The sequence below is a fragment of the Muntiacus reevesi genome, chromosome 7 (genome assembly GCF_963930625.1).
Source record: "Muntiacus reevesi chromosome 7, mMunRee1.1, whole genome shotgun sequence".
NCBI lineage: Eukaryota > Metazoa > Chordata > Mammalia > Artiodactyla > Cervidae > Muntiacus > Muntiacus reevesi.
In genome coordinates, this window is record NC_089255.1 from 71,262,305 (window position 1) to 71,406,483 (window position 144,179).

Here is a 144,179-nt window from a genome sequence, read left to right on the forward strand (position 1 = left end):
AATTAGCCTCATGACCACTCCAGGAAACCAGTAATAAATAACCCACGTTTAACAGATGACACAAGGGAGTTAACTAATGGATGCCAGAAGGGACTTTAAATAAACCTAGTATTCTTGACATGTACTTATGATTGCCCTACAGATTTTGGTAGAGAATAAGAAGAGTAGATTTTCCAAAGTGATTTCTCCTTTAAAAAATGTTAAATATCAACACCCTTCAGTAGATGAACTTGTATAAGATTTTGATCTGGGGTTTGGTTTCCTGGGGACCATATCATTTGAAACATTTTATTCTCTCTCAGAATGTATCTGACTCTCTCCAGGAGCTGATAATCCTTTGAAAACTATACATGCTTATGGGCTTCCACTTGAGATTTCATCAAAATAATATAGATTTTTTTAAGGCATAGCTCCTAGAAGCTGGTTTTCTTCTTAGGTCATCACTCTCCTCTTCCATCCAACCATCTGTCATCAGATAGGAAGTGGGGTCAGAAAGATTTACCTAACAGCGTTTAAAAGACTCTGAGCATCTTTATTCTGGGGATGGCACACTTTTGTTCACAGTTACCCTTCACAGGATGGTCAAAATGTGTGAGAAAGCATATGGTTCAGGAATTTGATCATTTTCTCCCTAGATAAGAACAACTCTTCAGTGTTGACTGTGTGGTCATTTCTTATGTTTTAAATGACCTTAGTTGAACACTTTTATAGTTAAAGTGTAATTCTAATTAAAACAAAATTTAAAGAAATGTAGCCCTTAGGAATTCATCAGAGGCTTTACTTTCATCTTTATCATTTAGCCAGTCAGTTCAGTCACTCAGTCATGTCTGACTTTTTGCAACCCCATGGATTGCAGCATGCCAGGCTTCATTGTCCATCACCACTCCTGGAGCTTGCACAAACTGATGTCCATCAAGTTGGTGATGCCATCCATTCTCTGTCATCGCCTTCTCCTCCTGCCTTCAGTCTTTCCCAGCATCATTGTCTTTTCCAATGAGTCAGTTCTTTGCATTAAGTGGCCAAAGTATTAGAGCTTCAGCTTCAGCATCAGTCCTTCCAATGTATATTCAGAACTGATTTCCTTTAGGATTGACTGGTATGATCTCCTTGCTGTCCAAGGGACTCTCAAGAGTCTTCATGTTTATTAGTTGCTACTATTTCTTTATTAGCTTGCTAGTTTATTCTGAATATTTTGAGAGGCCTGTAAGTATATATTATACTTAAAATCATAGAAGCTCAAAAACTATTTTAATTCAAATAATGAGCCCTCTCAGCTACCACAGACTTTACCTGTATATTTCTTCTAATCCAGGAACCTGGGCCATCATTTCTTTTCTCATGTAGTTTCATTTTATTTTTTATTAAAAAATTTTAATAGAGCACCAGAATCAACTTTGTCTTCTAAGCAGTAAGAAAGCCACCGCCTCTCCCCGCAACTTGTATACTAGGTATGTAACTGGTATTACCTTTGGCATGCTTTACCAATTAAGTTGAAATTTACCTAAGCAGTGAAGATATCTCCATGATTACACTGTCAGTTCATAACCCTTTGGCTTCAGACTGCTTTAATATACAATGAAAGCTCTCCAGTGCTGTTAACTTGGTAAGTTTTCAGATTCTGGTTCTAGATGTCTTTTCCTTGAACAATTCTGGTATATAACAACTGAACATCCTTTCACATATAGACTGAGACTTGGTCTGTTTCCATTCACTTTGAGATCATCTAATGATAATTGTTGGGAAAAGTAAAGAAGAAATCCCTGAAAAGGTGACTTGCTGTAGAACACATCCAGCCTCAGTGTTAAAATGCTTTTTGCCCCACACTGATAAATTCTTGGGTTTTAAAGTGGAAGGGAACTGTTAGAGGTCACCTACTTTACTGCTGAAGAAAAATGAAGGAATTAGAGCTATTAGCTTTGCATTTTGTCACTAGTACTTTTCATTCACTCATTCAACAAACTCTGATAGTGTCTCTACCATGTGTGTGTCCTGGAACTAGAAAGTATGAACACAGTCCCAGCACTGAAGGTCTCACAGTCCATTGGAAGAGGAATCCTGACCAATAATTGCCACGACAAATAAAACCTGCTATCATAATGGCACACTCAAAGCACTCTGAGGCCACACCTTTGATTGTAGATGAAGAGTTGACTCATTCTAGAGAATATGTGTTTGCCAGGCAGGGTAGGAAGAGAGGGCATCCTGGGCAGAGCAAACAGAACTCAGGAAGGAGCACAATCACTTTGGAAAATGCTCAGTGTGTTAGTGTGATGAGTTAGGACTTCAGAGTGAGGAGTGGCGAGGACTGGCTGATTTCCCACTGTGGGTAGTGTCAGTGGGAATGCTCACACTCAGCTGGACCTTCAGTTAGGGCAAAAGCTAGGCTATTGAAATAGTTCTAAGTTGGTTGAATAAGAGCCATTGATCTGAGGCCCCTGCAGCTGTCCTGTTGCACCCCTAGGCCTCCTCACAGCTAGTGGTTCAGCAATTGAAGAGTCGGCACCCAGCAGGAGGCCCATAGGGAACCCTCTGTGTCTGTAAGGGCAGTAAGACAGTGCTGGTATCAACTTTTTGAGCATCTCTCCTCTTGCTTGCCATGGTAAAGAATGTAAGCTTTATCCTACAGGGTAGAACTTGAACACCACATGCCTCCAGGGGTCAGGCAGACTACACAGAAAGGAGTGAAGCTAGTAGGTATAAACAGAGAGAGGTGATGACTGCAGTGAGCTGGAGGCATTAAAATTAATTTAAAAAAATTCTGTGTTAACAAGCATGAATTAACCTTTGCCATTGCTCAAATTTTGAAGAAGAAATAGGGAGCCATACTGTTATTTATTTATTTTTTTGTGGTTTGTTTGTTTTTAAACTAGGAGAATGATGCAAGATTTATTTTTAAAAATGTTGCCTTGAGGGTTTGATGGACAGAGATTTCAGGAGACATGAAGACATGAGACCAGAAGTATAGGCTGTTACTAGATCCAAGATTGGATAAGAAAATTCTGGTATAAATTCAAAGATTTTGGGTTGTATAGGAAAATAAAGTTTTCTCTGTATAACAGAAAAATAAAAAGATTATTAGATTATTAAAGAAGATATGTCATTTCTATCTTAAAAAGTTTCTTGTAAAGCACAGTGGTAGAAGCTAAGCCTACTGGTTTTTTAGGAAACTTTCAAGGCTTGTGATGCCCCAAAGCATATTAAATTAAGCAAAATATTTATAAAGGAAAAGCAAACAAATGTACAAAAAAAAAGGCAAAAATTGTGGATGGTGAAATGGGGTGGAACAAATGCTGAAAGAACTCTTCAGTGTTACAAGCAGGGAATTTGTATGGTAACATTAAGATGTTTTCAACAGTTCTGAGAAGGTTTTATTAATTAGTTTAACACATTTGAGTACACACTATATGCTAGACACTGTTCTTTGCACAATTTTAAATAGGATTTGTTAGTTCATTTATTGAGGATTTATTGTGTGCTCAGCATACTTGAGGGCATTGGGATAAACCAGAGAACAAAATGGACAGCCCCTGCCTTCCATGGAATTTCCATTCTAAGGGAGAAGACAGGCAATACACCGATGCAAGATCAAGTATGGTGAGCAAACCTAGAGGATAGATTGAAGCTAGGGAAGACTGGAAACTGAAACCGACTAGGTATGTAATATCTGAGGATATGTAATATCTGAGGATATTAGAGTGTAGGGAAAGGTGATAACTATATCACATAACAGAAGTGAGTCTTTATAGACCCCAAATTAGCAGAACTTGGGATAGAAGAAATAGAAAGGGGGAGATTTGAAGAGAAATTCACAACCAAAGATCGCCTAGAGAAGGGAATGGCTACCCACTCCAGTACTCTTGCCTGGGGAATCCTATGGACAGAGGAGCCTGGCAGGCTACAGTCCATGGGGTTGCAAAGAGTCAGACATGACTGAGTGACGAACACTTCACTTCTAAATATAAGTCTAGAGAGTTGAACACTTGTAGCAAACGTGGTGTACTGTGTTTTGATGAGCTGAAGTTGAGATTTGGGTGAGGTGTCCAAGTGTAGCTCTTTCCATAGAACAGCATTTGTCACACGTTGGGGGGTGGGTGTCAGAATCACTTGAAGCACCTGACAAAAATGCAAAGGTCCAGGTCCTTCAATTAACCTGGGCTCTGTTTTCTCTATTAGCTCACCAGGTGATTCTGACACAGCAGAGTTTGAGAACCACTGGCTTAGATAACCAGATGTGCAAGTCTGGTAGAAGGGATTTAGCTAGGTCTGGAGATGTATATTTTGGAGTTTTAAAAAGGGTGTTAATTGAGACTTATGGATAGGTCAATTCTCCCAGCTGATGAGTATAAAGAGGAGGAGGGGAGAAACTGTAGGACAATGAGTGATTGCATATATGTAGTTGGTGGGTAGACAAGGAAGAGCCTGAAAGACAGGCACATGAATTATTCAGCCTCAAGAAAGTGCAGAGAGCTCAGTTTCCCTTGAACTGGAATGTGGGCTCCACAGGGACAGATACGTCAGGGTTACCTTATACCTGGCATTGTGCCCAGCCCTTCAGAGGCACTTAATCAATATTTGTTTACTGAATGAATCAATGTATGACTAGCACAGAGTCTAAACAGAAATTTTTAGGTATGCAGTCATGTCACGTGTAGTAGTGTGAGGTCAAGAGGGCTGAAATTTAAAGGATGGTTGATAGAGTTGGTCAGAAAGAAGCTATTATTATAAAAGAGATGGGGTGATTAAGTGCAAGCAGTGGATGCTCTGCTGTCATTTATGACTTTCAGCGTGAGATACTGGTGAGCAGTGTAAAGGCAATAAGTATGTACATGCATAATGCACATCCAATGATTATGTATCACAGGTATATATGTACCTGTTTGTGTGCATGTATATCTGTGAAAGTATAGCTATTTAGCCCTAGAATCTTCATTGTACCTTGTTACTCTGTCGATGTCCTGTAGCTGCCTATTTCAGGCTGTGAATCTCATGGGAAGTATCTCCCAGGAATCTCACAGGTTGTGGAGGGCTATCTTTGGACATTTGGAACACAGACAAGGGTAACAGAATGCTCAGAACATGTCTCCAGTAAGCTGCGTAATCCACTTGCCACCCTCAATCTTTCAGAGATGGGTTGTTCCTCAAGAATATGTGTAATTTTTGAAAATTGCATAAAATATATATAACCCTGCTCTAAGATTTGTTAAAAGCTTTTTAATTCTAGGTACACTTTTCCTTTGAAAGGATAACTCTTTGTATCACAGAGCAGAGATGCTTATTAGCCTGCTTTCTGGGATCTGCAGATGAAGCATCTAACCTTTCTTCTATTTTGAGATGTCACATCCAACTGCCTCTTAATGATAATTCATTTATCTTTTTCACGCTGTTAAGCATGGCCTTTGAGGACAGACTTCTTTCAGTCCACATGAATAGAGCCCATTACTGCTAATGGAAGTTTTGCACATGTCTGCAGAAGTGAACAGGCATTGAAATAATCTACATTCAGACTTTCATAGTCAGTTTTATTTAGCTGCCTTAAGGATTCCAATGATGACCCCTTTTAGTCCCCAAATGCTGTTTGACATAGACTGTAGGAATCTGGTGGTGGCCTGAGGTTGTAACTTTAACAGGTGTAAGTATTTCTTTCCTCTGTTTCAGCTGAGAAGTTTTGAGACTGAAATATTCACAGCCATTAAGAGACATCCAGTTTAATTTCTCATCATGCATGTTCTGTAGTTCACATTAAGACCAGAGTATTGAAGGAATGGAGCAAGTGGACTTGTAGACATCAGATAGCTGGCCATGCTGTTGGCCATGGCATCTCAGGATGCTCAGAACTTCTTCCAGCCTCTCTCTTCCTGGATATCTAGGGTTTATGAAGCTCTCCAGCAAGCAGGAGATACATTATCTGCTCCACTGGTTAACTTCAGCAAACAAGACTCTAAATTGAGTAATATGCTAGACCAGGACTTAAATGATATTCAGATTCTGGAAACTTGCTCTGAAGGTGAAGAAAAAGGCACTGATCGATGCCAAGAGAACACAGATTCCTTGTTTCTCGAAGGGGATCCTTTCTCCTGTTGTAATAGTGATTTGCAGGACTCTGGCCAAAGTTCAAACCCCAGACTTAGCCAACATGCAAAGGACTCTTGTTCCATAATGACCCTGTGGCCCAGTCAACCAGAAGCCACCACATGTGCTTTCTTCTATTGTTGAGGAAGAACATCACCTTGAAAAGCAAAGGGGTAGCCTTCAACATGGCTTTGACAGCCACCTCTCTGATATTTTAGAAAATGTTAATGGAAAAAAGCAAGGTAAGCTAGCCAGTAATCATTTTCTCTGGGTTTGTCCAAGGGAAGTTTGTACTCATTTTATTTTTATTTGTTTGAGTTATCATTTGAATTTTATTTTTCTCTTGTATCTTTTCACACACTGGCTTCTTAATGAGCGATATAATCCTTAGGAATATTTTCAACGTATGAAACTTTGGGAGATCCATATTGGTGGGCTCCATATTCCAAAATAATAGTTCTAAGCAAGTGAAATGGTGAAAACGAGTCTGTGGGTTCTGTTTGAGAAGCCCCTTGTGCATATGTCATGCTGTTTAAAATATCTTTAAAAATGTTCTCTCTCTCTCTTTTTTTTAAACTAGGTTAGGAATCTCTAGATGTTACTATATTATTCAGTGTGAAATCCTGTGCAAAAAGCCATACTCGTTGCAGAATTTTTAGTTGATAACACTCCAAGAACACTTCTCACAGTGTTGTACTGAGACGTGATGTGAGATGACAGTAGATAGGAAATCTTTGGAATAAGAATAGCTCGCTTTTCTTCTAGCCTTGAATGGAAAGGACACATTTAAAACAAACTGCCTATAGAGCATCATCCTGTCAGAACTGAGCATATAATAGGCCTTCAATAAATGCATAATGAATATGATGAAAACATAATTAACTCTATAAAAGTAGCTGTAGTATGTTCTGGCATAAATTTCTCACACTTCTGTTATACTAAGCCTGAAGTAAGGACATTTCATTTTATTGACAGACAGAGAGGTACATGATAGACAGAGAAAGGTATTGGGTGTGTTTATAGGGTGTGGGTTTGTACACAAGCTCATGCAGATGGTTGGATCTCTTATGTTATATAAAGGTGAAATCATTAATTTTCTTCTTGTTGGCAGAAATAGATTTTTATGGAATACATTCTTAGTTTCTTCATCCATTTTCAGTGATTCCTTTAAATAGCTTTATTTTTTAGAGAAATGTTTTATCCAGATACATGAAGTCTTGGTAAATGAAGAAATATAATTTCATATTCTTTTTACAATGCTTTTTTGATCCTCTTACTAAGTTAAAGTAATATTATATGCTAGAATAAATTGGTGAAAACAATTTAGACTAATATGCTTTCTGAATCTGATAAACTATAAATAGATGCAATTTCAAGTCTTTTAAAATTATCTATAGAGATAATCCTAGAAATGTCTGGCCTACTAATAGGATTTCTTAGACTTGACTTGAAATTTCTATTCCTATTTTAGAAAATTTTTGCTTAAGTTGAACTATATTTAAAATAATTAACATGAACTTGGCTCAATAAGTGTTTAACACTGGCTTCTGTTAATTTTTGTAATGATCTAATGGCAGTTAAACAATTGTGGTTAATTTGTTCATTCAGGAAATGTTTGTAGCCTTATGGAAGCCTGGAGCCATGTAACAGATTCACTTCCGTATCCTCAATATCAAACACAATGTTGAATGTATAATAGGACATCAAATAATAATTACCAATGGAACAACAAGGAAAGCTAACAGCTCTAAATACTATTATTAATCTCACTTTACAGTTGAGAAAATTGTTGCTTAGAATTCAAGCATATACCCAAGATTGACATTTAGGAAGAGGTAGAGCTTAGGTGGCTTCCCTGGTGGCTCAGAAAGGGAAGAATCTTCTTGTAATGCAGGAGACCTGGGTTCGATCCCTGGGTCAGAGAAGGAAATGGCAACCCACTCCAGTATTCTTGCCTGGAGAATTCATGGACAGAGGAGCCTGATGGACTATAGTCCATAGGGTTGCAAAGAGTCGGGCATTACTGAGCAATTAACACACACACAGAGCTTAGGTAGTCTAAAGCTAGAGTTTATACATGTAACTTTCCTTGCCCCTAATCTTTTAAAAGTTACAATTTACATATAGTAAAATTTCTTCTTAGTGTACAGTTCTGTGAGTTTTGACAAACATATGGTATCATCACCACCACTCAAGTATAAGACAGTTCCATCACCTCAAAAAATTCCCCCATTTGGAGTCAATCCTTTTCCCTACTTCCAGTTCCTGGAAATTGCTGATATATCTTGTCTTTCTATTGTTTACCTTTTCCAGGATGTCATATAAAAGGAATCATGCAGTTTGTAGCCTTTCGAGTCTGATTCTTCCCATAATGTACTTACTGTAGTGCACTGGAGATCTATTCATGTTGTCCTGTGTTCCACTAGTTTGCTTTTTTATTGCTGAATAATATTCCATTGCGTGATGGCCCCCGTTTGTTGATCCATTCATCTCTTGAGGGATATTTGTATTGTTTCCAGCTTTTAGCAATAGGAATAAAAGTGCTATAAATATTTGTAGAACAGGCTTTTTGTTTTCAACTAGGCGAATGCCTATGAGTGATATTTTTGGCTCATATGGAAAGTATATGTTTAACTTTATGAAAAAAAATTCTGTTGTTTTCCAGGGTATAATTTTGCATTCTCAAAAGTTCTGTATGAGATTTCTAGTCACTCATATCCTTACCATTGTGATATTATTATTATTAGCCATTCTCATCGATGTGTAGTGATAACTCATGTTGGGAGATAATTTTCCATTGGTGTCTTGCATGTGCTATGAGCAGGGCAGAGCCACAAACAGCCTTTGTTTTGGATTTCAAGGGTGTTTGTATGACAGCCTTGGAAATTAGTGTCTCCCTCCAGAGCACAGAGGATATTTGTTTGCTATCCAGTCTAGTAAAGTAATGTTTCTCTTCAGGGCAAATCTTAGGCAAATGTGCTTGCAAATGATAGAGGTTTTCCAAACTTGGTGTTCCCTGGCTGTGACATAAACCAACACTGCATGGAATCTCTCTGGGCCTTCCTCTGGTGTTGCCCCTTTGATATATGGAGATACTGTGAGTAATAAATTGTCCTTTGTCTCTGACCCAGAAGTCTTGCATCTTAACCAAAGTCTATAATACAGTAGCAGACAAACTTGTTATTGTGCAAATAAGGTAAAATCATAGATCTTTCATAGGTTTTAACATCCCATTTGGCTTTCATTTGTATTTCCCTGAGAAGTAATGACACTGAGCATATTTTCATGTAGTTGTATTCTGTAAAACATCTTTGTAGTGTCGTAAAATTTTTTGCCTACTTTCATTGAATTGTTTGTTTTCTTATTCTTGAGATTTGAAAGTTATGTTGATATTCTGAATATGAGTTGCCTTTTAGGTATGTGCTTTAAAAATATTTTCTCCTAGTTTGGTGGCTTGAGTTTTTACTCTCTTCACAATATCCCTCAAAGAACAGATTCTTAATTAAATGAAATCCACCTTATCAAGTATTTCTCTTATGAATTGTGCTTTTGGTGTCATATCTAAATCTTTCTACTGTGTTTTATTCTAGAAATTTTAAAGTTACGAATTTTGCTTTCATGTTGTTGTTCAGTTGCTCAGTCACGTCCAACTCACAACCTCATAAACTGCAGCATACCGGGCTTCCTTGTCCTTCACTATCTCCCCGAGTTTGCTCAAACTTTGCATTTAGAGCTATGCCCTATTTTGAGTTAATTTTTTACATGATGTAAGGTATGAATGAAGCCCTCTCCCCATATGGGTATCTGATAATTCCTACACCATTTGTTAAAATGACTATTCTTTCTCCATTGCTTGTTTTGATAACATTGTCAGAAATCTATTATCTATATATGTGTGGGTCTATTTCTGGACTCCATTTTCCCCCTTAATCTGTATGTGTATTCTTTATCTAATAACACACTGTCTTGATTGCTATAGTATTATGGTCTTGAAATCAGGTGAGTATTCGACTTGTATTTCAAAAATTGCTTTGACTAATCTGGTTTGTTTCCATATAGTTTTAAATTAGGCTTATTGATTATTACAAAAAACTTTGTTGAGATTTTCATTAGAATTGTGGTGAATCCATAGGTCAGTTTGGAGAGAATAATATGATAATAATACTGTATTTTAAAATCTACTAGCATGGTATACCACGTCATTTATTTAGTTCTTAATTTTTTCCATCTGTTTTGTAGTTTCCAGAATACAGATTTTATATATATTTTGTTAGATTTATCCATAAATATTTCCCTTTTCTTAGATATAATTAGAAATAGTATATCTATAAATTTAATTTTTCAATTGCTACATGCTAATATATAAAAATGTCACTGATTTTTGCATATAATCTTGAATTTTGCAACCTCCTTGAACTCAATGATGAGTTCTAATAGCTTTTTTAAATAGCTATTTTTGACTTTTCCTTGTAGATAATATCAGAGAAATGACAGTTTCATTTATTCCTTTTCAATATCCATGTCTATTAGTTCTTTTTCTTGACTAATTAATGGTGGAAGTGAGTATCTTTGTCTCGATCTTGGGCTTGGTGGATAAGTTTTGTCTTTCACTGTTTTTTAGTGTTAGTTAGGTGTAACTTTCTGTAGATGCTCTTTATTATGTTGAAGAAATTTGTTTCTATTCCAATTTGTTAAGAATTTTTAATCAAAATGGATATTTAATTCTGTCAAATGCAGTTTTGCATCTATTGAATTGATCATATGAGTGTTTAATTTTTGAATATTGAACCCTTCTTGCATACCTGGATAAAATCTTCTCTGTCATGATATACTATTCTTTTCATGTACTGCTGGATTTTACTTGCTAATATTTTGTTGAGGAATTTTTTTCATCAATTTACATAAGGGATATTAATATATAGTTTTCTCACGATATCTGGGTAATTCTGGCCTCATAAAATGAGTTGTGAAATGTTTTTCCTTTTTCATAGTCTGGTCAAATTTGTGTTAAATCAGTATTTTTTTCTTAAATGTTTGCTAGAATTTTCAATAGAGATCAGCTGAATTTGGGATTTTTGTTGTTAGACAATTTTGAAATACAAATTCCATTTCTTTAGATTATATAGAATTATTCAAAATGTCTGTCTTTTCTTGAGTGACTTTTGGCAATTTGGCTTCTCAAGAATTTTTTTTTTTTCATTTCATTTAGGTTAAATTTATGGGCATAGTTTTTTCTTTTTATCTTTTTAGTGTTTGTAGTATTTATGATAGTTCTCCATTGCTTCCTGATATTGGTAATTTTTATTTTCATTTTTTTTGCGATGGTCTGTCTGAGTATAGGACTATCTATATGTCTGTATATTTTTCAAAGAACTAGTTTTGGGTTTCATTAATTTTTCCCTATTGTTTTTCTGTTCTTAGTTGTATTGATTTGTTTCTATTATTTATTATTTTCTCCCTTCTGGTTGCTTTGAGTATTATTTGTCTTTTTTTCTAATATAATCATTTAATTAATGTATTTTTCTAGGCACTACTTTGTCTACATCTAAAAATATTATATATGTTTATTTTCATTGTATTAAAATATTTCTTAATTTACCTTTGATTTCTGTCTTGATGCATTGTTTACTTAAAAGTGTATTGTTTAGTTTACAAATGTTGGGAATATTCTAGATAACTTTCTGTTACCAGTCTCTGATTTAATTCAGTTGTGGCCTGAGCATTTTTAGTTTTAAAATATTAAAGTTTCTGTTTTGTCATCTTGACCTGTTCTAACTTGTTGAATGTTTCATGTGTACTTGAAAAGACTATGTATTCTGCTGTTGTGGGGGTACAGTGTTCTATAAATGACTTCAAATTGTTTGATGCTATTTCAGATTTTCTATATACTTATTTTTATACTGATTTTGTCTACTTATTTTCTTCTGTTGGTTACTGAGACAGTAGTATTAAAGCCTTCAACTCTACTTGTGGAATTGGCTATTTTTCTCTTTTCTGTTTTTCAATTTTTGCTTCATGTAGTTTGAAGCTCTATTGTTAAATACATACACACTTTAGAAATATATGTCTCCTTGGTGAACTGACCTATTGGTCGTTATATAATACACCTTTTTGTATCCCTGGCAGTATTTCTTGACCTAAAGTCTACTTTGATATTAATGTGGCTACTCCAGCTTTCTTTTGATTAGTGTTGGCATGACACGTTTTTTTTTTTATTCTTTAACTTTAAACCTAGCCTTATCTTTATAGTGGGATTCTTGTATGTGGCATATAATTGGATCCTGCTTTTTTTTTTTTATCCAATTTGACAATCTTTTACTTTTATTTAGTGTGTTTAGACTATTTGCATTTATTGTAATTATCGATAATGAACTAAGATCTGTCATTTTGTTAGATTTTTTCCTATTTGTTTCATCTATTCTTTGTTCTTCCATCTTGTTTTCTTCTGCATTCTTTTGGATTTAATATTTTTGTCATTCCATTTTATCTCCACTATGGGCTCATTATTTTTATCTCTTAAAGTTTAATGATCATCATAAGATTTTACAGCATATAGTTTTAGTTAATTGCAGCCTATCTTGAAATAATACTGTACTACTTCAGTTATAGTTAGGTGATATTACAACAGTAAGCTCCAAATTCTTTCTTCTCATCCTTCACTTTTTGCTACTACATATTTTACTTTTACATATTCAGTAATATTCAATATGCTGATACAGTTTTGTTTTAGATGGCTATCTCCTAGAATAATTAAAATAAGAATTCTATATTTACCTCATTTATGTTGTTTGAAGAACTCTTTAACTTTTCTTGTGCATATATGTAGCTAATAAATTATCTTAGTTGTTGTTTGTCTGAAAAATATTTAGTTTTGAAATACGTTTTAGATAGGTAAAGAATTCTGAGTTGACAGTTATTTTTCTTTCACCATTTTAATGTTGCCATTTCACTGTCTTGTAGTTTGCATAGCTTTCATATGAGAAATATGCTGTAATTCTTACTTTTGTTTCTCTGCATATAATGTGTCTTCCCACCCACCCCCCCGCAACTGGGTGCCTTAGAGACTTTATCTTTGGTTTTCAGAAGCATATATCTGGGCGTGTGTGTATGCGTTTCTATTAATACTGTATATGTGTATGTTTTTCTGGCATTTATTTTTACTGGTGTTCTCTGTCCTTGTGTCTGTGGTTTAGTGAGTTTCATTAGTTTTGGAAAATTCTTGACCATCACCTCCTCAAACATTTTTTCTAATCCATTCTGTCTTGTTCTTCTTGATATTCCAGTTATACAGTTATTAGCCTGGTTGATACCATCCCATAGCTTTTGAATGTTCTTTTTCTTTCCTTCATTCTTTTTTTCCTTTGTATTTCAGTTTGGGTAGTAGTATTTAATGACATAATCTTCAATTTGACTACTATTTTCTTTGGCTGTATGAAGTCTGGTGATGAGCCAATCAAAAATATGTTTTAATCTCTGTTGCCTTGTTTTTCATTTCTAACATTTTGATTTGATTAAAAATTATTTCAATCTCTCTGATGAAATTCCTCAACAATTCATGCATATTTCTCCCTTTTTCAACTATTAATATGTTTTCAGCATGTTAATCATAGTACTTTAAATTCTTTGTGATATCTCTAACCCTTGAGTTGTATCTGAGTTTCATTTTCTTGATTGCTTTGTGTCTTGACAGTGTATTTTTCCCTTCTGCTTTATTGCTTGTCTTGTATTTTTGACTGAGAATTGAACATCATATGTAGGGGAAGTAAATGGTGTTTTTGCCTAGAAGTAGATTAGCCTTTTCTAATGCTGGACCTTTAGTGTGAAGGTGTTGAGAGAATTTAGTCAGAATTTGAGCTGGGCTTGGATTTTGTTGTTTTTATTGTTAATCTTGTAGTATAGCTTTCAAAATGCAGTGAAAGTGAAAGTCACTCAGTCGTGTCCAACTCTTAGTGACCCCATGGACTATACAGTCCATGGAATTCTCTAGGCCAGAATACTGGAATGGGTAGCCTTTTCCTTCTCCAGGGGATCTGGCCAACCCAGGGATCAAACCCAGGTCTTCTGCATTGCATGCAGATTCTTTACCAGCTGAGCGACAAGGGAAGCATGACTTTCAAAACCCTCTATTATTATAATTGTATTTAGGGCACAGATATGTTTGCTACAGAGTTGGTCATTATCTGCTCCATCTTTAGCCTCCAGTCTCTTCTTGTTGCCTGCACCTCAGAGAGGGTCTCTCTTTGCCGGATGTTGGCCCTTTCCCAGAAGGAGCCTGATATTATTCAATACTTGGTGCTTGCTTGTATGGTGTGGTTATGTTGAAGTTTCTGTTTCCTACTGTTCTGGAGCAGCCTCTGTCTTAGGCAGGTGATATGTTCCTGTGTCTTGGGTTAGGGCCTTCTCAGTTATCCTGTCCCTCCCTCAGGGTTAGGGGATTTTCACATGTCTGGCCCCAGGACTTCTTTCTACCTCTTCCCCAGAGGTGGTAACTTTTATTCTTTTCTGTTCATCACCTTCATGTGTCTCTACCTATGGTCTGAGGGTGATGGGATTTGCTGCCCTTTCCCAAGTGGCTTGTGGCTTTTATTCTATAGTCAAAAGATGAGAGAGGAAGCCTGGTGAGACTTCTGATTTTTCCTATAGCAGCTGCTCTTCCCCCTCCTCCAGAAGCATACCATGAGAGAAGCTTTCTCCACCCCTGCCCTGCCTGCCCGGCTCTGCTCATTCTTGTGAGGACCAGGTGACTTCTGCAGAGCCCAGCCTCTCAGTGGGTTTCAATTTCCCTGGGGTTTGTGGCTCCCATGGGTTCTCTACTCTTGTGCCAGTACACACTTGATCTTTAGAAATTCTTTGAAAATACTATCTTAGTTTTGCTTGCAGGAAGTATGAAGCCAGCGTTTACCCCTGGCAAGCAAATGCTTGTGCTCTTTCTCCCACTGGAAGAAGTTTTCTTTTTGTAACTTTTGGATTAGCTGGTTACCTTATGACCTCAGCTCTCTAATGAGTTTTAAAATGTGTACTTTTACATATTATGTAGATTTCATTTTTATTTAAAGAGTGATAACATTATTTCCAATTGTTTTACATCCTAAGTGGAAGCTAGAACACTTAACACCCTACTCTAAAATTAAGCTGGACATTCTCCTTAATTTGGGTAACATGTTTGGGCTGGGAGATACATGTACAAATAAAATATTGATCTTCCTTTAAGGAATTTTCAAATGTCTTAAGAATAGTTACATGTAAGAGGTCCCATTTAAAAAAATTGTGGAAAATTAGAACAATTAACAACGTGGTAACTTTTGAGATGGTTTTGCCAGTAGTGATCAGAGGAGGTTCCACAGAGCCAATGATATAGGACTGCAAACTCTAGGAATGAGTTATAATTTAACAAAGAGTGAAGAGAGAAAAGCATTCTATTTGAAGGAATGACATAAACACAGATGCGTGGACAAGTGTGACATTTTCAAGGATGGATCATAAGACTAGAAGCATAGGCTGCAATTGGGAAAACCTTTTTTTGTGTGTGTTAAGGATTTAGCTTTTATCTTGTAAGTAGCTGGGACTCTCAAAGAGCTCTTAATCAAGCGTGATAACAACAGAACTCCATTTTAGAAGGATAACTGTGGCATCATTTGCAGACTATGTTGGAGGAAAGGATATATGTTAGAGAGCTATCATGTTGCTGTTCAGTCGTTCAGTCATGTCCAACTCTTTGTGACCCCATGGACTGCAGTATGCCAGGGTTCGCTGCCCTTCACCATCTCCCAGAGCTGGCTCAAACTCATGTCCATTGAGTCAGTGATGCCATTCAACCATCTTGTCCTCTGTTGTCCCCTTAACCTCCTGCCTTCAATCTTTCCCAGCATCAGGGTCTTTTCTAGTGAGTCAGCTCTTCACATCAGGTGGCAAAAGTATTGGAGTTTCAGCTTCAGCATCAGTCCCTCCGATGAATATTCAGGACTGATTTCCTTAGGATGGACTGGTTTGATCTCCTTGCATTCCAAGGGATTCTCAAGAGTCTTCTCCAACACCACAGTTCAAAGCATCAGTTGTTTGGCGATCAGCTTTCTCTATGGTCCAACTCTCACATCCATACATGACTACTGGAAAAAACCATAGCTTTGACTAGACAGACTTTTGTTGGCAAAGTAATGTCTCTGCTTTTTAATACGCTGTCTAGGTTTATCATAGCTTTTCTTCCAAGGGGCAAATAATTTTAATTTAATGGCTATAATCACTATCTGCAGTGATTTTCGAGACCAAGAAAAAAAGCCTGTCCTTGTTTCCATTGTTTCCTCATCTATTTGCCATGAAGTGACGGGACCAGATACCATGATCTTAGTTAGTTGAATGTTGAATTTTAAGCCAGCTTTTTCACTCTCCTGTTTCACCTTCATCAAGAGGCTGTTTAGTCCCTCTTAGGTTTCTGCTCTAAGGGTGGTGTCATCTGCAATTAATGATATTTCTCCTGGAATCTTGATTCCAGTTTGTGCTTCATCCAGCCTGGCATTTTGCATGATGTACTCTGCATTTAAGTTAAATAGCAAAGTGACAATATAGAGTCTTGATGTACTCCTTTTCCACTTTTGAACCAGTCTGTTGTTCCATGTATGGTTCTAACTGTTGCTTCTTGACCTGCATACAGGTTTTGCAGGAGACAGGTAACGTGGTCTTGTATTCCCATCTCTTTAAAAATTTTTACAGTTTGTTGTGATCCACGCAGTCAAAGGCTTTAAGTAGTCAATGAAGTAGAAGTAGATGTTTTTATGGAATTCTTTTGTTTTTCCATGATCCAACGATGCTGGCAATTTGATCTCTGGTTCCTCTGTCATTTCTAAATCCAGCTTGAACATCTGGAAGTTCTCGGTTCATGTACTATTGAAGTCTCACTTGGATATTTTGAGCATTACTTTGCTAGCATGTGAAATGAGTGCAATTGTGTGGTAGTTTGAACATTCTTTGGCACTGCCTTTCTTTGGGATTGAAATGAAAACAGACCTTTTCCAGTCCTGTGGCTACTGCTGGGTTTTCCAAATTTGCTGGCATGTTGCATGCAGCACTTCAACAGCACCATCTTTTAGGATTTGAAATAGCTCAACTGGAATTCCATCACCTCTACTAGCTTCGTTCCTAGTGATGTTTCCTAAGGCCCATTTGACTTTGCACTTCAGGATATCTGACTCTAGGTGAGTGATCACACCATCGTGGTTATTTGGGTCATTAAGATCTTTTTTGTATGGTTCTTCTGTGTATTCTTGCCACCTCTTCTTAATATCTTCCGCTTCTGTTAGGTCCATACTGTTTTTGTCTTTATTGTGCCCATCTTTGCATGAAATGTTCCCTTAGTATCTCTAATTTTCTTGAAGAGATCTCTAGTCTTTTCAATTCTATTGTTTTCCTCAATTTCTTTGCATTATTCAGTTAGAAAGTCTTTCTTATCTCTCCTTGCTATTCTTTGGAACTCCACTTTCAGATGGGTATATGTTTCCTTTTCTCCTTTGCCTTTTGCTTCTGTTCTTTTCTCAGCTATTTGTAAGGACTCCTCAGACAACCATTTTGCCTTTTTTCATTTCTTTTTATTGTGGGTGGTTTTGATCACCACCTCCTGTACAATGTTATGAGAACCTCCATCCATAGTTTTTCAGGCACTCTATCAGATCTAATCCCTTGAATCTATTTATCATTTCCACTGTATAATCATAGGAGATTTGATTTAGGTCATATCTGAATGGCCTAGTGGTTTTCTCTACTTTCTTCAATTTAAGTCTGAATTTGGCAATTAAGGAGTTTATGATCTGAGCCACAGTCAGCTCCCTGTCTTGTTTGTGCTGACTGTTAGAGCTTCTCCATCTTCAGCTTCAAATAATATAATCAGTCTGATTTTGGTATTGACCATCTCACGATGTCCCTGTGTAGAGTCATCTCTTGTGTTGTTGGAAGAGGGTGTTTGCTATGACCAGCATGTTCTCTTAGCAAAACTCTGTTAGCCTTTGCCCTGCTTCATTTTGTACTCCAAGGTCAAACTTGCCTATTACTCCAGGAATCTCATGATTTCCTACTTTTGCATTCCAGTCTGCTATACTGAAAAAGACATCTTTTATGGTGTTATATCTAGAAGGTCTTGAAGGTCTTCATAGTACCGGTCAACTTCAGCTTCTTCAGCATTAGTAGTTGGGGTATAGACTTGGATTACTGTGATACTGAATGGTTTGCCTTGGAAACAAACAGAGATCATTCTGTCATTTTTGAGATTGCATCCGAGTACTGCATTTTGGACTGTTTGTTGACTATGAGGTCTAATCCATTTCTTCTAAGGGATTCTTTCCCACAATAGTAGATATAATGGTCATCTGAATTAAAGCCAGTTTTAATAGTAGCTGGTAAGAAGAAACAATGTGTAAGCCAATGTGAATACATAAAAAGAAATGATTGTCCTTATTTTGACATTATTCCCCCTGAAAGGCCTCTCAACTAAAGAGAGTCTTTGCCAAGCTTGTAGCAGGGTATTGGGGGTACCACCTTGTTACTTCTAGGCAGAGGCAGATGTCCAATTTCCCCTCTTGGCCTTCTTAACCCTTGAAGGGGTGCTCCACACTAATGCTGGGTTAGATGAGAGATTCATCTCTCCATGTGGTCTCAGCTGGCATGGAGTTGAAGGTAGCCTTGATGGTGAGAATCCTGTCTCCACTAGACTTCCTCTGACACCACCCAGATGGAGAGGGGCAGGGGTGCCTCATTACTCCAGGTGGGGTACAGACTCCCCATGAGCCCCCCACTGATACTGTGGGGGCACAAGATGCTTATCACTGGCTATCAAGGATGAAAGTTCCAGATTCCTCCTCAGCCTTCTCTGGCACCCCCTAGTGGGGATGTTGGTGTGTGTGCGTGCTTAGCCGCTTCAGTCATGTCGGACTCTACGAGACCCCATGGACCATGGTCTGCCAGGCTCCCCTGTCCATGGGATTCTCCAGGCAAGAATACAGGAGCGGGTTGCCCTTTCCTTCCCCAAATATGACCCGAGACAAGCCAAAACGACTCTCATTAAAGCTTAGGGAGGATGGAAGTCTAGGCTGCCTACTTGGCCTTTGCTGGCATGATTGAGCGTGGGGGACACAGTTTTCCTGTGCTATTTGACTAGAGTATAATATTTATTGTCTAAAACGTTTCTCTTTTGGTATTCTGTCCCTTTCCTGGCCCTTTGCACAGAGAGAGTAGGCGTCTCTTGAGTTTTGTGTCTTTGCTTATTGGTGTTTCTGGGTTGCCAGCGTCTTCAGCTTCAAGTCTGCGACAGGTGAGGCAGAAGAACCCAGGAAACTCACCACCGTGTTGTTCCTTGAGTCTCATGGTCCCTAGCTGGTTTGCCTTCTTCTTGGGACCTTTCAATCTTCTCATCTTTGTTTTATATACAATGCCCAGAGTTTTGAGTTGTACTTGGAGGGAAGAATAGGGAAAAGTATATCTATTCTATCTTCTTGGAAGTGAAAATCTTCAAATTAGCCCTTTATAACATTGTGACTTTAATTTCCACCCAAGTCCCTCCATTTCACAGTGAAAATAAGAGGAATAGAAAAAATGATAAAGGGGAAAATGTTTGTGTAGATAGTATAGGGAGAAATATTCCTCTGTAAAGAGACATCTTATACGACGGCCTTCCTCAGTAAACCACATATTTATTGAATGCCTACCAAGTACAAAGCACTGGGGGAGTGGACCCACCTACACAAGCATAAGCTGTGGACTTCTCCTTCAGATTATTGAAATGTTTATACCATTTGTTTAATGTGTAACAGAAGATTCAAAAATGTTTTCAATGCCCTGACTCTGGTGGCAGTGGGAGTTGAGAATGCAGCAGAAAACTAGAGTGAGATAGTTCTGTTATCCCAAATCACTCATTACTTTATAGATGGAGGAGCATTACTGAGTTATCTCTAGAGAACTTCCATCTTTCTCCCTTTCTCTGAGATGGAGTCCACTAATTTACTTCAGATGCCTTCTAGCCAATGAACTTCTAACTTCAATGCCTTCTAGCTCTTATTCCTCTCTTTCATCAAATTATTTAAATGCCCTCAGGACTGTCTTAAACTGGGATAAGGGACTGGACTCTCAGCTTCATGAATGTTAAAAGCCTATTTTGGGGAGGGATTTTACCTGCCAGTTAATAGTCTTAAATTATTGTCATGTGCTCAATTTTTCCTTTATCCCAAAGAATCACATCAGTTTCAGCATATGGGCTTCTTTGCAGTCTACTAGAGAGATGTATTTGGAGATACTGTAGGAGAAGGCAGCATTTTAATCAGTGATTTATATGCACTTTTAAAAAAGCCTTGTCAAGCCTGCTTTTCCCATTTAACCTTGAATTCTTTTCATAACATTGTGTCTTGATTTCATGCTTTTTAATGTGCCATATTTTTCTCCACAATAGATTTTAAGCTAAATTGGCCCCAAACAAGAGGGATGCTGAATGCTTTTTGTAACCATGGAAACATTTCTGGGCACTTACTGAGGACCTGGTTGCCAATAGTAATGCAACAGAGAAAATAGATACACTTCATTTAGCAGTTGCCTATGATTAAGAGACAGATAGAGTCCTTATAGTGCCATCTCAAGATAGGCTTTTTGGTTAAAAGACCCAAATCCCAAACAGCAACTTCTCAGTCTAGAAGCAGTTATGACACCTTTGATATGTGATGGGAAGAAGTTCTAATTGCATTTAAAAATCATCTTTGTTTACAGTTTTTCACCTCGTAATTTTTTTTTGAGACTGTTTTTTAACCACATGTATTTGTTTCCAAGAAATATGCTCACTGTTTCCTGAAATAGCTTGCTAATGGAATTAATGTGTTCCAAGTACATTGGCATATAGAACTTTAGAAATACTCTTTGGCTAGATGGAATGTATTTAAAAAATAGAACAGCAGGCTTTGAAATCATGGTGATATAATTTGACTTTTCAATCAGATTATTCTACAAGGCTAATGTAACATGGAAGGGAAAACCCTACTGTGTTCTTAGTTACTCGTTGATCTCAAGTTTTTATGGATTGAAGGTATTTTGTTCTGTTGATGTTCTGAGGATTACTTGTGGCAATTGAGACTAAATGGTTTCAGGCAGGAGAATGCAGTTGATTTGTAAATTATACAGCCTTCATTTCTTTCCTAGAGGATGCCTTTCTGAACATAGAATGCTACTTCCTGCTTTCCTTTAATTGCAGTACTGGAACTTTGCTTTTTTATTGCCCAAGTGATTTCTTGAAAGCAAACCCATCCCTAGTTAAATTTATCTTCATTTGTTAGTACAACATTATACTTCATTTGATTGCATTTGCCACCATGTCACTGGTTATCCAGAACTGTCCATGAAAAAATTTGAGTATTCTGCAAAAGCTTCAGAATTTGTTTTCTAAAAGCTTTACGAAGTTAATTTTCTTGCTATGTTGACTTGTATGTTTTAGAAAAGCTGGGTATTAATGAACATGCCAGTTCCTGACCTCTAGAACTTTGACATTTCAGAACCTCTGGTTTTCAGAACCTTGACGAAACCTCTAGTTTTCAGAGGTTGTTATTGTCAATGTTACTTGTTTTTCATCTTTGTGTCATTTCAAAAGGAAATTTCAGATGTATAACACAATTTTATAAGGACAGAAGTACATAGAACTTATATGAATGGTCAAATAGAGATTCAATTTTTGCCTTAATTTCTGAATATTATAATAGGCAGTAGGACATTTTTAAGGACAAGTTTAAAGTAAGAGAGCCCATTTTCTATTTCCCTCTTCTTACTACCATTAGGAATAGATTAGAGGAATTAAAGGTAAATTATGCTGCAAATAAGCTTTAATTCCATTTTCACAATTCCCGGGGAACCAGAAAATTTTCCTTAATAATGAAATTACCTGATAATTAAAAGCTCAGGAGGCTTCCTTTCCCTGAGACACACACTTTAATTGATGCAGGTGTATCTTTTTTGCAATTATCTAGCCCAACAGGGAAGAAGCTGGAGTCAAATAGTAACCACAATTTAATAAGGACGTTTTCCATTTATGTACCTTGATTCTTCTTGCTGAGGAGGATTCTTACCTGTGTTGTTCTCTGTGTTGTGTATCTATCTTTTAAAATACCATGGAGAGTTTATCCTCTTCTCTTCTTCCGCTCTTATCTTTTCCTTTGTTTGGTAAGTCCTCTTTCTCCCTCCCTGGTACTCTTTTCCAGTGTCCACTTTTGTGGAGAGAGAGTTTCTGAAAAGGAACCTTGCAATGGAGTTGCTGAAATGTGGTTATAAGTTCCTCTTTTCTTCGAGCTCTTGTTAATTATGCTAAGGGGTGGTCTAGGCCATTGTTAATGGAGCTTTTAGTGCCCTTCACATTTCCTAGTTTTTAAATTTATGAAACACTTCAAAAACATAGAAAAATATAGCATCATACAACAAACACCCACCATGTAACTTTGCCAAGTCTTAACATTTTGCTATATTTAATTCAGATTTACTTTAAAGAAGTCATCCAGAAGACTTCTGGACTCCAATGAGAAGACTCATTGGAGTCCCCTGAGGATGACTCTATGTTTCTCTTCTCTCTCTAGTAGGAGTAAAACAAATCTAAATTTGGGCATTATGATTCCCTTTGTGATTTTATTATTTTGCTGCAAGTATCTGTAAATTACACACAACAGAATTTGGCATATTTTAAAGTTTTATACAAATGATATAATATTGAACACATTTTATTCTGCAGCTTATCTTTGCTTCCACTCAATGTTACACTTCTAAATTGTTCAGATACATGTTTATATGGTTTATGTTAACAGCTATATAGGAATCTACTGTATTAATTAACATTCCATTTAATTGATCTGTTCTTCTATTGATCTAATTTATCCATTCATGTGGACATCTAACTTATTTCCAAATTTTCACTACCATACAGATAATTCTGCAATGTAAGTATATCTCTGAGCACATATACTAAAGCTTATTTAGATGGAGTATATGAAAGAGACAGTCCTATTTTGAGCCCCCTTTTTAAACATGGTAATTTCTTCTTTGATTGAGGTCCCTTGAATAGACCCCCGTATTCTAGCCCCACCATTGATGGGGTCCTGAATAGGAACACAATTCATGTGTTTCTGCACCACCCAGAGTTCAGCTCTGGTACTCTGGATAGCATCACTGACTCAATGGACATGAATCTGAGCAAACTCCAGGGGATAGTGTAGGACAGGGGAGCAAACTCCAGCAGAACTGGTGTGCTGTAGTTCATGGGGTTCCAAAGAGTTGGACATGACTTATGAACTGAACAACAACAACTCTAGATTAAAATCAACACAGTTTATAAGAAAGAACTAGTGACAATACAGTCAGGAAAAAACCACTATACCATTTCATTTGAAGTTTGGCTTTTCTTTTATGAAAAGTAAATTGGAGATATGCATTAGGATCTGTGCTGGTTTTTAAACTATTTTCTCTCAGTTCAAATCCATTCTTTCATATCCTGCTTTGAATGTTAAGGCTGGAATTCTGCAAACTACAGTTTGCCTTTGCTTGGGGGTATTCTCTTATCTTGTGACAAAAGGACTATTGGGAGATGGGAGTAGGGAGAAAGGGCTTACTTTCTCCAGTTCCTGGCTCACTGTTCCTGTTGTTGGCATCTTAGCACTGCCCTTCATAGTGCTGTCAGCAGCATGGGTTCTGGTGTCCAGCTTGCACTTACCAGGTCATTTTCCCTCCACAGATGTCTTAGCCACATATCCGTGGGGCCTCACCTCTGAGCTTCTAGTTTATAATAACCTTGACCTCTTCCCTTTGCTTCCCCGGCCAGAGGGTGGTAGCTGCCACCTGCAGTTCCAGTCTCTGGCTATTTCTCTGTTCCTCCTTCTATTCATCCAATACCCACTACCCGTGGAACCAATTCTCTATACTAAATTCCCTCTGTTGAAATACCTATTTCCTGACTGGACCTTGACCAGTGTAGTAATTAAAGTCTTGTCCAAGCAGCTGTGTAGCTTTTGAAGTAGTCTATGTGCAAGAGTTACAATCTGCAGGTGAACTAGGACTTTCTAGAGATGATAGGTAACTGACATGATGGGTCATCTTGTCTTACCCATTCTGGTATTCACCAGGTGAACAAATAAATGTAATATGTCAGGTGAGAGATGCCATGTAGAAAAATAAAACAAGATAAGGGGTTAAAAATTGAGTGAGTACTGTTTTATTATAGGGTGGTCTTTTCTGAATTTTATGCACAATGAACTGTCTGGGAAGACAGTGGTTACACTGAGGTCTGAAGGAAAGAGTGATCCTCCTAGAGGGAACAGTAAAAGGACAAGCCATGGGGTAGAATGAGAATTGTGTTTGGTGGATTGATTACAAAATGTGGCTTTGCCAGAGCTTTTCAGGAGCTGGTCATCAGTAATACTGTCTAGTTATGCCAGAGCTTTTCAGGAGCTGGTCATCAGTAATACTGTCTAGTTATTACTCCAGAGTTTTTGTTGTTCTTGAGATTTCCTGATGTTTCATGGATCTTTTTCTTAAGGATGTCAGGTATGGGATTATCACAGGAGACATTCTTGTTCATGACATGGAAGCACTTTTATATTATTTCAAAAATCAGCTCCTTTGGGGAAAAAGAAACCATTATGAAGTTAAAACTTAAAGCATTACCTTCTTAAGCTATGATATCAAAGTTTATTTCAAAATCAAAATAAGAACTTCAAGTTTTTCTGAGGCTGTCTAGATTTTATTCTGTTTTGATCCTGCAAAAAGCAGCCATTGCTTATGTGGAATGTTTGAAAATTGCTCTCCTGCATTTAGACCCATAATGACAAGCAGTTACCTTCATTTGAGTCTGTGATAGATGAGCTTTACTGTTGCTACTTTGCTTTGCAAGGTTGGACTTCTTAGCCATAAAGATGGCATTGAGCAAATAGTTTATGTACCAGAAGAGATGCTGTTTACAAAACTGAACTAAACTCAAACTATATGGAGGATTTCTCAATTTCTTATAAGCAAAGAAGAGTGGTTGAGCTCAAGTGACTGATAAGTGTGGGGATAAATCTGGTTGTATGAAGAGCTATATCCAGGAGTTCAGATGTTGCCTTTGGAACTTGGTCTCTCTTCCTCCCTCTGTCTCTTCTTTCTGCATCCATCTGGGTTGGTTCCCTTCTGTGGCTCCATGTGTAGTGAGATGGTTGCCAAAGCTCCAGATTTATATCTTCTTAGGTTATAATCCAGTGCAGAAAGAAATGCCGCTTTCTGGCAACTGAAAAAAAATCCTGAGGTTAGCACACATTGGCTTGATTCTCCCCGCTCGGCTTGAATTATGTGGCAAACCTTAGTAATCTTTGAAATCAGGGAAAAAATGGAACTCTGATTGGCCAGGCCTAAGTCATTTGTCATTTCTATATCTGGTGTAGAGACAGCTTTATCAGAAGCAAGGTCTAAGCATGGAGAAAAGGTGGTCTACCTAGAAGAAAATCAGGGTTCCAAAAGTTGAAAGAGTAGATATCGAGTGGCAAAGAAAATGAAGCTCTATTGGAGGAGTCAGTGCCTCTCATGGGTGTCTCCATTACCCTTACACTGTACACTGATTAGAAGCCTGTTTCAGGGTTGAATCTGGACTCCTTGTATCATCACATATGACTTATTGTCATCAGAGGTGCCATGAACACCTGCTTCTTAGTGTTTAGGAATGCACATCTCTTATGAGTTGGGAAAAGCAATTTTTTATTTGATAATTTGGATTTTGATCATGGCTTAGTTAGTATTAGTCACTCAGTCATGTCTGACTCTGTGGTGGACTATAGCCCACCAGGCTTCTCTGTCCATGGAATTCTCTAGGCAACAATACTAGAGTGGGTTATCATTCTCTTCTCCAGGGGATCTTCCTGACCTAGGGATCAAACCTGGGCTGTAGGCAGATTCTTTAGCATATGAGTCATCAGGGAAGCCCTCCCTTGAATATTAGAAAATCTCGCTAACTCATCTTTTTAGATTGGTTTAACTGCACACTTAACTTCATGTTAAATCACCACAAACTTAGTAGCTTACATGATATGTATTTATTTCAGTGTCTGTGGGTTAGAAATCCAGAAATGAGTTAGCTGGGTCCTCTGAGCAGGGTCTCACAAAGGATCAACTGGGTTGTGTTCTCATCTGGACACTGAACTGGGAAAAATTCCATTTCCAAACTCTCTCAGGTCATGGGCACAATTGATTTCCTTGTAGAAGTAGGATTAAGGGTGCCAGCTTCATGCTGGCTGTTGATTGCAGGCTGTCCTGCACTCCTGGAGGCTATCTGTGGTTCTTAGAGGATGTCCACAGTCTTGCCACGTGGGCAGCATGGTTGCTTACTATATGAAGCGAGCAAGGAGGGGCCACTGGCAAAAGGCATCTTATATTATGTAATGAAATCATGGCTGTGACATTCTGTTGGTTACAAGCACATCGCAAGTTGGTGGTTATATACTCTGTTGGTTACAAGCACATCGCAAGTCCTGCCCACACTGAAGGGGAGGAGATCATGCAAAGTTTTGGATCCTAGGAGGCAGGGGTGGGGGGTAAGAATCTTAGATTTGCTATACAAGCAGAGAAACTGCATGAAAGATAGAAGCTACTTAAGTGACTTCATGTGAGTTGTTTACTTTTACAGATTTTTTTTTTTAAGTGAGAAAATTATATTTCTGTTCTGAAAATCAACTGTTCCTGTCTCTTGGCTGCTCTACAAATGATTCATCCAGGAATTGTTTGTAAAATGATTTTGGTTAGAACCTAGATCTATAGACCTGAATCGATTTTCAGATGGTAGAGTGTCAAGGAAATGCAGACTTCACAGGAAAACTCACTACTGGCACATGCTTTCTCATTGCAAATGCCCAGAAAACCTTGCCAAGAGTCCTTATTGATTTTGTAGATCATTCCAAGTGAAGAACTTCTTGATTGTTAATATTAGAAATAATAAATACAACAGGTATAGGTATTCAACAAAGGGAAACCTTGTCTTTGTGCTAAATATCCTATCTACTTGTATTATTTAATCATCATAATTTTGTGAGGTGTGTCCATGAGTAAGTGGGTGGATTATTATTTCTGTTTTTAAAGAAAAGACAAGAGTTCCAGGGAGGTTCAGTAACTCTTTGCATGCCTCTAGCTGGTTAAGTAGCTGAGATTCCAAACCACATGTGCCTGACTCAAAAACTCAAGGTGTCTTCCCCATGTAGCCAGCATCCCAAAGCAGATTGAAGCACTCCCATGCCACCCTGCACCTCTGTCCTCTGTTACAAGAAGTCCGGCTCAACAGCAGTTACTAGCAACAAATTACTGGGCATTACAGCTTCTGACAGTGGACTTAAACCCTCCTAAGTCTGATTTAAGGGATTAATGGAGAAATAGGCTGCATTTGCAGTCTCCATTTCCCTGGCCCCTGCTTGCTTCTTTCTTCGCTACTGTTTGGCCTCTAGTCTTCAACTCTAATGACCATGCACTGAATTATTTGACTAGTTTCCCCACCTTCATTTTACTTGACTTATTTGGGAATGACGGTGTTGAATATTCCTCCTTTGAAACGCATTCCTCACCTGGGTTCTGGATACCACTTATTCCTGGATTTCCCCTTGCCACGTCTTTTTCGTTCACCTTTCTCTGCCCATCCCTTAAACACTGGTTTCCTTCTTACACACTCAGTTTCTTATCCCTTGTGGCTTTCCTAACCTTCCCCTATGTTTAGTATGTACCAAATTATGTTGATTCTGTCTCTACAATTTCTCTTGGATCAGTCCAGCTTCTCTCTGTCCCCTCTGCCTTAACTTATCTATATCTATATCTGTATCTATCTATTTAATTTATCTATCTGTATCCTCTTCTGCTGGTCTATCTATTTCAGTAATGTCCTAACTGGTTTCTCTATGTTCTTTCCACCTCTTATTCATTTTCTAAGTTCTCCTCAGAATGTTCATTCCAAACTCTGCACCAGATTTCATGCTTTCTCATCCAAAAAGCTTTCCAGGATGACTTCTTTCCTTTGAAAGATGCATAGCCTTCAAGGATTTGGGCCATTGTCTTCCAGCTTCCAGAAATACAAAGATAATTCACATCTAAACATTTGGTTTCCTTTCCCAGCTCCTGCCTGGTGAAAACTGCCCATTTTTCAAGAGTCCTCTCAAGTACCATTGTCTCTAGCAAGCTTTCTTGGTTCATTCAGGTGGCTATACAAAAATACTATAGACTCAGTGACTTAACAGTTCTCACAGCTCTAGATACTCAAGTTTTCCAGCACCAGCAGATTCTCTGTCTGTGTGAGCTCACTTTATGGTTCATAGACAGTGGTCTTCTGGTCCTGTCCTCACATAGTGGAAAAGGGTAAGAGAGCTCTCTGGGGTCTCTTTCATAACGGCAAGAATCCCATTCTGACTACTCTACCCCCATGAGCCAATCACCTCCCCAAAACCCTGTCTCCTAATACCATCACATTAAAGAAGTAGGATTTCACCATAGGAATTCTGGGAGGATACAAGGATTCAGTTCATAACAGTTCTTACTATTTTGGCATATTCCCCACACTGCCCCTCCCCACCCCCACCCCCTTGCCCCTGGTCTTTTTCTGGTAGTTAGCTGCTTCCTTATCTGTTCCAATAGCATGTTACATTTCTCATTTCTCAGTAATATAGGTTTCATGTTGTATATAACTTAAAAAAATAATTGCACCCACTCAAGTCTGTAGGTTTCTTGATGGCAGGGGTTTGTGCTTTCATTATCTTTTGAGTATGAGAATTTAGCACAGCATCAGTTTCATGAATGGAAAAAAAAAAAGACTTAGTGAATGAACACACACCTTATCTTAGTTGGCCCCATCATATCTCATTACCTTCAAGAAAATGAGTAGCCTGTAAATATTCTACAAGTAACTAAATTTCAGACTGTTGGAAGAATCTAGTCAATGCCACTCTCCAGGTTTCCTAAGACATTTGACACTGTGTTGGAAGACACAGGCAAAAGTACCTCAAGGCTTGCTTTGACCTTCTCCATCCGGCATTAATGAGGACTTAAAAGACAAGTGAAAATGAGCTGTGAATGTTAGTGTGTCGGCCTTTACTTGTAGTTGTTCATTCTTTCTCTGAGATATACAGCAAGACACAGGGGTTCTGCTTCTGTGATTGAAGTGGGAGGCTCCAGTGCACAGGAGAGATGGCTGTGACATTACCACATGGAGTACCTGTGAATGGGACAATCCCAGACAACTTGGCAGGGGTAAAACCATTAAAGCGTAGATTCAATTGATATGTTCTGGCAACATCTCCTGAGTATGCACCAGAGACAAAAGATCAAGGGAGCAATAACTCTTCTTTGGCACTCAAGCTATAGCAGTGAAGTCATGATATCTCAGTTCCCAGCAGCACAGCCCCAAGTCATTTTCCTAAGAGGTGTCTCCTTTTCAGAATATGTTTAGCTAAGATGGGAAAGATGTTCTATGTACCAGGGTGGTACTAACATTCAGTGTTACTGCAGAAGAATATTTATTTTGCTGATGATCAGTGGAGTCTTTGAAATATTTCGATTGCATTTTTCGTTTGGAGATATGGCCTTGATTATAATGGCATGTCTTCATGCTCTGTTGTGTCTGACTCTTTGCGACTCCATGGAATGTAGCCTGCCAAGCTCCTCTGTCCTTGGAATTCTTCAGGCAAGAATACTGGAGTGGGTTGTCATTTCCTCCTCCAGGGGATCTTCCTGACCTCAGGATCAGACCCACATCTCCTGTGTCTCCTGCACTGACAAGTGGATTCTTTACCACTGAGCCACCTGGGAAGCCCTGATTATAATGGAATCCTTGTTAAACTCTAAGAATTTGGCCCCCAAATATGTTTCTGAAACCATTATAATTTTATCTATGTTAACTCTGTATCATTACTTCTGATGTATGTGTTTTATCTTCCCTGCTAGACAGTCAACTCCTTAGAACAAGGATCACATATTAATCATCCCTGTCTCCTGTCACCATTATCTATAGCACTGTGACTTGTATATGCTAGATTCATAATAAATATTTTGTCAATTAAATTAGTGGGAATGTTAAACTTTACTCAGGTTCTGGCATAGTTCAGGTTTAGGCAAAATCAAAGACCCTGGGGGACAAGTCAAAAAATTCATGGTGGCTTACTCTTTCAGTCTGCCTTGTTATTCAGGAATTTTTGAAACATAGGGAATTTAAGAAGAAAATTTGTGGAAAACTGATATTTATCAAATGCCTGTTTTATCAATAATTTTTAAAAGATCCAACTATTGGCATGGGAATATAAATGCTTCTTTCTATTTGATTGATGATTGACCAGTTCCTCTTGATTTCCTTTGTTGATCTTCACATCTCCTTGACCTCCAAATGTCAGGATGCAGGGTTTAGCTTTTGGACTTGCCTCTCTTTCTAATCTCATCACAGCTCAAGGTTTTAGATAATATTCATATGTTAATGGAGGCTTCCCTGGGGGCTCAGATGATAAAGAATCTGCCTGCAATTCAGGAGACCTGGATTCAATCCCTGGGTTGGGAAGGTCCCCTGGAGAAGGCAGTGGCAATCCACTCCAGTATTCTTGCTTGGAGAATTCCATGGACAGAGGAATAGGCAAACCAACAGGGTGACAGCAGACAGCCCTGTCATACTCCTTTCTCAATCTTGAACCAATCAGTTTTTCCATATTAACTGTTGCTTCTTTACCTGCATACAGGTTTCTCAGGAGACAGGTAAGATGGTCTGGTATTCCCAAATCTCTAAAAGCTTCCACAGTTTGTTATGATCCATATATTCAAAGGCTTTGGTGTAGTCAATGAAATGGAGGTAGATGTTTTTCTGGAATTCCCTAGCTTTCTCTATGATCCAGTGAATGCTAGCAATTGGATTCATTAACGTGTGAGTAAGGGAGTGAAAGTTGCTCAGTCATGTCCAACTCTTTGTGACCCCATGGTCTGTCCATAATGCACATTATGAGAAATGATGGGCTGGATGAGTTGCAAGCTGGAATCAAGATAGGTGGGAGAAACATCAACAACCTCAGATATGTGGATGATGCCACTCTAGGCAGAAAGTGAAGAGGAACTAAAAATCCTCTTGATGAGGGCAAAGGAGGAGAGTGAAAGAGCCAGCCTAAACTAAATATTAAAAAACTAAGGTCATGGCATCTGGCCCCATTACTTCATGACAAATAGAGGGGGAAAACGTGGAAGTGGTGACAGATTTCCTCTTCTAGGGCTCTAAAAATCACTGTGGATGGTGACTACAGCCATGAAATCAGAAGATGTTTGCTTCTTGGCAGAAAAGCTTTGACAAACCTAGACAGTGTGTTGAAAGGCAGAGACATCACTCTGCCGACAAAGGTCCATATAGTCAAGGCTATGGTCTTCCCGGTGGTCATGCATGGTTTTGATAGCTGGACTATAAAGAAGGCAGAGCACCGAAGAATTGATGCCTTCAAAGTGTGGATCTGGAGAAGACTCTTGAGAGTCCCTTTGACAGCAAGGAGATCAAACCAATCAATCTAAAGGGAAATCAACCCTGAATACTGGTTGGAAATACTGATGTTGAAGCTGAAACTCCAGTCCTTTGGTCATCTGATGTGAACAGCTGACTCATTGGAAAAGTCCCTGATCTGGGAAAGATTGAGGGCAGAAGAAGAGAGTGTCAGAGGATGAGACGGCTGGATGGCATCACTGATAAAATGGATATGAACTTGGGAAAACTTCGGGAGATGGTGAGGAACAGGGAGGCCTGGCGTGCTGCAGTCCATGACACGACTGAGCAACTGAACAACAACATATGTTAATGAGTCTACGGTCTACTCTGGTGTCTAAGTGCTTGCTTTCTACTCTACCTGGATGTCTACTGGGTAGTGGTGACTTATTCGCTAAAGTCAGGTCTGATTCTTAAGACCCAATGGGCTGTAACCCACCAGGATCCTCTGTCCATGGGATTTCCCAGGCAAGAATACTGGAGTGGGTTGCCGTTTCCTTCTCCAAGGGATCTTCCCCATCCAAGGACTGAACTCGCCTCTCTTGAGTCTCTTGCCTTGCAGGTGGATTCTTTACTGCTGAGCCACTAGAGAAGCCCAGTCTACTGGGTACCTCACATCCAATCTGTCCAATTCTGAATTTCTGATCTCCACTTAAAACCTTACACTTCCCACAGTCTTGCCTATCTCTAAATAGCAACTTCATCTTTCCAGTTTCTCAGCCAAAATTCTTGGAGTCATCATTCACACCTCTCCCCTTTTTACTCTGCATATAACCCATCAGCAAACCCTGTTGGCTCTGCCATAAAAATATATTTAGAATCAGGCTCTTTCTTCCTACCATCACTGCTACCATGGTGCATTAAACACCCATCATCTTGCCCCTGTGTAGTTGAAATTACTTCCTGATTTCTATGAATCCACCTTTCCTCTCATGTAATCTGTTTTCAGCACAGTACTCAGTGTTCCTTTAAAACTCAAGGTAGTGTGCTATCATTTCTTTGCAGTCAGTAACTTCCATCACATTTAGAGTAAAAGCCACAGCACTTTCAGTGGCTACGAGGTCTTTAATAATCTAGCTCCATACAGTTGCTCTGACCTCATTACACTCTTTTCCCTCTGTTTGCTCTGCTTCAGCAACTCTGACCCCCTTACCTCTTCTCCTAAAACACCAGCGGTGTTACTGCCTCAGGGATTTTTTTTTTTAATTTATTTGATTGCATCGGGTCTTTGTTGTAGGCATGTGGGCTTCTCTCTAGTTGTGTCATGCAAGCTCTAGAGCACAAGGGCCCCGCACTTGCGGTGTGTGGCTCTCCAGTTCTGGCATCATCTGTTTCCTCTGCCTGGAATGCCCCATCTCCAGATAGCTGCAGGCTTGCACCCTCTTGAAGGTTGTGCACCCTCTGCACAATCTTTAAGGTTGTTCCCTATACTCAAATGGCCTTTATCAGAGGCTTCCATCCTCACACAAGTTTAAACTGTATCCATCCACTCCGATATCATTTTTTTCCTCTATGGAACTTTTCACTGTTTGACCTGTTTACTTATTTGTCTGTCTCTGTGAAGGCAGGAGGCGTTTCCAACCATTTCTTTCATTTCACCCTTTCTTTTCACTTCTTCCAGCCATTTCATACCCCTGCATCTAGAAGTGCTTACCTGATGGTGATAAGAAAGAAATCTTTGTTGAATAAATTAGTGAATACTTTTTTGGTAATTGGTATATGCTATTTTCAAATAGTTTATTCCAATGGCATTAACAAATTAAGTGGTTGAATTTGCCATGAGGTGCTTTTAGATTTGTAATAAGAGGAATGATAAGCTATTGAAATGTATGAACTATAGCTTTTTGTCACTTTTCACAGTCTATTGTAAACAATGAAGCTAAAACTTTAATGGAAGAAGTAACACAAAACTTGTGCTGTGCTCAGCTGTGTCCATCTCTTTGCTGCCCCATGGACTGTAGCCCATCAGGCTCCTCTGTCCATGGGATTCTTCAGGCAAGAATACTGGAGTGGATTGCCATACCCTCTTCCAGGGGATCTTCCCAACTCATGGATTGTGCATTGCAGGTGGATTCTTTACCGTCTGAGCCAACAGGGAATCCCAAGAATACTGGAGTGGATAGCCTATCCCCTCTGCGGGAGAACTTCCTGACCGAGGAATCAAACTGGGGTCTCCTGCATGGCAGGTGAATTCTTTACCAGCTGAGCTACCAGGGAAGCCCAAAAGACTTTCTTTTAAGGCTTGGATTTCAACAGATGATCAAACAGAATTAGAATGTGTTTATTTCTTAAGTCAACCTGGAGAAAACCTACAAATGAAGAAGAAAGCATACAAATGAAGATGGTATATTTTATGCCTTTTTTTCTTGTGGAACAAATTAGTTCTATTTTCTGAATTATTATTGTGAACCACTGGTGTGAAGACTCTGGTCTTTAGAGCCACTTGGATTCATATGTCAGCACTGCTATTTTCTTGTGTGCTTGAGTGCTATGTACTAAGTGATTCAGTCATGTCTGACTCTTTGTGACCCTACGGACTGTAGCTCCTCTGTCCTCTGTCCATGGGATTCTCCAGGCAAGAATACTGGAGTGGGTTGCTATGCTCTCTTCCAGGGCATCTTTCTGACCCAGGGATTGAGCGCAGCTCTCCTGCTTCTCCTGTACTGACAAGCTGATTCTTTACCACTAGCGCCACCTGGGAAGCCCCTATTTTCTTGTGTACTGTGCATGGGCATCACTTAAAGAGGCTTCTCCTTCCTCATTTATAACAAGTAGATAGCAATATCTAGTTAAATGTGAAAACCCACACAAGACATGTTAGGCATGTAACAGGTGTATTGTTTTTTCCCAAATATTCCTAGTCTTCATTTTTTGTCTTTTGCAAATTGTGGGTTGGCCTAGATACAGAGGAGATGCTCCAGGCTTCCAGTTGTTTCTTCATGTGATACATTTGCCAACACGGGGAACTGTCTTTTGCTATGTGATCAGGCAGTAGCTGGAGTAGAGCTGAAGTTGTGGGAAGAGACTCCAGTTCCCCTCCGGGAGGAGAGTGCCCAGCAGACAGGATGCCCTCCTTTTTTCCCAGGACCCCTGAGAAAGATGAGCTGCCCTCTGCATCCTTTAATGCTGCTTACTGATCCAACATCCTGTTCTAAATGGTAACATATCATAATCCCATCACACGGTATTATTGCAGTGTTTGAAACTTTGGAGATGGGCAGCAGTGGGAATTAGTGAAGGGAATTCTTTTTTCTATAAACAAATCCTTTCACTTTCTCCTCCTAACTTAGAGATACACTTAGATTAGCAAAGGCATTTGATTTTATCAGAGTCATCCCATAAATCATATTTAATGGTTTATAAAGAAATTGACCTGATAATCACGGAATTATGTTGAATTTCAAAAATTTCTTTGTTATTCCTTATTTTAGTGAGTTGTAAAGAACTTTTGCAATTTTAAGACCTTTGAGACTCTCACTAATTTCATTTTATTAAAGAAGTTTTTTTCCTCCCTCTATAGTAAATAGGTAAAAGTAAATTAACACATGTTCAAACTCAAGTTTGTCAAAGCTTATATATATATTTTTCTTTATCGCCCTGTCACCTTATTTCTCTTTGAGAAGAGTAGCTTACAAACCTAGCACCTCTCTCTTAAACAAACAAAATTTTATTTTTTTACAGAGCTTTGAAGAGTTCCTAAATTTATCTATAAATTTGCCCGTGTTGAATTCAAGTGTGGAATTGAATTTGAAGAGTTCAGTTCTACATTTTCCTTATTTTCCTAGAGAAGGGGCAGGCAATAGCTAATGAAGATTTCCCTTCATCTCCCGAAAAGCTTCCTTCTCCACAACTGTTTTCACCAACCAGCATTCCTGATTCTCAGCAGAAATGCAGACCCGGCGCTCACCTTCGGTGGGCGCTGCCCACCTCCGACACGGCTTTGTTCGAGCATGCGGAGTCTCTGTGAGATGCAGTTAAAATTCCCAGTGGGCACAAACTGGACATCACTGAATGAGCCGGCAATTTGATGCTGGCAGGCTCAGCGGTGCGCATGGCCGGCGCGCTCCTCTGGGAACGCGGGGTCCCCGGCGCTGGTGCGCGCCGCTTGCGCCCCTTGGCGGTAACCGCCAGCACCGACATTCATACGCACGCGATCTGCATGGGTCTTCGCTGGAAACTTGAGTCCTTGAGTTCTCAGGGTGCAGGTGGTCTGAGAAAAAGAAAAGTCGTGAAAGTTCACACTCGTGAGAGGCGACATTTTATTCTTTGTTGGAGTGTGAACTGTTTGTGATTTATAAAAACGTGTCTGATGACAGTATAGGTGACCTCATGGGTTTATTCATTGCCGGTTATTCTCTTCCTAATCCGTCTCTACCTAAGAACTCTTCTTGTGTAACTAGTAAAATTTTGTCATTTTTCCAAACAGGCTTTGATCTAGTGTCAGTTGGGTCATTTGCGGGGAGGTGATTGTTTTGTATTTATTATTGTTTGGTTCCTAATCACTCCAGGAGACAAGAATAAAATCCCAAATAAATTTTATAGAATGTCTCATTTTCTAAGGTACCACTTTGAAGCGGCAAGATGCCATACAATAAGTAAGAGAAATCTGACTTTGAGTTCTGATCTAAGAGTTTATCTCCTGGGCAAGTTACTTGGGGTCCCAGGGCTTCCGTTTTCCTATCTATGTAATCTAATTGCGAATGTTCCTGTGTGCTGTATGCAGTGTTTATAGTAGTGCCTGGCCTGTAGGAAATTCCTCATGAACATTAACCGTATGAAGTGTCATCAATTGAATGTTCACCTACATTGTTGTGTAGCTTTTTTGCCCATGAGGTTTGTAAGTGTGAGATGGGGATGGTTTTATAATGAGCTTTTTAATCCCTTAGGAGTTAGTTTTGGATATGGTATAAGTGAAACTCCGAATTGGAGGCTCTCTGATGGGCCATATTTTCCAAAGTACCATCTGTTGAGCGATTTCTTCCTTCCCCATTGATTTTTCGGGAAGTCATGGAGCTTCCTTTATCATTTGTCGCATTCTGTTATCTGTTTCAGAGATGCTCTCTAGTTTCTTCATCTTTGCTCAATTCTTGTTTTATTTTTTACTCTTTTGTTGAAGTACTACTTATAGCCAATGAAGTGACTAGTCTTCACTGTACAGCTTGAAGAATGTTTATCTTTCCACTCTTGTCATTACCACCCACATCCAGTTGGAAACCTCAAACCTCTTTGTCCTATCTGTTCTGTAATATAACCACTCTTCTCACTTCTACCACCATAAATTAAGGACATTTCTTTCTATTCTTTGTTTAGGAATAGAATAGGAGATACATTTTATGATACACTTATTCTGCATCTTTTGAAGTAACCATAGGCTTTTCCCCCCTTCTTTATTCTACTGGGTAGATTATATTGGATTTTAAAATGTTAAATCAGCTTTGCATTTTCAGAATACGTTCCACCTGGTTGCAGTGTATTTTATTTTTCCTATATATCAAGGGATTTGAATTTCAAATATCTTGGATATGATTTCTTATATCTTTTCATGAATGATACTGGCCTGTCATTTTCTTGAAATGTCCTTTTCAGGTTTTTGTTCCAAGGTTATGCTTGCCCATCACATGAGATGAACAGTGTTTACTTCCTTTTCTATTCTCCTGCTATGTGAGTTTGATATTATTTCTTCTTTTAAAGTTGGCAGATTTCACTAGTAAAGCCATGTGAGGATGGAGTTTTATTGGTGAGAAGAAATAATTGATTAAATTTGTTTAATACATAGTGGATCTTTTAGATTTTCTTCTTTTGTTGGATCTTTTCTATTATTTTCTTTTAGTTGTGCAGTCATGTCCGACTCTTTGGGACTCCATGGACTGTAGCCCTGACCTGTCAGGCTCCTCTGTCCATGGAATTCTCCAGTCAAGAATACTGGAGTGGGTAGTCATTCCCTTCTCCAGAGGATCTTCCTGACCCAGGGATCGAACCTGGCTCTTCTGCATTGCAGGCAGATTCTTTACCATCTGAGACACCGGGAAAGCCCAATTACATAACTTTTTCCCCAAAGTATGCATGTAAAATTATTCCTTAAAAATACTACTTTAGCTGCCACCCACAAGTTGAATATGTTGTATTTTTATTGTAAGTAAGTTTCAACATAGTTTCTGATTTTTACAATTGTTTTTTTCTGGATATCATTCTTTTATTGATTTCTAGTTTACTTCTTTGTAGTCAAAGAATATACTCATGATTTTACTTCTTTGAACTTTGAAATTTGTGATGCTTTCATTATGGCTCTGCTGAGGAATCTGTATGTAGGTCAGAAACAACGGTTAGAACTGGACATGGAACAACAGACTGGTTCCAAATCGGGAAAGGAGTATGTCAAGGATGTATATTGTCACCCTGCTTATTTAACTTATATGTGGAATACATCATGTGAAATGCTGGGCTGGATGAAGCACAAGCTGGAATCAAGACAGCTGGGAGAAATATCAATAACCTCAGATATGCAGATTACCCCACCCTTATGGCAGAAAACTAAGAAGAATTAAAGAGCCTCTTGATAAAAGTGAAAGAGGAGAGTGGAAAAAGTTGGTTTAAGACTCAATATTCAGAAAACTAAGATCATGGCATCTGGTCCCATCACTTCATGGCAACTAGATGCGGAAACAATAGAAACAGTGGGAGACTTTATTTTTTTGGGCTCCAAAACCACTGCAGATGGTGACTGCAGCCGTGAAATTAAAAGACACTTGCTCCTTGGAAGAAAACCTATGACCAACCTGGGTAGCATGTTAAAAAAGCAGAGACATTACTTTACTGAGAAAGGTCCGTCTAGTCAAAGCTATGTTTTTTCCAGTAGTCATGCATGAATGTGAGAGTTGGACCTAAAGAGAGCTGAGTGCTGAAGAATTGATGCTTTTGAACTGTGGTGTTGGAGAAGACTCTTGAGAGCCCCTTGAACTGCAAGAGATCCAACCAGTCCATCCTAAAGGAAATCAGTCCTGAATATTCATTGGAAGGACTGATGCTAAAGTTGAAACTCTAATATTTTCACCACCTGATGTGAAGAACTGACTCATTGGAAAAGGCCCTGATGCTGGGAAAGATTGAAGGCAGGAGAAGGGGATGACAGAGGATGAGATGGTTGGATGGCATCACCAAGTCAATGGACATGAGTCTGAGCAAGCTATGGGAGTTGGTGATGGACAGGAAATCCTGGCATGCTGCAGTCCATGGGGTCACAAAGAGTCAGACATAACTGAGTGACTGAACTGAACTAAAAGTTCATTTTTGATAACCATAAGGAGTAGCAAGAAGATGTGTGTTACATATATTCTCTATATTAAGGTAGTTTGGTTAATCATGTTCAATTTTTATATAATCTGATCTATTTTCTTTTTTTACATCAGTTTTGGTGAGGGAAATGTTAAAAAATGTTAAAAACATCTCAGGTGATGTAATTTAGTTCACCAGTGCCTGCTCTGTTGAAGAGCTAGGTGTCTATTCTTGAAGAAAGAAACTCATGGAAGGGTGTGTTTTCTTACTATATATTAATAACTTCTTATACTAATTTGTACCAACATTTCCTTGATTGTGACTTATGCCAAGTAATTATGAAGAATTTTTTTTCTTCTGAGTATTGCATGAAGGCTACCAATTTGGAACAGGCAAGTCCTGGATGTGAAAGCTTTCAATTTATCTACCTCATTTATGTGTTACTTTTGTAGCTATAATTTCTGTTTTCCTATTGGATGACTGCTAAAATGTTCCTAGACTTTAGTATAAACCTAAGAGTTGATGTATTGGTAGTAGCAGCTCAAAGTTCAAGATGTTGTAGTGGAAAAAAAAAACACAAAAACTTGAAAGATAAGAAATTGTTCTTTATTTTCTTGAAGAAAAATTGTTCTTTTTTTCTCGAATATAACTTGAAGTTATATTATTTAGGATTGTTATGTCTTCCCATTAAATTTACCATTTTATCCTTATGAAACATTGTCTCTCATTTTGAATAATACTTTTTGTATTAAAGTTTATTCTGGTATTAATATAACTATACCATACTATTTTAGGTTACTGTTTACATGTTATATCTTTTTCCTTTTCAGTTATATCAGATTTAAAGTGGGGCTTTTGTAAACAGATATACATTTGATCCTTGGACAACAGCTTGCTGAGGGCACCAATGCTCCAGGTAGTCATATATCTGCATGTATTTTACAGTCAGCCCTCCTTGTAGTTTCCTCCACATTTCCAGTTCTGCAGATCTGGCAGATCCAATCAGTCTTGGATTATGTATTATTCGCTGTTGAAAGATAAGTTGACCCATGAGTTCAAACCCCGCTTGTTCAAGGGTCAACTGTAGTTGGATTTTTTTTTCATTTTTATCTATTGTAACCATATTTATATTTTAAGTGGATTAGTTCATCAATTTACACTTATTGACATAATTCGATTTAAGGCATCTTACTGTTTACTTTCTGTACTCATTCTGTCTGCTCTTTGCTCCATTATTTTCTCTCTTGCCTTTTGGATTAATCAAATATGTGTATTATTCTATTTTTCTCAACTATTTATGTATTATTTTATTCCTTGGGTGGTTACTCTAGAGATTATAATATTGACTTTTTAAAGTCTACTCTAAATTAGATACTTTTATCAGATACTCTCTGAGCAGTGTAAAGATTTTATAACATTCTAGTCTCCTATATCCTCCTCGCTACTTTTGTGTTTCTGTGGTCATATCTTTTATTTATACAAATATCCCAGGGAGTTGTAATTAATTTCTGTTTCTATTGAGGAATAATTTAAATATTTTACCACTTCCTGTGGAGTATAAAGTCCTTACAATAGTTTATTCCTAGTCCTATCTAAGGTCCTTTGCTGTCATGCATATACTTTAACTTATGCTTTAATGCCCAATATGTTGCTATTAATTCTGCTCTAGACAATTCTTTTATAAAAATTAGAAATAAGAAAAATTTTAAATTTACCTTTATTTACATGGTTTCTGGGCTTCTTAGGTAGCTCAATGGTAAAAAGTCTGCCTGCCAATGCAGGAGTTGCAGGTTTGATCCCTGGGTCAGGAAAATCCCCATGAAAAGGAAATGGCAACCCATTCTAGTATTCTTGCCTAGGTAATGAAATGGACAGAGAAGCCTGGTGGGCTACAGTCTGTGGGGTCGCAAAAGAGTCAGACACGACTCAGCAACTAAACAACAACAATGTCATTTTTATCACTATTTATTTTTATGTAGTTTCAATTTTCTGTCTGTATTATGGTTCTTCACTTCAAAGAAGTAGATCTTATACTACAGGTGTGTTGCAAATAAATGACAAAGAATCTGCCATAATTATTACCTCTGTTCCCCCACATATAATGTGTCCTTTTTTTCCTATTACTGCTTCAAGATTTTTTTTTAAAGGCTGTTTTTCAGCAGTTTGAATATGGTGTGTTTGTTTAACTTATCTGGATTTGTGTCTTTTAATCTTCTTAATCTTCTTAAATCAGTGGTTTGATGTTTATTTATTTGGGGTAATTCTTGGCTGTTATTCCTACACATTCTTTTCCTCTGTTCTTTCTTCTCCTAGTGGGATTTTGATGTCTCACTCATATGTTATACCTTTAAATATTGACCACAGTTCTTGGATGTTCTGTTCTTTTTTTTTCACATCTGTGTTTTAATTTGAATAATTACCATTGACTTGTTTTTTTTTTTTTAACTTAACGGCTTTAAGCAACAGCCATTTAAATAAATATTTATTTGGCTGAGTTGGGCCTCAGTTGAGGCATGCAGGATCTTTGAATCTTTCATTGTGGCAAACAGGCTGTCTAGGCACATAGCCTCTGGAGCATGTGGATTTCATTGATCCGAGGCATATAAGATCCTAACTCCCCGGCCAGGGATTGAACCCCGTCCCCTGCATTGCAAGGTGGATTCTTAACAACTAAACTACCAGGGATATCCCTGTTGACTTCTTTTTAAGTTTATAGCTTTTCCTTTATTATGTTAAGTCTATTGTGATGCCATTAAAAGGATTCTCCATTTCTTACAGTACTTTTCTTTTCAACATTCCATCTGGATCTTTTTTTTTTTTTTTTTAAATAGTTTCCATCTCTGAAATACTTCATCTAATAGTGCATGTTGTCTACCTTTCCTTTTAGCCTCTAACATATTCATCATAGTTGTTTAACTTTCCTCTGTCATAGTTCTAGCATCTGTGTCTGGTTCTCTGGTTTGCCTTGTTTCAATGGTGTCTCATTTTTCTTGCTTTTTTTGTGTGTCTCATCATTTGTTTCTGAAATCTGGGCATCTTGTGTAATGTACATTGGTTGAAAATTGAGGTGAATGAGGTGAATAGCATTTATGATTGGACATATGCATACCTTATCTTTTACTACATCTTTACTATAAAGAGTTGAGTCAAACTAACCAAGATTGAGCTTGGTTTGGGTTTAGTTTTTGTTCTTGTTACCATCTATGCCTCGTAGGCTTCAAATGCTTCTAGTGTTATCATGGTATTTAGGATAGAGGCAGGTTTACCAGAGAGCTTTTCCTTAATGTTTTTTCTGCTGTTGGGTTTAAGCGTTTCCTTTGATACCCGCATCAGAGAAGGTCTGTCTCCATGTTCTTGACACATCCCCTAGCCGGAGATTGCTGTTTCTAGTCATGATGCTTGCTAGTGGGTGGAGTGGGGTAGTGTTCTCTCTTGTCTGGTGTACATTTGTCCTTAGGGGAGTGGCATCTGCCTCACTCTTGTGGGTGTGGCATTCTTGGTAATCCTCTCTCTTCCCCAGAGGTATAGGAGAGCTAATGATCTGGATCTCAGATGTGTTTCAGCCACTCTTTGCTGGTAGAGCTAGAGAGTTTTTTCCATTCCTTTTCTTTAGCTGCAGAAGTTTTGACCTGTCCCTAAAGCCAACAAGAATTTTCTGTCTTTCCTCTAGTGGGGGTTACATCTTCTATGCTCTAGTGGAGAGAGGGGAGAAGAATCTGTGTGGACTTTGTCCATTTTCCACTGCGGTTTCCTTCCAAGAGGACAGAACCTAGAGGGAGCCATCGTCTTTCCCTCTAGTCTTTCTTACTAGTACCCAGGGAGGATGGCTGAGCAGAGTCTGTGAGTGGGTATAGATTTCTGCTGTATCTGTAGCTCTTAGAGGTTTCGTGCTCTCATACTACCTCATACTTAGATTTTAGCAATTTGTTAAAGGTTTACCTAAATTATTCATAGTGCCTTGACTTGGGTCCAAGGTCTATCTCAGGTAGGCAGGTTTTAGTGTCTTATATGTTTTTGGAGGCTCCTGTCTCTCCTTAGATTTTGAATTACTTGGTTGCCCTGAAAGATAAGCTCTTTCTAAAGGATTCAAGATAAGTTATAATTTTGCACATTTTTTTTAGGGATGGGGATAATTTATTATGGGAAGCATACTATAGGTATTGTTGTTGTTCAGTCACTATGTTGTGTCTGACTCTGCAACTCCATGGACTGCAGCACACCAGGCTTCCATGTCCTTCACTATCTCCCTGAGTTTGATCAGACTCATGGCCATTGAGTTGTTCATGCCATCCAAACATCTCATCCTCTGTCATCCCCTTCTCCTCCTGCTCTCAATCTTTCCAAGCATCAGGGTCTTTTCCAATGAATGGACTCTTTGAATCAGGTGGCCAAAGTATTGGAACTTCAGTATCAGTCCTTCCAATGAATATTCAGGACTGATTTCCCTTAGGAATGACTGACTATATCTCCTCGAGATCCAAGGGACTCTGAAGAGTCTTCTCAAACACCACAGTTCAAAAGCATCAATTCTTTGGCACTCAGCCTTCTTTATGGTCCAGGTTTCACATTCATGCATGACTACTGGAAAAAACCATAGTTTTGACCATATGGACCTGTGTCAGCAAAGTAATGTCTCTACTTTTGAATACGCTGTCTAGGTTTGTAATAGCGTTTCTTCCAAGGAGCAAGCATCTTTTAATTTCATGACTGTAGTCACTATCTATAGTGATTTTGGAGCCCCCCAAAAAAGTCTGACTATTTCCATTGTTTCCCCATCTATTTGCCATGAAGCGATGGGACTGGATGCCATGATCTTAGATTTTTGAATGTTGAGTTTTAAGTCAGCTTTTTCACTTTCTTCTTTTACCTTCATCAAGAAGCTATTTAGTTCCTTTTTGCTTTATGACGTTAAGAGTGGTATCATCTGCATATCTGAGGTTATTGATATTTCTCTTGCTAATCTTGATTCCAGCTTGTGCTTCATTCAGCTTGACATTTCACATGATGTATTCTGCATATAAATTAAATAAGTAGGGTGACAATATGAAGCCTTGACATACTCCTTTCCCAATTTTGAACCAGTTCATTGTTCCATATCTAGATCTGACTGTTGCTTCTTGACCTGCATATGGTTTCTCAGGAGTCAGGTAAGGTGGTCTGGTATTCCCATCTCTTGAAGAATTTTCCACAATTTGTTATGATCCATGCAGCCAAAGGCTTTAGCGTAGTCAATGAAGCAGATGTAGATATTTTTCTGAAATTCTCTTGCTTTTTCTATGATCTAATGAATGTTAGTAATTTGATCTCTGGTTTTTCTGCCTTTTCTAAATCCAGATTGAACATCTGGACATTCTCGGTTCACATACTGTTGAAGCCTAGCTTGAAAGATTTTGAGAATTTCTGTGAAATTAGTGCAATTGTGTGATAGTTTGAAAATATTTTGTCATTGCCTTTCTTTGGGATTGGAATGAAAACTAACCTTTTCTAGTCCTGCAATGACTGCTGAGTTTTCCAAATTTGCTGCAATGTTGAGTGCAGCACCTTAGAAGCATCATCTTTTAGGATTTGAAATAGCTCAGCTGGAATTCCATCACCTCCACTCGCTTTGTTCATAGTGGTGCTTCCTAAGGCCCCTTGACTTTGCATCCCAGGATGTCTGGCTCTAGGTGATTGATTACATCGTTGTAGTTATTCTGGTCATTAAGGTCTTTTTTGTATAGTTCTTCTGTGCTACCTCTTCTTAATCTCTTCTGCTTCTGTTAGGTCCATATTGTTTCTGTCCTTTATTGAGCCCATGTTTTCTTGAAATGTTCCCTTGGTATCTCTAATTTTCTTGAAGAGATATCTAGTCTTTCCCTTTGCACATTTGGTACTGTATCTTCTCCACAGAATTGTTCATGATAATGGTGTCTTCATCGTGGAGTTTCTCTTTTATCATTTACAAAACTAACTTTTCTGACTACTCAGTGCTCTTTGCCTTAGATTCATCTTTTTCTGAAATTAATCTATAAGTTATTTCATCAAAAAATCTGTGGGAAAAACAGAGAAAGTTCTCCAAGAGCTTGGTGAGGGTCTTACTTTTTCTGTTTCCTCCCCTAGCTTCTGTGACTTTATCCATAAGATTCAGTATCTGGCTCCACATCTAGTTTCAGCCTGGGCCATATTGCATCTCTGATAGCAGTGCTTTCCAGAGTGAATATAGCTTATGGAGCCAGGAAAGAGTACCTCTAGTACCTCGAAGGCAGAGCCCAAGAAAGAGGGATTGTGGTCTGAACCTTGTTTTTTGGTTGGTGGCTCTAGATTTGATTTCTCTAAGGGTATGTTAGGAATAGGTATAAGAGCTTTTACATACAGGGGCTATTCTGATTGATTGGTGCTAACATCTATTTGGCTGTTAAAAATGTTTAATATCATCCTCCTATCATTACAGTATTCTGTTTTTTAGATTGAAGTGTGAGTTTGCCATCCAGTGTATTTCAACCCAACCTTACCTGCATTGCGTTAATACTCAGAGATGACATTTCACTGATCACTATCCTTTAGTTCCTCCAGGGTCATGACCATGCATGTTTGATGTTATGTTGGAAGTCTTACTTTTCTTTATCTTTCCACTAATCAGGTATGGTTATCAGACTGGAAACACAACTCAGAAGTCTTAAAACAGTCCTGTTTAATATGAATCTTCTGCTCCTTCTGTCATCTTCCCCCAAATTGCTTGAAAAGAGCCTTTTTATTTCAGAGGGAGTTTTGTACTTTGTGTGGTCAGTGCATCTCTGAAAAGTTGTTCAATTTCACTGCAGAGCTTTTCATTACTAGGGCTTATGTCAAACATGGGATATGATTTCTTAGGAAGGAGAAACCTCTGAGTTTTATACACCAAAAAGTTGTTATCCTTATCCTCTGTATTCCTGAAGACTTTGATGCTTCATCCTGAGCAACTCTATATTCAGTGACCATGACTGCTGTTCCGGGCCTGGCTGGGCTTTAGCTGACAGAATTTGCTCAATTGTGTTGTGTGGCTGGTCAGTGCCTTGGGTAGGAATTTATATTTGGCCTCTGCCTCCAATTGGTTGTCTTGTAATTGTTCAATCAGAGTTTCAAATAAGTGGATTGTGTACTTACTGGGTTATATTGAACAGTGTAGTGGTGGTGGTAGTGATGGTTATTATAACTGATATCATTTCTTGAAAGCTAATTAGGTGCCAGGCTGTTCTAACTGCTTTATATGCACAATTGTAAGTGCTTTATATGTACACGTCTTAAGTCCTATTGTTGACTCCATTTTACAAAAGAGAAAACTGAGGCACAGAGGCCATACTAGGTTTATGAGAGAGCAGGATTTGAACACAGAAAGTCTGGGCTCTTGACCAAAATATTGTATTGTCTTTATAATAATGAACCTGTAGCATCCTTCTGTTTGCTTAAACTTTTAGGTGAATGTAGAATATTTTATATGAATTTTCACGTTAATTATAGTTGTCAAAATAGAAGAATTATTTAAAAGAACTGATTAAGAAGAACAGGTTTATAGTTGAATGGGAAACATCACCAAAGTATAAACATCTGAAAGGCTAAAGTCTTATGTTATTAGTATAACCCGTATTGATATAGATTTTAGTAAAGTATGTACCCAACTGTTTTATATTGGGTTTAAAAGACAATATAAAGAGGGAACTTGAAAATTAATTTCTAAGTGGAAACTTAAAAGTGCTGAACCTATAGACAGTACCATGAAGTGTAATCAGGACCAAGAAGTAGAAGAAACTTAGTGGAATTTATTAAGTATAATGAAAAACAAATATAGAACATATCTGTTTATTCCCCAGAGAAAAATTCATTCAGGGACCAGCTTTTAATGCAGTGTGTGATGTTTTGCACAATTACCTTTCATTTGAGTGGTCCCCATAGGTCCAGCCTAAGCATCACCATCAGGAATGAAGTGGTCCTTTTGGAGCAATGTCTTGGGTGAATGTGAGGTGAAAGGAGATATAAAGAGCATCCATCACCTTCCCCTAGACAGGCTGTGCCACACTTTCCATTGGGAATAGACATCAGGCTTTTCTGCTGCTCCTGTGTGAACAAATAGCGATGCCCACCAGTGGTTTGATCTTGATTGTGAAGCTTCTGGCTGCATGTGCGGAGATCATGTGGAGCTCTAAAAATGATATGTTACACTTCCTTTCGGGAATTCTATCCCCAGAATAGTACAGTTCTTTGAAATCCTCATTTACATGCACTGCATGGTTTGCAGAAGGTGAGAAGGCTCACACCTGCTTTGCAAATTGATAAACTACACCCTACATTCATAACAGGTGGTTTGCTTGAAGTCAGGTAGTGAGTCAGCAGTGGGCCTTCCAACAGAATCCAGTTTTTCTGTCACCTGCCGACTCCGGAAAAGATCTCCCAGCTCCCTCTTCACGTTAGGCAATTGGGGAAAAAAGTCTCAGTAGTCGGGAGAGATTGCCAGTTTTATCAGTCTGAGGGCATTGCCTTTCTGTGTGTGTATGTGTGTGTACACATCGGTGTATTTGTGTGTGTTTCTGTGTTTGCTCATGTTTTATGAAACATTTTTGCCAAGCGGTATCTTCTTCCCACTTCCCAGATGGTAGTTCTGATTTTTTTTTTTTTTGTTTTGGAAATTGCTCACAAATCAGAAGGCTTCGTTTGCCAGTTGACAGATTTTAACAGCAGCTGGTAGGTGACCACCCTCCACCACCCGCTCCTCCCACTCTCTTCTTTGGCTGGGCAACAGACAGTGCCGGCAAGCTTGGGGAGGCTTAGCTCTGTGAGGGAGGTTTGACCATTATTGGAAAGATTCAATACAAAACCAAATTGAAATGTGTCTTTCTGCTTAGATGAACGCTGTTCTTACACATCTTTCTTTGACTCCTTTTTTCCCATCAGTTCCTTTTCAGTAGAATGGTACCTTTGCCACATTTATTGTGCTGTGAGGGGAAGAAGTTACTTTTGAAAGTGTTATAATAGAGCTTGCTGAATGGGATATTGAAAATTCAACCCAAAAGAGATGAATCCGTTGAGTAGAAATCATTTTGAAATGTCTTTGAATGATGAGTTGTACTGAGACAAGTGTGGCCTTGATTGACTTTAATTGGTTGGAAAATACTGAATAAAAGATCCATGGAGGCCAGCCCCACACCAGCCCAAATCCCATCGAGTTTTGTGCTGTAAATTTTGTTTATTGCTCTCACTTTCTCTCTCACATAGTTAGCATTGAAATACCTGTTTCACTTCCTTGCCAGGAGCAGAATGTAGCTTTCATCAGTCTGTAGCATGGTTGTAGAGGTTTTCATTTGCTATATGGTATTCAGATTCAAAGGTGGTTTTAACCTTTCTCTCTGTTAGTGAATAGAGTGTGTTATCATTGATTGAAGTCAAGCATAGATGCAATAAAATGGATTTCCAGACAGTGGCCTTTTGTATTCATCAAGTGAAAAGCTGCAAAGAAAGAAAATTGAGGTCGTAATGTATCTGTTGCATTTGGTTATTAATAAACATCAGAGATGTCATATCATTTAATTCAAGTTGAAGAACATGAACTTTGGAACCAAACTGCCTGTGATTAAAGCCTAGGTGACTTTGGGCATGTTAAGTTACATTCTCTGTGCTTCAGTTTCCTTATCTATAAAATGGGGAGAAATAGTAATACCTGTCTCGTAGAATTGTTGTGAAGATTACATGAGATATTGAAAAGCACACAAGCTACATAGAATAGATTTTCTTGAACTATTAAAATCTACTTAGTTTATTATTTTGAATGTTGGCTTTAAAGTTTCTTTGAAAATATTTGCAGCACACTAAAGGATAAAAGGTCACAATGTATAAGTAACCATAGGCCTCTTGATATTAAACATGATTAAACTGACTCCTTTTAGATTGAGTTCAGAGAAAGACTTACAATCTGGGTTTCGAATGAGCTAAACTGCATTAATTTGCAGGTCTATTCACATTTAGCACAAACACTATAGTTAGAAAAACACCGTGAAGCTGTTCAGAAATGGAGATGATGTTCACAGTATATTTCAAAGGTGGAAAAAAATAGTTCAACCTCATTTGAAAGGCAAATAGTTACTAATCTACGTGAAGGGTAGTTGAACTTTGGGACGTCTTTTAAATTCTACTGATCGTGAAAACAAGAAAGGCAAATGTGAGCCTGTATGTGATAGTGTTTTAGGACTGAAAATAATTTAGAAATCAGAGTCCCTGCATGTTACAGTCTGGGAAGCTGGGACCTGGAGGATATAGTGAACTTGCTCTATATCACACAAGTAGGTGATGATGGGGAACCTGCATCATGACTCAGGCAGTGATTTGATATCAAACTTACCTCCCTGGGTAAGTTAGGAGATCTAGATCAAGTGGTGATTCTAACTCCGTGATGCTTGACACCAAGGATCTAGGCTTTGTACTGAAGGTAAGTGTGGGTGGTGTCTGTGTGTGTGAGTTTGGCCAAGGAAGAAGGCTTTAGGTTTATCTGGTATTGGAATGCTCCTCCCTGGGTAAATTAGGAAATCTGGACATGAGAAAGGGCCTATTCAGGAAAGATGGACTTCATCTGCAAGAGGCTGCAGATACTAAAATCCTAAAAAATGCAGCAGCACAAGTTTCAAACTATAAGTTTGGAAGGGAATTTTATGGAGTTAGAATAGCAGGTGAATTATCTTGACAATGGCTAGAGAGGTTAGGAGGAAATTCAGTATCACAGATAAATGAAACAGGAATCCTGAGATAAATGACCCAATAAGTTGAAAGAAAGAGAAACATGGATATAGAAGGAAAGTCAGGTTATAAACGAAAGATGGTAGAATCCTAAAAATAAAGAAGGTGAATGTTGGCATTATTGTCAGCAGCTGAATAGCTTAAAAAAATTTGAAATTTCATAGAAATGTAGGATTATTTGAAGATAATTTTTTATCATTTTCATCACTATGGAAAAACCGCTTAGTATTCTTGGTTTTAATTCCTTTCCTTGTGTGATCAGAACTAAACAACATACTCTCATAATAATATATTATTTTAATTATGGCATTTAGGAGGATCAGAAGTCATTTGCTTAAACATTTCTCTAAATAGTGACAATTTCAATTCTATTATGTTGTAGTATCCATTAGCTTAGGATACTTTCATTTAGCCAATACCCAACACATTCTTACTTGAGTTTATAAATATATCATTTATTTGAGTTTATAAAAATGAATCCACATAGGGTAATGATACTGAATAATGACAATGTCTATTACCTGTGAATGCCTGGTAAATTTTGCAAACAAAAGTATCATTAACAAGTTTTGAAAATCTGATTAAACATAGCATTGGTAGATTGGGGAGCTTCCAAATTTAGTTAAGAAAAAACTCATTAAGGTACATTTAACAAAATTTTAGAAAGCTAATTAAGGAAGGGTTAAAGCAGGCATGGTTAATGTTTTCTTTTCCCCAGGAATAGAGTATTTTGGTAAACAGATCTTTCCTAGCCCTTTTATCTAGTGAAAGTGTCATTACAATGTATGAAATAAATTTTTATCCCTCATTATTTTGGGTGGCCCCATCAGATTTTGTTTATTTTTTAATCCTGTAGTTTTAGAAATACATCACCTGTAAATGTACAGGTAGGTCATACTCCAAATGGACAACCAATAAGGACCTGCCGTATAACACATGGAACTCTGCGTTATATGGCGGCTTGGATAGAAGGGGAATTGAGGGGAGAATGGATACATGTATATATATGACTGAGTCTGTTCATTGTTTGCCTGAAACTATCACAAGATTACTTACAATATTGTTGTTGTTCAATTGCTAAGTCATGTCCGACTCTTGGCAACCCCATGAACTGCAGCACAGCAGGTTTCCCTGTCCTTCACCATCTCCCTGAGTTTGCTCAAACTCATGTTCGTTGAATCAGTGATGTCATCCAACCCTCTCATCCTCTGTCATCCCCTTCTCCTCTTGCCTTCAATCTTTCCCAGCATTGGGTCTTTTCCAGTGAGTGGGCTCTTCACATCAAGTGGCCAAAGTACTGGAGCTTCAGCTTCAGCATCAGTCCTTCCAGTGAATATTCAGGGTTGATTTCCTTTAGGATTGACTGGTTCGATCTCCTTGCTGTCCAAGGGACTCTCAAGTGTCTTCTCCAGTACCACAATTCAAAGCTGTTTTAAATAACCCTCAAAACCCTTACCCCTTGCTCTGAAATAAAAGCTGTCAATTTTTGATTGTCAACACAGTCATCTTCCAGAAAATGACAAAAGCTTTACTGTCAAGGGTGAACTTGACTGAACATCGTACCTGTGGATCATAGTTTTCTTAGTTTGTCTTGGGTCTTTTGTGGCCATGACAGGTGCAGTGTCTTTTTTTGTAAGTGACCTCACGTTTGCATATGCCTATCCATTGTCCTGGCTAAGATGGGTAATTTTTGAGTGCTGTGCTAAATTGCTTCAGTTGTTTCTGACTCTTTGTGACCCCATGGACTATAGCCTGCCAGGTTCCTCTGTCCATGGGATTCTTCAGGCAAGAATACTGGAATGGATTGCCATTCCATTCTCCAGAGGATCTTCCCGACCCAGGGATCTAACCTGTATCTCTTATGTCTCCTGCATTGGCAGGCAGGTTCTTTACCTCTAGTGCCACCTGGGAAGCCCTGAAAGTAAAAAGTGAAAGTCGCTCAGTCATGTCTGACTCTTTGTGATCCCATGGACTGTATATAGTCCCCATGGAGTATATAGTCCATGGAATTCTATAGGCCAGAACACTGGAGTGGATAGCCTTTCCCTTCTCCAGGGGATCTTCCCAATCCAGGTATCAAACCCAGGTCTCCTGCATTGCAGGAAGATACTTTACCAGTTGAGCCGCAAGGGAATCCTTGTGCAGGGTCAAATCTTGCCCCTAGGGTGTTATTAGGGTCAGATTCCAATCTTCAGGTTATTTGACATGTTACTGGAAATGGTCGCCCCCTTAACTTCAACCTGTATCATGATCACTTTTAGTGTTTTGTTCTAGAACTCAGGGTGAAATAGTTCCAAGGACATATAGCTCAATTGTTTAGCATCTTATTTTTGACAATACATATTGTTTCTATTTGTGCTTGTATATTGCTTTGATTTGTACTTTGTCTGAATTACTTGGTCAGAATTATATGATTCTGTTCATCTCTTTATCGTATTAAAATAGCTCTTAACAATACTGAATCCACTGAATTAAGGGGGTAAAAAATGAAGATAAAAAAGCAGAGTAACCTCCCAGGATCACATCTGGAGAATGGCTAGTATAATGACTCCCTCAGAGTCAGGAGGGAAAGCAAGCCTGACAGAGGTAGCCATTCTATTCCCAGTTTGCTCAGTAGCTGGTGATTAGAAGACATTCTGCAACAGAGTTTAAAAAAAAAATAGAAGAGTAGAATGTAGAATACAGGAAGAAATTAATGAGGGAAAATGTTTTGAATTTTATTAAACAGACAAGTAGATATTCACTTACAAGTTTAGCAAAAAGAAATTGAAATAGATTAATAGAGGCTAATTTTGATGAACAGTGGTTATTTTCCACCCCTGCTTACCAATGGATTCTGTTCTAAGGGTGTCTTCATAAGCTACTTGGAATGTGAAAAGCTGTTTCCTGTTAAGAGCTGGGGCTGTCATCCAGATCACATAAACCCATTTAATCTGTGTATATCAGAAATACAAGATAAAGAGTTGAATAAATGCTAGTGAGATATATAACAACCATTGAACACATCTGTGTTAAACACCCACTCTGTGCCTGATTATGGTGACAGGTACTTTTCTGTGCTTGATGCTTTGGGAGTTCCAATTCTTCCCACTATAGTTGGATATGGCTAATTAATTACTGCTTTCATTTAATAAATATTTATCAAGCAGCTGCTGTGGGCCTGACACTACACTAGCTTGGCTGTGAGGATGCAAAGAGAGGTACTCTGCTCCCACTTTTAAGGAGCTGCCTCTCTAGAGGTGACGTGTACAAGTCCATGGAGAATGTTAATTTGTTTTGGTAATGTTCCGACAGGTAATGTTCTGACAGGAGGAGGAGCAAGAATAAGGGAAAGAAACCCAAGCTCAGGTTTGTGTTTTGGAAAGGGGAGGGGAGAACAGATACTGAAGAAGCTTAAGCATTTTGAAGAATGATGTTAAAATTAGGAGTTTGGGATTGACATACCCACTACTATATATAAAATGAGCTTCCCTGGCGGCTCAGCAGTAGAGAATCCACTTGTAATGCAAGAGACGTGGAGACGTGGGTGCAATCCTTGGATCAGGAAGATCCCTTGGAGGAGGAAATGGCAACCCACTCCAGTAATCTTGCCTGGAAAATCCCATGGACAGAAGAGACTGTCAGGCTATAGTCCATAGGGTAGCAAAAGAGTCAGATAGGACTGAGCAACTAAACAAGAACAACAATATATAAACTAGATAACCAACAAGGACCCACTGTATAGCACAGGAAACTATACTTAGTATTTTGTAATAATCTATAAGGGAAAAGAATCTGAAAAGGAATATGTATAGATATATGGGCTCCCCAGGTGGCTCAGATGGTACAGAATCTGGCTGCAATGCAGGAGACCAGGGTTTGATTCCTGGGTCAGGAAGATCCCCTGGAGAAGGACATGGCATCCCATTCCAGTATTCTTGCCTGGAGAATGCCATGGACAGAGGAGCATGATGGGCTATAGTTCATGGGGCCACAGAGTCGGACACCACGGAGTGACTAACACTTTCACTTTCATATATATACATGTATATATTCAGTCATATATAAGTATGACTGGATTGTTTCACTATGCACATGAAGCTAACACAACATTGTAAATCAACTTTACTCCAATAAAAAATTGTGAATGGAAAAAAGAAATTGTGAATGGGAGTTGAGGAAGCAGAGGTCATTCTGGGCACGGAAACTCGAGGATGGGAATAAAGGAAAAAGGTTGCAGCACATAGGTTGGGAGTAGATGGGTGCAGGATGGGCATGGTAGGACTTGTACCGAGACCCAGGCTGGAGGCTGGTGTTGAATGCATGAGTGAAGAGCTCGGGAGAGAATGGAGGAGCCAGTCGCTGTTTGGCCAGTTGCCATTCTGGACTTGGCAGTTGAAGCTGTGGGTGATCTGACATTCCAGGTCCAGCATGTGGACTGAGCCAAGTGCTCAAGGTAGAACTCTTCAGAGCACTGGCGCCAAGAGATGAGCAGGAAGGATGCAGGAGGGACGCTTGAGGCTGCCTTGCTGTGGATGATCAGGGGAGCAGCCTCCTTGGTGGTATCACATTTCACGTGTGGATCAATAGGTAGGACTCAAAAGCAGCAACCTCGGAGTGCAGCGTCAATGGACGTGTCATTGCATTTCTTCGACACCTTTGCCTTTGAGCTGCAAGAACAGCTCTCAGGTGCCTTGCGAACCCTGGTTTCCACATTAAGTGATTTTCAGCAGCATGGGCTTTTGACCTCTTCAGTTTAATTGTGGCAGGAACCCTGTTCACAAGGTCCTTTTACTTTTCTCATGTTTCAGTTCAGTTCAGTTCAGTCGCTCAGTCATGTCCGACTCTTTGTGACCCCATGGACCACAGCACGCCAGGCTTCCCTGTTCATCACCAACTAACTCCAGGAACTTGTTCAAACTCATGTCCATCGAGTGAGTGATGCCATACAACCATCTCATCCTCTGTCATCGCCTTCTCCTCCTGCCTTCAATCTTTCCAAGCATCAGGGTCTTTTCCAAAGAGTCAGTTCTTTGCATCAGGTGGCCAAAGTATTGGAGTTTCAGCTTCAGCATCAGTCCTTCCAATGAATATTCAGGACTGATTTCCTTTAGGATGGACTGGTTTGATCTTCTTGCAGTCCAAGGGACTCTCAAGAGTCTTCTCCAACTTCACAGTTCTGGTTCATTTCTGGGTTTCAGCAGACAAGCACTTCTCATGTTTACTTTATATGTTTATAATTTCTTCAGTTACTCTGTGCTATCTCCAACCCCTAGAGTTATGTTTTATTCTAAAAATGATTTTCTTTAATATCTTAAAATATTTTAGAGTATTTGAGATTCCTATATCTAAAAAAATATTTCTCAATAAATCTTGTGGGGAAAATTTTTGGATAGCTTTTTAAACACCAACATATGATTTGGGATGTCTCTTCTAGAAATCAGACACACAAAATTAACTTTTATCTTAGATTGATATATGCAGTATTTAGCCTTGATACAAGTGTACAAACCCTCATTTGGAATCTCCAAATCCAAGGCATTGAAAATTGGAATTTTTTCAAAATATCAGGGATGACTTGAACCTGAGATGAGGTTATTTAGAACTTTTACTTATTTCTCTTAGAGTGAACATTTGCATGTTTTAATTATTAATGCATCTTATTACAAGATGTTGCCCCAAACTCTACTGGGGTGTTAAATAGATTATGATACGTGCACTGTTTTTTCCTTTTTAAAAATCCAAGAGAACCTGAATTCTGAAATCTAAGTGCCAAGTGTTCCAGCTGCATGCTTGGCAGTCTTTGAAGTTACTGACCCATCTAGGCTATTTCTGCTTTCTGAGATGAGCCCACTTTTCCTGCCTACTTTCTGGCCCTCTGAAGGCTTTTGATATCATAGAAGAGAGTTAATGGGATTATAATTGCCAGGTGAGGGCTGGGTCTATTTTTGTTTGTCAACAGTGTCAGACATCAGGCCCTGGGATTGGCATCTCATGCTGTTTATGAAGCAGATGGACTTTTTTTCTAAAGCATATTTTTAAATTATTTATTTGTTACTGTACTGGGTCTTTGTTGCTGCACCCGAGATTTTTCTAGTTGCAGCAAGTGGGGGCTAATCTCTAGTTTCAGTGCATGGGCTTCTCATTGCGGTGACTTCTCTTGTTACAGAGCATAGACTCTAGAGTGTTCAGGCTTCAGCAGTTGCGGTGCATGGGCTTAGTTGCCCTGTGGTGTGTGGGATCTTCGCAGACCAGAGATTGACCCCATGTTCCCTGAATTGGCAGGTGGATTCTTTAACCACTGGACCACCAGGGAAGTCCTAGCAGATGGACCTTTAAATAAGTGAATTCCTTCCCATTATCTTTCTTTTTCCTCTCCTGATTCCAGGCTTGGCTGTAGCTCTGCTTTACAGTCTCTACACAGAATATAAGCTGTCTTTACAGGGCACAAATTTGACTAGTAGCTTCATTCTATAGGCAATTCTGATCAGTGGATTTTGCTGTTTGAAGTACATTTACAGATTCTGAGCCTTATCAGGAAAGAGGGCCATGAACAGTTAGTATCCTTGGCTTCGGATATAGGAGGGAGAAATTGTCTTGGGACATGTACCTGAATTTTGACAATCCCAGCTGTTGTGGATGAGCAGAAACTCTTTGGGTCCCACTTTGATCGTTTTTGGGTCCCACTTTGATCGTGTTTGTCTTTTGTTATTTGAGGCCAAGACTTTCTTTTGTGGTGGTTCCTTGGCACCTGGGGAATGAAACACCTGTTGTTTGCATATTGCTTTGTGTTTACCAAATAGAATAATGTAATGGAAGGAATATGGACTTTGGAGTCAGAGCCTACACATTACTTGATTTCTGTGGATCCCAGGAACTTCCTCTGTTGAGTGAGCATACAATGGCTACCTCTGAGGATATTATTCAGTTTTAAATGGGATATTATATATAATATGAGTACATTGTTCAGTTCAGTTCAACTCAGTCGCTCAGTCGTGTCCAACTCTTTGTGATCCCATGGACTGCAGCACGCCAGGCCTCCCTGTCCATCACCAACTCCTGGAGTTTACTCAAACTCATGTCCATTGAGTTGGTGATGCCATTCAACCATCTCATCCTCTGTCGTCCCCTTCTCCTCTAGCCTTCAATCTTACCCAGCATCAGGGTCTTTTCCAATGAGTTAGCTCTTCATATTAGGTGGCTAAAGTATTGGGGTTTCAGCTTCAATTTCAGTCCTTCCAATGAATATTCAGGACTGATTTCCTTTAGTATGGACTGGTTGGATCTCCTTGTAGTCCAAGGGACTCTCAGGAGTCTTCTCCAACACCACAGTTCAAAAACATCAATTCTTTGGCACTCAGCTTTCTTTCTAGTCCAACTCTCACATCCATACATGACCACTGGAAAAACCATAGCCTTGACTATATGGACCTTTGTTGACAAAGGAGTGTCTCTGCTTTTTAATATGTTGTCTAGGTTGGTCATAGCTTTTCTTTCAAAGAGCAGGTGTCTTTTTATTTCATGGCTGCAGTCACCATCTATAGTGATTTTGCAGTCCCCCAAAATTAACTCTGCCACTGTTTCCACTGTTTCTCCATCTATTTGCCATTAAGTGATGAGACTGGATGCCGTGATCTTAGTTTTCTGAATGTTGAGCTTTAAGCCAACTTTTTCACTCCCTTCTTTCACTTTCATCAAGAGGCTTTTTAGTTCTTCTTCATTTTCTGCCATGAGGGTGGTGTCATCTGCATATCTGAGGTTATTGAGTTTCTCCCAGCAATCTTGATTCCAGCTTGTGCTTCATCCAGCCCAGCGTTTCTCATGATGTACTGTGCATATAAGTTAAATAGGCACGGTGACAATATACAGCCTTGACGTACTCATTTTCCTATTTGGAACCAGTCTGTTGTTCCATGTCCAGTTCTAACTGTTGCTTCCTGACCTGCGTACAGATTTCTCAAGAGGCAGGTCAGGTGGTCTGGTATTCCCATCTCTTTCAGAATTTTCCAGTTTATTGTGATCCACACGGTCAAAGGCTTTGGTATAGTCAATAAAGCAGAAATAGATATTTTTCTGGAACTCTCTTGCTTTTTCAATAATGCAACAGATGTTGGCAATTTGATCTCTGGTTCCTCTGTCATTTCTAAAACCAGCCTGAACATCTGGAAATGTCATGGTTCACTTATTGTTGAAGGCTGGCTTGGAGAATTTTGAGCATTACTTTGCTAGCGTGTGAGATGAGTGCAATTGTGCAGTAGTTTGAGCATTCTTTGGCTTTGCTTTTCTTAGGGATTGGAATGAAAACTGACCTTTTCCAGTCCTGTGGCCACTGCTGAGTTTTCCAAATTTGCTGGCATATTGAATGCGGCACTTTCACAGCATCATCTTTCAGGATTTGAAATAGCTCAACTGGAATTCCATCACCTCCACTAGCTCTGTTCATAGTGATACTTCCTAAGGCCCACTTGATTTCACACGCCGGGAATGTGAAGTCACACTGTGGCTCTAGGTGAGTGATCATACCATTGTGATTATCTGGGTCGTGAAGATCTTTTTTGTACAGTTCTTCTGTGTATTCTTGCCACATCTTCTTAATATCTTCTGCTTCTGTTAGGTCTATACCATTTATGTCCTTTATTGAGTCCATCTTTGCATGAAATGTTCCCTTGGTATCTCTGATTTTCTTGAGGAGATCTCTAGTCTTCCGCGTTCTATTGTTTTCCTCTGTTTCTTTGTACTGATCACTGAGGAAGGCTTTCTTATCTCTCCTTGCTATTCTTTGGAACTCTGTATTCAGATGTGTGTATCTTTCCTTTTCTCCTTTGCTTTTGTTGTTTACTAAAATTTGCTTTTAGAGTCCTTTGCCTACAAATGATTGTTCTTGTCCCTCAGCAAAACCTTAAAAAAGGGGAAGGCAGGGATCATTATTTTTATGTGAAGAACTGAAGCCTCAGAAATGTCAAGTAACAAAGGATAAGTCACACAGCTAACATGTGGCAGGATAAAGGCTAAAACCTGTGTCTTTTGATTCTAAATTCTTTGGCTTTTTCACTTCCTATCTTCATAAGTGAAGGTAAATATTTCTGAACATAAAGGGAATTTGGGATGGAGCTGAGTTCAGTTCAGCCAGTGCTTTCAGTATGCTGACAGAGTCAAGGGCACGGAACTCCATCTTGGGGCTGTAAAGGCCTATAGTGGACTCTGCTTCCAGAGAATCATGGTATTTAAGGGACAAAGCATGGGGCAGCTTCGTTAGTATGAAATAAATGCTATGGAATCAGAGAGCAGTTGTGGTATTTGGGGCCCAGTATTATTATAGTATCATAAATTTACTTTAAACTGTGCTTGTACTCAGATATTCAGTGGTTTCTGACTGTTAAAGTATCACAAATTTCTTTTAAACTGAGAGAACCCTTACAGGTTAACTTACTCACATTAGCTGTGCTGTAAATGTGTTTGGGTTCAGTGGATGCATCAGCTGTGTGGGAGGAATCAAGGATATAATTCAGTTGGGGAAATAAGACATAAGTGAATAAAATGTTAATAAAGATTTTAAAATAGCTAGTCAAGCTAGAAGACATATCACAAAGCAGTACATACTTATTTGCTTAATGAATTATGTAGACAGCATTTCTTGTAGAAATTCAGAGAAGAGAGCAATATAAAGTTCCTTGGCCAAGATTTTATAATTCTGTGTTGTCAGTGGAAAATCTAGAATAGAGATCTCTTCACTCTCACCCATAATACTCTTTGCACTTGACTCCACCAGTCAGAATCCTTTTGGGTGCAAGTGACAGAAATTTAATCAAAAGGGGCTTAAGTGCTTGCGTACACACACTAGAGTTTTTTAGTTCACAGAAGTGAAAAGCCCAGTGAGTTGTGCTTCCATAGGGAGACGATTGGCTCCACTTCACAGGGGGCCTTAGTATCAGGAATCCAAAAGTCTTGATTCTACTATTTTTGTGCTGGTTTCTTTCTCAGGCAGACTGTCTCCGAGGTGATGGCAGATACAGGCCCATCTCCTACTACCTTAACCTCAGCTGCAGGGATGTGTGTGTTTAGTTGTTCAGTTGTGTCCAACTCTTTGTGACCCCATGGACTGCAACCCACCAGGCTCCTCTGTCCATGGAATTTTTCAGGCAAGACTCCTGAAGTGGATGGCCATGGAATCTTCCTGACCCAGAGATCGCACATACCACTGTGTCCCCTGGGAAGCTTTTTTAGTATTTCCACTAGAGTTCTAGGGCTTCTCTGGTGGCTCAGATGGTAAAGAATCTGCATGCAGTGCAGGAGACCTAGGTTTGATCCCTGGGCTGGGAAGATTCCTTGGAGAAGGGAATGGCTACCCTCTTCAGTATTCTTGCCTAGATAATTCCATGGATAGAGGAACTGGGCAGGCTACAATGCATGGGGTCACAAAAAGTTGGACATGATTGAGTGACTAACGCGTACACACAGCAAAGTTCTGAGGTTGGCTCTCATTGCCAGTGTCTGAGTTATCTGCCTACTCAAACTTCATGAAGGCTTGTTTTAATAAAAGAAAACCAGATGCCTTTCCTGAGAGAGAAAGATTCTGAAATGTCAAAATTTACATCTGTATATTGTAACACATATGTAATACTTGGGACACTTAAAAAAATTAAAAAGAACCTAAGTCTTTGTGTATTTACCCTCATAGTAATTTCAGGGGCTCTTCATTTCTTTGTGTAGATGCAGATTTAGTATCATTTTTCTTCTGTTTGAAGGACTTTTTAGAATTTTTTTTTGTTTTGCCACTCAGATTCTTTTTGAAGTCTTTATTTTGCCTTTTATTTTGAAAGATATTTTCTCTAGGTCTAGAATACTGTCAGCTTTTTCTTCCAGCACTTTAAAAATATTTTTTCACTGTGAGATTTCACAATGAGAAGTCTCCTAACATTCCTGTCTACATTCCTCTGTTCATAGTGTCTTTTTTCCCCTCTATTTAAAAAAAAAAAAATCAGTAGACTACTTTCCCAGGGCAGTTTTAGTTTTTACAGAAAAATTGAGTAAAAAGTATGAAGAGTTCCCAAATACTCTCCTCCAATCTTGTTTCTCCTGTTATTCATCTTAGATTTTTTTTATAATTGATGAAGCAATATTGACACATTATTGTTAACTAGTTCATAGTCTATATTAGCGTTCATTGTGTTGTTTCATTTCTGACCATCTCCAACTGGTTTTTAGCAATTTGATTATGATTTGTTTTAGTGTAGTTTCACCATATTTCTTGGACTTAGGTTGTTTTCTACTTCTTGAATTGGTGGGTTTATAACTTGCACCAAATATGGAAAAGTTTGGCCATGATTTCTTCACATATTTTTCCTGCTCCCCTCTCTCCTTCACGGTCATCAATTATATGTATTTTATGCTACCTCAAATTGTCCCACTGCTACTGGTGCTCCGTTCATCTTTGCCCAGTGGTTATATTTCTCAGTGTTTCATTTTGAATTGCTTTCACTGTTTACAAGCTCACTACTCTTTTCTTCTTCATTGTCCAATTATGTGATTAATCCCAACCAGTGTTAGTTTTTTCATTTTAGTGTAGTTTTCAGCTTCGAAATTTTCATTTGACTCTCCACTTATTGTGTTCATAACTTCTTGAACACATGGAGTACACTGATAGTCACTGTTTTAATGTCCTTGTCTACAAATCATCTGTCTTCTGTTATCTGTGTCATTTCTTATTCCATTTCAATTGATTGATTTTCCCCCTCATTACATACAATATTTTTCTGCTTCTCGGCATAACTAGACAGTTTTGATTGAATGTCATACATCATGAATTTTATCTTGTGGCTTGTTGGGTATAGAAATATTCTTGAGCATTGCTCTGAGTTGTGGTTAAACAGTTTGAAAACTGCTTGATCCTTTTAGGTCTTTGTTTTAAGCCTTTTTAGGTAGGACCTAAGTAATTTTTTTCTAGATTTAATTGTTCTTCCCCACTGAGCCAAAACCCTTCTGAGTGGTTTACTCAATGCCACATCAATTATAAGATTTTCTACTTCAGCTAGTTGGACCAGAGCACTATTCTTGGCTCTGTGTGAGTTCAAGGGAGTGTGACCTGACCAGTTTGAGTGATTCTTTCCATAGTTTGCTCACTTACCAGTTTTCAGCTGAAAACTAAAGTATGGCATATCTCTAGAGTTCTCTCTTTTTAGCTCTCCTCTTTAATACTGTTTTGTGAGCTTCCATAGTGTGGCCCCCCTGGCCTCTTAGCTTTATCACCTCAAATCAGGGAGACCACCAGCCTTGCCTGGATTCCCCTCCCCTAGACAATGGCTTCAAAACATTCTCCAGGTGATCAGCTTAGACCATCATAGGACTTACTTGCTTATATCTCATCTCTTAGGAGTTGCTATTTTTTGTTGCCTTTGTTTAGTATCTTTCGTGTCATGGGTTATATCCAGGTTTTTAGTTGTTTCATGTGAGAGAGCAGACTCAGTATTTGTTTTTCTGTCTTGATCAGAGGCAGAGATCCCCTTAATGAACTCTTAATTTAAAATTGACCTCAATTTTTTTTTTAACTTAGTTTGATCTTTTGGAATTTTATTTCTTGTTTTCCAAGTTTTACGTAGTCTCTGAAAGTGAAAGTGTTAGTCGCTCAGTCGTGTCCGACTCTTTGCGACCCCATGGACTATAGCCCACCAGGCTCCTCTGTCCATGGAATTTTCTAGGCAAGAATACTGAAGTGGGTTGCCATTCCCTTCTCCAGGAGATATTTCTGACCCAGGGATGGAACCTGGATTTCCTGCATTGCAGGAGAATTCTTCACCATCTGAGCAACCTGGTATATTGTCTCTAAGGAATGTTAAAGTTTATCTTTGAGTGTGAGGAGTGGTTTCAGGTTGAGAATGTTTATTTTTATTCCTAGTTTCTGAAGAGTTTTTTTTTAAATTGCAAAAATTCTTGAAAGGGTTTAAATTTATTTACTATTTTATACATCTATTGAGATGATTATATTAGCATGATTATTTATACGTTAGAAAATTTCTGAGTATTTAAACTTCTCTGACTTTTTATTTTCAGTGTATTTTTAAAAATACATTTAAATTTTATTTGCTGCTGTTTAGGATGTTTATAACTAGGATCATCAGAGATTGAGTTACTATATAAATTACCTTCTTTGATTTCATAAATGATATGGGTTTTCTTTTCTAGAATAGCTTATATAAAAGAGCAAGTTACCTTCCTTTGAAGGCTAGAAAAAGTCACATAAATCCATCTGGACGTGATATGTCCCTTTTGAATTGTTTTTCTACATTTTATTTTTTTTTTAGTGGCTATTGATCTACATGTTTTCTATTTTTTCTTTTTAAAAAATTTTTAAATCTCTTTTTTCTCTTATGATTTTTAAATACCCACTGTGTCTGTAGTTATATTTGTCTGAATCAACCTTGTCAATGGTTTATCTTTAAAAGAGAGTTTTTCATAATATCTTATCTATTTTTTAGTGCTTTCTTTATATTTATATTTTTATTAATATTTGCTTTCCTCTTTTCTATTTCTTCTGTGTAGTTTGGTTTAATATATTGATCAATAATACCTTGAGTTGACGTTTCTATCATATTAATTTTTTCATCTTTTTCTTGACTCATAATATATACTCTAAATTAATCCATAAATTTTCCTTAAGTACCACTTTAACTATATCCCACAAGTGTATGATATGTGATGTGTTCATTATTTTTTAGTTATTAATATTTTATCATTCCAATTAGAGTTTCTTTTTTTTTTTTTACCCATCAATTATTTAAAATTGTGGTTTCTGGTTTCCAGAAGCATTTTTATAATTTAAAAAAGTTGTTTTATTTCTAACTGCATGGAAATTAAAATGTGGTCTAACTGTATTTTTGAAGCTTCTTTTGTGGCCTGATACATAGCTGATTTTTATAACTCTTCCACATATGCTTGCAATTACTATATATTCTTAGGTTGTTTTGCATTTCACCTCATGCTAGTTTAATGCCTCTTATGTATTATCTTCTGTGTGTTTGTGGGTGAGCTCATCTTCAGAAGGCATTGTTTTTTAATGTGGTGATGGATATAATCCTCTGTACCTTTGCTTATGGAAGTGTTCCTTAGAACAATTTTGTATTTGCCTCTTTTAGTACAAAATCTCTTGGATTTGCTTATTAATTTCTTGCTTTCAGATGTCTGTCCCGCATTGATATTATACTTCTGGAAGAGGTAAAGACTTGATGTTTTTATTTCTCACAGGATAATTTTTTTCCATTCACAGCTCCAAACAAATAGCAAGCTTTCTTCCCACTTCTCTAAGTACAAACTGTTAGATGGAATTTTACTAATCCTCTTTTCAAAGAAAGGGCAGCATTTTTAAAAGAGTAATAGTCTTTTTTTTTTCTTGCTTCCTTAATCACTTGTATTTATTTATTTTTTAATTTATTTATTTTAATTGGAAGATAATTACTTTACAATATGGTAGTGGTTTTGCCATACATTGACATGAATCAGCCATGGGTGTACATGAAGAGTAATAGTCTTATGCGAGGTGCTGAATCCAGTCTTGCATGATCACAAGGCTATTCATATCTGAGATATCAGTCTATGACCTGCAAACAAGTTGGCTACCTCTCTGGGCTAATACCAGGTGTCTTTCTAATTTTATCGGCATTTCTGTGAATTTGTTTAGGATGAGGCGTTCTGTTTGGCCTCAGGCTTCTGAATAGCAAGAACCAAAAGCTGCTCTAATTTTTAGGGATGAGTAAACTGAGGTTTATTGATGACCCAAGATTATTCAACTGGAAATTGTCAGAGCTAGGATTAAAACCTGTGCATGATCTGCTTCTTGTTGGCATTCTTCCTCCCTTTGGCTTTTATATGGTATTTGTGATAGTTAATTTTATGTATCAACTTGACTGGGCCATGAGGTAACAAGATTGTTAGTCAAATATTCTGAGTATGTCTGGGTGGATGTTTGTGATGAGGTTAACATTTGAATTACTAGGAACAAAGCTAGTGGAGGTGATGGAATTCCAGCTGAGCTATTTCAAATCCTAAAAGATGATGCTGTGAAAGTGCTGTACTCAATATGCCAGCAACTTTGGAAAACTCAGCAGTGGCTACAGTACTAGGAAATGTCAGTTTTCATCCCAATCCCAAAGAAAGGCAATACCAAAGAATGTTCAAACTACTGCACAATTGTACTCATCTCACACACTAGCGAAGTAATGCTCAAAATTCTCCAAGCTAGGCTTCAACAGTACATGAACTGAGAACTTCCAGATGTTCACTCTGGGTTTAGAAAAGGCAGAGGAAACACAGAGATCAAATTGCCAACATCAGTTGGATCATAGAAAAAGCAAGAGTGTTCCAGAAAAACATCTACTTCTGTTTTATTGACTATGCCTAAAACTTTGACTATGTGGAACACAACAAACTGTGAAAAATTCTTCAAGAGATGGAAATACCAAACCACCTTACCTGCCTTCTGACAAACCTGTATGCAAGATAAGCAACAGTTAGAATTGGACATGAAACAACGTACTGGTTCCATATTGGGAAAGGAGCACATCAAGGCTGTATATGGTCACCCTGTTTATTTAACTTATATGCTGAGTACATCCTGCGAAATGCTGGGTTGGATGAAGTACAAGCTGGAATCAATATTGCCAGGAGAAATATCAATAACCTCAGATTGGCAGATGATACCACCCTTATGGCAGAAAGTGAAGAGGAACTAAACAGCCTCTTGATGAAAGTGAAATAGAATGAAAAAGCTGGCTTAAAACTCAACATTGAAAAAAACTAAGATCATGGCACTGGTCCCATAACTTCATGGCAAATAGATGGGGAAACAATGGAAACAGTGACAGACTTTAGTTTGTGGGGCTCCAAAATCACTGCAGATGGTGAATGCAGCCATGAAATTAAAAGAAACTTGCTCCTTGGAAGAAAAACTATGACAAACCTAGACAGCATTTTAAAAAGCAGGGACATTACTTTACGGACAAAGGTCCATCTAGTCAAGGCTATGGTTTTTCCACTGGTCATGTGTGGATGTGAGAGTTGGATTCTAAAGAAAGCTGAGCACCAAAGAATTGATGCTTTTGAACTGTGGTGTTGGAGAAGACTCTTGAGAGTCCTTGAACTGCAATGAGATCAAACCAATCCATCCTAAAGGAAATCAGTCCTGAATATTCATTGGATGGACTGATGCTGAAGCTGAAGCTCTAATACTTTCACCTCTGATGTGAAGAACTGACTCTTTAAAAAAGACTCTGATGTTGGGGAAGATTGAAGGCAGGAGAAGGGGATGACAGAGGATGAGACAGTTGGATGGCACCACCGACTCGATGGACATGAGTTTGAGCAAGCTTCGGGAGTTGGTGATGGACAGGGAAGCCTGGTGTGCTGCAGTCCATGGGGTCGCAAAGAGTTGGACACGACTGAATGACTAAACTGAACTAACATTTGAACTGGTCAGCAGAATAAAACAGATTGTCCTCCCTTAATGTGGGTGTGCCTTACCTAATCAACTGAAGACATGAGCAAGGGGGAGCTCTGCCTGCTTGACTCCTTGAGCTGGAACATTGATCTTCTCCTGCCCTCAGACTGGAACTTATACTATTGGCTCTCCTGGTTCTCTCAGTCAGGATGGAATGACTCACTGGCTCTCCCAGGTCTCCACCTTACCAACTGCAGTTTTTTGGACTTTTCTGCTTCCGTAATTACATGGGAGCCAGTTGTGTGTGTGTGTGTATATTTTTTTACTATTGGTTCTGTTACTCTAGAGAACAACTAATACACTATTATACTGATTTTAAGTTTATGTGTTTATTAATTACTGAAGCATTTGTTTTATTTCTAATTGTATGTTAGACACTAAGAGGACAGAGAAGAATGAGTTAAGACTACAAATTCTTTGAAGATGTTAGAGAAGTCACAGCTACAGAAACCCATTTAGAAAATGTAAGTAAGAAAAGTAATAGAAGGTGAACTGTTCATGGCAGTTAAGAATATAGAGAGAACAAGGGACATTATTGAACCCAGGGCAGCAGTTCTCATTCAGTGGTGCTAGGCTTGTTCAATTGGTTCAGTGTCTGAAAATTGAGGTGTTTTTTGTGGCACCCTATACTTCACTATGAAGTTTTAATGCATTTATTTTCATCATTTTATCAGTAGAAACTATAGCTGGACTGTGTAAGGCATGTAATAGTCAAACCCATGAATATGCATGCCCTTGACAAAGCATGTTAAAGAAAGAGGCATGATTTGTTGTTGTTATTTAGTCACTAAGTCATGTCTGACTCTTGAGATCTCATGGACTGTAGCCTGCCAGGTTCCTCTGTCCTTGGGATTTCCCAGGCAAGAATACTGGAGTGGGTTGTCATTTCCTTCTGCAGGGGATCTTCCAGACACAGGGACTGAACCCATGTCTCCTGCATTGGCAGGCAGATTCTTTACCACTGAGCCATTAGGGAAGCCCTAGAGGCATGATAAATGATGCCCATATTTCTTTGTTCATATTCATTACTGTTATTACCTACTTGTGCTTGTCAGCATAGGTGTAATAATAGGCACCCAAAGCATAGAAACTGTATGGGAAAAAACGGAACATTTAGAAAATATTCCATTAATTTTTCTGAAAATGGAGAAACATTATTTATTATCTAATTTTCAGGGAGATTATTGGGGGAGGCTATTATTATGATATGTGCATACCACCACTGAATATCTGATGTGCAAATTGTGTGACTTTTGGAATATAGATTTTTGCCTTTATTTTTCCTGAAAAAGCTGTTACTTAGCTAAGTGAGTATGTTCAGTCTATATTTTTTTCAGTTGTCATGATATATTTGGGTACATTTACTGTGAATTTGGTGCTGAAGACACTTTGAAATTGCCTTATAGAAATTATCACTGTAGCTTAACTGGGCTACAGTTGAGTTTTATCTCAAGATAAAACAACTTTGGAAATTGCCTTAAGGATGATTTGCTGCATGGAATGGGAAGATGAGTGAATAAACTGAAAAATTATTATAGAAATCTAGAAACTCAACACCTGCAAAGTACACGATCTGTTTAGTATCTTTCTCAGCCTTGGTAATATATCCCAAGCCCTTCATTTTAGTATCCATGGCAATGAGATTTTTTTGTCTTCCTAATCAGAACGTTTGTAAATTAAAATGTTGATTCACATTTGCTTTATAAGGATTCACTCGAGTTATAGAGAACTATTGGGGGTTGGGGAAAAGAAAGCAAGAACAAGCATTCTGGTTTCATGTTTTCTCTGCATGTGCAGAAATTTAATTATCAGGTCACTTCATTCTCAGCAGAGTAAATTACAGTCCTGGTCATTAATTTGTATGTAAATGCCACCATTGTAGGAAGACAACACAACGCTTGAGTACTATCAAGAGATGCCCTTGTAGGAGGCGTACAAATTATCAGAGCTTAAAAGAGTCGGGCAAGTAAATGGTTTAGCACTTGCTCTTGTTCAGGTGAACCCTGTTGCAACGATCAAACAGCTTAGGGTAATTGTCAAGGTCAAGTGTTCAGAAAACATTTTTATTTGAGAGAGTCCAAAAAGTGAGAAATGAGGACCCAATGAGTACAAACATAGGTCTTGCTCAGAATACTACCTGGAGAGAAGGCTTTTTGTGATCTCCATAGTCAGACCTGGGCTTCCCTAGTGGCTCAGCTGGTAAAGAATCTGCCCGCAATGAGGGAGATCTGAGTTCAATCCCTGGGTTGGGGAGATACTTTGGAGAAGGAAACAGCTCCCCACTCCAGTTTTCTGGTCTGGAAAATTCCATGGACTGTATCAAAGAGTCAGACATGACTGAGTGACTTTCACTTTCAATACCTTAGTCAGACCTAATTACTCTCAATGATTTCATGTTGCTTCATTTCTTATCCTGGGTGAGTATCCTTGAAGGGAAGAGAAATAAGCTTCAATGAAGCTATAGTAGCCCTGGATAGAGAATCATTCACTTAGGGTATTAGCTAGCTTTACACATATCTGTCTAGAGATGCCAGGAAAACTGGGGTCTTGTTTGGCAAACACTTGGCTCATAGGAATGAGCAGAGTGAGCTGAATGTGGCAGCAGGGGATCCAGGCTGTGTCAGCATTATCTGTCTTCAGGGCTCTTTAGGTTTGACTTGAGTTAGTGGCTCCTGACTGTTGCAAATAGGGTCTAGTAACTGGGGACGCAGAGGAGTCAGACAAGAGTTAAATTGTGGCCTACATCTCAAGGTTTATCTAGGAACTCAAATATAAATCAGAAAGCCAGGAGAGTTTCCCAGGTGGACACAGCGGGGATCAGAGAGACATTCCATTTGGTGTGGTCCTCTGACTTCTCTCCTTGGGCTAGAGCACAAGGACAAGTTCTAAATTTCATTGGTTTTGAGTTTTCTCAACTGCACAGGAATGGCTGGGAATATTTGAGTCGATAAGGTAAGGACAGAACTTCAGAACCTTGCAGTGGGGGAGAGAGAGAAGGCTGCCATGGGAACCAGCTTTACTTTGATTCACATTTTAAAAGCTCCAACTAATAAAAATAAATGGAAAAAAAAAAGCTTTACCAAGGTGCAATTGATAAACCACACACGTATATAGTGTACAATTTGTCAATTTTGACATCCTGTGAAGCCGTCAGAAGAAGCAAGAAAATGAACATTTATATCACTCTGATAGTATTCTCATTCTCCTTCGTAATCCATTGTTCTCTGTAAATTCCCCCTTGCCACCCTATAGGCAACCACTGATCTATTTTCCGACATAGTGTCCTAGTTTAAATTTTCTAGAATAGTATATAAATGGAATTATATTATTTGTACTCTTTTGACTCGTTCCCCACTACTCTCAACTTAATGTTTTTGAGATCCATCCATATTGTTGGAGGTATAAATAGTTACGTCCTCTTGATTGCTTACTAGTATTCCATCGTATTGATTTGCCATAACTTGTTTATCCATTTACCTGTTGCTGAACATATGGGTTGCTTCTAGATTCTGGCTTAGTTAGTTCAGTTCAGTCACTCAGTTGTGTCCAACTCTTTGTGATCCCGGGGACTAGAGCACAACAGACTTCCCTATCCATTACCAACTCCTGAAGCTTGCTCAAACTCATGTCCATCAAGTCGGTGATGCCATCCAACCATCTCATCCTCTGTCATCCCCTTCTCCTCCTGTCTTCAATCTTCCCCAGCTTCAGGGTCTTTTCTAAAGAGTCAGTTCTTCACATCAAGTGGTCAAAGTACTGGAGTTTCAGCTGCAGCATCAGTCCATCCAATGGATATTCAGGACTGATTTCCTTTAGGATGGACTGGTTGGATCTCCTTGCAGTCCAAGGGACTCTCAAGAGTCTTCTCCAACACCACAGTTCAAAAGTATCAATTCTTTGGTGCTCAGCCTTCTTTATGGTCTAACTCTCAAATCCATACATGACTACCGGAAAAACGATAGCTTTGACTAGGCGGATCTTGGTTTTGAATCTGCTGTCTAGGTTTGTCACAGCTTTTCTTCCAAGGAGCAAGCTTCTTTTAACTTCATGGCTTCATTCACCATCTGCAGTGATTTTGAAGCCCAAGAAAATAAAGTCTGTCATTGTTTCCACTGACATCTATTTGCCATGAAGTGATGGGACCGGATGCCATGATCTTAGTTTTTTTCAATGTTGAGTTTTAAGCCAGCTTTTTCACTCTCCTTTTTCACTTTCATCAAGAGGCTCTGTAGTTCCTCTTCAGTTTCTGGCATAAGGGTGGTGTCATCTGTAAATCTGAGGTTATTGAGTTTTCTCCTGGCAATATTGATTCCAGCTTGCGCTTCATCCAGCTTGGCATTTTACATACTCTTCATATAAGTTAAATAAGCAGGGTGACAATATACAGCCAAGACGTACTTGTTTCCCAGTTTGGAACCAGACTGTTGTTCCATGTCCGGTTCTAACTGTTGCCTCTTGACCTGCATACAGGGTTGTCAGGAGGCAGGTAAGGTGGTCTGGTAATTCCATCTCTTAAAGAATTTCCCACAGTTTGTTGTGCTCCACACAGTCAAAGGCTTTAGCATAGTCAATAAAGCAGAAGTAGATGTTTTTCTGGAACTCTCTTGCTTTTTCTATGATCCAACAGATGTTGACAATTTGATCTCTGTGTTTCCTCTGCCTTTTCTAAACCCAGCTTGATCATCTCGAAGTTCTCAGTTCACATGTTGAAGCCTAGCTTGGAGAAGTTTGAGCCTTACTTTGCTAGCATGTAAGATGAGTGCAATTGTGTAATAGTTTGAACATTCTTTGCATTGCCTTTCTTTGGGATTGCCTCGTGGCTCAGTTGGTGAGAATCTGCCTGCAATGCAGGAAACCTGGGTTCGATTCCTAGGTTGGGAAGATCCCCTGGAGAATGGAATGGCAATGCGCTCCAATATTCTTGCCTGGAGAATTCCTCGGACACAGGAGCCTGGTGGGTACTGCCCATGGCATGGGGTTTCTTGAGTCAGACACAACTGAGCGACTAACACTTTCACTTTCACTCACATCCATACATGACTACTGGAAAAACCATAGCTTTGACTATATGGACTTATATATCTTAGGGTTGCAAAAATTTCTATGTTTTTTCCTAGGAGTTTTGTAAAGTTTTACAGTGCAATCTATGATTAATTTTTATACCCACACACATAGTGTGAACTATAGGTTGATGTTCTGGTTTATTAATAATATTCATTTTGCTCAAGCATACTTATTTGAAAGACTTCAATTTCCCCCATTAAATTGCTTTGGAACCTTTGTTAAAAAAAAAAACAATAACAGTGGACCATACTTCCATAGTTCTATTTCTGGACTGAATTCTGTTGATTAATAAATTTACCTTTTTGCCATTATCAAATTGTTGATCAGTGTAGCTATAAGTCTTAAAAGCAGGTAGGTTGGTACTCCCTCCAAAAAGTTTGTTCTTTTTAAAAATTATTTTGAATATTCTAAGTATTTTTTTTAATTTATTTTTATTAGTTGGAAGCTAATTACTTCACAACATTTCAGTGGGTTTTGTCATACATTGACATGAATCAGCCATAGAGTTACACGTATTCCCCATCCCGATCCCCCCTCCCACCTCCCTCTCCACCTGATTCCTCTGGGTCTTCCCAGTGCACCAGGCCCGAGCACTTGACTCATGCATCCCACCTGGGCTGGTGATCTGTTTCACCCTAGATAATATATATGTTTCGATGCTGTTCTCATTTCCTTATACACCTTAGAGTATGCTTGTCAAATTTTACAAAATGTCTGCTTGAATATTGATTTAGATTGCATTAAATCAATAGAATAATTTGGGAAAATTAGTATCTTAACAATGCTGAGTCTTCTCTGTTTTTTTCCTCAGGAATATTTTATTGCTTTTGGTATAGTAGTTTGGAATGCCTCCTGTTAAACTTTAGGATATAGGTATATAATTTTCTATATTTGTGACGTCTTTGTCAGTTTTTTTTCATTAGTATTATGCTGGCCTCATAAAATGGATTGAGAAATGCTCTCTTTTCCTCTGCTTTCTGTAAGGGTTGTGTAGATGTTGGTGTTATTTGACATTCATAGAACTCTGTACCTGAAAACTGCAGGATATTCTTTCTTTTTAAGTCCACATTATCACAGTGGACTGTATGTTAAGTCATACAAATCTATACACTTACTGATTTTTTTTCTTAGTTCCTCTATCAACGAACTACTGAGAAGAGGGTGTCAAAATCTTTACTTCTATTTTGAGTTTGTCTATTTCTCCTTTAAGCTCCATTAGTTTTTCCCTCATGTTTTGAAAGCCTGTTAATAGTTTCATACACAGTTACAATTTTTATGTCTTCATGAGTTGATCATTTTATTGTTTTAAAGTATAATTCCTCTCTGGTAAAACTATTGTCTTGATGTCAATAGCTGCATCAACTTCTTTATACTTAGAGTTTGCATAACTTATTTTTTAAATCCTTTTGCTTTTAACTTGTCTCTGTATTTGTACTTATGGTCATTAAATAATTGAGTCTTGCTTTTTTATTCAGTTTGACAATCTTTACTTTCAAATGTGGTCTTTATCACATTTGCATCTAATGAGTGGAAATTATTGGGTTTAAGTATATCATTTTGCTATTTGCTTTCTAATTGTTGCTTCTGATTTTCATCTTCTGTTGCTCTTACTAGTTTCTTTTTGTGTTAATCATCTATGTGCTTAGTGTTCAATTTAAATTCCTCTAAAATTTTAGCTATACATATTTGTATTTTCTTTTTTCATGGCTTTTCTAAGAAGTGCACATGCATCCTTAGTTTATCACAGTCCACTTTGAGTTAGTATTGTACTGCTTTGTATTTTCTCTTTGTTTTATATCACAACATTATACAACTTTGTGACAGAATAAATCACTTACTTCTCCTCTCCTTTGTGCTGTTGTTATCTCATGTTTTACTTTTCTACACTGTATCAACTCTCCACTTCCATGCAATAGTATATATTTTCTTCAGTTATCTTTCAGAAAAAGTAAAAGGAGAAAACATCCAATTTTTTTTTTTTTGTATTACTCACATATTTACCATTGCTTTTCAATCCTTCCCATAGATCTGAGATTCAGTTTGTTGCCAGTTCCCTTTCTTTTGACGAACTTCCTCTAACATTTTTTGAAATGAAGATCTGATGAATACTCTTTTTATTTATATGAAAATGTGTCTATTTCACATACTTTTTTGAAGGATGATTTCTCTGAATATAGGATTCAGTGTTGATGTTTTATTTTTTCTTTCAGCTCTTAAATGTATCATTTTGTTGTTTTCTGGCTTCCAGTGTCTCTGAGAGATGACAGTTTTCTTTGTTTTATTATTTTCTAGTATGCAAAGCATTTCTCTTTCTCCTCTTGATTTCAAATATTTTGTTTTATCTTTGATTTTCAGTTAGTTGACAATGACTTGCCTCACTGCAGAACTTTTGAGCTAGATTATTAAAATGTTTGATTCTGTATGTTGATTTTTTCTGTATGTTTTTTTCAGCACATTTGGGTGATTCCCAGTTATTTTTTCAAATATTTTTCTTCCACATTTTTTGTTTTGTTTTTCCCTCCTTGAACTCCAGTTACACATATTTCAGACAACTAGATATGCTATCCTTATTCACTGAGGTTTTGTTTATTTTCTTTCCAAATTTTGTATGTTCTTCAGACTGATTACTTTTTATTGAGCTCCTTCAAAATTCAATGCCATCTCCAACCTGCTAAAAAGCAAACTGACTGAATTTTTTAACTTTGAGCATTCAATTTTCAATTTTAAGTTTGTTTAGTTTTTTGAATATTGTTTTCATTTCTCCACTGAAATTATCCTTATTTATGTTCATTATGATCACCCTTTCCTTTGATTCTTTGAACTTATACAATAGATACTTTAAAGATGTTGTCTTCTGCATCCACAATCTGAGTCATCTTGAGGCTACTTTCAGTTGAATGTTGTTTTTCCTTGGTGATTCACATTTTTCTTGTTTCTTTGTATGTCTAGTGACTTTTGATTGTATACTGGACATTATGGATCAAATGTTGTAAAGATATTGGATTCTTTAATCTTCCTGTAAAGAGTTTTGCTTTTCATTTTAGCCGAATTTCAACAGGGGGATTACTAGTTGATTCCTTTGAGTATAATGGTTTCTAGTTTGCCATGTTGGGCTTATTTCAGTTTTACTCAGTCTTATTTCTAGTGTTAGCCCTTCTAAAGTTTGAACAGAAAATCTAGAGTGTCTACCAAGCTACTCTGCCTTGGCCAAATTCAAACTCCTAACTCAGACTCTGCTGAGACAGGCTTCAGACAAAATGTCTAATCAAATTTTTAGTCTTCTAGCTCTTACTTTTTCTAATTTTCTTGAATTTTTCCATATGTATACAAAGTACAGATTTCAGCCAAATGCTTGAGCTAAATTCATATGCAGATTTCGGAGCTCTCTTTCTCTCTGGGCCCTCTTTTCTGGAATTTCCTTTTCCATTTCCGGTTGCTCTGGTTGCCCTGAATTCTGCCCTTTGACACCTCAGGTCAATAAGGCTTGTGATTTCTGCCTGAGTCCTTGATGCCCTGTGCCTCATAGACTTAGAAATACTTTTAGCAGATACATAGTATAACCATGTAGTCATCCAGTAATGTTTTCTTCTTTAACAAATTAGATCTCCTCTCATTTCTATCTTCTCCTGTTCACTCTCTATGCCTTCAGATAGTTTAATTTTTTTTTCATGAATTTATAATTATTATTAGATTAGTTCAAGTCATGTACTCTGCTGCTGGCATAACTAGCATCCTCAATATTGTAACTTTTTCCTAGTGCAGTGATCTTCATGTTACTCATAAAAATTTTTCCATTTGACTAATTAATATTTAGTCGTTACAAGTGCCATCTCTTTGTTCATATATGAAATGGAGTTGTCAAAACATCTCATACAAGGTGTAGGGTGACAAAACAAGTGTGCACAGGAGAACCAGGTTGTAATCCTTCCTCTGCCACTAACTAGCTGCTTGACGTATAGGTATGTGTCCTAAGTAGTTTCAGCCTTAGTTTCTATTCTTTAGAATGAGGGAGTTAGGTTATATCAATGTTTTTCAACCTTTAAAAAGTGTCAGGACTTTTATTTTTTCCCAACAGAATCTTATAAAAATATAAACTGTATTAAAGCAAAACAGCCCTGATTGTACAGGGTGTATAGCTCAGCCTGCTCAGTGCAACCACCCACATTTACTTTTACCGTGGGTGGCATTGAAGCTCCTTTGTGGAATCCCAGACTTCTACAGAGCATAGTCTGAAAAAAAAAATCAAGGTTGATGATTTATATAAATCTTTTCCTATCCTGTTTGAGTTAAAAAAATGACTGGATTATGCATCTAAAAATGTGGTCAGTTTTTTAAGGATCTGAGAGGGGCAGTTGTCACCTTTGACCCTCCCTTGTGCTTTATTCACTTTAACCAACTTCTTGTTCTTATTTCTATCCTTATCCAACCACCCTGGGCAGACACTTGCTGTAGGTATTGAGAAATCCGGTATATTAGGGATTCTTGCAATTGTAGCTAAAATGAGCACTCAGGTACTGCACCACCGAGCACAACCCACCTCCGCCTGTCTCCAGGTCCCATCTATAAGATATGAGCAGTACTTCCCTCCACCTAATTGCTCCTATGTGGGTGGGAAGGAATTAAAAAGTTTGGATCTGCACTGATCATTTATAAAGTCTTTCTCCATCTGTAAAATAGCAGCAGTCTTAAGAAATCCTCTTTGCACCACCAGTTGGTGGTTTTGTTGCCTTAAAAGAAACAACAAAATGAGCAGGTGTTGAGCACTGCCCACATCCAGACAGCACTGCCAAGTCTTACAGAGTGCTCCACCTCTAAACTTGGAAAAATGCATAGTGAGGGAAGGAAGCTGATACAACCCACATTGTCAGCTTAATTTTCTCTTATTCCTGCCCTTGTTTCTTTCATCCTTTCCCTGAAAACAGTTCTGAGGAGTTTTCAAATCAGACCCTGAAAGAATAGGCATTCTTCCTTTTGCTTATAAATGGCAGGGCTTCCTAGATGGGTTTCCATATAAGGCACTGCTGTGATGAGGAGTAATAATAATAATCATTAACATTTTTTAGCATATCATATGCCAGGCATGTTTTGTTTTTTTTCTTCCCTTTCGTGATTTATCCCATTTAGCCCTATCAACAACTTTAAGATGTAAGGAATATCAAGATAAGGACACCGAAGTTCAGAAAGATTAAGGAACTTGCTTAGATCTCAGACCAGCAAATGGAAGGTCCCAGATTCATGTGGAGGCAGCTTGACTCCAGATTCTGCCTTCACTGATGTTAGACCTGGACAGGCAGCTTCTGTGGCACTGAGGCCCCACTTTCCTGTCTTTTAGTTGTGAAAGATGAAGATGGCATTTCCTCTGCCTCTGTTTACAAGGAAAAATAAAAAAGATTCACTAAAAATCAAAGGGAGGAATATTCTGATTGCACTGCTATAGAGACTTGGTATTGATGGGCCTATAGATAACTTTTTTTAGTCAAAGTCATGAACTTCCTGTCTGTTCAAGGAGCCCACATTAGCAACTCAAAAGTATGTGAACAGAGGGAAGGAGCTGGGTGGCCACGCATCAAGAATATTGCAGATAAGTCTGACTTCTCTTTGGTGGTAGACTCTGAGGTGGTGTCTAAAATCTCTCCAAATTCTGTGATTGAGTGAAGTGAACAATCTCAACTTCAAGATGTGTCCACATCCTTGGTATTTGTGCAACTTTTTCTCTGTTGTTTTAGCGGCTAATTGGATGAAGAGGTAAAGATTTTAATACAAATTTCCACTTGTATTAAATATTATTTCCCAACTGCTTAGCTTGAAAGGAGTTTGAACTTGGTATTTATACTGTGTTTCAGAGAGTACTATCTTATGTCTGAAAATTAAGTGCCACAACTTAGACAAGACTTAGTGATTTTCAAAGATTTAAGTTGAATGAAATCCAGATCCACTCTTTAGTTGTTGACACAGACTCATTGCAAGGAAAGTAGCAGCTGGGATCTTTCAAAAAGGTAAGAGTCAAATTTTGAATTTGAGAAAATAACTGATTGGTGAGAGAACATGGAAAACAGTGTTGCAAAACCATTGACCTGGAAAGCTGGAGACCTCCATTTGTTCTTAGCTTGATATACACTTTGCCTATTTGGGTATTCCTTCTCTTTGTGAAAATGAGGGAATAGATACATGCTCATGAAAATCCTTTCTAACCCAACCCATGTGATTTTATATTCTTAGTGACCAAACACAGTTGTATAGATTTTGACCAGGATTTTTTTCCTTCAAGTAACAGATGATAGAGGGAGCATAATGTTGTCATAATAATATTGACTTTGGAGCCAGACCACCTGGGTTTGAATCCTGGTTACAATGTTTATTAACTGTTATCACTGCGGCAAATTACTGACTTCATGATGCCTCAGTTTCCCCATTCACAGAATGGGGATAATAAAGTACTGATTTCATTGGGTTATTCTGAGGAGTAAATAAGTTATCAGATGTAACTTTCTAGAATACTGCCTGGCTCATATACAATATGGGATTGCTTTTATTGTTATAATAGCACCACTATTGACTTCTGTTGCTACCAGTGGGTTTTTAGGAGGGATGACAGGTTTCATTTTTAGACAGAGAATTTCCTGAAATCCTTGAGGACTGAGGCTTAGAATAGCATGTGCAGTTGCATTTAGAATCCCATGAGGAGAATGGACCAGTTATACTGCAGCCTGGGTGCGTTCACTCTTACATAGGGTGACTCTTCTTCCCTCTGCTCTCTCTTCTCACAAAGGAAGCAATGTCCTGGCAGATTTCAGGGTGGAAATGGCAAAACCCCCTCTTGGCACACTCTGAAAAGTAATCTAGATATGGCTCTAGTGTCCTGAGGCAATAATGTTTGATGATTTGTGCAGTGACCAAGAACAGAGGTTCTATGTTCAAGTCCCAGCTTTGTTACTTTGCTAAGTTTTTTGCCTAAGATAAGTTACTTAATCTCTCTATGCCTCTGTTTCCTGTCTCTAAAATGAGAGTAATAATAATTATCCCTACTTCATGGTGTTGCTGTGGTGATTAAATGGAATAATATATGTGAAGTCCCCAGAAGATACCTGGCATATAGTCTATGTTTAGTTAATGGGAAACATTATAATTACTGTTATGATTATGCAACAAGGAAGAGTAATTTTAAATTTACGCTGGATCTATTTCTGTGACTTTAACCCTTTTTTGGTATTATAAGAATATATAAGGGTCTGCCCTAGGGAGATAATCTGAGCAGCCAAATTGTGAAGGACTATAAGGAACTGAAACACACTTTCCCCTGCCTGAGGCTTGCCATTCCAGGGGACATTTGCAAGGACTGAATAGTCTTTTTACTTTGTTTCCTCACCTCCCCCCCACCTCTGATCTATAAAGAACCTGGCAACCAGGCCCTGACATGATAACCTGCCAATTTCTTGGTCAGCCGACTCTCCGATTAAAGTCTCTTCCTTGCTTCAACGCTTTGAGACTAGGATTCATTGGCCTGTCGTGCAGCGAGCAAAGCAAGCTTGGACTCGGTATGGTTGTTATACTGATTGAGGAGAATATGTGCTCTGTGGATGATCAGTGACTCACTGGGGAAAAAAATCAAGGATCCCATACTGGTAAATTAATGAATTCTATTACTTAATTTTATATATGAGGAAATACTTGTGGACTAACTCACTTAATTTGAAATTGATGACTTTTGACTATGAAAAGTTTTAATAGTAAAACAATAGTATACTGTTAATAGTATACGATTAGTGATATTAGTCACATTTAATATAATTAATATATGTTAATATAATTAAGTATATTAATAGTATGTAATTTAATAGTAGTTCAGTTCAGTTGCTCAGTTGTGTCCGACTCTTTGTAACCCCATGGACTGCAGCATGCCAGGCTTCCCTGTCCATCACCAATTCCCAGAGTCTACTCAAACTCACGTCCATTGAGTCGGTGATGCCATCCAACCATCTCATCCTCTGTTGTCCCCTTCTCCTGCCTTCATCTTTCCCAGCATCAGGGTCTTTTCCAATGAGTCAGTTCTTCGCATCAGGTAGCTAAAGTATTGGAGTTTCAGCTTCAACGTCAGTCCTTCCAATGAACACCCAGGACTGATCTGCTTTAGGATGGACTGGTTGAATCTCTTGCAGTCCAAGGGACTCTCAAGAGTCTTCTCCAACACCACAGTTCAAAAGCATCAATTCTTCAGTGCTCAGCTTTATTTATAGTCCAACTCTCGCATCCAGACATGACTACTGGAAAAACCATAGTTTGACTAGACAGGCCTTTGCTGGCAAAGTAATGTCTCTGCTTTTTAGTATGCTATCTAGGTTGGTCATAACTTTTCTTCCAAGGAGCAAGTGTCTTTTAATTTGATGGCTGCAGTTACCATCTGCAGTGATTTTGGAGCCCCCCCAAAATAAAGTCTGACACTGTTTCCATTGTTTCCCCATCTATTTCCCATGAAGTGATGGGATTAGATGCCATGATCTTAGTTTTCTGAATGTTGAGCTTTAAGCCAACTTTTTCCACTCTCCTCTTTCACTTTCATCAAGAGGCTCTTTAGTTTTTCTTGCATACCTGAGTTTATTGATATTTCTCCTGGCAATATTGATTCTAGCTTGTGCTTCATCCAGCTCAGCATTTCGCCTGAGTACTCTGCATGTAAGTTAAATAAACAGGATGACAATACGCAGCCTTGATGTACTCTTTTCCCGATTTGGAACCAGTCAGTTGTTCCATGTCCAGTTCTAACTGTTGCTTCTTGGCTTGCATACAGATTTCTCGGGAGGTAGGCCACGTGGCCTGGTGTAGTAATACTAATGGAATACAAATGGCCTAGTAGTACACATGGGATGGAATCTCAGAGTTGGAAAAAATGCCAATGGATGTCTAATCCAACCACTTCTCCAGTGCATATATCCCCCTGACTACCTCCCAGGTGTGTAGATGGTCCTATAGTCTAAAGGTGGGGAGAGTTTAGTTTTGGTCCTGTTAGTCTCTGGATCTCTTCCATATGTGATGGCCCATTCCATGCTAGGAACTATGCCTAGCACACTGAGACGTGAGGAGCCTGTTCATTGTAATGGTGTTCTGTTGGGATGGTAATGAAATCTCTTCTAACACTTAGCTTTCTATGTCTTGCCATGGGTCTGGTCCCAGATAACAATCAAATTGAGTGAGCCAAAAGCAATATGCTCTTAAGTCACTGGATCAGCTATTCCATAAAAGAGAGAAGTAGATTGAATGTTGACACCTGTCAGGTAGAAAGTTTGGAGTTTGAGAATTTAGATCTGGAAAAGACATGGGAAATGATCCATACATTAGAAATGATCCACAAATGAAGAAACAGGATCAGAGAGGTTAAGAGTCTCAGCCGCATAGAGTCAGCTAGCTAATATGAGCGAGTTCAAAGAATAAGAGCTCTTTCTGCCACCTCTCTCCGATTCTCCAGCAGAGTGATTAGAAGTGTGGCCTCTAGAGATAGACTGCCTTGATTCAAATTTTGGTTCTACCCCCTCCTGGCAGTGTGATCTTCAGACAGTTGTAGACTTTTCTCTGCCTCAATTTTCATATGTGAAAGATGGGAACAGTAATAGAGGTTTTGTGTGGATTAAATGAGATATGTATAAGATACTTAGGACACTTCCTGGCAACATGAAAGATATTCAATAAGTGTTTGTTATAATTGCTTCCGAAGAGTCTCAGGAAAATCACCTCTTAAGTCAGAGAGTAAATGTTTTGGCCAGGTGAGTGTTTTCAAGTATTTTCCCTCACTTAAAATATGGCCTTTAAATTTCTTCCTAGCTTCTAATTCTTAACTGATCTTCAGGACCCATCTGTCCTGTTAACAGCCATACCCTTCCCTGGAACCACTGTGTGAGTTTTGGATGAAAAGAGGAAATCTTTAAAAAATAATTCCATATTATTTATATTTCCAGTCCATATTCAGCAGATATTTACAGTGTCATCTGCCCTGTGACTGACACAGAGATAGTGCCTGGAGGGACGCAGGGGTGGGTGGTCTTATGTGCTTCTTGGTCTCAGGGTGTGTATAAGTTAGATGGAAAGGTTGGCAGTTAAATAGGTAATTTCCTCCACAAAGCTGAAGGAACCACTGACAGGACTGGATAGAGAGTGATTTTATAGCACATGGAAAGAGCCTTAAATCCCTAAAGTTGATTTAAGGGATCAAGGAAGGACTCTCTGAAAAAATGATGCCTCCGCTGAGACCTCAGTGAGCTAGATTCTTGGCTAGTTTAGATGGGGACTGGAGAAGAGTATTTCAGACACGGGATCATGTGTGAGTGTTGGGTGTGAGAGAAGGGCTCAGGCTTGAGAGAAAACACTGGGTATTCATCAATCTAGTCAACACTCAACAAGTGTTTAATTAAGTACTTACTCTTTAGCTGGCATTGTTTTACATACTATAGAGACATCAGATAATAAAACAGGTGATATCTTTATTTTCACAGAATTTATTGGGGAGAAGAAAGAAAAGTATTAAGTGCAGGGAACAGAACTCCTTCAGGTCAGTCACTCAGTTGTGTCCAACTCTTTGTGACCCCATGGACTGCAGCATGCCGGGCCTCCCTGTCCATCACCGACTCCTGGAGCCTACTCAAATTCATGTCTGTCGCATCGGTGATGCCATCCAATCATCTCATTCTCTGTCACCCCTTTCTCTTCTCACCTTCAATCTTTATCAGCACCAGGGTCTTTTCCAATGAGTCGGTTCTTCGAATCAGGTGGCCAAAGTATTGGAGTTTCAGCTTCAGTATCAGTCCTTCCAATGAATGTTCAGGATTGATTTCCCTTAGGATGGACTGATTGGATCTACTTGCAGTCCAAGGCACTCTCAAGAGGCTTCTCCAACACCACAGTTCAAAAGTATCAATTCCTCAGCACTCAGCTTTCTTTATAGTCTAACTCTCGCATCCATACATGACTACTGGAAAAACCATAGCTTTGACTAGGTGGACTTTTGTGGGTAAAGTAATGTCTCTGCTTTTTTAATATGCTGCCTAGGTAAGCCCATAGAGCTCCTTAAGGTAGAACAATCAGGGAAGTGTTTAGGATGAAGTCAAGCTGAGACCACAAAGTTGAGAGCAGCCAACCAGGTAAACACCTGGGGAGGGAAGGTTTCTGGCAGAAGGAACAACATGGGCAAGGGCAGGGATGATCAGATGCTGCTGGGGAAATGAAGAGGACTGACCAGTGCGCTGGAGTGGGGGAAGTGGTACAAATGATTCAGAGTGTCTGGGTTGGGTTGTTGGTGATGGAGAAAGGCATTTCTAGTACAAACTAGTTATTCATTATTTTTTAAGACACATACAATGTGGTGTCACTTTTCAAATCTAGGAAGCTTTTGGAAGACCTCAGTAGCTAGTATTTCTTTCCTGAAGTAGGTCTTCACTTTGTGTTTTAATAGCTGAGATGAGGCAAAGAGCATATTTGCATCACCACTGGCTAGAAATACACTTAAGATGCATATGTGTCCAGATTGCTGGTCCTCTTCCCAGTCGTGAGCACATGTCAGCAGCATCACGACTCAGCAGGCTGCCCAGCTCAACAAGAGGGCTCGTTATGTTGGTTACAGGGTGCTGGGGGCGGGGGGTTGCGTGGGGAAGGTGTTTTCTCTGAGCCCTAGCCCTGTAGTTCCAATTACCCTTCTGAGCTTTCTTTTCCTGTTTCATTCCTTTGGACTCAAAACTTGTGTTTCAAAAGTGCTTTAAATTCTTTCTACCCGCCTTCGGTCTGCTTTGATCCAGATTAATTGGCCACTGTTTCTCTGGATTACCTGTCTCTGTTTTCTTGGGGGCCCCATAGAAGACTCATGGCTCTTGTTTGCTTCCAGTTAACAGCTTCGGAGATGATGAGGAGCTGTCCACATCTTCTGACAGTGAGGAGGAGGTGATCAAACAATTTGAGATTTCCGTGTCCCGGTCCCAGAGTTTCTGCTCAGGAGCATCTGAGAAAGGAAAGCAGACAGGATTGGAGCATAAACCCAAACCCAGTCACCGTCTCTCCACCCACAAAGAAGACAGCACAGAAGTGTCCACCTGCAAAGGTATTCTTTGCATCAAACCTTTCCTTTATCTAGACCAGGTATGTCTAATGGTAAGAATGATTTTGAGTCACTGCACTGGCATCTGAGAATCCAGAGAGGAGAGAAAAAAGAAGGGTGATGTCCAGAAGGCAGGACAGGGCCAAAGGGCTGCTTCAGACCTTCCAAGGAGCCTCATGCAGAGAGAATGGATCAGCAGTACCAAAGTCTTGATCCTGAATTGTGGAACCCCCTTCCTTCCTCATAGTTTACTGCTTTGTACATTTTGACAGCTAATGGCTAGAATGGTATTTTTCAAGGTTTATAAAGTTTCATTCCCTTCTGACAAGTACAAAAATTTTACATACATGTCTCCTGATGTTGCATTTCTGTGCCTTCCCCCCATTTGAAAATGTAGGATCCATTTTCCATGTATCTATGTAACCCCAGGAGATGTTTGAAGCCTTACTTTTAATAGATTGTATTATTAAAACAATAGGTATGTTTTACCTTCCAAATAAAAATAATGTGCTTTCATAATACCAAATAACTTTTTTCAAACAACATGCACGCTCTCCCTCATGCCCTATAGTTTCTGGAGCCCAACCCATATTATAATCCTGGGTGTGAGCAGGTCTCTTGAAACCCTCCATCTTCAGACTAAGCGTACTTTTCACAAAGGGAGAGGGGGACACTCAGGGCCGGGTGAGCACTGCCTGTGACTGTGAGTAGGACTTGTCAAGGGTCCTTGGCCCTGCCCACGAGGCATGCAAAAGAACCTAGGGAAAGAACAGTATGATATTTATTACTGCTTTCCACAGCAAAGGTCAGGCATCTTTCTATCTCTCTGACTCCTTTATGCCCAGAACCCTGAATGGCGTAGGACATTGGAACAGGGAACAGTCTGTGAAGTGTATCTGGTAAAAAAAATAAGTAAGCCAGAGAAAATGTCATACTGTCTACCATAGTGACCTGGTCTAAAATGACCTGGGTTCTCTGATCTTTTCCTTCTTTCCTCTGGGCCTGTGGTTCATCCAACCAATGGGATCATAGTTGGTCTTCCTTGTTTTTCAGCCCTTAGTAATAGGAAGACTTTGAAAAAGGAGAGTGTAGAACTGAGAGACGATAACAGAGAAGAAATTTCTGATTTGATGATGTGGATGAAGCGGGCAAAAAAAGAACAAAGGAGGCAGAAAGGAAAATTAACAAATGAGCCCTATTTTTTTAGCAGGAATATAATAATTTGCTGACCTAATGTAATTTTACTTATTGACATGGGCCACATAGCATTTTATTGCTCCTCTTTTTAGCCCAGGTAAGCCAAGAGATAAACGCTCAATGTAACCAAAGAATAGTAACAGTTGCCAGAGGCCCTCTGTAATCTCCTCACCCTCTCTCCTGTTTGCTTTTTCTCTGCTGTTAACAGCACAGCACTCTTCTCTCTCCACTGAGAGAGCAAATGTTAGCTAATGAAAGTTAATCGCAGTTGATCCCCTCTGAGTAGCTTGTTTAATTCTAAAGCTAATGGCCACTTTTCCCAGAGGCCCGAGTGTCTAGATTTTGATTTATACAAATACTCTGTTCTGAGAGTTCTGACAAACACTGTAGCCCTCAAAACCTTCCTGGAATCAGCAGCAACTTTTGTCGTAACTGGTGTGATTCTGAGTTTTTGACAGATGGTGATAGGAAGGCTACATTTTTCTCTACCGGAGGGTGGAATGAGTCTACTACATTGAATGAATTACCTGTACATTGTGAAGAAAATCAGCAAGAGTTTTCATAAGAATGATTAACAGCATGCTAAATTTTAGGTTATCAAATGCCATGGAAATGTTAATGTAATTTTTATTGCATGATTTTTTTCTCTGTCATTTCTTTTTGTTCATTTTTAGATCATTAAATTTGTGTCAGCAGTAAAGAATAATGAAAAGATTAAGCATGCACCCCAGAGAGAATTTTTTTAATGCCTTTTCTCTATTTAGCTATTTTCCCCTCTACCTTAAACATGTTTTTCTAAGATCAAATTTGCATGCGTGCATGCAGAGTTGCTTCAGTTGTGTCTGACTCTTTGCAGTCCTATGGACTGTAGCCCACCTGGCTCCTCAGTCCTTAGGATTCTCCAGGCAAGAATACTGGAACGGATTGCCATGTCCTCCTCCAGGGGACCTTTCCCGCCCAGGAATAGAGCCCGCATTGGCAGGTGGTTCTTTACTACTATCGCCACCTGGGAAGCCCCAAGATCAACTTTAATTGCAGACAGTTCTTTCACTTAAAGGGTGCATTCAGAATGTAGAACCAGTGAAATTCAAGGTCCAAACCCACTTAAAACCTTCTTCATATTCCAGCTAAGTTCTCTTGTCTCACATATCTGGTTTAGTGTTGTTGTGAATTAGCTGTATTTTCACTACAGGAATTAGCTGTATTCCTGATAATGTCAAAGAGGGCTTTGCCTAAGTGATCTGAATCAGGAGCTGTGCATGAGGTCTCTATGCTTGTAAGGTGGGCTACAGAATAATAGCCCACTTATTGGACTCTTTGTTTTGAGCAAAGCCTTATTTTTGCGTGTGAAATATTTAGTTCTTAAGATGTTTCATAGTAGCTAATCATTACCTTCCTTGTGTCATTTAAAACAAGTCAATTATCCCCTGGTTTTTGTGTGTCTGTGTGTGTGTGTGTTTTAAGAGATTTATTGTGAAGAATTGGCTTATGTGATTGTGGGAGCTCTGAAGTCCACTGTTCAGGAGAGGCTGAAACTCAGGAAGGAACTGAAGCTTCAGTCTATAGATGAAATTGCTTCTCCTCCAGTGATGCCTCAGTTCTCCAGGCCTTTAAAGGGACTGATTGTGTAGGATAATCCCCTCTACTGAAAGTCAGCTTTAATTATAGCTACAAAATGCCTTCACAGCAACTCCTAAATTAGCGCTTGATTGAATAATTGAGGCCTATAGCCAAGCTGAGACATAAAATTGACCATCAAGAATGGTAGGCAAAGGTACAGGTGATGGAGGGAAGGGTCTTGTAGTAGAAAAGAAAGCATAAAAGCATAATAGGTTTACACCCCATCAAAGTGGGATATGGACTAAAAAATTTTCTCTCATAAGATAAATATGGTTGATGTGACACAATTATGCTCTATAATTTCTAAGAAGCCAGGATACATTTCTCGACAACAGGCAATTACTTTTCTGTATGTGTTTAAGGTGACATGACCTTCTTTAATCTAAAGCATGGGAAGATGCTTTATGTAACAGTGAATCACCCTTCCCCCTCCTCGCAACTTGACTTGTCCCCCAGATTTGCCTTTCTAATTCATTCCTTGCTTGTCTGTCAAGGAAAATGGTTTGTTACATTAATATAGTTCTTACACTTTTCAGTTATGAATAGCTTTTTAAGGCTTTAATGTAGCTTTTGAAAATTCCCTTATTACTGATCTAAGTATTATCACTGTGGGAGCTGAAGTCATGAGACAATTTTATGGGGGTAATTTCTTGGCAGAGTTAGATTTTGTGCTGAGATCCTGCTGGGCGCTACACACGTTGATGGATGACCCACTGTTTAATAGGACATTTTAGTGTTCGTGTATGTGAGGAATGAATGGGCTAATTAGAGCCTGAGAAGAAAATTCCGCTTTGTGTTACAGGGTTTTGCAAATGGAATAACCCTTGTTCTCTCATTTTCTGGGTCTTTTTTTTTCTTCTTCTGTGTGTGTGTTCGCCAGATAACTGAAAGTCTGAATGTCAAGATTTTAGGTATCCTAGAGAGTGTTTCCAAGAGGGCTGAAGTGAATTATTAAGAAAAACAAGGCAGATGGAGAACTTCTCAATGGCTTGCCATAATTTGGCAAAATCCCAAATGAGGGGTTGGAATTCATGCCCTGAAAACCAACTCTTCCCAAAGATTTTTGTATCTGGTTTGCAGAGGGTGATGCTGTGTTTTTAAGTTTATGTGTTTATTGTAGGTGGGTCAAATATTGTCTGCTAAACCACTGTCCACACTGCTCCATATTGCTACACATCTGACTGTTTCAAGTATTTGTTATCTGCGTAGTCTTGAAAGCTACTTGAGATTTAATAAAATCCACTTTGAATCTGAAAGAGTCAGAGAAGATTCAGGAGTTGTCGGGACTTTGGATGGACAGGAAGGAAAGGAGAGGAGGAAGGGCTTGAAGACCGCTGTGAACAAAAATACACAACTGTTGTTTTCATGGAAAAGACTATGCAGTATATGGATGTTGCTTAGCAGCTTCAAGGACCTTATGTTCTAGCTCAGATTTTAAGACCAATGGTGGGAACAACTGCTATTATACAGTGTGTAAATAAGAGCTGAGTTTGTCATCCTCACGAATCCTGTCTATATCTCTAATTTCCATCATCCTGGGAGTGGGGGACACTGGAGAAGAGTAGAGGTTAAAGAGATAAGACATCCTTGGCTACTTTCTGGATGTGGGAAGCAATTTAGAGCGAAGACTATTGCTTAGGAAGAACAGGAAGACCCTGTCAGTTTTTCCTTATTATCTGAGGGTAACCTGGATGTCAAGGAAGAGGAAGGGGGTGAACAGGCTAAGAGAGTACCAAGAGAGAGGAGACACTAAGGGCTGAGAAAGACTCTGAGTCTAAATGAGTCAGAGAAGATTTGGGAGCTGTCGGGACTTCGGATGGACAAGAAGGAAAGGAGAGGAGCGAGGGCTTGAAGAATGCTGTGAACAAAAATATACAACTGGTGTTTTCATGGCCCATGAGATCACAGATGTCTATGAGTTTGGTGGTAGTACTGAATGGGCTTTGCTGGATGAGGTTGGATGGTTTGCTGGATGCTGGTTGGATGAGGCCAGACAGGTAAGCAAGGCTAGTATTTATGGAAAGGCTGGTGGTTGCTAGGCAGATATTGTTTCACATGTCCACAGTGAATTTCTGATGGCTTTTCCCAATGACTCAGTGGATGAAGAATCTTCTTGCAGTGCAGGAGATTCAGGAGACTTGGGTTCGATCCCTGGGTGGGAAGATCCCCTGGAGGAGGAAATGGCAACCCATTCCAGTATTCTTGCCTGGAGAATCCCATGGACAGAGGAGCCTGGTGGGCTATAGTCCATGGGATTACAAACAGTTGAACATGATTGAGTAAGCAAACACACATAGACAAGGAAACAAAGGTTAAGACAGTTCAAATATTGTTCAAGTTCTTAATGCAAAACTTGGATTTTAAACCCAGATCCTCTGAATCCAGGGGCTTCCCAGGTGGCACAAGTAGCGCTAGTGGTAAAGAATCTGCCTGCCAATGCAAGAGATACAAGAGATGTGGATTTGATCACTGGGTTCAGAAGATCCCCTGGAGGAGGAAATCACAACCCACTCCAGTATTCTTGCCTGGAAAATTCCATGGGCAGAGGAGGCTAGTGGGTTATAGTTCATGGAGTTGTGAAGAGTTGAACTTATTTTATCCTTCAAACATAATGTACATCCTTTATGTTCATATTATCATAAAGCATTCAGTCTTCTTGTACCCTATATAATGAACTAATGGGTTTTGATTTTATGGGCCAAGTTTATCCACCATATAGATGAAAGTGTGTTTCAGCAGATGTTATTTAATGAGTTTTGTTTTAGCACACTTGATTGGGATAGTTGCTATTGCCCATTTTCTCTAGATAAAAAGATGAAACATGATGGTACATTTGAAAGAATTTCCTTTTTGCAAATTTAGGTTTGGATGGAGCCAGCCAACTGACTTATTCTGAGAATCTGTCCTATGGTGAAGACGATCCCATCTCTGCCCATTCACAGTCCCCTCGTGAGCTGGGGAATACCAGGCACCATGGTGGGTCTCCTGGAAAGACCAGCGTGGTCCACAGCCTCAGCCGGCAGTCTACAGAGGGCAGCCTGGAGATGGAGACAGCTTTTAATAACCGGGGATTCGAAGATTCCTATGCTACTGACAGCTCCTCTGTGTGGAGTCCAGAGGCAAGTTGTTTGTTTTCCACTTTTTCCTGGCTTGAATATTGTCAGCTCCCTGGTTCACTGTTCCCCTTCTCCTCCCCGTTCCTCTCCTCGCTTTCTCCCCACCCTTCAAGAAGAAAATTTTTCCAAAAAGGAAGCATTGCTTTGAAAAACAAATACCTAAACAGCCTTTAATGGAAATATATTTTTTATTCAGATGACCAAGTCCCAGCTCCTATGTGTGCCACAAAAATCATATGTAAGTGAAATCTATCAAAATGGAAAAATATAAAGAAGCATTGGTGGCAGATTGAACCCAGCAACAATCAGGCTTCTTTTTTTATGTAAAGGAGTTTTTAGTTCTTTAGGGAGACTGGATTATTTCCTTCATAGTTTCAATTAAATGGAGTATATACATATTTTTTATACCAAATCTTAAGTTATGAATTTTTGAATATGAGAATTATTTGGGAATGAAACAAAAAGCACAGTGCCCTGCAAATGAAATTATACAAGGTGTTATGGTGAAGATCTTACAGTATGAACATATTTATGAGGTCCAAATTGAGCTGAAGTTCTAAGAGATGGCATTAGTCTGTCATGTCTCTCTGTCCATACATTGCCTAATTTCTTTTCCAGTTGAAACTATTCCCAAATATGCCTAAAGATCCAGAAGTATGACTGGAGGATTACCCAGATTCATGTTCATTGAGTCACCGATACTATCTAACCATCTCATCTCATCCTCTGCTGCTCTCTTCTCCTTTTGCCTTCAATCTTTGCCAGCATCAGGGTCTTTTCCAATGAGTTGGCTCTTGGCATCAGGACCAAAGTATTGGAGCTTCAGCATCAGTCCTTCCATTTAATATTCAGGGTTGATTTCCTTTAGGATTGACTGGTTTGATCTCCTTGCATGACTTTAAGATATATTAAATATTCTAATATTTAATATGTCTAATACCTACTTTGAAATTAATTTTGATGAAATAACTCATATAGTTATATAAAACTTTGTGTGAATAGAGGAAGGAGAAGGTTAGATGGATTTTGTTAGCGTCAGTCTGCCTGAGAAATTAAACAGGATGAATCTCTTATTAGAACCTGGACTGTCATACACACCAAATGCTCATCAAGGAGGAGAAAAAAATCGCAGAAAATTATGTTTCAAAGCCTGACTGCTAAGGTACTGGAGCACATAGAGAAAGCATAAGGAGATGACACATGGACATGTGTCCTATGTGTAGAGTTATTGCTGAAGTCCAGGGATGGCAACTTAGATACGTGGTTTGTGGCTGGTTAAAAGAAAACCTTCATATAAAGACCCTCAAAGTAATCTATCTTATACATTTTGTTAAAAAAAAAAAAAGTCTGCTTCCTACTGGTTTACTGCCAAGAATCAGATCAAATCCCACACACTAACATTCAACATTTAAAAATATGATTCTTTTTGGCTCTCTTACCACATAAACAGAACAGAACTGTTTACCTGCCTATTGACAGTCTGTCGCCTTGATAACGGTACCACTGGGCTTGGAATTACTTTCTCCAGGCAACCTCCCGTTTGCCTGCCTCATGGAGCTTCAATAGAAGACTGGGTGTTGAGGGCACTAAATGTTCTCAGACTCCAAAAATACCCAGACATTGCTGTGTGCTCCATTCAACCTCCTATCTATTTTGAGACAAAAACTGTAATTTGGTGCTCCTACAGTAGAACCTCAGATGCAGTGTGGAGGCAGTTCCTGTAAATGCCTGCTTTGCAGGCTTAGCTCGCCTTTTAAGAATTGATTTATTTGCCTCTTAGCTGTATTAAGAAGCCTCTCTTCCCCTGTGTATCTGGCATCAGGAACACACTGTGGGGCTGTTTACTTTGGGCCACACAGATGACATCAACAGTATCTTGTTAAAACAGAAATGCTTTCAGTTTGATAGAAACATCTTTAAATCTTCATGGGTTTTGCCAATTGTGGCGCAAGTGTTCTCATCTTAAAAGAAAACCCAGGATATGAGAGCCAAAGGGATCATTTATTTTGCCTCAGAAGGAAACCGGTCATGCAGTATGCCTACCTGTTAGGTTGATGGTTTTGCAAGCATTGCTCTTCTCTGCTGGAAAAGGCCATTGACTTTTTCCTGCAGACCCAAGGCTTGGCAGGGACGACGGTGGGAGGGTGGTTGGCGATTTTGAGCACTCAGGGAGGCGGCTGTCCCACTTTTCATCTCTGCTTTCCACCGATTAACTGATTGGCCTTGAGAAGTTAATTAAAATCTGCCAAATGGGGATAAAAATGAAGAGATTTTTACCTTGCAGGAAGGTCAGATGGATTAGCTGTATTAACAGTACCCACCTGAGGAGTGCCTTTAGTTGCCTGGTGATAGGTAGAGTGTGTTAAAATAATTAATTGCTATGAAAATATCAACCTTCACAAATCTTGGTCTCAGATCAACCCAGGAAGGGACCACAAAGCCCAGTTTTCACGAGCCATGGCTTGGATTGTCCCCATCCAGAGTCTAGCTGTTGCCTGGAGCTGTATCTGATTCAAGATTCTCAGGGCAGTTATTTCAGACCCTTCCCCGGGGCCTCAGCACAAAGCTGCAGATGGAGTGAACATTTATCTGAATGCAGAGCCTGGTAGATAAGTGGGGAGATGCTCATTAACTAGGTATTTTTACCTTGGCATTGACATTGATGACAAAGCTAGGAACTGTTAGCTCATATCAAGAGCAGAGGCTTAAAAGGATGTGAAATTCAAAGTAGTGTGTGTTTCCACCTCCCATCTCCTATCTTTTTTCCTCTTCATCTCACACACTTACTATGCATGTAAGTAGTTAGGGTGATGACAGGTTTGTGGGGGAGGAAGGTAGACACCATGGTTTCACATGAGATTTGGGACTTTGGGCATTAAAACTGGCAAATCTTGGGTAGTTCTGGCTGGTCATATGATTTTGGGGGCAAAGAATGGGTTATTTAGGCATTCTAAGCCTTTGTTCTGCTTGCCCCCAAAATGAGGATATTGAAAACCTACCTTATTAGGTTAATGAAAAGTTAATATGAATATCTAAAAAGATAATGTTTCTTAACTGGATTTTCCAAAAGTACAGCTTACTTTGTTAGGACATGCAGTCCCAGAAATCAAGAGTGAGGGGCAAGGGAAGTGATACAGGGAAGGGAGAACCAGTATGAGAGTGTATAATCCAGTTGTCTACCACTAAGTGTGACTCCTGACTTGATCTTGTGCAACTGTACTGTAAGAAACTGTAGAAATTAGTCCTGGGACATCTGTCCAAGGGGAGAAAAATTTACTGCTTGGGGCATGAACCCCACACATACTCTGGACTTTATATTCATGGATGCCAAGAAGTATTCTGTAAATTTCCAAGCCTTGACATCAGCGGATAGGCCTTTGGTGAGAGTTGAGAGTTACCTTGTGTGGGAGGGAGAAATGACTTTGTTGGTTTGTGCCAGACAGAAGTTCCTTAGAGCCCAGCCTGTAGGGAAAGAAGGAACAAGAGGTCACGAAGGTCTGAAGAGCATAAGAACTTGCTTAGCGTCCATAAAGGCTTTAGTGTGCACCTGGTGTAAGGAAGGGCTTTAGTGGGTGTTAACTGTTATTCCTTATGGTCCAGCAAGCAATGTAGAGATGATCAAGGGTAAGCTAAAATAGATGGGAGTTTTAACAGAAGACTGTGACTTGATTTTTCAGTTGGCATAACTCCTTGGAGACTCGCTTCTAATATTATATCTACACTAGTCAGTTGTATTCAAAAGTCTCTATAGCAACCACTTTTATCACTTGAAACTAAGTACCTCTGAATAGAAACACTCACACATGAATGCATGCTCAGAGGAAAAAATGTAAGAAGCCTAAATTTTCCCTTAAACAAGGAGCCTAAGTTTTCTTGGTAGACTAATGTGAATCTTAAAAGAGAGGGCAATTATTAGACATCTACTAGGTGTCAAGTCCTTTAATTTTCACAGCAACCCTATAAAGTAGGTATCATCTCCCTTTTACTGTTGATTAAAACAGGAAGTGGGAAGGATTAAATAACTGCCCAGTGTCCTAGAGGTAGTATGTGGTAGACCTGGGATTCTTAACAATATCTCATTCCAGAGAACCATGCACTTTAACCTGAATTCTGTGGGTAAGTTTTGTTGATGAACATGCATTTTTGAGGTGTATTATTGTATTTTTAAAAATAGTTTTTTTGCTTTTTAAGCTTTTTATTTTATACTGGAGTATAGCCAGTTAAAAATGTTGTAATAGTTTCAAGTGCACAGCAAAGTGATTCAGCCATACATACACAAAGAAACTGTGGAAAATTCTGAAAGAGATGGGAATACCAGACCGCCTGACCTGCCTCTTGAGAAACCTGTATGCAGGTCAGGAAGCAACAGTTAGAACTGGACATGAAACAACAGACTGGTTCCAAATAGGAAAAGGAGTACGTCAAGGCTGTATATTGTCACCCTACTTATTTAACTTATATGCAGAGCACAACATGAGAAACGCTGGGCTGGAGGAAGCACAAGCTGGAATCAGGATTGCTAGGAGAAATATCAACAACCTCAGATATGCAGATGACACCACCCTTATGGCAGAAAGTGAAGAGGAACTAAAAAGCCTCTTGATGAAAGTGAAAGAGGAGAGTGAAAAAGTTGACTTAAAGCTCAACATTCAGAAAACTAAGATCATGGCATCTGGTCCCAGCACTTCATGGCAAATAGATGGGGACACAGTGAAAACAGTGTCAGACTTTATTTTTGGGGGCTCCAAAATCACTGCAGATGGTGACTGCAGCCATGAAATTAAAAGATGCTTACTCCTTGGAAGGAAAGTGATGCCCAACCTAGATAGCATATTCAAAAGCAGAGACATTACTTTGCCAACAAATATCCGTCTAGTCAAGGCTATGGTTTTTCCAGTGGTCATGTATGGATGTGAAAGTTGGACTATAAAGAAAGCTGAGCACTGAAAAATAGATGCTTTTGAACTGTGGTGTTGAGAGTCCCTTGGACTGCAAGGAGATCCAACCAGTCCATCCTAAAGGAGATCAGTCCTGGGTGTTCATTGGAAGGACTGATGCTGAAGCTGAAACTCCAGTACTTTGGCCACCTCATGTGAAGAGTTGATTCATTGGAAAAAGTCCTGATGCTGGGAGGGATTGGGGGCAGGAGGAGAAGGGGGCGACAGAGGATGAGATGGTTGGATGGCATCACCAACTCCATGGACATGGGTTTGAGTAAACTCCGGGAGTTGGTGATGGACAGGGAGGCCTGGCGTGCTGCGATTCATGGGGTTGCAAAGAGTCAGACACGACTGAGCAACTGAACTGAACTGAACTGATTCTCCCCCAAACTTCCGTCCCATTCAGGCTGCTGTTTAACATGAGCAGAGTTCCCTGTGCTAAACAGCAGGACCCTGATTGTTACCCATTTTAAACAGCAGTGTGTACATATAGATCTAAAAATAAAAGAGTTCTTTGTATTAGCACAGTTGATATTCTATTACATAAAGAAGAACTGATTCTTATTTACAGTGAGAATCAGACCAAAATTTAGTCATGAGTAAGAGGCATGCCTTCAGAGGGAAAAATCAAATTATGTTGACATTAGTAATAGTTTGTTCGAGGGTGGTTCATTATAGTAAATGTGATTCAGCTCAGTCTTCTCAGTGAGGTCATTGGATCTGACTGGATGAGGTGAACTGCTGTCTAAAAGTGATATTTTATAACAAGGGGCCATGATTGGAAATAAGCATCAGTTCAGTGATGAGAATAGATATCTACGGAGGCTTGTCTGAGCCGAGCATTCTTCCACAGCTTCCCTTGTGAAACTAGTGGCAAAGACCTGCCTTCCAGTGTAGGAGACATAAGAGGCATGGGTTCAATTCTTGGGTTAGAAAGATCCCCTGGAGCAGGACATGGCAATCCACTCCATTATTGCCTAAAAAATCCCATGGACAGAAGAGCCTGGCAGGCTATAGTCCATAGGGTCATACAGAGTCAAACATGACTGAAGCGATTTGGCACATTAAAACCTCACAATGACAATCTATCAAGCAGTCACCTTAATGCTCATTTTTTAGCTGAAGTACAGAGAGCATGACCCTTTTGGTCAGGGCCAAAAAGCTAGTCAATGTTGAATTTTAATTTCAACCCAGGTGTTTTGTCCATAAGCCCAGCGTTGTATTTGCTAAATGGCTGCAGGGGATGCCCTCCTAAACCCTTCCTACTCCAAGAGTGACTGGAGGCTAGTTGAGACTTCCTTGTGGCCTGAGAAATGCGGAATCCCAGACCTGACTCCTGGTCCTACTGAATCAGAATTCCCAGATGATTCAAGTCCACTAGAATGTTTGAGAAGCTCTGTCCTAAACCTTTTCCACCATGTAGATAGACAATCTATTAAAGGCTCAGCTGTCCATGACCCCCACTAGGATCCTTCTCTGCATGGGCTCCTGGCTCAGACAGCACAGGCCCAGGCAGAGTCATTTCTCCTGGGAACTTAAGGAAAAGTTAGCTTTTGGCAGTTGCATAATTAACTAATTTTAGACTTAGTATTTCAATTGGTTTCAATGATATCACTTTACAAATTGTAAAAGCTTTGTTCATTCATTCCAAAAGCATTCATATGCTTTGAAGGCTCACCATATGTCTGGTGCTGTACCCTCAAGGAACTCACAGTCCGATGGAGAAACCAGGAAACAGACCTTTCTAATGTATGAGGTTATAAGCTATCAGTTCAAAAGTGTGAGGTTCTGAAGAAGCACAGAGGGGCACCATCTTTCCAAGATGCATTAGGCATTGTTCCATTACTAACCTTTCCCTCTGTCTACAACAGGAACAGGATGGGACCAATCTTCAGGTGCCACCTGGGGTCCCGGAACCCATCTCAAAATGTGGTGACCTGGATGTCATCTTTGAATATAGAGCTGCCAGCCAGAAGCTCACAGTGACTGTTGTCAGAGCACAAGGCCTCCCGGATAAGGACCGAAGTGGAGTCAACTCCTGGCAAGTGCACGTTGTGCTGCTGCCCAGTAAGAAACAGAGGGGCAGGACAAGCATACAGAGAGGGCCCAACCCCATCTTCAAGGAGAAAGTCACCTTCGCCAAGGTGGAGCCCAGAGATGTGGCTGCCGGTGCGGTCCGCTTCCGCCTGTATGCTGCCCGCAAGATGACCCGGGAGAGAATGATGGGCGAGAGGCTCTTCTATCTCAGCCACCTGCACCAAGATGGGGAAATGAAAGTGGCTCTTGTTTTGGAGCCAAGAAGTAATGTCAGTGTAAGTATGTTAAATGGTGCTGCTAATGATGTGCTATGTTGGAGGATCTGGAATTGTCAGCCCTTGATGTAGTATATTCAGCCTGTGAATTCAGACACCTTAATTTAATTTCTATTTTGCCCTTCTCATCCTTGTGAGCCATGCTTTGTGCTTCACGGTACAATGGGGTTTTTATTTTTGTGTGTGTGTGTGCCCATAGCCCCTGTAACCTGATGGATGTATCCCTATCCATTTTTGGACATGACGACAGCAGAGTAAAAGAGGACACAGGGAAACTGCGAGAGATTTCTTGACCTTCTCATTAGCTGATAAGTGGTTCTACCACCCATCCCCCTGCCCTGACCCCAGTATACATCATGATGCATCTCAGAGATGGGGCTTTCAAAGTGAGGTCCTTAACAAGTGTGCCTGAATAGGTTATAGAGTAGCCCTGAACCCCAGCCACTTCTAAGACCTTCCATTTATTATGGCTGGGCTTCTTCCACATGCCCACCTTCTATGTCCCTGGGTTTCAAGATGAGACAGCACAGCTTTTATATCTACAAACAAGTAACTCTCTCTTCCTGTGGGTGATATATATATCATCCAGTGTGAGGGTCTTCTTCTAAAAATCACATAAAAGATCAGGTAGTTATCTTGGGCTGTTGGGCCAATCACTCATTCATTCCAAAATGTTTATGAGTGCCTACTATATGTCAGATGCTATATTGGCAGAGGAAGGAACAAAACAGGGGCTGCCCTTGCAAGGTGAACGAAACAGGAGATGCCTTACAATCTGCTAGAGGACGGCGACAATAGACAGCCGGGGTAGACAGTGACAGAGGCTGTGTTTTCTTTTGAAGGGTCAGAAAATTATCTTTCAGGTGGTGGTATGACACAGAAAACTCAAGGAACCGTAGGAGCCAGCCTGGGTGCGGTGTGACGGACAGGATCTCCAGACAGAGGGGCTGGTATATGTAGACACCAGCAGGTGGGAAGGGGCTTGACATGTCTGAGGAAGAAGAAAGGAGCCAGAGAGTCCAGACTGTGCCGATGGGAGATCCAGCCACTTACATTTTTAATAGATGTCTCAAAATTCAGACTCCACATCCTGATTTTTGCCTCACAAAATCTATTTTGGGCTTCCCTGGTTGCTCAGCGGCCTGTCAATGCAGGAGATGTGGGTTCGAACTCTGGGTTGGGAAGATCCCCTGGAGGAGGAAATGGCAAACCACCCCAGTATTCTTGCTTGGGAAATTCCAGGGACAGAGGAGCCTGGTGGGCTGCAGTCCATGGGGTAGCAAGAGTCAGACAAGACTTAGCAACTAAAGAGCAGCAAATCTATTTTACCTGCAGTTTTCCCATCTTGGCTAAAGATAATTTCATGCTTTGAATTCAGGTCCAAAACCTTAGAAGTCATTTGTGACTTCTCTCCATCTGAAATCCTACTGGCTTTTTATTAAAAATCCAACCAGAGCCTGACTCTTTGCTGGATTATTGAAATGGCCTCCTAGTCATCTCTCAACTTCCACCTTTGTCCCCTATAAACTACTTCCAGCTTGGGGACCAGAAGGAGCCTTTAAGACATAAACTAGATCATATCTTTATTGTTGTGGTTCAGTCACTAAGTCATGTCTGACTCTCTGGGACCTCATGAACTACAGCACATCAGGCTTCCCTCTCTTGTCTCTGTTCAAATCCCTCTTTTCCCCCTTAAGCTCAGAGTAGGGTGTATCTTAAATCCTGGGGAACAGAAGTCATGGGAGTTCAGAGGAGTCCTGCATCATAAAGCATGGAGACAGGGATGCTCCTACCCCTGTAACTGTCTGCCGGACCTTGTGCTTTGTGATGGGGGCACAGAGCTGAGTAGGGGAAATGAGCTGTGTGAAAGAACCTTGAAGTAAAAATCCTCCCATTTACATGTTATTTGTTGAGTGTGGTTATCAGCTAGGCGCTGGACAATGCACCATTACAGACTGAGGGGTTTATAATATAAGGCTGGAGAGTAGAGGGGAGAGGCAAGCTGTGCAGTGACGGGTGTCACAGTGGACACTTCTACACAAGCCCAGGGGACGGGGTGGCCCTCACCCCAAACTAAGCAAGTATTTCCTTACGGGATTATCATCATCCAGACAGAAGGGGCCATAAGGCATCTCTTAAAACCACCTTGCCCTGTAGTTTATAAATTGTGTGTGCTAAATTGCTTCAGTAGTGTCCGACTCTGCAACCCTTTGGACCATAGCCCAACAGGCTCCTCTGTCGTGGCAAGAATACTGGAGTGGGTTGTTATTTCCTTCTCCAAGTTTATAAATTATGTCCCATGAAAACCTCTGTAGGCTCTATAGGGATGCCTGTGGCTTTGTAAACAGGGTAGTTTCCTAAGATGTTAAGAAATATTTGATTTCTTTCAATGCATTTATTTATCGAGGTTCCTGATGAGAAGTTTTAGGAAATGATTTCAGATGTTGAGAAGAAAGATTTGAGAAGAGCCCTATGCACATGTTTCTTTTTCTGAAATTTATTTTTAATTGGAGGATAATTGCTTTACAATGTTGTGTTCGTTTCCACCATACATCAACAAGAATATACATGTTCCCTCCCTCTTGAACCTCCCTCCCATCGCCCACCCTATCCCACCCCTCTAGCTTGTCACAGAGTCTGATGCACATGTTTCTGATGGAGGAGGTGATGGCTCCAGGAGGCTGGCTAGCCTGCCCTCAGAGCCCGTTCCCACTCCTGCTTCTTGAGTGAGAGTCAGTGTCCTGACCTCCTTTGCTCTCCTTGTCCTGGCATGTCTGGTGCACAGAGGCAGATGCTTTGGAGAAGCCATATGTGAATATATGACAGAAAGTGTGGGCTCCGCTGGTGCCTAAGGTTTCTAAGACACACAGTCCTTGTGTCAACTTCCTTACTAAACAGTTGTGAAAGTGCTCACATTCAATAGAATTCATTTCCTTAGGAAGAAAAAAAAATGTAGCATCTGCTGTATTCGTGACAACCTTAAAAAGCAGAACTGGGAGCCAAATGTTCTTTGGGGTGGTAGGCAGCCGGTGGTCATTTCTTTTCTGGTGAAGGCAAGATGCCTCCTATATTGTTGCATTCCTCAAGAAGCTGCAGGAAACAGAAGCTGAACTCATGCCTGGGGTGGACGTGAAACATTTGAGCACAAATTGCACAGGAGGGAATTTGGGTCTATATTAAATGTCTTAGCTCTCCATGTATCTTTCTGGGTTTGATTTACACTAGTAATAACATCTTTGTCCATTTTGTCTTTAGAGAGGAAAGGGTGAATGGAGACAGCGCTTGAAACAAATATGTCAGCTAATAATGCAGGGGATCTCATCCAGGACTTTGCTCCCCAGGCCCTATTATCATTCACACCGAGTGCGCCCTTAGTAATCTTTGGCAGCAGTGGAGATTGGGGCCACAATTTCGCCAAACATATCGGCTTTCTGTATGGGAGAAAGCGCAGCCGGGGCCAATGGATCCTTTGTTGTTCTTCCCCTCCAGAGTGGAGAGTCTCCGCTCAGCCCATCTGCAGTGTCTCACAGTGATAGCGCTTCATCCACGCAGTCGCTGTCGCATGGAGGGGCGCCAGAACTGTTGGTGGGGCTGTCATACAATGCCACAACAGGGCGATTATCCGTGGAGATGATCAAAGGCAGCCATTTCCGAAACCTCGCTGTGAACAGAGCACCTGGTAAGTTCATGCCTATACCCCCAGCTCTGGTCCTCCCAGAGGCAGGCAAAAGGCTGTGTCTGCTTTCATCTCAATTCTGTAACTTGTAAAATAAAAATGATCTTGGTGTGATTTAGACAATTTTTACCAAATGATGCCTCTGGATTTTTCAAATACTTTTCTATTTAATTAAATTGAAGGCTTCTCTGATACCTGGATGAATCTTGATATAAAACAGACTGACCTCTGTGAGTGTATTGAAGGGAAAAGAATGATGTCTTTTCAGCAGCATAACATGTATAAACAATTAAAATCTGCTAATAGGTCCCAGGCCCTCAAATTCTTTAAAGAGGCAGAGTTCAGTCTTTGGAGCCAGGCAGACTTGGGATCTAACTCCAGCTCTGCTCATTTACCTTGTAGCTTTGCTCTGATCCTATACATTTTACCTCTCTTTCTGAACCTCAGAAAACTCATCTGGAACAAAGGAATAGTAAGAGCACCTTCCTCATGTGTTGTTTTGGGGCTTAAATAAAATGATTTGTTTAGAACATTTAGCATAGTGCCTGACACATAGTGAGCATGCAAGAAATGTGAGTGGTTATGTTATTGATGGCAGAGGAGGTGGAGTAAGAAGACTTGGGCAATCCAGGCCTGACTCACCAGGGAAGCTTCTGAGATTACCCCTGGAAAGAGCAGCTCAAAACATACCCCCATAGTGGCTGTCCAGGGTTCAGGAAGCCAGAATAAAAGTGTTGCTGCTGCCAATTGCCCGAACTGCCTCTCAGTACCCAAGAAACTAGAGATTGAACCTTGGTATAATGCTACTAAAAGCTCACATTTAATGATCTTGCTCATTAGCAGAAACAGCTTAAGAACGGGTGGGAAGATGGTTTCTGTCTCACTTCTGTCTGCTGGATCTCATGTAACATCTAATTAGAGGAATCTAATTTATATCTAGAATTCTAGCTGCAAGAGAGTCAGGGACATGCTATTGAAATTCCACCCTTTTGAGTCTAAGAAGGTAAAATAGACGGGGCTAGAGTAGAGTGTGAGTGAGTCTGTTCTCCACAGACTGCCAAATCTTTTCTGAAATAAGTACCAGGTCAGTAACAACATGATAGGCTGCATGAGTCAATGGACTCTGGCCTCACCTGTCCGCACCAGGTGAAGAGCCAGCCAAGCTGGTGGAAAAAGGTCAGCTCCTACAACCAAATCTGGACTCTCACTCCTTTTAGTCTCTAACTGTGCCACCACCCACAATGTCTCTGTTCAGTAGTATCTTGTTAGTCAGTCTGTATTAAAACCATTAGAGCAAGTTAGTAAGGAAAACACAACAGTCTGGATAACAGAGGAGACCAGGGGCATAAACCATATTCTGTATCAAGGCTCAGAACCATGTAAGAGTTATTTAAAATCCACAGTACATATTGATTATTAATTGCATGGATAGATGCTCCTTTCTAGATATAGCTTTTAAAAAATAGCTCCAGATTTACTAAAGATCTGGATTTACTGCTTTTCCTGTAGAACTTTTGCTGGTCTCTTTTCCTGTCTTCTGAAATTTGGTGAGATCTGAACAATTTAGGGGGAAGAAGATGGTGCAGCTGCAGATAATGATGAGGGAGATAGACCACACTATCATGGCCTATTCCAATGCATGTTGGAAGGCTTTAATTGGCATGCTTAGAGGTTCCAGACAATACAGGGGAGAAGGACAGTATGGTGGCTAAGAAAGCATCAACTGGAGGATGCCAAACTAAGGTTTTTGCCACTTGCTAGCTGTGAGTTACTGAATTTTTTTGACTCTGTTTTCTTATTTGTAAAATGGGATCATAATAATATATACTTTTCAGGTAGGGATATTACATGTAAAACTGTGCTTTGAGAATGGTGCTAAGGTATCTTTCCACATTTCTTTATAAAAGAGAATATGCCAAAAAGGAAACTATTATAAGAAATACTTAAAATTGAGTGTGAAAACAAGGCAAGTCCTCATTTTGAAATTGATTTCCTTCTAGAAGTTTAAGTCAGATTGGCATTTATTACATGGTTTTAGATAGAATAGTGATGCAGTGTAACTGAAAATGTAACTGACATGCTGTATCTTTGCAACCAAAGTAATATAAGACAATGTTGCTGTGATGCTATTAATTAAAACAGAAACCCAATAGTGAAGACAAAAGGTTTTTGTTTACATGGAATGCTAGTACTTAAGGAAAAACCAGTTTAATTAGGACGGACTGAGAAAGTAGAAGGTTCTTTTGTGGAGACTCTAAAAGGGACTTCTTGGTACTTTCAAGGGCTTGAGATGTTGACGATGTTGGCCTTTCATTATGCCTCACTTCTTTATGCCACTAGCAGGACTTTGGCAGTCATCAGACAAGCTTAGGGTACAGTTCGAGTTCCCATATGGAAGAGAATAAGAGAGAGAAAGGATGAGGGAACAAGAGTTTTATGAAGTAACTGAGCAGCATTGGAAGAAAGAGAGGGAGAAGAGGAAACGATGCAAGCTGGGAAATGAACGGGCCTGAAGTGGGGAATGGGGACACTGACAATTGCACTCATCTCCATGGAGAAAGTGGAGAGAGGGCAGGGGAGACAGGAGCCTGCGTCAGAGGCCACCCTGAGGGAGCTGCCTGCGGGAGGGAGGCGTGGGTAGAAACTTGTGCGTGAAGGTCACAAATCCTGTGCTTGAGACTCTCAGCTCAGTGGCAGTGACCTCTTCTGTAGAAAGGGGTCATCAATCCTGCCTTGCAGGGTGGCATTGATAATGTAAAGAATGGTTCTTAAGGTAGTCCAAAGAAAAAGAAGTTGAGCCTGATGACTAGAGCTTCTATAGAATGCTGAAGGTGCTAAATCTTGATGGAAAGAGACAAAGGCTAGAATTTAGAAGTGAGGATCTTTTGCATCAAAGTATTTTGTCAGCCAAAAGATAACTTTGAATTTACCAACTTGAACCAGCTAGATGACTGTGCTGATATTTTAAACTTTTCTTTCTAAGCAAGATAGAGGAGAGGTGGACTAATAATAGATGCAGTTACCCTTCTCTTTTTGGGCCTTAGAAGAAATAAGCCACCAGATGTATGCTCCTCTCCCCAAATCCCTGCGGGAGAAGGCCCAGTGAGAGGCAGGTTTAGCTCTACTGGGCAGGAGTCAGTGGGAGCATCCCTAAAGATGAGTGTCTACCGCACCTCCCCACCCCAGAATGGTTAAAACTAAAAAGACTGATTCCCTCAAATGTTGGTGAGGATGTGGCGAATACTTTCTTGGTGGGAGTGTAAAATGGAATAAGAGCTTTGGGAGAAGGCCTGGTGGTGTCTCATATAACTGAACATGCACTGAAGATCCAGCAGTTCTATTCTTGGGCATTTGTCCGTAAGTTAAAAAAAGCGACTTTCATTAGAAGGTTTATAGGAGCTTTGTTACAGTGTACAAAAATGGCGAAGAGCCCTTATGTCCTCATAATTGAATAAATAGATTAAGATATATTTTGTATAGTAGAATACTATTCAGCAATAAAAAGGAATGAAATTAACTGAGGCATTTAACAACATGGAGGAATCTCAAGAACATACCAAGTACCTACTGCATGATTCCATTTATATGAACTTCTAAAACAGGCAAAATTTGTTTAAACATATATTGGGGAAAAAAAGCAGAGGAGTGGTTGCTTCAGGATTGGTATTGGCATCAAGATGACTGGGCATGGACATGAAGGAGTATTCTGGGGTGATGGATATATTCTGTATTTTGATAGGGATGTGGGTTAAATGGATGTTTGCATTTGTTAAAACTTACTGAATGGTGCTAGGCTTCGTGCACTTCACTGCATGTAAATTTTACCTTATAATATGAAAGAACCATAAATTATTGAACTCTAGTTAATGAAACATATGCTGAAATGTTTAGGGATAAAGAACAATGATGGTTACAGGTATGACAGATTGATGAATAGATAGATATATAGATATATGAGAAAGCAAAGTCTGTTATCTCAGGCTACTATAGCAAAAATACCATAGGTTGGGTGCTTAGGCCAGGTGTACTCAAACTCTGGGATCTAATGCCTGATGATCTGAGATGGAGCTGATGTATCATTACCAGAAATAAGGTGCACAATAAATATAATGTGTTTGAATCATCCTGAAACCATCCCCCCACCAATGCATGGAAAAATTGTCCTTCACGAAACTGGTCCCTGGTGTCAAAATAGTTGGGGACTGCTGGCATAGACAACATAAATTTTTTTTCTTACAGTTCTGGAGGCTGGGAAATCCAAGATCAATTTGGATTTGATCAGCTAATTTGGTTCCTGGTAAAAACCCTCTTTTTGGTTTTCAGGCAGATATCTTGCTGTATCTTCACATGATGGAGAGAGAGTACCTCTATCTCATGGCTCTTCTTCTAAGAGCACTGATCCCACTCATGAGGGCTCCACCCTCATGACCTGATTACCTCCCAAAAATCCCACATTCAAATACTGTCACATTGGGGATGAGGGCTTCAACATATGAATTTTGGTAGGACACATCAGGCCATAGCATAGGTGGAACAAAATATGACAATTGAAGAATCTAGGTGATGAATATATGGGTATCCACTGTATAATTATTTCAAATTTTCAGCATACTTGAAAATTTATTATAAAATAATAGGCATAAAAAACTGGTCTGGTCTGGAATAGTTTAGTTGGGCTAGGTAGATAAAAATAAAACATGAATGAAGCCATTGATAGGGAATACTGTGGTGGGCATTACACTGTTTTTTAAATTATGTTGACATCTCAAGGTCCACCCTTGACTCAACCTTGGACAGAACAGACAGGGTATCAATCAAATAACCTGAGGGTATCTTCTATAGCATACTTCATAAACCATATCCATCCCAAGACAAAGTATTTGATTGGGCATTTCTTTCTTTCTAACTTTAACCTTTTCTCTATTCATCAGATAGATAAATAGATTTTTATATCTACATCCCTCTTCCTGCCATCTTCCCTCCCTCCCTCCCTCCCTTCTCTTCTCTTTTCCTTTTTTCCTTCCTCCCTCCCTTCTTTCTTTCCTTCCTTCCATTTTGGTGAAAATGCCCATATTATAAAAATTTAAGTATGTTTATATATATTTTTCAAATCATAGGTGGACCAGGGAAGGTAAAATAGGCTATTTGAAAATTACTGAAACTGTTCCATAGAACCTATTCAGAAACAATCCGTAAACAAGTTAACAAAATGAACTAATCTTAGCTCAAGGCAGGTAACAATGTGTCAAGAACCATTCCGGGCACTTTCAAGGTAAAATCTCACTTAATACAAGAGATCATTATTGTTGTCATATTTGCTATTAAGATAGTACAGGCTAGTCTACAAACATGATGACAAGGAATAGTCTCCACATCTGTACATGGCAGATGATCTAGGTGAAAAACCTTCTTTCAGTATCTGCTAGACATCTGAAATCCTTACATAGAAGTTCTTGAAGAAGTCACCATTGAGAATTGGAAGTATTTGATTATCTTTTGAATTTGGCTTTATGGGAAAACAATTCACTAACAGTTTAGCAACTCTGTTCCGTTCTTTTCATGGGCTTACCACCCAATTACTACATGGCCTGGACAATTGTTTTAACCTCTCAGAATTTCATTTACTTCCCTATTAAGTGGGGTTAACAGGTTAATGCTACCTATACAAGTCTATATTTTAAAAAGTTAGCATTCTGTTGGCAGGTTCGTTTCTCCATCCTTCTCCTGTGTGTTACTGCATTGTGTATATACACACATATAATGGTCCCTGTCAAAAATTATCATTACGATGTCCCCTCTAGTTAAAAGTGGTGCGTTCCCCGGCCTCTCAGTGTGTGCGTGATTAGCCACATGTGATAATTACATCCCAGATGATAATACTTATAGCAGCAGCATATTAACCTTGTTAGGCATTCACAACAGCAGAGACTAGAGGAAGGAAAAACAAAAAAGTAAATCAAGCAGGCTAGTGTTTAATGTGAAGAACAGATGGGAAGCAGGGGGTAACCTCTATGGATGAAACACAGGGAAAAAAGGACTACACAGAAATAAATGAATATAGGATATACCACCTTCTTTTAAAATCTTGGTCCAATTTTCAGTTAAGTATAGTAAACACTTATTAATAGCCATTATGTGTTCAGAATTAAGGCCAATACGTATGAAGATTTATGTGCAGCAGTAACTTGTTGACTGCATCCTTTACTTATATCACCTCATTTAATTCTCACAACAATGTCAAAGTTAGAAAATCTGAAAAGCAACAGAAAATACAGTTACCATAGTATGTGAGTTCTATCTCAATAAAACCAATTAAAAAAAAAAAACCAACACTGGGCTTTCTTCAGAAGAATGACAGACTGTGGACAGCCTTGTTAACAGTAATAATAGAAGCCTGAAGACAAGGGGAGAATATCATCACAGGCTTGAGAAAGAAAACCACTCTCAACTTATTATTCTTTTCAAGTGACAGAAGAATAAAGATCTTTTTTTCTTTTGCAAAGCTTGAAAGGGTTTATCACTGGAAGAACTACTAACTGGTGTGATTTCAGGGAGAAAGAAATTGAACCTGAAAGGAGTAAAGTGCAAGAAAGGAAATGAACAACAGGCACAAAAAAATCAACATGTAGGTAAATGTGAGCATGTGTAGACTGCGTAAAGCAGAAACAGCCAAAGTGGGAAATGTGCCTGATATTGGGACTACAGCAATAATGTGGAACTGAAATTCCTGGCAGGAATAATATGAAAGATGTGAAGGGGAGACAGAAATCAAAGAATTCTAAGGTACTTATGCTACTTAGAAAGACGGTGAAAGTGAAAGTTGCTCAGTCGTGTCCGACTCTGCGGCCCCGTGGACTGCACAGTCCATGGAATTCTCCAGGCCAGAACACTGGAGTGGGTAGTCATTCCCTTCTCCAGGGGAATCTTCCCAGCCCAGGGATCAAACTCAGGTCTCCTGCATTGCAGGCAGATTCTTTACCAACTGAGCCACAGAAAGAAGGTAGAGGTATTGATTCATTTTGGACAGTAAATAAAGGGTACATGTTAAAATTTTAATACAAATTTTAACCCAGTAGAGAGACCAAATTAGAATAAAGAAAATTCAGTTAATCCAATAGAAAGCAGAAAGATATATTTAAAAGCCTAGAAAATGCAGAATAGATAAACAAAATCAACAAAAATAAATCAAAATCTATTGGTGATAATAATAAATGTCAAGGGACTAAAACTGCTTTGTTAATGATAGATATAGCATTAGGTTAATATTTCTCTTCCTCCCAATCTCTCCCTGTCTCTCTCTCCTCACATCCTCTCACTTCTACTACATTTTATATTGGGTGTCCACCTAATCTCACAATGTTTAAGAAAAAGAAACATTAATTACCAATAAATTGGGCTTGGTTCTGGAATGCAAGAATGACTTAACATTAGGGAAATCTAACATATTTAATAGCTCACTATACCAACTGATTTATGAGAAAACTTGATTATGTCAATAATTGCAAAAGAAGCTCTTGATGAAATACACTATGCTTTATTGGCAAAAATAACTCACAGCAGATGAATAATAGAAGATGTACCAGTATAGGCAAAGTTATGATGCAATAACAAATTCTGCAGAGTTCATGGCTTAACACAGCAAAGGTTTATTTCTTCCTTTCATCACAATCCCAGGTAAGGCAGTCAATGTTCATCTAAGCTATGAGTAAGGGATACAGATTCTTTCCATTTAATGAGGTGATAATATTATGTTCAAAATGTGACCAGCCTTGTTGTCATGGAAGGGGAAGAGACAGGGGGAATGACTGACTTCAGCTGTGATTGAAGGTAATGTATTACTTCTAGGATCCTATATTCAGAAGTCAGTCACATGGCTCAGTCATCTCAAATCTGGTGTGAAACCTTCATCCTTAATTTGATATTAACCCAAGTCACTATCACATTATTCACCTGAGAAGGTTTATTGAGCCTTTGTTGTTTGAAGCCATTTAAAATTTATCTCTTACTGTTTGGAGATCTGGAAGCAAGGAACTTTTCCAATCACAGAAATGTCTGAATCTCAGGATTCTCTTTCTTTTTCCTTGCACATTCATCTTTTCCAAGGGTACTTTTCACCTCTCCCCAGCCTCTAGGTGAAGCCAGTAGTAGTGAATACACACTTCTAACATTCTGTTTTTCAATCTTTTTCCTTATAACTACAAATATTAGGCATATGTGCTTCCTTCCAAGTGATAGCATATGAGTTTACCGTCACTTAATATGGATGATGGATCGCCACTATCTTAGCCTCTGATAGGAGTTTCTTCATCACCTGGCATTAACTTCTAGGCCAGTGGTCTTCTTGTATTTTTGTTTTAGTTGCATTCCAGTTCAGATTACTGATTACTTTGTCACACTCTTGTCAGGAAAATATAAAATACTCTAACTATATTTTGAATCAGAAGTTGTTTCTTATAGGCTTCAAGCATGGGAAGTCTGGTCAGTAAAGGTCAGGAAAGCTCTCTCTAGGAAATCCAGAAGTACAGGCTTTACAGGAAAGGTACCAGTACAATCTGGGATGTGCACATGAAAGGAATGGTTCTCATAAGGATCTTTGAATGCCATGGGTGAACACCCTACTTTGCCACCTGCCTGCTAATTCCTGTCCACATGCCTGCAACTGGTTTGTGGCCTGAAAGGACTTGTGGCTCCCCTTTCCTTTTGCTTTCCAGTCTCATACAGTTTGCTTTCATTAGTGAAATCTAACTGGGATCTTACTGGCAAGAGATCCAGGGGAATGTAATTTTAAGTTTGGTAAAGAAAAGAGCTTAGAAAGGCAGAAATAGTATTAACTGTCAACAACTCGTATGTTGTTAGAGAAGTGTTAGTCACTTAGTCATGTCCAACTCTTTGCAACCCCATGGACTATATGTCCATGAAATTCTCCAGGCAAGAATACTGGAGTGGGTAGCCATTCCCTTCTCCAGGGGATCTTCCCAACCCAGGGATCAAACCCAGGTCTCTTGCATTGCAGGCAGATACTTTACTATCTGGGCCACCAGGGAATAGGGAAGAGAACATACTTAACCCTGATGGTGAGCATTTTAAGAAAATAGACACTAGCTATCATTCTTAATCTTGAAATCCATCAAGAAAGAAATAAGGATTCCCACTAGAATCACTCTCACTCAACATTAGACTGGAAACTCAAAGCAATTTAGTAGAATAAGAAAAAGAAATAAAAATTTAAAGCTAGAGAAGAGGAAACAAAACTGCCATTCTTTATAGAAAATATGATTGCATTAAAAATGGAAGAAAACCTATAAATTTAAACTAATAACATTTTTTAATACAAACTTGTTTTCTAATACATCAAGGACAGATAGAAAGTAGAGTTTTAACACATTAATATATACAAACTAACAGTAGCTATGGTACCAAAAGATAGCATTAATAAAGGATGAGATGGTTGGTTGGATAGTTGAATGGCATCACCGACTCGATGGACATTGGTTTGGGTGGACTCCAGGAGTTGATGATGGACAGGGAGGTCTGGCGTGCTGCGGTTCATGGGGTCACAAAGAGTCGGACACAACTGAGCGACTGAAGTGAACTGAAGAAAATTATTTAAAAATCACAACACTTTTTGAAATACACAAAATAAAACTATCAGACACAACTGAGCGACTGAACTGAACTGAAGAAAATTATTTAAAAATCAGAACACTTTTTGAAATACACAAAATAAAACTAAATAGATAGATGAATGTGTTTATTGGTTAGAATAATCTATATTGAGAAAATAATAGCTTTCCTCAAATTTATATATCTGGTACAATCCCAGTCAAAATCCCCACAGATTTTTTTTTTTAAAAAGGACTTGACTAACTGATTCTCAAATTCATATGCAAGAGCTAGTTAAAGAAAGAAGTTCGGATAACTAAATTTTTAAAAAGATGATATAAGGATTCTTCGTAACAGATATCAAAACATATTCTAAAAGGATGATAATAAATATCAAGTTAAGGGAAGGACACTAAAGCTAGATGCTTGATATCTGATCAACATTATATTACAAGTCAACTGGGAGATAATGGGCTATTTAATGTATAATGCTTCTGATTTGGGAAAATAATTAGATCCCTATCTCACACCATATACAAAATCAATCTTAGGTGGATTAAAGATCAGATTGAAAAACAAATTCTTAAGACTCATAGAAGGAATGTGGAAGATCATTGAGTTTGGATAGGATTTCTTAAACAATTTTTTAATGTGTCAACTGAAGAGGAAAACACTGATAAATCTGACTCCATAAGAATGTAAAGCATTTAAACTGCAAAAGTTACTATACACAAAGTAAATGGATAAATCACAGACATGGAGAAGGTATTAACAATAAAAATAACAAGATTTTGTCTCTAGAATTTATAAAGAGTCAATAATCCACTCACAGGGATGTATTAGAGAAATTCTCAAATGTTGGTATGATATAAAATACCGAAGCTTTCACTGAAATATTTTCAATTCTTGGTTATTAAAAACAAATGTCCATTAATTAATCAATAAGCTACTTGTGGTTTATTAATATACTAGAACACTATTCACACTTAAATGAATCATAGGTGTATATAACAATATACGTAATATAAAAAAGTTAATGCTGAATGCAAAAGAAGACAAGCTTTGGGAGGACATACAGTAAAATGCTAAATACTCTAAAATGTGTGAAATAACTTAAAGTATATTCTGGATAGCTTTATTTACAGCTACTTTTATAGTGAAAGTTTAGAAATACACATAAAGTTGATGAATTCCAAATCCAGGAGAGAAATTACCTGTTGAGAGAGAGGGAACCAAACAGGATGTAGGAGGGAGACTTAAGGATCTTCAATTATATTTTATTTCCTAAATATCATCTAAATATCAACCAGAAAGGTCAATATGAAAGGTCAATATGAAAAATGCTGAATATCAAATGAGACTGCCCAGGTATGCTAGTGGTAAAGACCACACCTGCCAATGCAGGAGAAGTAAGAGATGCAGATTAAATTCCTGGGTCAGGAAGATCCCCTGGAGGAGGGCATGGCAACCCACTCTAGTATTCTTGCCTGGAGAATCCCATGGACAGAGGAGCCTGGCAGGCCACCGTCCATAGTGTCGCAAAGAGTTGGACACAACTAAAGCGACTAAGCATGTATCCATGATTGGTACTTAAGTATGGGTAGTATTAATATTATTCTCCCTTATGTATATTGAGGGTGTTTTATAATTATGAATACATTAGAAGCTAGTTCAGTTCAGTTCAGTAGCTCAGTCGTGTCCGACTCTTTGCGACCCCATGAATCGCAGCATGCCAGGCCTCCCTGTCCATCACAAACTCCCGGAGTTTACTCAAACTCATGCCCATCGAGTCGGTGATGCCATCCAACCATCTCATCCTCTGTCATCCCCTTCTCCTCCTGCCCCCAATCCCTCCCAGCATCAGGGTCTTTTCCAACGAGTCAACTCTTCTCATGAGGTGGTCACAGTATTGGAGTTTCAGCTTCAACATCAGTCCTTTCAATGAACACCCAGACTTATCACCTTTAGGATGGACTGGTTTAATCTTCTTGCGGTCCAAGGGACTCTCAAGAGTCTTCTCCAACACCATAGTTCAAAAGCATTAATTTTTTGGCGCTCAACTTTCTTCACAGTCCAACTCTCACATCCATACATGACCACTGGAAAAACTATAGGCTTGACTAGACGGACCTTTATTGGCAAAGTAATGTCTCTGCTTTTTAATATGCGATCTAGGTTGGTCATCACTTTCCTTCCAAGGAGTAAGCATCTTTTAATTTCATGGCTGCAGTCACCATATGCAGTGATTTTGGAGCCCCCAAAAATAAAGTCTGACACTGTTTTCACTGTGTCCCCATCTATTTGGCATGAAGTGCTGGGACCAGATGCCATGATCTTAGTTTTCTGAATGTTGGGCTTTAAGTCAACTTTTTCACTCTCTTCTTTCACTTTCAACAAGAGGCTTTTTAGTTCCTCTTCACTTTCTGTCATAAGGGTGGTGTCATCTGCATATCTGAGGTTATTGATATTTCTCCCAGCAATCTTGATTCCAGCTTGTGCTTCTTCCAGCCCAGCGTTTCTCATGATGTACTCTGCATTTAAGTTAAATGTGCAGGGTGACAATATACAGCCTTGATGTACTCATTTTCCTATTTGGAACCAGTCTGTTGTTCCATGTCCAGTTCTAACTGTTGCTTCCTGACCTGCATACAGATTTACTTTAATTCTTTAATTAATTATTTAATTCTCTTAATATTGCTCAGGAGGCAGGTCAGGTGGTCTGGTATTCCCATCTCTTCCAGAATTTTCCACAGTTTATTGTGATCCACACAGTCAAAGGCTTTGGCATAGTCAATAAAGCAGAAATAGATGTTTTTCTGGAACTCTCTTGCTTTTTTGATGATCCAGCAGATATTGGCAATTTGATCTTTGATTCCTCTGCCTTTTCTAAAACCAGCATGATAAGTTTTCAGTTCATGTATTGCTGAAGCCTGGCTTGGAGAATTTTGAGCATTACTTTACTAGCGTGTGAGATGAGTGCAATTGTGCAGTAGTTTGAGTATTCTTTGGGATTGCCTTTCTTAGGGATTGAAATGAAAACTGACCATTTCCAGTCCTGTGGCACCTGCTGAGTTTTCCAAATTTGCTGGCATATTGAGTGCAGCAGTTTCACAGCATCATCTTTCAGGATTTGAAATAGCTCGACTGGAATTCCATCACATCTACTAGCTTTGTTCATAGTGATGCTTTCTAAGGCCCACTTGACTTTACATTCCAGGATGTCTGACTCTAGGTGAGTGATCACACCATTGTGATTATCTGGGTCATGAAGATCTTTTTTGTACAGTACTTCTGTATATTCTTGCCACCTCTTCTTAATATCTTCTGCTTCTGTTTTTTATTGAGCCCATTTCTGTCCTTTATTGAGCCCATTTTTGCATGAAATGTTCCCTTGGTATCTCTAATTTTCTTGAAGAGATCTCTAGTCTTCCCCATTCTGTTGGTTTCCTCTATTTCTTTGCACTGATCACTGAGGAAGGCTTTCTTATCTCTTCTGGCTATTGTGTGGAACTCTGCATTCAAATGGGAATATCTTCCCTTTTCTCCTTTGCTTTTCACTTCTCTTTGTTTCACAGCTATTTGTAAGGCCTCCTCAGACAACCATTTTGCCTTTTTGCATTTCTTTTCCATGGGGATGATCTTGATCTCTGTCTCCTATACAGTGTCACGAACCTCCGTCCATAGTTCATCAGGCTCTTTGTCTATCAGATCTAGTCCCTTAAATCTATTTCTCACTTCCACTGTATAGTCATAAGGGATTTGATTTAGGTCATACCTGAATGGTCTAGTGGTTATCCCTACTTTCTTCAGTTTAAGTCTGAATTTGGCAATAAGGAGTTCATGATCTGAGCCACAGTCAGCTCCTTGTCTTGTTTTTGCTGCCTGTATAGAGCTTCTCCATCTTCGGCTGCAAAGAATATAATCAATCTGATTTCAGTGTTGACCATCTGGTGATATCCATGTGTAGAGTCTTCTCTTGTGTTGTTAGAAGAGGGTGTTTGCTATGACCAGTGTGTTCTCTTGGCAAAACTGTATTAGCCTTTGTCCTGCTTCATTCTGTACTCCAAGGCCAAATTTGCCTGTTACTCCAGGTGTTTCTTGACTTCCTACTTTTGCATTCCAGTCAAAAGTAGGACATCTTTTGGGTGTTAGTTCTAAAAGGTCTAGTAGGTCTTCATAAACCGTTCAACTTCACCTTCTTCAATGTTACTGGTTGGGGCATAGGCTTGGATTACCGTGATATTGAATGGTTTGCCTTGGAAAGGAACAGAGATCATTCTGTTGTTTTGGAGATTGCATCCAAGAACTGCATTTCAGACTCTTTTGTTGACTATGATGGCTACTCCATATCTTCTAAGGGATTCCTGCCCACAGTAGTAGATATAATGGTCATCTGAGTTAAATTCACCCATTCCAGTCCATTTTAGTTCGCTGATTCCTAGAATGTCAACATTCACTCTTGCCATCTCCTGTTTGACCTCTTCCAATTTGCCTTGATTCATGGACCTAACATTCCAGGTTCCTATGCAATATTGCTCTTTACAGCATCGGACCTTGCTTCTATCACCAGTCCCATCCACAACTGGGTATTGTTTTTGCTTTGGCTCCATCCCTTCATTCTTTCTGGAGTTATTTCTCAACTGATCTCCAGTAGCATATTGGGCACCTACCAACCTGGGGAGTTCCTCTTTCAGTGTCCTATCATTTTGCCTTCTCATACTGTTCATGGGGTTCTCAAGGCAAGAATACTGAAGTGGTTTGCCATTCCCTTCTTCAGTGGACCACATTCTGTCAGACCTCTCTCCCATGACCCTACCGTCTTGGGTGGCCCCACACGGCATGGCTTAGTTTTATTGAGTTAGACAAGACTGTGGTCTGTGTGATAAGATTGGCTAGTTTTCTGTGATTATGGTTTTAGTGTGTCTGCCCTCTGATGCCCTCTCGCAACACCTGCTGTCTTACTTGGGTTTCTCTTACCTTGGATGTGGGGTATCTCTTCACAGCTGCTCCAGCAAAGCGTAGCTGCTGCTCCTTACCTTGGATGAGGGGTATTTTCTGGCCGCCCCTCCTGACCTTGAATGTAGAGTAGCATATTAGAAGCTAAGGAGAAGTTAAATGACCAAATTCCTTTCCTTTGCCCAGAGAATCGTAGTGTCCCATCCCCACCCCAAGGCTAAGTCTGTTACAAATGATAGACCATCATGCTACTGTCAGGCAGCTGTTTTCTATGAGCTGTGTAACTAAGTTTTGTGGTATTGCATTGTTTCTTTGAGAAGATGACATTTGAATCCCAAATGACATAGGTTTGTGCCATGATAAAATGGAAATATTTTGCTGTTATAATTTTTTTTTTTTGGTTCATGTGGTGTCTTCATTGTGGAGAAAGTGACAGTGAACCATGACACAGTTAACAGGCTGAGTCAGGAGGACAGCATCCAAAACTACCAGGGGATTGTGACCCATTCAGCCTTTTGATGATGGTTTTATGTTGTTAGAGACGCTGAGAGGTGTCTGAATCATCAACAGAAGATAAAATACTGCTTGGTGGTGATCTACAGCAAGTATTGCACTATCAATTCCAAAGAATTAAAACAGCTCAGTAAAGCTGCGTATTTACCTGACCCTTTCTCTTCCAGTCTGACTGATGCTCATTGAACCCCCAAACACTCCAACCTTATTCCTCACTATTCCTCACAAGCAGAATTTTCTGGTCATAGCCCTGGATAGCTAAAAAGTAAGCATATGATTACTGTGAATAAAAGGTTCCCTTTTGAGCTGGAACAGTCGGCATTTCTCTTCTTCTGGTTAGATGTCCTCAGACTGGATCGTTTATACTTTTATTATTTCCCCCTTTTGTCATACACTTACAATTCCGCTTCAGTGATGGTGGTTTGGTTGTAAATAACCTTTCTTGTAATTAGAAAATAATCTGACCGGGAGAAAGCTGGAGATTGCTCTCTTTGTGAAATGAGCAAGTCTTTGTTTGCAAGATTAATTCAATTCCCACTGCCATAACTGGCAGCAGAATTGCCAGATCAGTTTGGTGACTGGATTGAACTTTTCCTCCAGGAATTGTGTAGCTGTACGGCTGTGGAAACACAAGTTCACTCCCTTATTCTCAGTTTGCTGACAGCTTTTTCCATAGAGCAGTTTGAAGAGTGGAGAGCCCTGTTTCTGAGACAGAAAAGTGTTTTCACACCTGAAGTGCAATTTCACACCTTGTGTTTCTCAGCAGATAAGTGCATAAAATAACACATCAAACCGGAATAGAAAAAGATCAACAAAGAAAGAAAACTGCAGGTTGTAATTTGTTTCCTATCTTACAGTGCCTTTGTAGAGAACGATAAATTACAGGGATCTGGGTTTACACTTTAAAAAGTTTGACTGGTTGCTAGGTGGGAAAGTGAGCAGTAAACACGAATCGGCATTTAGCCCATATTGAACAGAATGTACAAAATAATAAAATTTGGGAAACACCAAAACATAGAATTTTTTTAAAAGGATAAAACACATATAAATTAGTGGTAAAAGTTGTAGTTAAGAGAAAGTCAAGATATTGATACATTACATGATTTTAGTAAAAATAGAATTGTCTTAAGATATAATTTTTTATAATTATCCATTCAGGAGTTTTAGCAAAAGTAATAGACTATGTTAGTACTTACTTTCTATAAATGACTAAATCTATGATGCTAGTGACCATCTGATGGCATTCTAGTGCAGGGGTTGTAAAATGAGGGGTTTAGCTCCATTTTGCAAATTTGAAAACTTAAGTCGAAAAGGAAACAGAAAGTTGAGCCTCCTGGATGGTCACAAACATTCATTACAAAATATTTAATGTTTATTGAATGTCTACCACATGTTAGGCATTATACCAGGCATGGGGGTACAATGGCTAATAGGGTAATCTCTCTTTCTCCCATCTGGGAACTGACAGTTTTGCAGACAAGTAAACAGGCGATGGAAAAACTGGGTAATGAGTGCTGAGAGAGGCTAAAATTAGATTTTGATGGAGCCTGCAGATGGTCAGCATGGGGGAAAGTGGTCATCCAAGATTCTCGGATAAAGTGACGTCCAAATCAAACTAATGAATGACAGAGGATGAGGTGGTTGGATGGCATCACCGACTCAATGGACATGAGTTTGAGTAAACTCCTGGAGTTGGTGATGGACAGGGAGGCCTGGCGTGCTGCAATCCATGGGGTTGCAAAGAGTCGGACATGACTGAGCGACTGAGCTGAACCGAAAGGTGGGTATCATTTGGGATGTCAGGGCATGTTAACATATGCAGAGGTGAAAGAGAAAGAGGAGCAGGGTGGGATGGAGGGATGACGGTAGTTCAGTGGAGTGGGGATGCAGTGTCTAAAGGCAATGGTGATGCACAATGAAACTGGAAGATTAAAGGGTCAGGGTGTGTAGTCTATGCTGAGAAATTTAGTTTTTTATCCTGAGACTAGTGGGATGTATTGAAGGTTTAGTCTTTGTTTATTAGTGAGAGTGATACAACCAGATCTGTACTTTATAAAGACCCCTCTGACTATTGTCGTTGTTCAATTGCTCAGTTGTGTCTGACTCTGCGACCCCGTGGACTGCAGCAAACTCAAACTTGAGCTACTCAAACTCATATCCATTGAGTTTGTGATGCCGAATCCAACCATCTCATCCTCTGTTGTCCCCTTTTCCCCCTGCCTTCAGTCATTCCCAGCATCAGGGTCTTTTCTAATGAGTCAGCTCTTTGCATCAGGAGGCCAAAGTACTGGAGCTTCAGCTTCAGCATCAGTCTTTCCAGTGAATATTCAGGACTTTATGGTCCAACTCTCACATTTATACATGACTACTTGAAAATCCATAGCTTTGACTATACAGACCTTTGACTAGGGAATTTGTCAATCCCGTGACTGGACATCAGCAAAGAAACATGCAGTAATGCAAGTGGGAGAGGTTGGGACCTGAGCTGACAGTATACATCAAGAGCTCAGCAGCATTGGGAGGGGAGAAAGTGGATGGATTTGGGAGCTGTTGTGGAGGCAGAATCAACAGAACTTGGTGACTAATCAGCTGGAATAGGGGTAAGGAAGCCAGTCTTGTCAAAAATGCGGTCCTGAGTTCTGATTTGGGACTTGAGCAGATGATGCTACATGCACAGAGTTGGGGGACACTAAAACAGCTAGTTTTTAAAAGGGAGATATGATATGTGTGAGATGGGATTTTACAAGAAACAATGTGGTATTCCATTGGATTTTGAGCTTGGAAGGGAAGTCTAGGTCAAAGATACAGATCTGACAGTTGTCATTGAGTGGATGAGATGGTCCAAAGAATACGTAGAGAGTGAGAAAAGAAGACTCTTTAGGCATAAGTAGTACTTTGACAATGAAAAGAAAAACACAGAGCAAAATGTATATATATTGTTACATAAATAAAATATGGATGAAAAATGTGCATGTCCACAAATACCACTGCACGCATGCCTTTGCACGTACACACCCCTGCACGTGTAGACCTTCCAGTGAACATCAGCATGGTATCCCATGGTGGGCCACATGGAACATTAAGCATTAAAGGTAATCATCCCTTTCCTGAAGAGTTCATGTAAGATGTGTGTTGTGTGTGTGATAGTCACTCAGTCATGTCTGACTCTTTGCAACCCCATGGACTGTAGGCCACCAGGTTCCTCTGTCCATGGAATTCTCCAGGCAAGAATACTGGAGTGGGTTGCCATTCCCTTCTCCAGGGGATCTTCCCAACTCAGGGATCGAACCCAGATTTCCTGCATTGCAGGCAGATTCTTTACTGACTGAGTCACCAGAGAAGCCCATGTGTTAGTCCAACAGCAAGTTCCAAGCCTAAAGATGCTGCTCAGTATGTTAAAAAGGAAAAATGTACTGCCCAGGTAGATATTGCAATTAAACTAGCAAAACGGAAGGCACTGATGTTTTCTCATTTCCATTGTTTCTTTCTTAGATACATACGGAAAGCTCTTTCTCTTCAATTCTGTGGGTCAAGAGATGTCTCGCTGCAAGACGTCGATCCGACGTGGTCAGCCCAATCCCGTCTATAAGGAGACCTTTGTTTTCCAGGTGGCGCTCTTTCAGCTGTCTGATGTCACACTGATGATTTCTGTGTATAACAGGCGTACCATGAAGCGTAAAGAGGTGATTGGTTGGATCGCTTTGGGTCAAAACAGCAGTGGAGAGGAGGAGCGAGAGCACTGGGGGGAAATGAAGGAGAACAAAGGGCAGCAGGTCTGCAGGTGGCACACGCTGCTTGAATCCTAGGTTTGGCAAGAGGTGTTCGTGGGCTGTACCCGCCCCGGTGACACGTGTTTCGATTACTGATAACCAACTCACTGCTTGCTGGCAGGCTTTTTACAGACAGGCTGTAAGAAGGGATTGAATTTTACTGACCCCTAAGACCTTGTGAGGGTGGGAGGATCTTTGAGTTTCTCAAAGGTTTGATTTAGGTTTAAATACTATAATTTAAAAAAAAAGCCCAGATATGTGCTGTCGAGTATACTTTATGGGAAATGTCATCATGGTTGAGATGAATGATGATAAGTTAATTTGTGTTAGTAGGTTATTGAGTTTTGGTTCAGGCTCTGGAATGGAGCTTCTCTGGCTGCCTCTGCTCCTTGAGATTTAACAGTAAGAGTGCTGTTAAAAGTTAACAATTTGTAAACCACTTGTGTGTAGGAATGAGAATTTCCTTAATATGGTGCAAAACACTTCAAAATACAGAAATAAATCTGACCCCGAGTCTCATAAAAGAATGTAGCTCTCATCCATAATCCCCCACTACACATTTTTCTCTTTATTAAAAAAAAAACCTTCATTTATTTGACTAACAAATAAATGTTATAAACTTGTACTTATAAAGCAAATTTGTAGAAATTAAATAGCTCTTTTTATCTTATATATTGTGGTTTCCTATGAGATTTGGTTAGGTGAACCATTTTGAATCTGAAAAAGAATTAGAAAACTACTGTTACAAGCCAACTTGTCTCTTTTTGAGCATGTAAGATTTCAAAGTTAAAACTTTCAAGGTTTTTATGCTGTTTTTCTTACCTGACAAATTCTTATAGAATGAGAAGAAAACCAAAAAAACCTATTTAAGTCATGGGTGTATTGATTTTTCTGAATCTAGTGATCTCCTAGATGATACTTTTTCTATATTCAATACAATATACTCACTCATACATATATTTTGATTGTGTACTTGCATGTAAACCATATTTTTAATGCAATATTTTTGACCATCAAAGCATAGTGCATTGCATACAATAGGTCTTTAATAAATGTTGATTTGATTGATACTTAGAAATGAACATGTTATAACTTGAATGAAGAATATTTTCAGTTTGTGAGGAATGATGCTGATTCTTCTTTGAGCATTTGAAGTGCCTATATTGTCATTTTTCGTGGTATTTGCAGCAACATATATTAGTCACCACTTGCATTCTGGTCACATACCATTTAGAACACTGATCATGTGTTTATGAGCATGAAATTTTACTTCTGACTGACTTTTACATTATTGTGCATTGCATGTTTATTTTCTTAGGTCTGAGCCCTTAATTTCAATTACTTTAAATTGGCAGTCATAAAAAAAGGGAAGGAATGTGTGTACGTGTAACACTGAGCCCCATGTGCAGCTCTTCTGAGCAATTGCTGTCACTTATTTTTAGCTTTTATGTTTCATTGTTGACTTTTCACTGTCTGTGGGAAGAATGATAGCTAGTGATGGATGTATACAGTTAAAAACACATAACTCCTCCTCAGTTCTGCATTTTGACAGATTGTAAACGTAGGCTGTAGCACTTGAAGCACATATTTATTCCTTACAGCCTGTAATGGTTATCCTGACAAGCCCAGACTAGGACACAGGATAACTCGACTCCAATTTCAAGCTTTGAAAAGAAGTGATTTCCTATGGAAGAATCAGAATTAGAAAAATAAATGAATATCTTACTTTCTTTTCAGGTCATGGGAGTTCTGTACATAATGCTGCTCAGTTATTGTGAATAAGTAGTAAAACCATGTTCCATTGGGTTTTCCCCCTACCTTGCTTTGGAAGACCTCAAAGTGCTTTTCCAACATCATATCCATTAACTGCTGAGTGGTCTTTGCACTGTGGCTGTGTCATTGAGTAGAACTGAGTGCAATTGATTAAGTAGTGGCACAAAGAATTGGCTTTTCACATCCCTTACTCTCTTTATGCGCTTGTGCTTAAGGGGAAGCAGAGCAGCCTTGTTATGCTTTCCTTTATCCAGTGACATAAAAGCAGCATTCACTTTAAAATTTACATTTGAAAAAAATCTGCATGTATTGTACAGACGGGCCTGGATTTTTCCTCCTCATATTTTCCTGCTCTATGTTTGCCGCATTCTTAGTCTTATGGTACCCAATAATCACCTATACTTCATTTTTCTGCTGCCTTGACCCACCATTTCTAAGGTTTTCTTCTGATATAGTGAAATATCCTTGTGTGCTTGATCTTTTTTCTCATAGTCTGCTTATGGTAGAGTTTACAGAAATTTTAAGGGAAGGGATACCTGAAAAGCATTTTTCACTTGTATAATTTTACTATGTTGGTGCTATTCACCATGTAGGATGCATGTTCATCTTGAATATCCAGCCACATTCACCCTAAAGCTTGTATAAATATAAAATGCTAATGACAAGACACATTAAAATATGAGGCTGAATTTTTTTACATTGATTTGAAATTCTGGTTTAGTAAAATCTTCATTTTGTGCACTTAAATTTGCTTGTTTTCTTGGCAGTCTAGACACAATGCACTTAACGTTTTTTACTTGAGCTTTTATATCTACATTTGCTTTTCAAAAGAGTTATGAAAGATAATTCATTGGCTCTGCCATGTTTAAGCTGCTTTTGCCTATTTTATCTAGCTAATAATTAATATCTCATAGTGACATATGAAACTGAAGAAGCACTAGAATTTGTTGTTTGTGTAGTTCTTTCTATGAGAATGCTTATAAAATATTATTTTGGAAGGTAAATGATGCAGGAGGTTTATGGAAATGTGATTTACAGTGTGGCTTCTTTCAGGGTATGAATTAACACTGAATTGGGAAGTGCTCGTCTCCCCAATCACGGAGGTGGCTCTTGTGTTCCCTGCGCCCCTTTGACTATTGTTGAATTTTTAAATGGGCCATTCACCAGGCAGCTGAGCACCTGCTCTCACTTCTCTCCTTCACTGGCTCCCAGTGTGATGCACAGTTGTTTTAGACCCTCTTTTTGCTGCTGTTGTTTAACTGTGAAGGGGGAAGTCTTATCTCTCTTAATAGAAAAAGAGCTTGTACCATCTTTGGATGTAATGGACTTGACATTCCACCTGTACAAAGTTGCAGAAAGAATCCTCGCCATGATGGGAGATGAGAAGAGAAAAAGCATGGTACTAGGTTGCTCACTATAGGCACTGTTCACTCTGCCTCAACTTTCATGACAGTAACAGACTGACCTCAAACGTTGGTATTCTCCATGGTGCTACAGCCTGAAACACAGCCTCTGCCTTTGTAACATGTAGCACTCACAATATTTAACAGATTGTTAACACTTCTCAGTCACTATGTTTTGCATCCTGGTTGTACCACATGGTCTTATCTGACAACCAAAACTCTTTCCTTTCAAGTAATGCATTATTTAAGTTGGAACTCCCATCAGGTTAAGTGAAAATGCTTCTCTGATAGCCATTGAATTGATTAAATTGATGGCTTAGCAAGGACCATGGAACTAAGGGTTTCTCCAAAGCTTGGTTATCTGTTTGCAGCAGAGAGCTTAGTATTCAAGACATGAAGATCAGAAAAGTGAATGTGAAAGGATTATTTGTAGATGACATAAAACCAAAAGCAAGAACCATGTCCTTTAATGATGAAGAAACAGGACTAGAAATTACATGTGGCCTCCCCTCTAACCTTTGCCTAAACTGTGGCTAAAGAACATTCCATTCTATTTGATCCACAGGGAAAACAAATGATAGATAATCCTGAAATGGCCAAAGTATTTTTATTGTATTAGAAATTGTTCATTCCAAAAAGAAAAGCTAGGGAAAGTTATAAAAGAAACAAATGATATAGCATGAGTATGGAAGAATTAAAGGATAAATATGCTAGATACCATCAGCATCTATTGCATATATGCAAGAAAAATAAGCTAATATAAATGAAAAGCCATTTTAGATTAACTATAATTTTTCACAACTTGTGGAATTCTAGAAAAGAGAGATGGGGTGAATGAAATTGGTCTAAACAATTCAGAAAAGTTGGCACAGGCTGTGGCCCTAGTTTGGTTTTAAATAAACTCTGCCTACTGTGTGGCCCTAAGAAAATTTCTTAGCCACACTCTGACCCTGCTTATTCAACTGGAAGATGGAAATAATACCTACCTCAAAAGGTCTTTTTTTTTTGATAATGAAATAACAATATAGAGATGGGCATATAGTAACCATTCAATGTTCCCTTCTCACGATCATGCTTAAAACTGCATTTAAGATTTGTTTCTCTTTCTAGTGAAAGTAATAGTAATGCTAGATAAGCACTAAGAACAATTTGCAGATACTTTAAAAAGGGTAGGCAGGTGAAGCTAGTCTGGAAGGCAGCTATGTTCACCGCTATACCAGTAACACGACACGAAGCTAGTCTGCATTTGGGACAACCTCAACTGCAATAAACCTAGTGTGTGGAAGAAATTAAGTCTTAATGAATCCCTAAATGATGTATAATGACTAAATCCTGACCAATTTATAATTGTATAATGACCAGTTTATCCACTCTGGTGCTTGTGTGTACATTTTGATAAATCATACTCAAGACCTCTCCTCACACCCAGCTCTTCTCTACTGCTCATATGTGGACAGAGCACCTTGTTCCTATCAAAGGAGTTGATAAGGGTGGCAACTTGAGTACCTATTTCAGCTTTGATCTGAAAAGGCGCTATAGAGGAGCCTGGTAGGCTACAGTCCATGGGGTTGCAGAGTCAGACATGACTGAGCAGCTAACACACACATACTGACACACTTTGGCTTCCCTGCTGGCTCAGATGGTAAAGTCTCTGTCTGCAATGCAGGAGGCCTGGGTTCATTCCCTGGGTGGGAAGATCCCCTGGAAAAGGGAATGGCAACTCACTCCAGCATTCTTGTCTGCAGAATTCTATGGACAGAAGAGCCTGGCAGCTATAGTCCATGGGGTCACAAAGAGTTGGACGCGACTGAGCAACAAACACTACTGACACTCTTTTCAAAATGGAAAACATTCTTTTTGGGAGCTCTTATATCCATATTATATCCTTCAGTTCAGTTCAGTTCAGTCGCTCAGTCATAGCTGACTCTTTGTGACCCCGTGAACCGCAGGACACCAGGCCTCCCTGTCCATCACAAACTCCTGGAGTTTACCCAAACCCATGTCCATCGAGTCGGTGATGCCATCCAACCATCTCATCCTCTGTCATCCCCTTCTCCTCCTGCCCTCAGTCTTTCCCAGCATCAGGGTCTTTCCCGATCAGTCAGCTCTTTGCATCAGGTGGCCAAAGTATTGGAGTTTCAGCTTCAACATCAGTCCTTCCAATGAACACCCAGGACTGATCTCCTTTAGGATGGACTGGTTGGATCTCCTTGCAGTCCAAGGGACTCTCAAGAGTCTTCTCCAACACCACAGTTCAAAAGCATCAATTCTTTGGTGCTCAACTTTCTTTATATCCTTATAGGTAATTTTTTTTTTTAATGATCTAATGATGCAGCTATTTACATTTAGCTGTTTGACTGGGACGTAATAGTCAGGACCAGTGATTTATCTCTGTTTCCCTTCAGAGACCATAAAGAAAGGAATTTTATCAGGGTTGATATTAAGTCCTTTTTAAGTGGTTTTCAAGAGTGCCTTGTTGATGTAATAGAAAATGTGCTCTGTTGTCCTCCAGTAGTTTTCAAAGAACTTAGAAGAGCCTTTATGGACTCTCAATCCTCATATTGAGCACAACCAGGTGCCATGAACAAGTCGCACATACTAGTGGATTTAAACTAACAGGGATCTGAGATGAGAACGTGTGAGACCACATTTCCGAAGTTGCTAAAGTGTTGACTCACGTCCTACTATTTTCAGTTAAGGAGAAACATGAAGAGATTGGAGAATTCCTTAGCTTAGGGGTTTTAGTTGGGAGTAATTCAGCATGTAGGGAAGGTAAAGGGGTTGGCTGAGTATTGAGAAGGCTGAGGGGTGATTTCTAGGAACAGTTATCCAGGCTGTAAAGAGTGCTTACCAAGAGGACCACTCACCACCTCTCTTTTGACATGTGGACAGAGTCAGAGCTTGTAGTCAAGAGAGTTTAACTGAGCTGTAAGGAGAATGATATAAAGGGGGTTTTGTGCTAATTCATAATGTATTCTTTGGATTTCCTTGTCTATGGCACCATGCTCTTTGGGATAACACAAGACTTTAAATTTTTCATGAGTGCTGTGACTATGCTTTGAAGCAATTAGTCACAATATAAATAACAGTGCTTACCAGCATACAGTTGTTCAATTAGCCTCATTATGTACCACAGAAGTCAAATACCTTGCTTTGAGTTATTGGAAAGAGGTGACATGTATTGATTCAATTTATTGGAAGAAACATGTAGGAAGTCTGAGACTTGGAGCAGGCCTTGGTCACATTGGAGAGATCACAGAATCATCACTTTTGGAAGTCTTTTGAAATAGAAACATCTGCATGAGTAGTGAATTCTGACTAAAGGAGAACAGCAGGGCACCCAGAAAGACAGTCTTTCTGAAGTTCCTTCTGATCCCTGATATTGTACACATAACCTGCAAACGGGATCAACAATAACAACACTCCAGGTCTGCCCTCTTCCCCTTTGGACATTTTTCCACTTTGATTTTTCTCTGCATCATAGAAAACTTTCTCCAGGGAGTTCCTGCTCAGGGCTTTGTTTAGGTTACTCTGAGGATGCTTGCAGGCTCCAGGTGAGTTTCCTCTCCTGGGGTGCTTTGACTGTTTTTGTTTCCCTCGGGTTATGAAGCAGTATCCTAGACAATAATCAGCTGTATTTATAGTCACTGTGGAACCTGATAAAACAGCTTGAGGTTTTAGAGAACAAACTCAGAGGCAGGCATGGAAGCCTAGGACGCTGTAGAATAAAACCGTGCTCCCAGCTCTACATTGCTCATGATTGCTGCCTTCATGTGTCTCCATGGGAGCTTTTACATCATGCCTTCAAGTGACAGTATTCCCAGTTTCACTTTAAAGATTGTGAGAAGGCTGTCTTCCCATTGATCTCACCATACTTCTGGAGTACTTTTGTTTCATTTCCCCTTACAGTGTCTACTTTCTCTATTTTATTGTTTTAGTTTATATATAATTTATTCATTCAAAAGATAGTAGCTATGTTATATCCCAGACTCTGGGCTAGGGGCTGAAAAACAGCAGGTGAGTAAAACAACTTGAACTCAATCATTTTCATTTATACTTATTTATTTTACTAGATTCTGATAAGAACTCTAGGTATACACTAAGATCTTTGATTATCCTCTAATTTTGAGTTACTGTATTTCTGTAATGGTCTCTTCTCTCACACCTCCCTTTTCCCATTGAAAGGGAGAGGATTTAAGGAAAGTGGAAATTATTACTCTGCCTCTATTTGAGGAATAAATACATTGATTGTTAGTCTATGCTTCCCTTTGAAATAGACAGATATGTTTTAGCCTCAGAAGAAGGAAATACAGCTTCCATTCCACTAATGAAGTGAGCTATAACATGAGATAGAATTTGGTTATTTAATATATTTTATTTTTAGAGTGGAATATGGAATGCCCTTTGCAAGGCAGTAAGTTGAACCCTGGAATGCTAGATCTGTGCAAACACGTGTGACACGGTTTTTATAAGCTCAGTGATTTAATAGTTGAAAGGCATTACTACCTTTTACTTTGGAAAAAGTAAACTAGTGATACTGGCTGCCAGATAAAGGGGTGACAGTGTAAACAAAGATGCCTATGTTCCTCTGTTTCTTTTGATGAAAATTTGTCTTAGATATTATACACATTAAACACATGTGGGGCATCCTATGAAATGGACAAAGATCAACATTGGGGGTATCCTTATATTGGCCGAGGGATCAATAATTGTTTTCTAGTCTCAAATAATGTAAAATCAGTGTGAATCTAACTTTTAATGCCTTCAATTTGATAACAGAAGACAAAAATAGGAATTTTTACAGTGGATTTATTGCTTATAATTCTTATCATAAAAATTTATCTCAGATAAATACTAAACATGTCTCAATTCATGCAAGTTAAGTCAGAATGTTTGGTGGCCTAGAAATTCTTACTGAAGACAGTTTTCTAGTGTTGCTTAGTTGATGGTCCATAATAGAAAAGTTCACATCTCTTATTTCATAAGACCTAGATGTTTGGGAAAATATATCAGACAGCTGCCAATAAAAACTCTGATCAGTGAAGAAAATGTGCACTGAAAGAATATTTTCATGTAATTTATTCTACATAATATATTCACTTTCTAGGAATACATGTCTCTCAAGAGTTTGTCAAGTTCTTTACAGCTGGCACCTTCAGCAAAGCTTACTAATTTTGCCACATTTCCTTATGGACATGATAATGTTTATTAACTTACAACTACCCCCAGATATAATGCAATCTTTTATTATATCACCAAAATAATGCAGCTATAAGTTAAAATTTAGTATTAATATTATGAAACAGAGTCTTTTCCAGAATTTTAAATTTTATTGAAGATTCTATTATTAAGTTTGTAAAGTATTTGCATCCTTTATTGTGACAGAAATGTCTATAAAAATATCTGTTGAAATAAGATTTGACCTCTATTTTCGGGTAAAAAACATGATGGTCTTTGTGACCTATTTACTTTTTTAAAAATAAATAAACTTAATTTTTTTTAGCAGTTTTAAATTCACAGCAGAATTGAGCAAAAGTGCAGAGTTCCTATACACTCCCTTCTCCCCACACTTGCACACCCACCTCCACTATCAGCCTCCCACACCAGGATGGGTACATCTCTTACTACTACTGATGAAACTACATCGACATATCCTTACCACCCAAAGTCCATAATTTACATTAGGGTTCACTCCTGGATGTTTCTCAAACCTAAAAATCTTTTGTGTTTTGCTTATTCACCCCTCCTTGATAATCCTTGGCAATCAGTGATCTTTTTACTATCTTCATAGTTTTGCTTTTCCCAGAATGTCATATGGTTGGAATTATGCAGTGTGTGGTCTTTTCAGATTGGCTTCTTTCATTTAGTAACATGGATTTAAGTTTCCTCTATGTCTTTTCATGTCTTGATAGCTCATTTTTTTTTAGTGCTGAGTAATAATATACCATTGTCTGCATGTACCAGTTTGTTTATTATCTATTTAACTTTATTTGCAGTTCTAATTGCTATGTTACAGCTTGTTAATGTGTCTGATCTGAATCCAATAATAGATGTATTAATTCATATGATTCATCAAATAAAATATAGCAACTTACAATCTGGGATCAATTTCATCTATGTGAAACTGAGTTTATTTTACATTTGAGGAGATGGTTCATAAAAATACCACATAGTTTTATCATCTATGTTAACATACGTAAGCCTTTCCTCACTCCAGTAGAGTCTAATGGAGAGAGGAGTTCCAAAGGCTAATCAGAGAAAATTCCAAAGTCTCTGAGAATATAATCCCTGAATTCAGAGACACTGTGGTATTTTTGTTGTTGAGCAATGATTTAAATATACACTGATAAAAGTGCTAATTACATTATTACTGATTCATGACAGAAAACCACTTTCTGTTATTAGTTTATATGTCTTTACATCTCTACCACTGCTGCCAAGAGAAAGGAAGCTTTGTGATCATGCCCTGTCATAGTACAGGGCATGTCAATTGTACAAATTAACTGAAAGTGGTATGTAAGCATCCGGATCATACAGGAGCTCTGAATGCTGAATGGAAGGGCGTGCTCTGATAATGCATAGGCTGACCGAGCAAGTAGGGGTGGTGGGGTGATAACACTGATAATTAGACTGCGTGAAGGGAGAAGCCTGACTGATGATCAATATCTGGGGAATATTTTTATGTCATTTATATGTGTAGTAACTGCCCTTTGCTTTGTAGCTGCAGCAACCTGTGGAACTAGGCATTATTGCAGAGATGGTATGGTTGTAGAAAGAATATTGAATTAGGTTAAAATTAATGAGGGCTCTGTTCTGGTATCAAGTCTTCCTTTAATGAGCTATAAAATGACTATCAGGTCACAATTTCTATAAGCCTTTGGTTTTGCAGCTGTCAGATGGGAAGGATAATACTCATTTTGCTTATTTTTGCCAGGTTGTTATAAGAATACATTTCATTCATTCCTTCATTAATACGACAAACACTCTGAGTCCATACTGTGTGCCAGGGCCATAGGTCTGACAAACAGATGAAGAAATAGTTCGCAGATTTAAGAGTTTGTGAAGACTGTGAGATGTTTCATTATTTTTTAAGGTAAATCGATTCTTACTTATATTGAAGTAATTGATGCTTTTTAAAACTTTGTCAATCATTGAGCTATTTTCATAGAATGTTAGTAATTTGACTAAAAGTTATAGTTGGAATGGTTTTTAGTCATTTTGTCTCTGAGAAGTTAAAAATAAGGTATTAGGTTCTAATTCTTTTGCTCAGACACCTGACCACAGAACAAATCACAAACATATCTTCTCAGTAGGCTTGCCAATCTGAGTTGAACACAGACCTTTTTGATTTTTTAAGAACATTTTAACTTCAAGAACAAGTTCAGCTCAATCACTCAGTCATGTCCAACTCCTTGTGACCCCATGGACTGCAGTATGCTGGGCTTTCCTGTCCGTCACCAACTCTCAAAGCTTGCTGAAACTCATGTCCATTGAGTCAGTGATGCCATCCAACCATCTCATCCTCTGTCGTCCCCTTCTTCTACTGCCTTCAATCTTTCCCAGCATCAGGGTCTTTTCCAATGTGTCAGTTCTTTGCATCAGGTGGCCAATGTGTTGGAGTTTCAGCATCAGTCCTTCCAATGAATATTCAAGATTGATTTCCTTTAGGATCGACTGGTTGGATCTCCTTGCAGTCCAAGAGACTCTCATGAATCTTCTCTGATGCCACAGATTAAAAGCATCAATTCTTCAGTGCTCAGTTTTCTTTATGGTCCAACTCTCACATCCATATGTGACTACTAGAAAAACGATAACTTTGACTAGACAGACCTTTGTCAAGCAAAGTAATGTCTCTGTTTTGTAATACGCTGTCTTCTTAGTGATGCTTCGTAAGACCCACTTAACTTCGACTCCAGGATATCTGGCTCTAGGTGAGTGATCACACCATCGTGGTTATCTGGGTCATTAAGGTCTTTTTTGTATAGTTCTTCTGTGTATTCTTGCCACCTCTTCTTAATATCTTCTGCTTCTATTAGGTCCATACCATTTCTGTCCTTTATTGTGCCCATCTTTGCATGAAATGTTCCCTTGGTATCTCTAATTTTCTTGAAGAGATATCTAGTCTTTCCTATTCTATTGTTTTCCTCTATTTCTTTGCACTGATCACTGAGGAAGGCTTTCTTATCTCTCCTTGCTGTTCTTTGGAACTCTGCTTTCAGATGGGTATATCTTGCCTTTTCTCCTTTGCCTTTAGCTTCTCTTCTTTTCTCAGCTATTTGTAAGGCCTCCTCAGGCAACCATTTTGCCATTTTGCATTTCTTTTTCTTGGGGATGTTTGATCACTGCCTCCTGTACAATGTCACGAACCTCTGTCTATAGTTCTTCAGGCACTCTGTCTATCAGAATCTATTTGGCACTTCCACTGTATAATCATAAGGGGTTTGATATAGGTCAATAACAAGGAAAGTATTAAATAGCCTTTTTTTTCACAAAATGGGATTTGAATACAGTATTTGGAAAGATTCTTCCCCCATTAAAAAAGGTCCCTCAATCTATATTATTTTTTCTTTTGAAGCAGTCTTCTGCTTCATCTCTCTCCTCTCAAGTGACTGTCCTCATCTACAAAATCATTTTCTTCCTAAATAGCATTTATTATCTCTCAGAAGGAAGTAAAGATAAAAAGAAATATTTTCAAGGTACATCCAAGATTTCATAGCAATATTTTGTATTCACAGTACAAGATAAATTTGACTCTTAATTTTTTTTTGGTCTTCATATGGCATCCGAAACAGTTGTTCACATTCACACATTTATGTTTTACCATATGCATACTGTGTGCAACTCTGTTGTTTTAAAATATTTTATTGGTTTTCCTTTATATCTCAACTTTTGATGGGTGTTCTTGAGGAACTTACATGAAAAAATGTGAATGATTCATTCATTTTTAACATATGTAACTGTTTTGGGGAGATTGTGCTACCCTGCATGGAACACACTATTCTTAGTAGGGAGTGTGCTTTGTATTTCTGTTCTGTTCACAGCTGGATGCTGGAGATGTATTAATATTGTAAACCTGTACCTTTTCTTTCCTGTGTTTACTTCAATGAGTTATTTATATGTACCAGACTGTCCTGTCATTTTGGTGGTTGTGAATGCTGGTTATTAGTTTCATGGATTTCACTTGTGGGAAAGTTTATTATGATATGGTGTAATATAAAAGCTGGTCCTCCTTTAGATTTCTAAGTCACTAGCAGGTGTACCTGGGTAAATTGTTGTGCAGGGCCAGACTTGCTGGTTGTAAGGTAGGAGCTATCCCAAACCTTTTCCATTGCTTCATGGGCCTTTTCAGATCCAGCTGCTGTCACATTTTCTCAATTTTCCAGCAGAGAATCAACCTCTGGGTGGTACAGAGATTTAAGAGAAAAACAAATTATTTTTTTCTCCTGAAAGGTTGAACGCTCATTTTAGAAACTTTTGAAAATGCTCAGAACATTCCATATAGGTGTCCTCGTGTTTCTCACAGTATGACTTATTGACTTATGGTGTCTCCTATTTAAGAAGCATGAATGTATTCTAGCTGTCACCAGAAGAAACAGCTATAGAATGTAATGACCTACCCCGTTTCTAAAACTACTAAATTCTATCAGTGAATAGCGTTTAGGAAAAGATTTGGAAATTTTTTGACAGTTCAGGTTAACTAGATTACCTTTCTACCTTTTGTAATGTTCAAGATTTCATAACAATGGTTTTAATGTTATTCTTACACTGTTATATCTTATGTTTTAACTGGGCAAGCTAGTGAAATATTCAATGTTGATACTCTATTCAAGATTAATACTCTTATATTAGAAATACCCTTTGAAACTATGTTAGAAAATATAAAATGGTTTACCTGTGATAAAGAATAAGTTTGTGATTGGAAGAATTATACTGTTTTTCATGTACAAATAATCCTTAAGGCAGATGTTCAGTCTCACAGTGATGTTGGAAGCATATTTTATGCAGGCTAAAAACTATTTCTGTATTAGATATTTAAATGCATGAGGATAAATTCTAATTGCTTTTTGTTTAAAACAAAAACATAGAAGAAGCATTAGCCCCAGTTTGTACAAAATGTCTGCTGCAACTGAACTCACATTAGTTTAAAACTGAAAACCATTCCAATTTTGTAAAACTGCTGCTACTGGTCTTATCAATAAAGTTTAAGCAGATGGCTTCTATGCATACGTGTGAAATTTTTGCATCTTTAAAAAAGATACAGTTTTGCAGCATCAACATGCAAATTTTATGGGCCTGAATGATATTGCTTATTTTAGCATATACAAAAAACATTAACTCCAAAATCATACCAACTTCAGACATAGATATACTAGAACTCTAAGCATTACATTTATGACCCATATAATTTATTTTGGTTTTAGGGTGAGGTAGGCTTTTATGTGAGGTAGGCTTTTATGTGGAACACAGATACAAATCAGTATATATTGACTCAAATGCTAGCTTAAAGTACTGAATTTAAATTAAGAATATTAGGTAAGTGAGAGGAGCCTGGTGGGCTTTAGTCAGACACAACTAAAGCAACTTAGCACACATGCAAGGAACTCTGTGGACTTCCCAGGTGGCACTTGTGGTAAAGAACCTGCCGGCCAACGACATAAGAGATGTGAGTTTGATCCCTGGTTTTGGAAGATCCTCTAGAGAAGGGCATGGCAACCCATTCCAGTATTCTTGCCTGGAGAATCCCATGGACAGAGGATTCTGCAGCCTGTTGGGCTACAGCCTAAGGGTTGCAAAGTGTTGGACACGTCCAAAGTGACTTAGCACACAGCACAAGGAGCTCTATAAATATAAAGATCACCTGAAATAACTTAATTTCATCTGAGGAGGATTCTGAGAAAAATGTAGGCATTCCTGTACAAATGAAATGTGTGGGGAATTACTCATCTGAGAGGCCCTCTTCCAGAGTCCTCTCCCTTCTATGTATAGACAGTTCTGATAAGTTTACAAGGCTCAGATGCAGCAAGCCAGAAGTAGAGGGAACAGAGCTGTTATGAACAGACACCTCCACAGCAGTAAAAAACGCCACTGACATCCCCCAAACCAAAAAAGAAAATGAAAAAAAATCTATAGATGTTTCAGGGAAATTTTATTTTTACCATTTTGCATACTGTGTTATTTGAGGGGATTAATGCTATGTGTTATAATAAACCAAACCGTCCATGAGTTAGTAGTATAAACGTTTATTTCTCATTAAGATGTTCTTGTCCATACAGCTTGCTATCTTAGCACTTTAGGGATTGAGGTCCATCTCATAATCCTTAGAGCCTCTAAAGGAATATTTATTTATTCAGTCATGCAAATACAGGGGGAAGAAAAAGCATGGGAATCAAATCTCTTTAAGGAGTTACGCTAAGTGGTGGCAATCTCTACTTTTCTGTCCACTGACCAGGACTAGTCACTTGGCTCCACTTATATTTAAGAAGGCTTGGAATTGTCATTTATTTGTGCATACAGGAAAATGAATCAATTTAGAGAGAATCTTCTAGATAGCATTTAGCATACGTAGTTTTTTTATCTTTTCTTTAGAAAAATTATCTCAAATGTTGTGGTAGCCATGATTATTTAAGGAAAGATTCCTAACTACAAGCTCATTTCTTAGGTTGCTGAAGTTCTTCCTAACCTATGGTGGCACTAGATCATTATATGCTGATTAAGAATTCTACTTTGTTTCTTCGTTTGCTACTATTTTCTCCCATTCTGAAGGCTATCTTTTCACCTTGCTTATAATTTCCTTTGTTGTGCAAAAGCTTTTAAGTTTAATTAGGTCCCATTTGTTTATTTTTGCTTTTACTTCCAATATTCTGGGAGGTGGGTCGTAGAGGATCTTGCTGTGATTTATGTCGGACAGTGTTTTGCCTGTTCTCCTCTAAGAGTTTTACAGTTTCTGGTCTTACATTTAGATCTTTAATCCATTTTGAGTTTATTTTTGTGTATGGTGTTAGAAAGTGTTCGTTTCATTCTTTTACAAGTGGTTGACCAGTTTTCCCAGCACCACTTATTAAAGAGGTTGTCTTTTTTTCCGTTGTATATTCTTACCTCCTTTATAGAAGATAAGGTGTCCATAGGTATGTGGATTTATCTCTGGGCTTTCTATTTTGTTCCATTGATTGATATTTCTGTCTTTGTGCCAATACCATATACTGTCTTGATGACTGTGGCTTTGTAGTAGAACCTGAAGTCAGGCAGTTTGATTCCTCCAGTTACATTCTTCTTTCTTAAGATTGCTTTGGCTATTCAAGGTTTTTTGTATTTCCATACACATTGTGAAATTATTTGTTCTAGTTCTGTGAAGAATACTGGTAGTTTGATAGTGATTGCATTGAATCTATAGATTGCTTTGGGTAGTATACTCATTTTCACAATATTGATTCTTCTAATCCACAAACAGAAAAATAAATGACCCAATCAAAAAATGGGTCAAAGATCTAAACAGACATTTCTCCAAAGAAGACATACAGATGGCTAACAAACACATGAAAAGATGCTCAATATCACTCATTATCAGAGAAATGCAAATCAAAACCACAGTGAGGTACCATTACACACCAGTCAGAATGGCTGCTATCCAAAAGTCTTCAAGCAATAAATGCTGGACAGGGTGTGGAGAAAAGGGAACCCTCTTACACTGTTGGTGGGAATGCAAACTAGTACAGCTGCTATGGAGAACAGTGTGGAGATTTCTTAAAAAACTGGAAATAGAACTGCCATATGACCCAGCAATCCCACTTCTGGGCAAACACACTGAGGAAACCAGATCTGAAAGAAACATGTGTACCCCAATGTTCATCGCAGCACTGTTTATGATAGCCAGGACATAGAAGCAACCTAGATGTCCATCAGCAGATGAATGGATAAGGATGCTGTGGTACATATACACCATGGAATATTACTCAGCCATTAAAAAGAATTCATTTGAATCAGTTCTAATGAGATGGATGAAACTGGAGCCCATTATACAGAGTGAATTAAGCCAGAAAGGTAAAGACCAATACAGTATACTAACACATATATATGGAATTCAGAAAGATGGTAACGATAACCCTATATGCAAGACAGAAAAAGAGACACAGATGTATAGAACAGACTTTTGGACTGTGTGGGAGAAGGCGAGGGTGGGATGATCTGAGAGAACAGTATCAAAACATGTATATTATCAAGGGTGAAACAGATCGCCAGTCCAGGTCGGATGCATGAGACAAGTGCTCGGGGCTGGTGCACTGGGATGACCCAGAGGGATGGGATGGGGAGGGAGGTGGGAGGGGGGTTCAGGATGGGAAATACATGTAAATCCATGGCTGATTCATGTCAATATATGGCAAAAACCACTATAATATTGTAATGTAATTAGCCTCCAACTAATAAAAATAAATGAAAAAAAATTAAATTAAAAAATACTTAAAAAAAAAAAGAATTCTACTTGTTCCTCTAGTCATCTTAGAACATTTTTAACACTCTTTAGGGTAGTAGGTGGAGGCTGCAAATGAAGATCATTTGAGGTCCCATTTCTAAAGTCACAGGGCAGAGTTTGAGCAGTCACACTGAGTACAGTTGAGCATTTCTATGTGTGTCTGTGCACTGCATACCTATGTGATATTTTAAAACACCAAAGAAAATATATAAAATTATGAGCAAAAGCAGAATATTGCCAAGAAAAGATATTTTTAAAGTCAATCATCTGCAGAACCAAACTTGACAAATGATTGCTGTCTCCTGACATTCCTTCAACAGAGACTTAAACATCCTTAAGTGTTAAAATAATTGCAACAACATCCATGACTGTGATTCTTAAAGTCTTTTGCAGCAATGTAAAAAAATCTTAATTATCTTGAGTAACATTTTATGGATGAATCAAATCACATTATATGTCTTATAAACCTCACAGTCTCTTTATAATTTCTCTAGGATCTCACCAGGGAGATTCAGAGACATGGCTCAAGAGGACTTGGGTGACAATTCAGAGCTCTGGTGAATTTTAATGTGCATTCTACTACATAATAAAACATATAATTCTTTTCACCAAATAGATAAGGAGTAGGAGACAGGATTAGTGTTATTTCCATGGTTGTCTCAAGGAGGGACAAGATTCAGTGGTGAAAAGACTAGTATTTAGATGAATTCTCAGGTGAGTAGTATGGTATTTTAATAATTAATTTTTAAACCCAAAATTGTTTAGTGAAAGATTTGCTCTCTCCATCACTTATCAGAAGAATTGAAGAATTTATAAAATTATATCTGAAGACATACCACTGTGTGGTTCAGCACAGATTAAACTCTCATACCTGTTTCTATTTCTGACTTTACCACCAAGTAACTCTGTGATCTTGAGATTACCTTGACCTTTCCTTTGTGTCTTCAAACATCTGTTATTTTTCTTGAGGTGGTCCCTCAAGATGAAGAGGAATTTGGCAATTACTTGATGAGTTATACTGACAGCGAAAAAGGCAGTTTCCTGGTCTTTTCTAATAATGTATACTAGAAGTACTGTCCATGTTGGTCAAGTTAGCTAGCTGCTTCTAAACAATTTTTTTTTTCTTTTGCTCCATAGAGATGCAGCATGTGATGATGGAGGCTATGTTTTACCTGTGGTTGGAAAGAATTTTAAGGAAAGATGAATCAGTTCAGCTCAGAGGACTCGCACCTACTTTGGAGGAAGATAATTAGGAGTATAAAGGACTTTTAGGTTATTTTCCAATGCCGTTAAAATCCAGACAGTGACTTTTTTTTTTAGTGGAAATCAGTTAAAGTTTTGTTTTTTCCAATCAAATTCAGCCATAGGCAGTGTTCTTTAAAAAAATTTTTTTTTATTTTATATTGGCATATAGCTCAGTTGGTAAAGAATCTGCCTGCAATGTGGGAGACCTGGGTTTGATTCCTGGGTTGGAAAGACCCCCTAGAGAAGGGAAAGGCTACCCATGGACTGTATAGTCCACAGGGTCACAAAGAATCAGTCATGACTGAGCAACTTTCATTTCACTTCACATAGTTGATTTACAATGTTATGTTAGTTTTAGGTGTACAGAGAGTGAATGACCTTTATAAAATGGTTTAAGAAGGAAGAGAAGTTGCTGTACCAATACAATGCTCATTAAGGGCAGAAAACAGTTTTCTGTGTAATAGGTTTTTTTCCTCTCCTTCACTTAACAAAACAGACAAGTAGTGGCCACCCGTATGTCTTATGTAAGTTCATTAACTTATAGCTACACAGCTAAGGAGCCCCAAGCCAGGCTGGGTGATACCACGCACACACAGGTTATCATAACTATCTTTGATATACCAGGTACTGCCGGAGAAGGGAATGGCAATCCAATCCAGTAATCTTGCCTGCAGAATTCCGTGGTTGGAGGATCCTGGTGGGCTACAGTCCGTGGGGTCACAGAGTCAGATACGACTGAGCGACTAACACAACACAGCCAGCTACTGTGTCCTAGGTGCTGGGGACACAGTGTTAACAAGGTGGAACTAGCTGAAAACCTGGTGTGATGACTGTTGTGAAGTGGGATCAGTAGGAAGACTGGGGAACGTAATTAGGGGGTTAATCTAGTTGGTGGGAGGCTGTGAGGGAAAGTCACTCAGGAAGTGAGTAGTTAAAGAAGTAAGTAGTTATGAGGAAGCGGTAGTTAAGCTGAGACTTGAAGGCTGAGTAGGAGTAAGCCAGCTGAAAGAGAGGCGCATTAAGGAAGGAGAAACAGCATGCACAAAATACCTGAGACCAACGAGAACCTTCCCCATTCAAGGAAACTGAAAAAAGTGGACTATGAACAGCAAAGGAGAGCGCCTCCTGAAATGAGCTAGCCAAGAAGGCAAGGCTGACTGAGATGCCAGCTCCTTTCTTCCCTCACAGAAAAGAACAGGTAGCAGTGGTATAATTCTGGCTGTGGCCATTGCTCAGATTTGAGGTGTGCCGGTCTCAAAGCCACCTTTCTTACCTTATAGCTGACGTGAAATCATCAGGTCTTAGACCTACTTATTTATTTTTTGCCAGATGTATGTTACATTGCCAATCCCACCCCCCCCCCCCACTTTGCAGAGGTGTAACAGACAAAACTCTAAAATATTTAAAGTATACAACCTAATGATTTGATATGCATATATATTGTGAGTGGATGTCTAAAATTGAGTTATTATTAGTACAAGTTTATAGCATTTAAATCTTAGGGCCAACAAACTCTTAACTCTACATTCTATCATAGGTTTTAAGTTGGTACTGGGTACCTGAGGGGCAGAGGTCCCTGAGATTTGTAGGGCCACTTTCTGTAGCCCCTTCAACTGTGAAGAAAATCTGCCATTGCAGGAGTCAACTTGACACTGCACAGCAGCCCTGCTCTGGCTCCAAAGAAAGCAGCTTTTCTCTTTAATTGATTCCCAGAGGTGCCCTCTTCCTTCCAGACCCTGGCCTGACCCTATGGGGAAGTTGTATATCTAGTTCTTCAGTGATATTCCTTTTCTGAGAATAGCACCGGGCAAAATTTCTCTGCCATGTTTGTCATCTTCCCTTCTTTCATTTGGCTCACTGGCTACCCAAATTTGCCCACATTGGCATTCTCAACATTGCCCTCCACCCAAGAACAACAACCTCACTGAACAACAACAGCAAGAAGAATTGATGATAAAACAAACAAAAAACCAAAACAAACAAACAAACAAACAAAAACCCATAGCCTGAGTGATACAATACAGAGACAGCACAAACTTTTTGGTGACTTTATACTAAAGTGTGAATGACTGAAACATGCATACTTTTTCCAGTCTCCTTTGTGAAAAGTACGTTTTCTTTTGTATATTTTTATTTTAAAGAAGTTTGCCTATTAGCCGGAGGTTTTAATGAGCCACTGGATCAAAATGAAGCCTTTCTAAGTGCATAAAGTACTTCAGACCACAGGGTCATTTTTTCTGAAACCTTTGGCACTATACCAGTAGGCAACCACAGACAGTGCCAAGAGGAATGAGACTCTGGACTGATTTCCATGTATTAGTTGTTTCTCCCCTCTTCAAAATCTATCAAGTGTTCAAACCTGCAGACACAAACAGGAACACACTGGGGAGAAGAGTCTCAGGGGGCGGAAGATGCTCTACTCCTTGTCTCACGCGCCTCACCTCCTCACACACGCACACTCCTTCATCTCTCCCCTTGCCAGGGACCTGCCCCAAGGTGAATAGCATCCCAGTGGGGCTAGAGGCACTAACAGAGTCTTGCTGCTTCTTCAGCTGCTGGAAGTGCCAACCTCTCGCATGCCCAAACCTGATCCTTCTACAGGACACTCAGCCAGGGCCTACAGCGAGTGACCCTCCCATTAGAGGCGCTGCCATCATCACCTGCCCAGGCCTGAAGCCCGGCACGCAGAGCCGCGGCGTTCCCCCGACCGCAGCAACCCAACCGGCTCTTCAGGCCTCAGTTCAGGCGAGCCCAGGACCCTCTATTTGGGGCTCTTTGTTCGCCACCTTCCTGGTTCCTGCTCTTAAACCTTTCTCCCAGCAGCCCCCACCAGCGCACCGACCTGCAGGAAAGTTGCTCCCGAGCTGTGGAGGGGCGTCATCGCCTCCTAGCAACGCTCCTAGCAACCGGATAACATCTGCTCCCTCTGGTCCAATGCGAGCTGAGAACAGCTGCGCGCCCGCCTCGCGTTGCGAACCCCGAGCGAGAGGCGCTTCAGAGACTGGAGGGACGGACCTGCAGGAGCCGGGCTGCCCGCCGAGCTGCAGTTGCCGCCGCTGCCACTGTCGCGCCGCCGCTGCCACTGTCGCGCCGCCGCTACCGCCGTCGCTGTCGCCGTCAGCGCCCTTCTTGAAGAGTGACAGCGCCGTAAAAGCGGGAGGGAGCACCGAACCCCGCGCCTTTATGAAACAGGTGCATGCGCCGGTCTCCCGGTGAGTGGACCCAGCTCGCAAGGTATGTCTGAACTTATCCAGCCAGGTGCCCGCCTCAGGCTCAGAAAAGAGTCTTTCATTGAGGGCGTGGATCGGGACGTGTTCTGGGATCCCACTCCGCCCCAGTCATTGAAAAGTAGCTAGCTGGTGGTCCCGAACAATATGATTTGATTTTTCTTCTTTAAATCTTGGGATTGTTCTTGCAGATGCCCCTGCCCGTCGCTGTTAGGTTTGTGCTCGGAAGTTTTCAATCCTCCCTGGTTTTCCTTTGACTTTACTGCCTGTGTGCAGCTAGGAGGGCTGGAAGCAGTGAGCTCCCAAAGAAAACCTGTGGTTAAGGCGAAAAGGATAGTGTAGCTTCGGCTAATTGAATCAACACGTTTGGAGAGCAACATTCTTAGGTCCTGCTCTGGAAAGGGTCCATTTGGCTGGGAGCAGCCAGTTCACTGTTACTCAATCTCCTGAAAAGTAACCATAGTAACTCACCTCTCTTTTGACGGGATCCTCCTCATTGGCTGCCTATCTTCCTTTGGAAAGCTCATCTCTCTAAATATAGAAGATGATGAGATCTGTAAGCATACATCCATGTAAAAATAAAGGTGCAGTTAAACATGGCCCTTTAAAGAAAAGCTGTCTTCAAAGATACAGTACCCTTTGACAATTTCAAATCTTGTGAGAAATAGTGTGTATTCCGGTGAATGATTGAGTAAGTCTGTTTTGAGTTAACTGCTGAATTGTTACTTTAGAGAGAATATTTCTTGAAATCATACAGAAATCTGGCATTTAAAGAACTAATTACATCTGTTTTTTAAAAATCAACCTACTAATAACATTCCCCCCAAAATTGCCCAGTAAATATTTGATGAGATGTTGTTCATTTCTTTCCACATTTCTTAGAATAGTTAGGAGTCCTCATGTTTATAATTAAATTAAATGGAGAACATTATAGTAACTGTGTATTTTTGAAGGTTTACTTACTTCTTTGGTCCAGATCAACTCCACCTCAAACATCTTAGTGTCTTCCTATTGCATGCCTTCTCCTGACTTGATAACCAGTTCAGGTCAGTGCAGTTCTGACTCTTCCAATGTTATTTGTTTCTCTCCTTGTTTCAAAATCTCAGGTAGCCATTCATGAGTCTGAGGCTTTGAGAAATGCTCACTGTGAAAAGGGGAACTTTCACCAGATTTTCTGAAGCTGTTCTAGAAATACACTTTTCAGATTGATTCAGCATTACCAGGTAATCACTAGCTTAAAAGAAATTACTGTTCAAATATGTATCCAGAGAAATAAATGCTAATGCAGCATTACCATAACTTACAAGATCAATATAAGGGGTTGTTTATATAGATGGTTGCTGGGTAGAAGTCAATAGAGGTTTTCTGTAGAAAGGACATTTGTGGGCTGGCAGATTTTCCTCTTGAAGACTCATATGAGTAGGGTGGGGCCAAATTAGGTAGCCTGGCTTGGGGAACATGTCAAGCGGAAACCCTATGAGCACGTTGGTACATGTCCGAAATGAAGGCAATAAAGAGAGCTGTCTGCAAAAAGAGAATGTGGTGATTTTTAAAATTTAATTTGCATTAAAGTCATTGTGATAGAAACCCATGAGTGTCAAGGATTTTAACTCAATTTTCAGAATATAACATAGTCTTTTACCGAGTGTTCAGCCCTCCAATGTTGTGTAACTTCCACATGCACTGAGCTATCCATGTGCCGTTCCTGTAGGTAACCAGTCTAGCAGATTATAATTAAACACATAAAAATATACCATGGCACATTTCTTCTCTTTCTTACCTCCTTTTGCAAAAATAAATAATTAAACAATTTTATTCAGAAACCTATTTGAAAATTTATTCTAATCTGGTTGTTTAGTTTTATGGATGTCATGAGACTTTACAAGTATTGGTCTCTTTGATCACTTATTGAAATATCTGTAGCTTATTCATTTTAAGCACTAAAGATGACTGCTTGAGTCCCAAAATGTTTGTTTCATTAGTCTTTAGCACCACCCATCTGTTTTCCTTCCTCCATCATAATTACTACATTTTATGGTGAGAAACAAATCCAAAGAGACTAAAAAGATTTACTGTCAGCTGTCATGTGATGCATATAGAGTTCTAGTCATGCTATCAATCTGAGGAAAGTTTGAGTAAAGCAACCATAAGTATTGGCTCATGTATATGCATTATTAGTCTTTGCATTAGTAATTTATATACATCTTATCCCTATTTAATATGCATAGAAGTTTAAAATCATTCAGGGCCCTTCAATTTATATGAATGAGTCTGCTCTTTCATTGAAACCACTGTCATAATCAAAAGGTCAAGTGAAAGGAGTTCTTAAATTTTAATTTTGATTCTATCATGAATGTATAATGTGTAGAATATTTGCTATGCAATCTTGATGACCATATCTATTTAAAGTCATTCACCAGAAAATATTATCATGGTGTTTTAAATAAAGGAAAACAAGTCATTATAACCTAAACATTTAACCCTAGAGACATTAGTAGATTCTAAGAGCATGAAAAAATATTTCACTAATTTGTAATTAGCCAGTGTAGCTAGTTTCTCTTGTCAATGTAACTAGTGATTCTTGTCAATGGGAAGACCAGCTGTACTTTAGCATATCATATCTTATAAAGAGGAGTATTCTTAGGGTGCTGAGACTTAAGGCTGAGATCAAGCAAGTTATAACTGAAATCAAGTTCTAGTTTCAATTTTTCATCCAGTACTCTACTTGGACGTTTTAGGTGTTTATGAACATCATTCTGCATTCAATTTTATGTCATGTTATTTTCGTGGGATTTAGAAGATGCTTTAAAACATGGAGAAATGTTGAAAGGTTTAAGATGCTGAGGCCACTGCCTCTACATCTGGGCTTTCCACTGAGGACTCATGCCAGCTGGCTTTCACTGTCAAAATACCAACATCCCAACAATAGCTCTAGAGCCAAGGCACAACTGGTTTAGATTGTTGTATCTGTCAAAGCAATATGCTTAAGAACCCCAGAAAAAGCCTATATAATGATTTCAGAATCAGGGGGCAAATTTACCATAAATGTGCAGTACAAAAACTGAAGAAGTACACCTTTAGATATTGGGAGAAGCTAATTTTTGTCAGCACTCTCTGCCTTCCATCTTATTTTTTAATAAGTTGTCTATCTAGATAGTCTTAATACATTGCATTAATGTCTCCACTTTTTAGTCTAACACAATTATTTTTTAATTTTTATGATGAAATTTAACAGGCTAAAAGCAGCTATCTAGTTTGCTGCCATAATTCTCAATAGGAGTGGTAGGAGGATATTAACAAAGGATCTGCTAATGTTATGTTCAGTATTGTAATGTAACTATACTTAGAAAAAATTAAACCTTTTCTCATGCTATAAGGTATAGAAAGTAAAATGCAAAAAAATAAATCTTCTTGGTAGGGAGAAATATATGGGTCTTCTAAATATTAGTGATACTCAAGAGGGGAGGAGAGACAGGGAACCTGGAAAATACCCTCCATGGTGGTGTATCAGAATTTGCATTGTTTTTAAAATGTTTCTTAAAAGGGGGCATGGGTTAAGATGTGAAGAAAAGTTGGGGATGTGGCAAAGAGAATCAGGACTCAGAAACCTGTAGTTTCATTTTACTGCTTTATGGCTCAATATCTAATGTGGGGGATAAGACATCTACTGAGTGGTATGCATGAATTGAACACAACGTAATTTAAAGAAGTATCTATTACTCTTTAGAATAAAGGTGCCCTGTGAATAAAAAACATTTTATCACCAGAACAACTCCAGGTGGTGACATAAATGAGGCAGTTATGAGTGAGGGCAGAGAATTAACCAACTCCAGAGCAAGATGTTCGAGTTCATGGAACCCAAAGATATGAGGGCCAACTGTACAGTACAAGTTTATATGAGGGACTTGAGTATCTATAGATTTGGGTATTTGTGGGGGCCCTGGAACCAGTGCCCTGATATTGAGGAATGACTCTGTATTCTTAGTGAGTAAAATTAATGATTAGTTCTAATTTATGTTTTTCTACAACACTTCTGGATATCTGGCTTAATGTTTTTGGTGATATACCCAAACTCGATGGTAGTATCAAAGTGGAAGAAAATGAGGGTGATACAAATGAGGTACTTTTGAAAAGACTACTGCTTTGAACATTGGGGTGCATGGATCTTTTCAAATTAAGTAAATTTGTAAA

At 39.1% G+C, this 144,179-nt stretch overlaps 1 protein-coding gene and 1 non-coding gene across 2 annotated transcripts; both read left to right on the top strand.

The window, feature by feature from the left end:
* The first annotated feature begins 5,799 nt into the window (after positions 1–5,799).
* On the top strand, positions 5,800–118,908 carry SYT16 (synaptotagmin 16). Its single transcript, XM_065941389.1, is given in 7 exon segments — positions 5,800–6,173; positions 6,175–6,311; positions 82,960–83,172; positions 88,849–89,105; positions 95,914–96,354; positions 99,844–100,033; positions 118,595–118,908. Coding segments are annotated over 7 exon segments (1,926 nt in total).
* On the top strand, positions 52,075–52,214 carry LOC136172782 (small nucleolar RNA SNORA7). Its single transcript, XR_010664120.1, has one exon. It is a non-coding gene; the product is annotated as a small nucleolar RNA SNORA7 (small nucleolar RNA).
* Positions 118,909–144,179: the final 25,271 nt, after the last annotated feature.